Below are 120,000 nucleotides of genomic sequence, written 5' to 3'. Positions count from 1 at the left end.
TATACTTACAGAACAGCTACATTATACCTACAGTACAGCTAAATTAGTACAGCTATATTATATCTAAAGTACAGCTACATTATACCTACAGTACAGCTACATTAGTACAGCTATATTATATCTAAAGTACAGCTACAGTATATCTACAGTACAGCTAATTACAGCTACATTATACCTACAGTACAGCTACATTATATCTAAAGTACAGCTACAATATACCTACAGTATATCTACAGTACAGCTAATTACAGCTACATTATACCTACAGTACAGCTACATTATACCTACAGTACAGCTACATTATACCTACAGTACAGCTACATTATACCTGCAGTACAGCTACATTATACCTACAGTACAGCTACATTATACCTATAGTACAGCTACATTATACCTACAGTACAGCTACATTATACCTACAGTACAGCTACATTATACCTACAGTACAGCTACATTATACCTACAGTACAGCTACATTATACCTGCAGTACAGCTACATTATACCTACAGTACAGCTACATTATACCTGCAGTACAGCTACATTATACCTACAGTACAGATACATTATACCTACAGTACAGCTACATTATACCTACAGTACAGCTACATTATACCTACAGTACAGCTACATTATACCTACAGTACAGCTACATTATACCTACAGTACAGCTACAGTACAGCTACATTATACCTACAGTACAGCTACATTATACCTACAGTACAGCTACATTATATCTACAGTACAGCTCATTACAGCTACATTATACCTACAGTACAGCTACATGATATCTACAGTACAGCTACATTATGACTACAGTACAGCTACATTATGACTACAATAAACCTACAGTATATCTCCAGTACAGCTACAGTATACCTACAGTACAGCTACAATATACCTACAGTATATCTACAGTACAGTCTCAGTATCTCTCAGCTCAATTGCAGTGTCTCATAAATCTTCATTAGGTCATTATGTTTTTCTAAAAGTTAAGTTGTTGAGTACATTTGGGTTTGATGTCAGTTGGACACAAACGTCTCGGTTTATTGGCTCCCCCTTCCCCTTGTGATCAACCGCAGAACACTTCGTTTAGATATCAGACCTAATGGTGTGCGAGGGACAGAGATGGATGGCAGGGTTCAGGGGTTAAGGTCCTGTTGTTATTGGATATCTGACGCTGGTCACCATAAAGTTTCCGTTGTAGCAGGGCTGGAGTCAAGTCCAGGAAACTAGAACCATCCATCACCTCTGGGAAAAAACACTCCCACTCCCACTTCAACTCCCACTTCCACTCCCACTCCCACTCCCACTTCCACTTCCACTCCCACTTCCACTCCCACTTCCACTTCCACTCCCACTTCCACTCCCACTTCCACTTCCACTCCCACTTCCACTTCCACTCCCACTCCCACTCCCACTTCCACTTCCACTTCCACTCCCACTTCCACTCCCACTCCCACTTCCACTCCCACTCCCACTTCCACTTCCACTGCCACTCCCACTCCCACTCCCACTCCCACTCCCACTCCCACTCCCACTTCCACTCCCACTCCCACTCCCACTTCCACTCCCACTCCCACTTCCACTCCCACTTCCACTCCCACTTCCACTTCTACTCCCACTTCCACTCCCACTCCCACTCCCACTCCCACTCCCACTCCCACTCCCACTCCCACTCCATCTTCCACTCCCACTCCCACTCCCACTCCCACTTCCACTCCCACTCCCACTCCCACTCCCACTTCCACTCCCACTCCCACTCTTGTCTCAACCTGACTGAGAAGACATGACCTGGTAGTAGACCAGTCTCAAACTGACTGAGAAGACACATGACCTGGTAGTAGATCAGTGTCAACCTGACTGAGAAGACACATTGACCTGGTAGTAGATCAGTCTCAACCTGACTGAGAAGACTCATGACCTGGTAGTAGACCAGTCTCAACCTGACTGAGAAGACACATGACCTGGTAGTAGATCAGTCTCAACCTGACTAAGAAGACACATGACCTGGTAGTAGATCAGTGTCAACCTGACTGAGAAGACACATTGACCTGGTGGTAGATCAGTCTCAACCTGACTGAGAAGACACATGACCTGGTAGTAGATCAGTGTCAACCTGACTGAGAAGACACATTGACCTGGTAGTAGATCAGTCTCAACCTGACTGAGAAGACACATGACCTGGTAGTAGATCAGTCTCAACCTGACTAAGAAGACACATGACCTGGTAGTAGATCAGTGTCAACCTGACTGAGAAGACACATTGACCTGGTCGTAGATCAGTCTCAACCTGACTGAGAAGACACATGACCTGGTAGTAGATCAGTGTCAACCTGACTGAGAAGACACATTGACCTGGTAGTAGATCAGTGTCAACCTGACTGAGAAGACACATGACCTGGTAGTAGACCAGTGTCAACATGACTGAGAAGACACATGACCTGGTATATAAAGCCAAAACAGAACTACATGGGAAATATTATGGACATTACTTTGCACTTTTCACTGGCTGTCCTTCAGGTTGTGGCACATATTTGGCTGCCAAAGCTGCACATTTTGGCTTTTCACCCAATAAATATTAGATTTTTTCTTCATATTTTATAGTTTCAAATTATTTGTATTGAATTATAATTTTGTGAAATAAATATTCTCTTAGGTCTGAGTATTTGTCACAGTGTAGTAGGAAATGCAGCTCAGTCTCTACCTCTCCCCTGGAGCAGAGTGAGCACAGCCTGTCCTCTCTGGGCAGCCAGGTTTGTCTGTGACGACCGGTCTCTATAGCCAGACTGTCCTCTCTAGGCAGCCAGGTTTGTCTGTGACGACCGGTCTATATAGCCAGACTGTTCTCTCTGGGCAGCCAGGTTTGTCTGTGACGACCGGTCTCTATAGCCAGCCTGTCCTCTCTGGGCAGCCAGACTGTCCTCTCTGGGCAGCCAGGTTTGTCTGTGACGACCGGTCTCTATAGCCAGCCTGTCCTCTCTGGGCAGCCAGGTTTGTCTGTGACGACCGGTCTCTATAGCCAGTCTGTCCTCTCTGGGCAGCCAGGTTTGTCTGTGACGACCGGTCTCTATAGCCAGCCTGTCCTCTCTGGGCAGCCAAGTTTGTCTGTGACGACTGGTCTCTATAGCCAGTCTGTCCTCTCTGGGCAGTCAGGTTTGTCTGTGACGACCGGTCTCTATAGCCAGCCTGTCCTCTCTGGGCAGCCAGGTTTGTCTGTGACGACCGGTCTCTACAGCCAGTCTGTCCTCTCTGGGCAGCCAGGTTTGTCTGTGATGACCGGTCTCTATAGCCAGACTGTCCTCTCTGGGCAGCCAGGTTTGTCTGTGATGACCGGTCTCTGTAGCCAGACTGTCCTCTCCCGGTCTCTATAGTCAGACTGTCCTCTCTGGGCAGCCAGGTTTGTCTATGACGACCGTTCTCTATAGCCAGACTGTCCTCTCTGGGCAGCCAGGTTTGTCTGTGATGACCGGTCTCTGTAGCCAGACTGTCCTCTCCTGGTCTCTATAGTCAGACTGTCCTCTCTGGGCAGCCAGGTTTGTCTATGACGACCGTTCTCTATAGCCAGACTGTCCTCTCTGGGCAGCCAGGTTTGTCTGTGACGACCGGTCTCTATAGCCAGCCTGTCCTCTCTGGGCAGCCAGGTTTGTCTGTGACGACCGGTCTCTATAGCCAGACTGTCCTCTCTGGGCAGCCAGATTTGTCTGTGACGACCGGTCTCTATAGCCAGACTGTCCTCTCAGGGCAGCCAGGTTTGTCTGTGACGACCGGTCTCTATAGCCAGACTGTCCTCTCAGGGCAGCCAGGTTTGTCTGTGACGACCGGTCTCTATAGCCAGACTGTCCTCTCTGGGCAGCCAGGTTTGTCTGTGACGACCGGTCTCTATAGCCAGACTGTCCTCTCTGGGCAGCCAGGTTTGTCTGTGACGACCGGTCTCTATAGCCAGACTGTCCTCTCTGGGCAGCCAGGTTGGTCTGTGACGACCGGTCTCTATAGCCAGTCTGTCCTCTCTGGGCAGCCAGGTTGGTCTGTGACGACCGGTCTCTATAGCCAGACTGTCCTCTCTGAGTCTGTACCTAGTCAGTGTTTTCCTCAGTTTTCTATCAGTCACAGTGGTCAGATAGTCTACCACCATGTACTGTCTGTTTAGAGACAAATAGCATTGAAGTTGACTAAGATTTCTTGTGGTGTCTTTTCAATAGGTGATACTCTCTCTCTATATATATTGTGATTATATGTTTTGGTCTCTCTCTCTCTCTGTGTCTCTCTCGCTCTCCCTCCCTCTCTCTCTCTCTATCTCTCTCTCTCTCTCTCTCTCACTGTCTCTCTCTATATCTATCTCTCTATATCTCTCTGTCTCTCTCTGTATCTCTCTCTCTCTGTCTCTCTCTCTCTATATATATATATATATATATCTCTCTCTCTATATCTCTATATATATATACAGTGCCTTGCGAAAGTATTCGGCCCCCTTGAACTTTGCGACCTTTTGCCACATTTCAGGCTTCAAACATAAAGATATAAAACTGTATTTTTTTGTGAAGAATCAACAACAAGTGGGACACAATCATGAAGTGGAACGACATTTATTGGATATTTCAAACTTTTTTAACAAATCAAAAACTGAAAAATTGGGCGTGCAAAATTATTCAGCCCCCTTAAGTTAATACTTTGTAGCGCCACCTTTTGCTACAGACACAAATCTGTAGTTCTGCCCCTGAACAGGCAGTTAACCCACTGTTCCTAGGCCGTCATTGAAAATAAGAATTAGTTCTTAACTGACTTGCCTAGTTAAATAAAGGTTATAGGATTTTCCACATGATATTGGCAACTATCTAATTGTTACTCCCTCCCAGTATTTCAGTGTAGAGTCAGTTGTGGGGACTATGTTTTATGAAGACTGCTGACTGAGGAGGTATCTATAATAAAGACGCTCCCCATCCAACCTGACAGAGCTTCAGAGAATCTGCAGAGAAGAATGGTGAAAACACCCTCCCTCACAACAAACTTACACCTCTCTCTCCTCCTCACAACCCCCTCCCTTACTCCTCTCCCTCCTCACAACCCCCTCCCTTACACCTCTCTCTCCTCCTCACAACCCCCTCCCTTACACCTCTCACTCCGCCTCTCCCTCTTCACTACACTCTCCCATCTCCCTCCTTTAATCTCTCACCTTTAACTCCTCTCCCCCTTCCCCTCTCCACCCTTCCTCTCTCTCCACTAACCCTCTTTCTCTCACCTCTACTTGGCCCCAGACTAGTTCCCAGGGTTGTAACAGTAGGGGGTTTGAGGGGGTTTAAGGGGTTTGAGGTTCACATAGTTCACATGGTCAGGATTCCTGGAACTGTGATATGCTACTCTTTAGAACACACACACACACACACACACACACACACACACACACACTACACACACTACACACACTACACACACACACACACACACACACACACACACACACACACACACACACACACACACACACACACACTACACACAGACACACTACACACACACACACACAAACACACACACACACACACACACACACACACACACACACACACACACACACACACACACACACACACACAGCAAGGAAACAAGAGAACTAGAGAAAGAAGGGAGAAAAAAACACCAACCCTAGAGATAGGAGGTTGGAGTAAGATTGATAAGGTGAGAGGAGAGAGGTGAAATTCCATTTCATTATAGGAAGTATAGCCGGTTCAGGTTTAGATACACACACACACACACACACACAGACACACACAGACACACACACACACAGACACACACACACAACACAATGCGGATACAGCTTGGATTTCTCTAACATGCATTTGTGCTTACTGTGAATTATTTCCCAACATCAGCAAATAGAATGTCTGAAATGTGTCTGTGTGTCTGAAATGTCTGAAATGTGTCTGTGTGTCTGAAATGTGTCTGTGTGTCTGAATGTCTGAAATGTGTCTATGTGTCTGTGTGTCTGAAATATGTCTGTGTGTCTGAATGTCTGAAATGTGTCTGTGTGTCTGAATGTCTGAAATGTGTCTATGTGTCTGAATGTCTGAAATGTGTCTATGTGTCTGAATGTCTGAAATGTGTCTATGTGTCTGAATGTCTGAAATGTGTCTATGTGTCTGAAAGTCTGAAATGTTTCTGTGTGTCTGAATGTCTGAAATGTGTCTGTGAGTCTGAATGTCTGAAATGTGTCTGTGTGTCTGAAAGTCTGAAATGTTTCTGTGTGTCTGAATGTCCGAATCAAATAATATCTCACGGTTTCATCAATCTGACTTCAGATTCCGACGTTTGTCCACTTTTCTCAAAAACGTAAAAATAAAAAAATGTCCAAGGTGCCCGAAACGTCACATTTCGTGTTTTGGACACCCTGTGGTCTCCTCCAGCTGTCGCCGGTTCCTAGTTAGGTTTATAGCTCTGTCTCTCTCTCTATATATATATATACAGTGCCTGCATTCATGCCTTTTCATTTATATATTTATATTTATATTAGAATTTATGGCAGAATGACGTCGGAGGAGATGGCCTCCGTTTTATGGGTTCCTGACCAATTGTGCGTTTTTTTCGGCATGGTTGTTAACTTGTTTTGTACATAAGGTTACTGCTACTGTCTCTTAAGACCGAAAAGAGCTTCTGGATATTACTCACCACTGGACAAAGATTTTTTTGTCTTTAATGAGTCTGACTCCAAGAATATACTGTTGCTCTCGGACCAGGTCCAAATCCCGGTCATTCACATGAAGAAGAGAGACACCGAATCAGGGTGCCTTGTGGGAATTAGTTGGCGAGTGGGAAACCCGCCACTACCATCCATCCTATTTGGCCAACGTGCAAATCACTGGAGAATAAATTGGATGAGCTCCGTTCGAGACTATCCTTCCAACCGGACATTAAATTCTGTAATATCTTATGTTTCACCGAGTTATGGCCTTGAAGGAGGACATGGTTAATAGACAGTTGGCTGGGTTTTCCGTGCCAGACAGAACAGCTAACTCCGGTAAGACGAGGGCTGGTGGTCGGTGTCTATTTGTTAAATAACAGCTGGTGCGCGATCTCTAACATTAAAGAAAGTCTCAAGGTTTTGCTCGCATGTGGTAGAGTACCTCATGATAAGCTGTAGACCACACTATCTATATTTTTCGTAGCTGTCTGTTTACCACACAAACCGATGCTGGCGCCAAGCACTCAACGAGCTGTTTAAGGCAATAACCAAACAAGAAAATGCTCATCCAGAAGCGACGCTCCTACTCCTCCTTTAAGTTTGCCTGCATTAAAGTCCCTGGCCACTAGGAGTGCCGCATCTGGGTGAGCATTTTCTTCTTTGCTTATGGCCTTATAGAGTTGGTTGAGAGCGGTCTTAGTGCCAGCTTCGCTCTGTGGTGGTAAATAGACGGCCAATGAATAATACAGATGAGGACTCTCTTGGTAGATAGTGTGGTCTACAGCTTATCATAAGGTACTCTACCTCAGGTACTCTACCTCAGGCGAGACTTCTTTAATATTAGACATCACGCACCAGATGTTATTGACAAATAGACACACACCCCACCTCTCGTCTTACCTGAGGTAGCTTCTCTGTTCTGCCGGTGCATGGAAAATCCCACCAGCTCTATATTGTCTGTTTCTCTGTTCAGCCACGTCTCCGTGAAGCATAGGATGTTATAGTTTCTAATGTCCCGTTGGTATGATAATATTAATAATAGGTCATCATTTTATTTTCCAACGATAGCAAGGAGAATGGAAGTTGGGAGTTCATTTGCTCACCTCTGGCTTCTCAGAAGGCTGATCAATCCTTATCCCAGTCTGCTGTTCCCACATGCTTCAAGAGGGCCACCATTGTTCCTGTTCCCAAGAAAGCTAAGGTAGCTGAGCTAAATGACTATCGCCCCGTAGTACTCACTTCCGTCATCATGAAGTGCTTTGAGAGACTAGTCAAGGACCATAACACCTCCACCCTACCTGACACCCTAGACCCACTCCAATTTGCTTACCGCCCCAATAGGTCCACAGACGACGCAATCGCAACCACACTGCACACTGCCCTAACCCATCTGGACAAGAGGAATACCTATGTAAGAAAGCTGTTCATCGACTACAGCTCAGCATTTAACACCATAGTACCCTCCAAACTCGTCATCAAGCTCGAGACCCTGGGTCTCGGCCCCGCCCTGTGCAACTGGGTACTGGACTTCCTGACGGGCCGTCCCCAGGTGGTGAGGGTAGGTAAAAACATCTCCACCCCTCTGATCCTCAACACTGGGGCCCCACAAGGGTGCGTTCTGAGCCCTCTCCTGTACTCCATGTTCACCCACGACTGCGTGGCCATGCACGCCTCCAACTCAATCATCAAGTTTGCGGACGACACTACAGTGGCAGGCTTGATTACCAACAATGACGAGACGGCCTACAGGGAGGAGATGAGGGCCCTCGGAGTGTGGTGTCAGGAAAATAACCTCACACTCAACGTCAACAAAACAAAGGAGATGATTGTGGACTTCAGGAAACAGCAGAGAGAGCAACCCCCTATCCACATCGATGGGACAGTAGTGGAGAGATTAGTAAGTTTTAAATTCCTCGGCGTACACATCACGGACAAACTGAATTGGTCCACCCACACAGACAGCATTGTGAAGAAGGCGCAGCAGCGCCTCTTCAACCTCAGGAGGCTGAAAAAATTTGGCTTGTCACCAAAAGCACTCACAAACTTCTACAGATGCACAATCGAGAGCATCCTGGCGGGCTGTATCACCGCCTGGTACGGCAACTGCTTCGCCCACAACCGTAAGGCTCTCCAGAAGGTAGTGAGGTCTGCACAACGCATCACCGGGGGCAAACTACCTGCCCTCCAGGACACCTACACCACCCGATGTCACAGGAAGGCCATAAAGATCATCAAGGACAACAACCACCCGAGCCACTGCCTGTTCACCCCTCTATCATCCAGAAGGTGAGGTCAGTACAGGTGCATCAAAGCTGGGACCGAGAGACTGAAAAACAGCTTCTATCTCAAGGCCATCAGACTGTTAAACAGCCACCACTAACATTGAGTGGCTGCTGCCAACATACTGACTCAACTCCAGCCACTTTAATAATGGAAATTAATGGAAATTGATGTAAAAATGTATCACTAGCCACTTTAAACAATGCCACTTAATATAATGTTTACATACCCTACATTACTCATCTCATATGTATATACTGTACTCGATACCATTTACTGCATCTTGCCTATGCCGTTCTGTACCATCACTCATTCATATATCTTTATGTACATATTCTTCATCCCTTTATCCCTGAACGACCACATTATGTAAGAGGTCAGGTGGGGGCTCTCAGAGGGATTTTTGCGCAAAAGAGAGAGGCGGCCATTGTTCCTCCCAGCCCTAGTGAAAAGCCAACTGTCCCGGTTGATATATTATCGAATAGATATTTGAAAAACACCTTGACGATTGATTATAAAAAACGTTTGCCATGTTTCTGTCGACATTATGGATCTAATTTGGAATTTTTGTCTGCGTTGTCGTGACCGCGATTTCCGGTGGATTCCTGGTCATAACGCATCAAACTAACGGAGGTATTTGGATATAAAAAATATCTTTATGGAACAAAAGGAACATTTGCTGTCTAACTGGGAGTCTCGTGAGTGAACACATCCGAAGATCATCAAAGGTAAACGGTTAATTTAATTGCTTTTCTGATTTTCGGGACCAAGCTACCTGATGCTAAGTGTCCATAATGCTATGCTAGGCTATTGATAAACTTGTATTGCTTTCGCTGTAAAGCATAATTTCAAAATCTGAGACGGTGATTAACAAAAGGCTGTGTTACGCTATATTTCACTTGTGATTTCATGAATATGAATATTTTCTAGTAATATTTTTTGACTGTTGCGCTATGCTATTTAGCGGTTGCTGATGACAAATATACTGGATCCACTTTAAACAATGCTACTTAATATAATGTTTACATACCCTACATTATTCATCTCATCTCATATGTATATACTGTACTCGATACCATCTACTGCATCTTGCCTATGCCGCTCTGTACCATCACTCATTCATATATCTTTATGTACATATTCTTTATCCCTTTACACTTGTGTCTATAAGGTAGTAGTTGAGGAATTGTTAGGTTAGATTACTCGTTGGTTATTACTGCATTGTCGGAACTAGAAGCACAAGCATTTCGCTACACTCGCATTAACATCTGCTAACCATGTGTATGTGACAAATCTAATTTGATTTGACTAGAATGGACAGAGAGACAGGCCTATGTGTTCATCTTACCGTATTTCTCCAAATCCAAATCAGCTGCTAACCATGTGTATGTGACAAATAACATGTGATGTGATGTGATTGTGATCTGCTTTTTGGCGTCTTCTCTTCCTGTCCAGTGAAAGCAGGATATCCTTCTCGTCGGACTCGTTAAAGAAAAGAAAAAAAGTTTCTTCTTCTTCTCTTTTCTGATGTCCAGAAGTTCTTTTCGGTCATTCCTCTCTGCAGGACTAGATTCCAGACCGATGCCAAATTCATGTCAGCCTTGTCTTATTGTTACACACACACACACACACACACACACACACACACACACACACACACACACACACACACACACACCTTACTGTTCCACTCTACACCCCTACGACACACACACACACACACACACACACACACACACACACACACACACACACACACACACACACACACACACACACACACACACCTCTTACTGTTCCACTCTACAAGGTCACTATAAACTCAGTGACTGGTGTAAATCTGTCTCCTCTTGGCGTTGCGCGCTAACTGATAACACTATAACTAATAGACACCAAATACAAATGACTCAGTGGGAAACAAACAAACATGATGTTCAGTAACTAAGGCTGGGTCACTGTGGTTAGTGATCTGTTGGGGTGTGGGGGCAGAGTAGAGTCTGCAGAGTGGTGGTAGAAGTTAGTGTCGTAATTGATTTGACGATGTCCCCTTTTTTAAAACAATATAAATCAACATAAATCCAAGTAAACACAGAGGCCCAAGCAGTGCAGGGAGCACACACACACACACACACACACGCAACACACACGCAACAGCAGAAGGTACAAGAGTGGAACGACGTCAGAGGGAATCTATGAAAACACAGATGCGTTGCTAGGGAACATCAATCAATTAGCGTTGCTAGAGAACATCAATCCATTAGCGTTGCTAGGGAACATCAATCAATTAGCGTTGCTAGGGAACGACCACTCTCTTTCAAATATACTCTGGAAAACAGGGGTCGTCATTAGGAATGATGTAAACTGGTAGAACACAAGGACTAAATAGACCACATCTCACAGTCCAGACACAATTACACCATGAGAGAGAATGGTTGCCGTGTTATACCTGAGGATGTTAAACATTAAGATGCTGTGTGTATTTAATAGCTGTCACTCGCCTCCATCGTCGCTAACATTCATCTCCCTTCCCTGTTCCTGTGTGTTCCTGTGTTGTATCACGTTTCCATGTCAGTTGAGGGGGTTATAAAGTAGTGCTGCACTACATAGGGAATAGGGTTCCATGGGGCTCTGGCCCAAAGTAGTGCACTATATATATAGGGAATAGGGTTCCATTGGGCTCTGGTCTAAAGTAGTGCACTATATATATAGGGAATAGGGTTCTATAGGGCTCTGGTCTAAAGTAGTGCACTATATATATAGGGAATAGGGTTCCATGGGGCTCTGGTCTAAAGTAGTGCTGCACTACATAGGGAATAGGGTTCCATTGGGCTCTGGACTAAAGTAGTGCACTATATATATAGGGAATAGGGTTCCATTGGGCTCTGGTCTAAAGTAGTGCACTATATATATAGGGAATAGGGTTCCATGGGGCTCTGGTCTAAAGTAGTGCACTATATATATAGGGAATAGGGTTCCATTGGGGCTCTGGTCTAAAGTAGTGCACTATATATATAGGGAATAGGGTTCCATTGGGCTCTGGTCTAAAGTAGTGCACTATATATATAGGGAATAGGGTTCCATTGGGCTCTGGTCTAAAGTAGTGCACTATATATATAGGGAATAGGGTTCCATTGGGCTCTGGTCTAAAGTAGTGCACTATATATATAGGGAATAGGGTTCCATTGGGCTCTGGTCTAAAGTAGTGCACTATATATATAGGGAATAGGGTTCCATGGGGCTCTGGTCTAAAGTAGTGCACTATATATATGGGGAATAGGGTTCCATTGGGGCTCTGGTCTAAAGTAGTGCACTATATATATAGGGAATAGGGTTCCATTGGGCTCTGGTCTAAAGTAGTGCACTATATATATAGGGAATAGGGTTCCATTGGGCTCTGGTCTAAAGTAGTGCACTATATATATAGGGAATAGGGTTCCATGGGGCTCTGGTCTAAAGTAGTGCACTATATATATGGGGAATAGGGTTCCATTGGGGCTCTGGTCTAAAGTAGTGCTGCACTATATATATAGGGAATAGGGTTCCATTGGGCTCTGGTCTAAAGTAGTGCACTATATATATGGGGAATAGGGTTCCATGGGGCTCTGGTCTAAAGTAGTGCACTATATATATAGGGAATAGGGTTCCATGGGGCTCTGGTCTAAAGTAGTGCACTATATATATAGGGAATAGGGTTCCATTGGGCTCTGGTCTAAAGTAGTGCACTATATATATAGGGAATAGGGTTCCATTGGGCTCTGGTCTAAAGTAGTGCACTATATATATAGGGAATAGGGTTCCATGGGGCTCTGGTCTAAAGTAGTGCACTATATATATAGGGAATAGGGTTCCATTGGGCTCTGGTCTAAAGTAGTGCACTATATATATAGGGAATAGGGTTCCATTGGGCTCTGGTCTAAAGTAGTGCACTATATATATGGGGAATAGGGTTCCATGGGGCTCTGGTCTAAAGTAGTGCACTATATATATAGGGAATAGGGTTCCATGGGGCTCTGGTCTAAAGTAGTGCACTATATAGGGAATAGGGTTCCATGGGGCTCTGGTCTAAAGTAGTGCACTATATAGGGAATAGGGTTCCATGGGGCTCTGGTCTAAAGTAGTGCACTATATATATAGGGAATAGGGTTCCATGGGGCTCTGGTCTAAAGTAGTGCTGCACTACATAGGGAATAGGGTTCCATTGGGCTCTGGTCTAAAGTAGTGCACTATATATATAGGGAATAGGGTTCCATTGGGGCTCTGGTCTAAAGTAGTGCACTATATATATAGGGAATAGGGTACCATGGGGCTCTGGTCTAAAGTAGTGCACTATATAGGGAATAGGGTTCCATTGGGCTCTGGTCTAAAGTAGTGCACTATATATATGGGGAATAGGGTTCCATGGGGCTCTGGTCTAAAGTAGTGCTGCACTATATATATAGGGAATAGGGTTCCATGGGGCTCTGGTCTAAAGTAGTGCACTATATAGGGAATAGGGTTCCATTGGGCTCTGGTCTAAAGTAGTGCACTATATATATGGGGAATAGGGTTCCATGGGGCTCTGGTCTAAAGTAGTGCACTATATATATAGGGAATAGGGTTCCATTGGGCTCTGGTCTAAAGTAGTGCACTATATAGGGAATAGGGTTCCATGGGGCTCTGGTCTAAAGTAGTGCACTATATAGGGAATAGGGTGGCATTTGGGACTCATTCCCTCGATACACCCAGTGCGGTCGATGGTTAGCCAATTTACATGAAGCCAATTGATTGATCTATTTTAAAAGCAACGTCTCAGCGTTTTTGGGCTCCCAAGTGGTGCAGCCGGGTCTAAGGCACTGCATGTCAGTGCTAGAGGCGTCACTACAGTCCCTGGTTTGAATCCAAGCTGTATCACATCTGGCCGTGATTGGGAGTCCCATAGGGAGGCGCACAATTGGCCCAGCGTCGTCCGGGTTTGGCCTGGGGGGGTAGGCCGACATTGTAAATAAGAATTTGTTCTTAACTGACTAGTTAAATGAAGGTTAAATAAATTTAAAAATTATTTTTTTTAAACTTAATTCAAGACACTCAAATCTGTAGTTATTCTTTCTCGTTGTTGACCTGTGATGTGTGTTGGTGTCCATCAAGACTCAGTCCGGGTCACAAATTCAGATTCAGACTGTTTAATATGTACAGGGGGTTGCAGGTGTGATTGCAGGGTACAGTGAACATCTTTGGCTTGGAGCTCCAACATGCAGGACTAGTGAAATAAAACAATGAAACAATGAATGAGGTATCAATGGAAGCAGCTCTACGTATCCAAGGGGTCTGAATACTTCACAAGTCTGAGTCTGTTAGGGTGGGGGCAGAGTAGTCTGTTGGGGTGGGGGCAGAGTAAAATCTGTTGGGGTGGGGGCAGAGTAGAGTCTGTTGGGGGCAGAGTAAAGTCTGTTTGGGTGGGGGCAGAGTAGAGTCTGTTGGGGTGGGGGCAGACTAGTCTGTTTGGGTGGGGGCAGAGTAGAGTCTGTTGGGGGCAGAGTAGAGTCTGTTAGGGTGGGGGCAGAGTAGTCTGTTGGGGTGGGGGCAGAGAAGAGTCTGTTAGGGTGGGGGCAGAGTAGAGTCTGTTAGGGTGGGGGCAGAGTAGAGTCTGTTAGGGTGGGGGCAGAGTAGAGTCTGTTGGGGTGGGGGCAGAGTAAAGTCTGTTGGGGTGGGGGCAGAGTAGTGTCTGTTGGGTGGGGGCAGAGTAGAGTCTGTTAGGGTGGGGGCAGAGTAGAGTCTGTTGGGGTAGGGGCAGAGTAGAGTCTGTTGGGGTAGGGGCAGAGTAGAGTCTGTTGGGGTAGGGGCAGAGTAGAGTCTGTTGGGGTAGGGGCAGAGTAGAGTCTGTTGGGGTAGGGGCAGAGTAGAGTCTGTTGGGGTGGGGGCAGAGTAGAGTCTTTTGGTGTGGGGACAGAGTAGAGTCTGTTAGGGTGGGGGCAAAGTAGAGTCTGTTGGGGTGGGGGCAGACTAGAGTCTGTTAGGGTAGGGGCAGAGTAGAGTCTGTTGGGGTAGGGGCAGAGTAGAGTCTGTTGGGGTAGGGGCAGAGTAGAGTCTGTTGGGGTAGGGGCAGAGTAGAGTCTGTTGACGTAGGGGCAGAGTAGAGTCTGTTAGGGTAGGGGCAGAGTAGAGTCTGTTAGGGTGGGGGCAGAGTAGAGTCTGTTGGGGTGGGGGCAGAGTAGAGTCTGTTAGGGTGGGGGCAGAGTAGAGTCTGTTGGGGTGGGGCAGAGTAGAGTCTTTTGGGGTGGGGGCAGAGTAGAGTCTGTTGGGGTGGGGGCAGAGTAGAGTCTGTTAGGGTAGGGGCAGAGTAGAGTCTGTTGGGGTAGGGGCAGAGTAGAGTCTGTTAGGGTGGGGGCAGAGTAGAGTCTGTTGGGGTGGGGGCAGAGTAGAGTCTGTTAGGGTGGGGGCAGAGTAGAGTCTGTTGGGGTGGGGGCAGAGTAGAGTCTGTTAGGGTGGGGGCAGAGTAGAGTCTGTTAGGGTGGGGGCAGAGTAGAGTCTGTTGGGGTGGGGCAGAATAGAGTCTGTTGGGGTGGGGGCAGAGTAGAGTCTGTTAGGGTGGGGGCAGAGTAGAGTCTATTAGGGTGGGGGCAGAGTAGAGTCTGTTGGGGTGGGGGCAGAGTAGAGTCTTTTGGGGTGGGGGCAGAGTAGAGTCTGTTGGGGTGGGGGCAGAGTAGAGTCTGTTAGGGTAGGGGCAGAGTAGAGTCTGTTGGGGTAGGGGCAGAGTAGAGTCTGTTAGGGTGGGGGCAGAGTAGAGTCTGTTGGGGTGGGGGCAGAGTAGAGTCTGTTAGGGTGGGGGCAGAGTAGAGTCTGTTGGGGTGGGGGCAGAGTAGAGTCTGTTAGGGTGGGGGCAGAGTAGAGTCTGTTAGGGTGGGGGCAGAGTAGAGTCTGTTAGGGTGGGGCAGAATAGAGTCTGTTGGGGTGGGGGCAGAGTAGAGTCTGTTAGGGTGGGGGCAGAGTAGAGTCTATTAGGGTGGGGGCAGAGTAGACTCTGTTGGGGTGGGGGCTGAGTAGAGTCTGTTAGGGTGGGGGCAGAGTAGAGTCTGTTGGGGTGTGGGCAGAGTAGAGTCTGTTGGGGTGGGGGCAGAGTAGTGTCTGTTGGGGTGGGGGCAGAGTAGAGTCTGTTAGGGTGGGGGCAGAGTAAACTCTGTTGGGGTGGGGGCTGAGTAGAGTCTGTTAGGGTGGGGGCAGAGTAGAGTCTGTTGGGGTGTGGGCAGAGTAGAGTCTGTTGGGGTGGGGGCAGAGTAGTGTCTGTTGGGGTGGGGGCAGAGTAGAGTCTGTTAGGGTGGGGGCAGAGTAGTGTCTGTTGGGGTGGGGGCAGAGTAGTGTCTGTTGGGTGGGGGCAGAGTAGAGTCTGTTAGGGTGGGGGCAGAGTAGAGTCTGTTGGGGTGGGGGCAGAGAAGAGTCTGTTAGGGTAGGGGCAGAGTAGAGTCTGTTGGGGTAGGGGCAGAGTAGAGTCTGTTGGGGTAGGGGCAGAGTAGAGTCTGTTGGGGTGGGGGCAGAGTAGAGTCTGTTAGGGTGGGGGCAGAGTAGAGTCTGTTAGGGTGGGGGCAGAGTAGAGTCTGTTGGGGTGGGGGCAGAGTAGAGTCTTTTGGGGTGGGGGCAGAGTAGAGTCTGTTGGGGTGGGGGCAGAGTAGAGTCTGTTAGGGTAGGGGCAGAGTAGAGTCTGTTGGGGTAGGGGCAGAGTAGAGTCTGTTAGGGTGGGGGCAGAGTAGAGTCTGTTAGGGTGGGGGCAGAGTAGAGTCTGTTAGGGTGGGGGCAGAGTAGAGTCTGTTGGGGTGGGGGCAGAGTAGAGTCTGTTAGGGTGGGGGCAGAGTAGAGTCTGTTAGGGTGGGGGCAGAGTAGAGTCTGTTGGGGTGGGGCAGAGTAGAGTCTGTTGGGGTGGGGGCAGAGTAGAGTCTGTTAGGGTGGGGGCAGAGTAGAGTCTATTAGGGTGGGGGCAGAGTAGACTCTGTTGGGGTGGGGGCTGAGTAGAGTCTGTTAGGGTGGGGGCAGAGTAGAGTCTGTTGGGGTGTGGGCAGAGTAGAGTCTGTTGGGGTGGGGGCAGAGTAGTGTCTGTTGGGGTGGGGGCAGAGTAGAGTCTGTTAGGGTGGGGGCAGAGTAGACTCTGTTGGGGTGGGGGCTGAGTAGAGTCTGTTAGGGTGGGGGCAGAGTAAAGTCTGTTAGGGTGGGGACAGAGTAGAGTCTGTTGGGGTGGGGACAGAGTAAAGTCTGTTGGGGTGGGGGCAGAGTAGAGTATGTTAGGGTGGGGGCAGAGTAGTGTATGTTGGGTGGGGGCAGGGTAGAGTCTGTTGGGGTGGGGGCAGAGTAAAGTCTGTTGGGGTGGGGGCAGAGTAGTGTCTGTTGGGGTGGGGACAGAGTAAAGTCTGTTGGGGTGGGGGCAGAGTAGAGTATGTTAGGGTGGGGGCAGAGTAGTGTATGTTGGGTGGGGGCAGGGTAGAGTCTGTTAGGGTGGGGGCAGAGTAGAGTCTGTATATTATCTCTATATTATCACCATACCATATTATCACCATACCATATTATCACCAAACCATATTATCACCATACCATATTACCACCATACCATATTACCACCATACCATATTATCACCATACCATATTATCACCATACTGTGGAGCCTCACCATACCATATTATCACCATACCATATTACCACCATACCATATTACCACCATACCATATTATCACCATAACATATTATCACCATACCATATGATGGTCCTCTCCTTTAATATTACAGGAAGAGCAGACAGGGGGATAAAGAAATGAAGAGATACAGAAAGTGGAGAGAGGAAGCAAAAGAGAGAGGGGTAGAGAGGCAAAGAAAGGGGGAGAGAGAGAGAGAAAGAGAGAGAAAAGAGAGAGACAAAAGAGAGTGTTGTGGGTAAGGAATCATTCCATACTTCCTAATAAGGGCATACTGGTCGCGGTCTGTGTCAAACCAGAGGAAGATGTGTTTCTCTTGGATGACCCTTCTATGAGAGAGAGAGAGAGAGAGAGAGAGAGAGAGAGAGAGAGAGAGAGAGAGAGAGAGAGAGAGAGAGAGAGAGAGAGAGAGAGAGAGAGAGAGAGAGAGAGAGAGAGAGAGAGAGAGAGAGAGAGAGAGAGAGAGAGAGAGAGAGAGAGAGAGAGAGAGAGAGAGAGAGAGAGAGAGAGAGAGAGAGAGAGAGAGAGAGAGAGAGAGAGAGAGAGAGAGAGAGCCTCGGTCTGTTCACCCGGTTACCATCTAGAAGGCGAAGACTGGTTCATCAAAGCTGGGACCAAGACATTTCAAAACAACTTCTATCTCCAGGCCATCAGACTGTTAAACAATCACCACTAGCCGGCTACCACCCGGTACTCAACCCTGCACCTTAGAGACTGTACCAGCCAGGCCCTCTACCGGCCGGGCCGCCCTCTACCAGCCGGGCCGCGATCTACCAGCCGGGCCGCCCTCTACCAGCCGGGCCGCCCTCTACCAGACGGGCCGCCCTCTACCAGACGTGCCGCCCTCTACCAGCTTGGCCGCCCTCTACCAGCCGGGCCGCCCTCTACCAGCCGGGCCACGATCTACCAGCCGGGCCGCCCTCTACCAGCCGGGCCGCCCTCTACCAGACGGGCCTCCCTCTACCAGCCGGGCCACCCTCTACCAGCCGGGCCTCCCTCTACCAGCCGGGCCTCCCTCTACCAGCCGGGCCTCCCTCTACTAGCAGAGCTACATGACATTTGTACACAGTGCATTCCTTTATTTTGGCAGTTACCTGGACACAGAACATTCTAAAAGTATTCAGACCCCTTCCCTTTTTCCACATGTTGTTACATTACAGCCTTATTCTAAAATAAAACAACCTTATTCTAAAATAAAACAGCCTTATTCTAAAATAAAACAGCCTTATTCTAAAATAAAACAGTCTTACTCTAAAATAAAACAGCCTTATTCTAAAATAAAACAACCTTATTCTAAAATAAAACAGCCTTATTCTAAAATGGAACAGCCTTATTCTAAAATAGAACAGCCTTATTCTAAAATAGAACAGCCTTATTCTAAAATGGAACAGCCTTATTCTAAAATAGAACAGCCTATTCTAAAATAGAACAGCCTTATTCTAAAATAGAACAGCCTTATTCTAAAATAGAACAGCCTTATTCTAAAATAGAACAGCCTTATTCTAAAATGGATTGAATAACAATTGTTCCTAAACGTTCTACAGGCAATAACCCATGATGACATCATAATGACAAAGCAAAAACAGGTTTTTAGATATATTTTTTTGCAAATGTATTCAAAATCAAAAACAGAAATGCCTTATTTACATAAGTATTCAGACCCTTTGCTATGAGACTCTAAATTGAGCTCAGGTGTATCCTGTTTCCATTGATCATCCTTGGAGATGTTTCTACTACTTGATGGGAGTCCACCTGTGGTCAATTAAATAGACTGGACATGATTTGGGAAGACACACACCTGTCTATATAATGTATCACAGTTGGCAGTGCATGTCAGAGCAAAAACCAAGCCATGAGGTCAAAGAAATTGTCCGTAGAGCTCCGAGACAGGATTGTGTCGAGGTACAGATCTGGGGAAGGGTCCCAAAAAATGTAAGCAGCATTGAAAGTCCACAAGAACACAGTGGCCTCCATCATTCTTAAATGGAAGATGCTTGGAACCACCAAGACTCTTCCTAGAGCTGATCGCCTGGTCAAACTGAGCATTCGGGGGAGAAGGGCCTTGGACAGGGAGGTGACCAAGAACCCAATGGTCACTCTGACAGAGCTCCAGAGTTCCTCTGTGGAGATGGGAGAACCTTCCAGAAGGACAACCATCTCTGCAGCACTCCACCAATCAGGCCTTTATGAGTGGCCAGACGGAAGCAACTCCTCAGTAAAAGGCACGACAGCCTGCTTGGAGTTTGCCATAAAACTGTATCGGCGCATGAGGTCTGATAACAACAGGATCAGAGACAGTTTATATCTACAAGCCATCAGACTGCTGAACACTTGAACTGGACTGATTCTCTGCACCTTAGAACAAATGTTCTCTCTCTCTCTCTCTCTCTCTCTCTCTCTCTCTCTCTCTCTCTCTCTCTCTCTCTCTCTGTCTCTCTGTCTCTCTGTCTCTCTCTCTCTCTCTCTCTCTCTCTCACACTCACACTCACACTCACACTCACACTCACACTCACACTCACACACACACACACCTGCTGCTACAAGGCTCTTACTAGGATTGCTAAATAGGGGCTCCCGAGTGGCGGAGCGGATGAGGGCACTGTATGTCAGAGCTAGAGGCATCACTACAGACACCCTGGTTCAAATCCAGGCTGTATCACACCTGGCTGTGATTGGGAGTCCCATAGGGGTGGTGCACAATTGGCCGAGCGTCGTCCGGGTTTGGCCGGTGTAGGCCGTCATTTGTACATAACAATTTGTTCTTAACTGACTTGCCCAGTTAAATGAAAAATACAAATAAATATACACTTTAAGCATCTCACCAATCCCTCCTTCCCCAAAACATGTGTAAATATAGCAGTCAGGGGGTCAACCATTGTTGTTAATTTATCTTTCTCTCCTCTGTTCAGGATGGGATGACCTCAGGCCAGGGGAATGAGGGAGGGGAAGAGGGAGAGAGAGGGAGAATAGGCAAGCGAATAGGCGAGAGGGTATTTGTTTTATCAACAGGGATGGACATAGCGAGAGAGCGAGGGAGATAAAGAGGGAAAGAGAGTTTGTTGTTTTAAGGAGTTACGAGGGAGTGTTTGCTCACCCTCTTAACGTCTTGCTGGAGGGGGGGTGTGGAACCATCCATCTTCCACTTCGCATCGCATTTCATGGGGGGGGGAGGGGCAGGAGAGAACGGATCAGTGTGTTTACACAGCTACACAGGACTGACAAGCGGCACACATGAATAACACTAGCATGGATCATCAGGGTCCATCTTGTATACAACACTGTTATTTCACCACTACGGCCTATTTTATTGCCGTACATCCCTTGTCTCACCTCATTTGCTCACATCGTATATTAGACTTTATCTACTGTGTTATTGACTGTACGTTTGTTTTATTCCATGTGTAACTCTGTGTTGTTGTTTGTGTCGCACTGCTTTGCTTTATCTTGGCCAGGTCGCAGTTGTAAATTAAAACTTGTTCTCAGTTAGCCTACCTGGTTAAATAAAGGTTAAATACATTTTTTTTTTTTAAACACTTGTAAGGGTGTAGCTGGTGCAGGACAGCAGAGAGGAGTAACACATTTACTCAAAATGTCCAAATACATTAAGTAATACAACAATAATAATAATAATAATAATAATAACAATAAAACAATCACTCACAAAAACCATGGGGAAAACAGAGGGTTAAATAATGAACATGTAATTGGGGAATTGAAACCAGGTGTGTAAAACAAAGACAAAACAAATGGAAAATGAAAAGTGGATTGGCGATGGCTAGAAGGCCGGTGACGTCGACCGCCGAACGCCGCCCGAACAAGAAGAGGGACACGACTTCGGTGGAAGTCGTGACAGTACCCCAATTATTCAATTACCACCCCATCGACGGGGGGGATTGTGCGATAGATCTCTTGGTAGACGCTGCACTTCCCAGGAGTTGCGTGTATCCCCTCTCACAGGCGGAGACGGAGGCTATGGAAACATATGTCTCTGAATCCCTGCGTCAGGGGTACATTCACCCGCCTCCTCTAGTTTGTTTTTTGTGAAGAAGAAGGAGGGAGGTCTGTGCCCGTGTATTGACTACCGGGGTCTGAATCAGATCATTGTGAGGTATAGTTACCCGCTACCGCTCATAGCCACAGCGATTGAGTCAATGCACGGGCTTCTTCACCAAAACTAGATCTCAGGAGTGCGTACAACCTGGTGCGTATCCGGGAGGGAGATGAGTGGAAGATGGCTTTCAGTACCACCTCAGGGCAATATGAGTACCTCGTCATGCCGTACGGGTTGATGAATGCACAATCAGTCTTCCAAGCCTTTGTAGACAATATTTTCAGGGACCTGCACGGGCAGGATGTAGTAGTGGATATTGATGACATTTTGATATACTCCGATACACGCGCCGAGCATGTGTCCCTGGTGCGCAGGGTGCTTGGTCGCCTGTTGGAGCATGTCCTGCACGTCAAGGCTGAGAAATGCCTGTTCTTTCAACAGTCTATCTCCTTCCTAGGGTATCACATTTCCACCTCAGGGGTGGAGATGGAGAGTGACCGCATTGTAGCCGTGTGTAATTGGCCGAGTCCCTCCACGGCAAAGGAGGTGCAGCGGTTTCTAGGGTTTGCCAATTACTACCAGAGGTTTATCTGGGGTTTTTGTCAGGTAGCGGCTCCCATTACCTCACTGCTGAAGCCCGGTGCGTTTGCAGTGGTCAGCTGAGGCGGACAGGGATTTTGGTCACCAGAGGTCTCTGTTTACTTCGGCTCCCGTGCCCATCCGGATCCCTCTTTGGTATTTATAGTAGAGGTGGACGCATCCAAGGCTGGGATAGGAGCTGTGCTGTCTCAGCGCTCGGGTACGCCACCGAAGCTCCAGCCCGGCGGAGCGAAACTATGAGGCGGCAGGGTAGCCTAGTGGTTAGAGCGTTGGACTAGTAACCGGAAGGTTGTGAGTTCAAACCCCCGAGCTGACAAGGTACAAATCTGTCGTTCTGCCCCTGAACAGGCAGTTAACCCATTGTTCCTAGGCCGTCATTGAAAATAAGAATTTGTTCTTAACTGACTTGCCTGGTTAAATAAAGGTTAAATAAAAAAAAATAAAAAAATAAAAATGACATTGGGGACAGGGAGCTGTTGGCTGTCGTCAAGGCCTTGAAGGCGTGGAGACATTGGCTTGAGGGGGCTAGACACCCTTTTCTCATCTGGACTGACCACTGCAATCTGGAGTACATCCGGGCAGCGAGGAGACTGAACCCTCGCCAGGCAAGGTGGGCCATGTTTTTCACCCGTTTCGTGTTTACCTACAGACCAGGCTCCCAAAACGTGAAGGCAGATGCATTGTCCCAGCTGTATGACACAGAGGAGGGCCCATAGATAATGGCCTCCTGCCTGGTGGTGCCAGTTGTGTGGGAGCTGGACACGGACATTGAGCAGGCGTTACGTGCAGAGCCCTCTCCCGTCCAGTGTCCCGCTGGGCATCTGTACGTCCTGTCGGCTGTTCGTGACCGGTTGATCTATTGGGCCCACACGTCACCCTCCTCTGGTCGTCCTGGGATCGGTCGGACAGTGCGCTGTTTGAGTGGGAGGTACTGGTGGCCTACCTTGGCTAAGGATGTGAGGGTTTGTGTTTCCTCCTGCTCGGTGTGCGCCCAGTGTAAGGCTCCTTGGCACCTGCCCAGAGGTAAACTACACCCCTTACCCGTTCCACAGCGGCCTTGGTTGCACCTGTCGGTGGATTTTCTGACTGATATTCCCCCCTCACAGGGAAACACAGCGATCATGGTCGTTGTGGATCGCTTCTCTAAGTCCTGTCGTCTCCTCCCTTTGCCCGGTTTCCCTACGGCCCTACAGACTGCGGAGGCCTTGTTTACACACGTCTTCCGGCACCACGGGGTGTCTGATCGGGGTCCCCAGTTCACGTCTAGGGTCTGGAAGGTGTTCATGGAACGTCTGGGGGTTGCGATCAGCCTTCCTTCAGGGTTTCACCCCAGGTGAAGAGAGTGAAACAGGATGTGGGTAGGTTTCTGCGGTCCTATTGCCAGGTCCGGCCGGGGGAGTGGGCGGCGTTCGTGCCCTGGGCCGAGATGGCAGAGAACTCGCTTCGCCACTCCTCCACTAACTTCTCTCCCTTCCAGTGTGTACTGGGGTACCATCCGGTTCTGGCACCTTGGCATCAGAGCCAGACTGTGGTTCCTGCGGTAGATGACTGGTTCAGGTGTGTGGAGGAGACATGGGAAGCTGTCCGTGCTCACCTTCAGCAGGCCGTGACGCGCCAAAAGGTGAACGCAGATTGCCACCGTAGTGAGGCCCTGGTGTTCGCACTGAGGGACCGGGTCTGGCTCTCGCCCCTCCGCCTGCCCTTCCGGAAGCTGGGTCCGCAGTTTGTGGGGCCATTTAAAGTCCTGAGAAGAGTGAACAAGGTTTGTTATAGGTTACGGTTCCCCCTGATTACCGTATTAACCCCTCGTTCCTCAGGCCGGTGGTGGCTGGCCCGCTCCAGGAGTCTGAGGTGCGGGAGGTTCCTCCGGCCCCTCTGGACATCGAGGGGGCCCCGGCATACTCTGTTCGCTCCATACTGGATTCGAGGCGTCGGGCGAGGGGCCTTCAGTATCTCGTGGAGTGGGAGGGGTACGGTTCGAAGGAGAGGTGCTGGGTTCCGGTCGAGGACGTGTTGGACCCATCTATGCTGCAGGAGTTCCACCGTCTTCACCCGGATCGCCCTGCGCCTCGCCCTCCGGGTGGTACCCGAGGCCGGTGTTGACGCGCTGCTGGAACCGCTCGTCACGGGGGTTACTGTCACGACTTCTTCTGAAGTTGGTCCCTCTCTTTGTTTCGGGCGGCATTCGGCGGTCGAAGTCACCGACCTTCTAGCCATCGCTGATCCGCTTTTCATTTTCCATTGGTTTTTTCTTGTCTTCCATCACACCTGGTTCAAATTCCATCAATTACATGGTGTGTATTTAACCCTCTGTTCCCCCTCATGTCCTTGTCGGTAATTGTTTCTTGTAGTGCTTATGCACGGTATGCTTGTATTACCGGGTTTTGTTTGACCCATTTATTGTATTGTTCTGTTGACTGTTTATGGATATTAAACGACACCGTTGTAAATCAGTTTCCGCTCTCCTGCCCCTGACTTCTCTGCCGCCAGTAGCATCACATTACAGTTACCTGTTGGTCTCCAGACAGAGAGGTGTTACCTGTTGGTCTCCAGACAGAGAGGTGTTACCTGTTGGTCCCCAGACAGAGAGGTGTTACCTGTTGGTCCCCAGACAGAGAGGTGTTACCTGTTGGTCCCCAGACAGAGAGGTGTTACCTGTTGGTCCCCAGACAGAGAGGTGTTACCTGTTGGTCCCCAGACAGAGAGGTGTTACCTGTTGATCCCCAGACAGAGAGGTGTTACCTGTTGGTCTCCAGACAGAGAGGTGTTACCTGTTGGTCCCCAGACAGAGTGTAACAGAGAGGTGTTACCTGTTGGTCCCCAGACAGAGAGGTGTTACCTGTTGGTCTCCACACATAGTGTAACAGAGAGGTGTTACCTGTTGGTCTCCAGACAGAGAGGTGTTACCTGTTGGTCTCCACACAGAGTGTAACAGAGAGGTGTTACCTTTTGTTCCCCAGACAGAGAGGTGTTACCTGTTGGTCCCCAGACAGAGAGGTGTTACCTGTAGGTCCACAGACAGAGAGGTGTTACCTGTTGGTCCCCAGACAGAGAGGTGTTACCTGTTGGTCCCCAGACAGAGAGGTGTTACCTGTTGGTCTCCACACATAGTGTAACAGAGAGTAGTTACCTGTTGGTCTCCAGACAGAGAGGTGTTACCTGTTGGTCCCCAGACAGAGAGGTGTTACCTGTTGGTCCCCAGACAGAGAGGTGTTACCTGTTGGTCCCCAGACTGAGAGGTGTTACCTTTTGTTCCCCAGACAGAGAGGTGTTACCTGTTGGTCTCCAGACAGAGAGGTGTTACCTGTTGGTCTCCAGACAGAGTGTAACAGAGAGGTGTTACCTGTTGGTCTCCAGACAGAGTGTAACAGAGAGGTGTTACCTGTTGGTCCCCAGACAGAGAGGTGTTACCTGTTGGTCTCCAGACAGAGAGGTGTTACCTGTTGGTCCCCAGACAGAGAGGTGTTACCTGTTGGTGTCCAGACAGAGAGGTGTTACCTGTTGGTCTCCAGACAGAGAGGTGTTACCTGTTGGTCCCCAGACAGAGAGGTGTTACCTGTTGGTCTCCACACAGAGTGTAACAGAGAGGTGTTACCTTTTGTTCCCCAGACAGAGAGGTGTTACCTGTTGGTCCCCAGACAGAGAGGTGTTACCTTTTGTTCCCCAGACAGAGAGGTGTTACCTGTTGGTCCCCAGACAGAGAGGTGTTACCTGTTGGTCCCCAGACAGAGAGGTGTTACCTGTTGGTCTCCACACATAGTGTAACAGAGAGGTGTTACCTGTTGGTCTCCAGACAGAGAGGTGTTACCTGTTGGTCTCCACACAGAGTGTAACAGAGAGGTGTTACCTGTTGGTCTCCAGACAGAGTGTAACAGAGAGGTGTTACCTGTTGGTCCCCAGACAGAGAGGTGTTACCTGTTGGTCCCCAGACAGAGAGGTGTTACCTGTTGGTCCCCAGACAGAGAGGTGTTACCTGTTGGTCCCCAGACTGAGAGGTGTTACCTGTTGGTCCCCAGACAGAGAGGTGTTACCTGTTGGTCTCCAGACAGAGTATAACAGAGAGGTGTTACCTGTTGGTCCCCAGACAGAGAGGTGTTACCTGTTGGTCTCCAGACAGAGTGTAACAGAGAGGTGTTACCTGTTGGTCCCCAGACAGAGAGGTGTTACCTGTTGGTCTCCAGACAGAGAGGTGTTACCTGTTGGTCCCCAGACAGAGAGGTGTTACCTGTTGGTGTCCAGACAGAGAGGTGTTACCTGTTGGTCTCCAGACAGAGAGGTGTTACCTGTTGGTCCCCAGACAGAGAGGTGTTACCTGTTGGTGTCCAGACAGAGTGCAACAGAGAGGTGTATACTGTAGATATGATCGTTATAAATCCGAATGCCTTCTACACGGTTTGTAGCAGGGACTCCAGACAATGTTTTTCCCATGTCCATGACTGAGAGCTCAAACACACGCAACCCTACAGCCAGCTGTTTTCCCTGGGTCCATGACCAGCTGTGTCCGTGTGTTTGGTTTCCACACGATGCTTCTCTTCCCTGAACCAAGAAATCCTGATATTCACCATACACTCCCAGACCCTCACCCATACAGTGTGTGTGTGTGCGTGTGTGTGTGTGTGTGTGTGTGTGTGTGTGTGTGTGTGTGTGTGTGTGTGTGTGTGTGTGTGTGTGTGTGTGTGTGTGTGTGTGTGTGTGTGTGTGTGTGTGTGTGTGTGTGTGTGCAATAACATATGTTTGTGGGTATGTGCTTTACTGATGTGAATACAGGTGTGTCCCAAGAGCACTATCAATAAAAATCTCTGAAGACATCCAAGCGTGAAAACGAAGGAGAGAAAGGAGATATCAGTCTGTTTGACATACAGCCCATCCTGGATGTAATCTGTGGTATCAACCCAACAAAGCTCTATCAGCTGATACACACACACACACACACACAAACACACACACACACACACGCTACTGCGGTGCTGTGCGTCATCAGTACTAAATCAGGCTGTCGCAAAGCAGAGCATAACAGAAGAGCAGAGCAGAACAGAGCAGAGCATAACAGAGCAGAACATAACAGAGCAGGACATAACAGAGCAGAGCATAACAGAGCAGAACATAACAGAGCAGGACATAACAGAGCAGAGCATAACAGAGCAGAACATAACAGAGCAGGACATAACAGAGCAGAACATAACAGAGCAGAGCATAACAGAGCAGAACATAACAGAGCAGAGCATAACAGAGTAGGACATAACAAAGCATAACAGAACAGAGCATAGCAGAGCAGAGCATAACAGAGCAGAGCATAACAGAACAGAGCATAACAGAGCAGAACATAACAGAGCAGGACATAACAGAGCATAACAGAACAGAGCATAACAGAGCAGGACATAACAGAGCAGGACATAACAGAGCATAACAGAACAGAGCATAACAGAGCAGAGCATAACAGAGCTGGACATAACAGAGCAGAGCATAACAGAGCAGGACATAACAGAGCAGAACATAACAGAGCAGGACATAACAGAGCAGGACATAACAGAGCATAACAGAGCAGAGCATAACAGAGCAGGACATAACAGAGCATAACAGAGCAGAGCATAACAGAGCAGAGCATAACAGAGCAGGACATAACAGAGCAGAACATAACAGAGCAGGACATAACAGAGCATAACAGAGCAGGACATAACAGAGCAGGACATAACAGAACAAGACATAACAGAGCAGGACATAACAGAGCAGGACATAACAGAGCAGGACATAACAGAACAAGACATAACAGAGCAGGACATAACAGAGCAGGACATAACAGAGCAGGACATAACAGAGCAGGACATAACAGAGCATAACAGAGCAGAGCATAACAGAGCAGAGCATAACAGAGCAGGACATAACAGAGCAGGACATAACAGAACAGGACATAACAGAGCAGGACATAACAGAGCAGAACAGAGCAGGACATAACAGAGCAGGACATAACAGAGCAGAACATAACAGAGCAGGACATAACAGAACAGGACATAACAGAGCAGGACATAACAGAGCAGGACATAACAGAGCAGGACATAACAGAGCAGGACATAACAGAGCAGGACATAACAGAGCAGGACATAACAGAACAGGACATAACAGAGCAGGACATAACAGAGCATAACAGAGCAGAGCATAACAGAGCAGAGCATAACAGAGCAGGACATAACAGAGCAGGACATAACAGAGCATAACAGAGCAGGACATAACAGAGCAGGACATAACAGAACAGGACATAACAGAGCATAACAGAGCAGAGCATAACATAACAGAGCATAACAGAGCAGGACATAACAGAGCAGAGCATAACAGAGCAGGACATAACAGAACAGAGTGGTGACAGTAGTCTGTAGCCGTGTCGGTACGGGCCTCTACCCCCACGTGGATCCTGGCACTGTAGTTGACAGCCAGCCCTGACACATGGTCACAAAATGGGCCTGGGAACCCCTCTGGGGGGCTGGCTGGGATCCCATCATCACCCTCCACACATCTGGCCGACTGGAAGACATCAGGAGGAGGGGGAGAGGAGAGTAAGAAGAGGAGAGTGGGGAGACAGTTAGGAGGAGAGAGGGTGAGAGTTGGTAAGGCATGTCTTGATTGGCTGGGAGACTTGTAGCTGACTCAAAAATCAAATCACATTGTATTCGTCCATATGCTTCGTAAACAACTAACAGTGAAATGCTTCCTTACAGGACCTTTCCCAACAACGCAGAGAGAAATTAAATAGAGAAGTAATAGAAAAGTTGAACACGTAATAACAATAATAGTAAATACACAACGAGTAGCGATAACGTGGCTATATACACGGGGTACCAGTACTGAGTCAATGATGACTATATACAGGAAGTATCAGGTAATAACGTGGCTGTATACACGGGGTACCAGTACTGAGTCAATGATGACTATATACAGGAAGTATCAGGTAATAACGTGGCTGTATACACGGGGTACCAGTACTGAGTCAATGATGACTATATACAGGAAGTACCAGGTAATAACGTGGCTATATACACGGGGTACCAGTACTGAGTCAATGATGACTATATACAGGAAGTACCAGGTAATAACGTGGCTGTATACACGGGGTACCAGTACTGAGTCAATGATGACTAGGTTATATACAGGAAGTACCAGGTAGTAACGTGGCTATATACAAGGGGTACCAGTACCTAGTCGATGTGCAGGTGTTCCAGGTAATGAGGTAGATGTGTATATATACTGTACAGTGCATTCGGAAAGTATTCAGACAACTTGACATTCTCCACATTATGTTACGTTGTAGCCTCGTTCTAAAAACAATGCTACCTTATATAATGTTACTTACCCTACATTATTCATCTCATATGCATACGTATATACTGTACTCTATATCATCGACTGTATCCTTATGTAATACATGTATCACTAGCCACTTTAAACTATGCCACTTTGTTTACATACTCATCTCATTTATACATACTGTACTCGATACCATCTACTGTATCTTGCCTATGCTGCTCTGTACCATCACTCATTCATATATCCTTATGTACATATTCTTTATGCCCTTACACTGTGTACAAGACAGTAGTTTTGGAATTGTTAGTTAGATTACTTATTATTACTGCATTGTCGGAACTAGAAGCACAAGCATTTCGCTACACTCGCATTAACATCTGCTAACCATGTGTATGTGACAAATAAAATTTGATTTGATTTGAAATGGATTCAATTGATCCTCTCAAGCTCTGTCAGGTTGGATGGGGAGCGTCGCTGCACAGCTATTTTCAGGTATCTCCAGAGATGCTCGATTGGGTTCAAGTCCGGGCTCTGGCTGGGCCACTCAAGGACATTCAGAGACTTGTCCCAAGTTGTCTTGGCTGTGTGCTTAGGGTCGTTGTCCTGTTGGAAGGTAAACACCGACCCAAAAGTCAATATTATCAAACAAGTTTTGCAAGTGATACTGTCAGTGCACAGAGCAACAGGCACGTGGATTAAAGAAGAAAACAGAATTTTTGCCAAAACGTGTACCAAGCTCATGATTACTGTTCATTTCAGTAAAACAGTCAATGCAGTTGTGATACAGAGGCAATTAGTGTTCCAACAAAGTACAGCAATCAGAGATTAATGGAACTACAGGGCCTATAGCAGCATCTCTAGACCAGGTGATTAATGTAACTACAGGGCCTATAGCAGCATCTCTAGACCAGGTGATTAATGGAACTACAGGGCCTATAGCAGCATCTCTAGACCAGGTGATTAATGGCACTACAGGGACTATAGCAGCCCCTCTAGACCAGGTGATTAATGGAACTACAGGGCCAATAGCAGCCCCTCTAGACCAGGAGATTAATGGAACTACATGGCCTATAGCAGCATCTCTAGACCAGGTGATTAATGGAACTACAGGGCCTATAGCAGCATCTCTAGACCAGGTGATTCATGGAACTACAGGGCCTATAGCAGCATCTCTAGACCAGGTGATTAATGGAACTACAGGGCCTATAGCAGCATCTCTAGACCAGGTGATTAATGGAACTACAGGTTCTATAGCAGTCCCTCTAGACCAGGTGATTAATGGAACTACAGGGCCTATAGCAGCATCTCTAGACCAGGTGATTAATGTAACTACAGGGCCTATAGCAGCCCCTCTAGGCCAGGTGATTAATGGAACTACAGGGCCTATAGCAGCATCTCTAGACCAGGTGATTAATGGAACTACAGGGACTATAGCAGCCCCTCTAGACCAGGTGATTAATGGAACTACAGGGCCAATAGCAGCCCCTCTAGACCAGGAGATTAATGGAACTACAGGGCCTATAGCAGCATCTCTAGACCAGGTGATTAATGGAACTACAGGGACTATAGCAGCCCCTCTAGACCAGGTGATTAATGGAACTACAGGGTCAATAGCAGCCCCTCTAGACCAGGTGATTAATGGAACTACAGGGCCAATAGCAGCCACTCTAGACCAGGTGATTAATGGAACTACAGGGCCTATAGCAGCCCCTCTAGGCCAGGTGATTAATGGAACTACAGGGCCTATAGCAGCCCCTCTAGACCAGGTGATTAATGGAACTACAGGGCCTATAGCAGCCCCTCTAGACCAGGTGATTAATGGAACTACAGGGCCTATAACAGCCCCTATAGACTAGTTGATTAATGGAACTACATGGCCTATAGCAGCCCCTCTAGACCAGCTGATTAATGGAACTACAGGGCCTATAGCAGTCCCTCCAGACCAGGTGATTACTGGAACTACAGGCCTATAGCAGCTCCTCTAGACCAGGTGATTAATGGAACTACAGGGCCTATAGCAGTCCCTCCAGACCAGGTGATTACTGGAACTACAGGGCCTATAGCAGCCCCTCTAGACCAGGTGATTAATGGAACTACAGGGCCTATAGCAGCCACTAAAGACCAGGTGATTAATGGAACAGCAGGGCCTATAGCAGCCCCTCTAGACCAGTTAATTAATGGAACTATAGGGCCTATAGCAGCCCCTCTAGACCAGGTGATAATGGAACTACAGGGCCTATAGCAGCAACTCTAGACCAGGTGATTAATGGAACCGCAGGGCCTATAGAAGCCCCTCTAGACCAGTTGATTAATGGATAATGGAACTACAGGGCCTATAGCAGCCACTCTAGACCAGGTGATTAATGGATAATGGAACTACAGGGCCTATAGCAGCCACTCTAGACCAGGTGATTAATGGAACTACAGGACCTATAGCAGCCACTCTAGACCAGGTGATTAATGGAACTACAGGACCTATAGCAGCCCCTCTAGGCCAGGTGATTAATGGAACTACAGGGCCTATAGCAGCCCCTCTAGACCAGGTGATTAATGGATAATGGAACTACATGGCCTATAGCAGCCACTCTAGACCAGGTGATTAATGAAACTACAGGGCCAATAGCAGCCTCTCTAGACCAGGTGATTATTGGAACTACGGGGCCTATAGCAGCCCCTCTAGACCAGGTGATTAATGGAACAACAGTGACTATAGCAGCCACTCTAGACCAGGTGATTAATGGAACTACAGGGCCTACAGCAGCCTCTCTAGACCAGGTGATTATTGGAACTACGGGGCCTATAGCAGCCCCTCTAGACCAGGTGATTAATGGAACTACAGGGCCTATAGCAGCCACTCTAGACCAGGTGATTAATGGAACTACAGGGCCTATAGCAGCCCCTCTAGACCAGGTGATTAATGGAACTACAGGGCCTATAGCAGCCACTCTAGACCAGGTGATTAATGGAACTACAGGGCCTATAGCAGCCTCTATAGACCAGGTGATTAATGGAACTACAAGGCCTATAGCAGCCCCTCTAGACCAGGTGATTAATGGAACTACAGGGACTATAGCAGCCCCTCTAGACCAGGTGATTAATGGAACTACAGGGCCAATAGCAGCCCCTCTAGACCAGGAGATTAATGGAACTACAGGGCCTATAGCAGCATCTCTAGACCAGGTGATTAATGGAACTACAGGGACTATAGCAGCCCCTCTAGACCAGGTGATTAATGGAACTACAGGGTCAATAGCAGCCCCTCTAGACCAGGTGATTAATGGAACTACAGGGCCAATAGCAGCCACTCTAGACCAGGTGATTAATGGAACTACAGGGCCTATAGCAGCCCCTCTAGGCCAGGTGATTAATGGAACTACAGGGCCTATAGCAGCCCCTCTAGACCAGGTGATTAATGGAACTACAGGGCCTATAGCAGCCCCTCTAGACCAGGTGATTAATGGAACTACAGGGCCTATAACAGCCCCTATAGACTAGTTGATTAATGGAACTACATGGCCTATAGCAGCCCCTCTAGACCAGCTGATTAATGGAACTACAGGGCCTATAGCAGTCCCTCCAGACCAGGTGATTACTGGAACTACAGGCCTATAGCAGCTCCTCTAGACCAGGTGATTAATGGAACTACAGGGCCTATAGCAGTCCCTCCAGACCAGGTGATTACTGGAACTACAGGGCCTATAGCAGCCCCTCTAGACCAGGTGATTAATGGAACTACAGGGCCTATAGCAGCCACTAAAGACCAGGTGATTAATGGAACAGCAGGGCCTATAGCAGCCCCTCTAGACCAGTTAATTAATGGAACTATAGGGCCTATAGCAGCCCCTCTAGACCAGGTGATAATGGAACTACAGGGCCTATAGCAGCCACTCTAGACCAGGTGATTAATGGAACCGCAGGGCCTATAGAAGCCCCTCTAGACCAGTTGATTAATGGAACTACAGGGCCTATAGCAGCCCCTCTAGACCAGGTGATTAATGGATAATGGAACTACAGGGCCTATAGCAGCCACTCTAGACCAGGTGATTAATGGAACTACAGGACCTATAGCAGCCACTCTAGACCAGGTGATTAATGGAACTACAGGACCTATAGCAGCCCCTCTAGGCCAGGTGATTAATGGAACTACAGGGCCTATAGCAGCCCCTCTAGACCAGGTGATTAATGGATAATGGAACTACAGGGCCTATAGCAGCCACTCTAGACCAGGTGATTAATGAAACTACAGGGCCAATAGCAGCCTCTCTAGACCAGGTGATTATTGGAACTACGGGGCCTATAGCAGCCCCTCTAGACCAGGTGATTAATGGAACAACAGTGACTATAGCAGCCACTCTAGACCAGGTGATTAATGGAACTACAGGGCCTACAGCAGCCTCTCTAGACCAGGTGATTATTGGAACTACGGGGCCTATAGCAGCCCCTCTAGACCAGGTGATTAATGGAACTACAGGGCCTATAGCAGCCACTCTAGACCAGGTGATTAATGGAACTACAGGGCCTATAGCAGCCCCTCTAGACCAGGTGATTAATGGAACTACAGGGCCTATAGCAGCCCCTCTAGACCAGGTGATTAATGGAACTACAGGGCCTATAGCAGCCACTCTAGACCAGGTGATTAATGGAACTACAGGGCCGATAGCAGCCTCTCTAGACCAGGTGATTAATGGAACTACAGGGCCTATAGCAGCCACTCTAGACCAGGTGATTAATGGAACTACAGGGCCTATAGCAGCCTCTCTAGACCAGGTGATTAATGGAACTACAGGGCCTATAGCAGCACCTCTAGACCAGGTGATTAATGGAACTACAGGGCCTATAGCAGCCACTCTAGACCAGGTGATTAATGGAACTACAGGGCCTATAGCAGCCTCTATAGACCAGGTGATTAATGGAACTACAAGGCCTATAGCAGCCCCTCTAGACCAGGTGATTAATGGAACTACAAGGCCTATAGCAGCCCCTCTAGACCAGGTGATTAATGGAACTACAAGGTCTATAGCAGCCCCTCTAGACCAGGGGATTAATGGAACTACAGGGCCTATAGCAGCCCCTCTAGACCAGGTGATTAATGGAACTACAGGGCCTATAGCAGCCCCTCTAGACCAGGTGATTAATGGAACTACAGGGCCTATAGCAGCCCCTCTAGACCAGGTTTATTTCAGTGTAGAGTCAGTTGTGGGGACTATGTTACTTGAAGCCTTTAGAAGTCTGCTGTTGACTGAGAAGGTATGTATAAATGATGTATGATAAATTATGTATAATAAGTCATGGTGATTCAATAGCCTAGTTAATCATTACATTACTGTTAACTAGTGGTGGAAAAAGTACCCAATTGTCAAAGTTGAGTAAAAGTTAAGATACCTTAAGAAGAAAAAAAAAACTTATAATAAGCAAACCAGACAGCACCATTCTTGTTTTTTTTGTTTTAATTTACTGATAGAGCCAGGGGCTCCAACACTCAGACATTACAAACGAAGCATGTGTTTGGTGAGTTGTAACAAGTACCTCTCTCTGTCTGTCTGTCTGTCTGTCTGTCTGTCTTTCTGTCTGTCTTTCTGTCACATCCTAGATCTGAATGAATTAAATATTCTTATTAAATAGTTTTTTCTTTACATAGTTGAATGTGCTGACAACAAAATCACACAAAAAAACATAAATGGAAATCAAATTTATCAACCCAAGGAGGTCTGGATTTGGAGTCACACTCAAAATTAAAGTGGAAAACCACACTACAGGCTGATCCAACTTTGATGTAATGTCCTTAAAACAAGTCAAAATGGCCTCCAGGTGCCTGTATGACCTCCCTACAACGCCTGGGCATGCTCCTGATGAGGTGGCGGATGGTCTCCTGAGGGATCTCCTCCCAGACCTGGACTAAAGCATCCGCCAACTCCTGGACAGTCTGTGGACAGTCTGTGGTGCAACGTGGCGTTGGTGGATGGAACGAGACATGATGTCCCAGATGTGCTCAATTGGATTCAAGTCTGGGGAACGGGCGGGCCAGTCCATAGCATCAATGCCTTCCTCTTGCAGGAACTGCTGACACACTCCAGCCACATGAGGTCCAGCATTGTCTTGCATTAGGAGGAATCCAGGGCCAACCGCACCAGCATATGGTCTCACAAGGGGTCTGAGGATCTCATCTCGGTGCCTAATTGCAGTCAGGCTACCTCTGGAGAGCACATGGAGGGCTGTGCGGCCCCCCAAAAAAATGCCACCCCACACCATGACTGACCCACCGCCAAACCGGTCATGCTGGAGGATGTTGCAGGTAGCAGAACGTTCTCCACGGCGTCTCCAGACTCTGTCACGTCTGTCACGTGCTCAGTGTGAACCTGCTTTCATCTGTGAAGAGCACAGGGCGCCAGTGGCGAATTTGCCAATCTTGGTGTTCTCTGGCAAATGCCAAACGTCCTGCACGGTGTTGGGCTGTAAGAACAACCCCCACCTGTGGACGTCGGGCCCTCATACCACCCTCATGGAGTCTGTTTCTGACCATTTGAGCAGACACATGCATATTTGTGGCCTGCTGGAGGTCATTTTCCTGGGCTCTGGCAGTGCTCCTCCTGCTTCTCCTTGCACAAAGGCGGAGGTAGCGGTCCTGCTGCTGGGTTGTTGCCCTCCTACGGCCTCCTCCATGTCTCCTGATGTACTGGCCTGTCTCCTGGTAGCGCCTCCATGCTCTGGGCACTACGCTGACAGACACAGCAAACCTTCTTGCCACAGCTCGCATTGATGTGCCATCCTGGATGAGCTGCACTACCTGAGCCACTTGTGTGGGTTGTCGACTCCGTCTCATGCTACCACTAGAGTGAAAGCACCGCCAGCATTCAAAAGTGACCAAAACATCAGCCAGGAAGCATAGGAACTGAGAAGTGGTCTGTGGTCACCACCTGCAGAACCACTCCTTTATTGGGGGTGTCTTGCTAATTGCCTATAATTTCCACCTGTTGTCTATTCCATTCGCACAACAGCATGTGAAATGTATTGTCAATCAGTGTTGCTTCCTAAGTGGACAGTTTGATTTCACAGAAGTGTGATTGACTTGGAGTTACATTGTGTTGTTTAAGTGTTCCCTTTATTTTTTTGAGCAGTGTACATTTTTTTCTTCAGGAATGTAGTGAATACTTTAAAGTATTTTTTACTTAAATACTTTACACCTCTGCTTTTAAAACACTATACATGTTTTGCTCAATCTGTCAGTAACCATTCTGTCAGAGGCAGAGTGTAACGGGTTTCTTCTGTGGACGGACCAAAGCGCAGCGTGGTTAGTGTTCATCATGTTTAATAAAGACCATAAACGTGAACACTACAAAATACCAAAACAACAAATGTGGAAAAACCAAAACAGTCCTATCTGGTGCATAGACACAAAGACAGCAGACAGGAAACAACCACCCACCAAAACCCAACACAAAACAGGCTACCTAAATATGGTTCCCAATCAGAGACAATGACTAACACCTGCCTCTGATTGAGAACCATATCAGGCCAAACATAGAAATAGATAAACTAGACATACAACATATTATGCCCACTCAGCTCACGTCCTAACCAAGACCAAAACAAAGAAAACACAAAAGAACTATGGTCAGAACGTGACACAAAGGATCTCTTTCGGCTGCTGCTGACAACAACAGCTCGTACTGTAAGTCGTTCTTCTACATCATAATGATTATTATGTCTGCATAGCATTTTGTCTTCATTATGGCAGATGAACTCATGTATATTTTCTCGTGTTTTTGCTTGTTTTTTTCCTCTCCTCTGGAACCAGTCAACAACCCATACTGTACTGGCGGTGGTTGGACCTGTGGCCGAAAAGTGGCCGGTTCGAATCCCGGTCTGGGTGCTGAATTTTTTTTTTTTTAAACGGTGGAATTGATCTGACAACTGAATGTCTGCTGAGTTCACATTCCTCATAACATTCCCCTTACCGTTGGGCTCTTGAGCAAGGCCCTTAACGCCTTTAATAACATGCTCTCCATCCAGGGGCGCTTCATGGGTCTTGAACCTGTACTCGTCTCAACTGTATGTGTGAGGGATACTGTCAGGAAGGGTTGAGAACGGAGCAGAACACACTTTTTGTTGGGTTGTTCACTGTAACTAAAATGGACAAAGCTGTACTTTAGTGTATTGTAAAGAAGTCAGCCAGAGTTGACGTGGGCCGTCATTGAAACAAAGAGACGCCTCGCTGTTCTCCAGTGCATATTTCCTTACTATGGTTTACATATAATGACAACTTCTAAAAAACTATACTGGTATTCTTTAGTCCATTATTTAATTGGTTTGTTAAATTATAAATTCTTTGTAAAAAAAAAAAAATATTACTATTTAATAAATAATAAATGGCACCAGGCAGGGTTCCATTTGGAACCATTTGGGTTCAGTGAAGAAGAACCTCTATGGTTCTGATCAGAGAACTCTATAAAAGGGTTCTATATATGAAGCAAGCGAAATAACCCTTTTCAGATTTATAAAGGAACCATTTTTTTCTAAGAGTGTGTTTTACTGTCGGAGGAGAAAACCATGCAGGTTAAAAAAAACATATCCTACTTATTATTTTATCTATAAAATATCTTGCACAACTAACAACATCAATTTTTTCTATCACTATTTTGAAATTACACCATGTAAATGTAATTTGCCTCACGAGCTACCAGTGGAGGAGAGTCTCATTTCATACAAGTGCATTTTCGTCCACGTTCCCTCTCCTAGATTACCTTTGACCTTTTTAAAAAAGGAGTAAAGTCCCAGGTGTCATCAAGGATCCAGACGATTCAGCACTTCCTGTTTTTTTTCCAACCAATCATCTTCAGGGTCTGTTTTGACTTAAGCCTGAATCACTTTCCTTACGGTAAGGACCGTGAGAGGGCAACCATAGTCAGAGGGCTAGTCACGGTTGCGGTCAAATCAACCACTGCCCAAAAAACACTCTGAAAGCACACATCAGCAAATAATAAAATTTAGAGGAAACTTGTGTTCCTATCTGATGTTTGGATTTCATTTTTATAATCACACTCTACCCAGGTGAGTTGGCATGGCAGATTTACCCCACTGGACTTGGATGCGTAGCAGGATGAGTCACCCTGCTACAGTTTTTACTGTATTTCAATGTTATCCACTGATTTAAAGAATAGCAAAACATTTTATATAATGGACTCCATCAGACACACAGAGAGAAAGAGAGGGAGAGAGAGATAACGGTCATTTATGGCCTACTACCTGATTTCTAAAGTAACACTGACACCCGCTGACCAAAATTATACATGTAGCCTACTCTCTTTCGTGTGTGTGTATTTCTATCTGCCTATCTGTGTCTAGACAGGGAGCTCAATTCTGATCCCCCCCCCCCCACTTGGTCTTTTGACCAATCACAACAGAACTTTTCACATCAGATCTTTTCAGAGCTGATCTGATTCGTCAAAAAAAAAAAAAAAAAGATCAGAATTGGGCTGCCTGTCTAAAAGTGTCTCTGTTGTGTGCTTGTTTCTGTCTCTGTATACTGTAGCCAACAATCAGTCATCTCCTCTCTTGTTGGACTGGATTGGATGTGTTGTTGTCCCAGTTCCTTCAAACACGAACTGCACTGCCCCTAGCTGTTCATTCACGGAATAATCGAAGTGCACGCACATAGTAGTCCGTGAACGCGCACCACGCTGTCCGGAAAAAAAAAGGTGCTGAAATGTCGTCACTTCCGGGAGGCATTCCTAGCCTGGGAAAAAAAAGCGGGGCTGGGAGCTCTCTGTACAAACAACACGCCGAAGAGTGATCAGCCATGTCATAAGACAACACTGAAATCTGACCGAATCTGTCATCGGTTCATAAATTCAATCTTTGTCATTTTTTTCCCAGGACTGACCGACACGTATATCGACGAGGCCGTGCATGAACTGGAAAGCACTGACGTTTAGCCGAATAGCTCATTCAAGACAAAAGCTTCAGCAGGTAAGAACCATTACAGCCTCTGTTTTCGGACACATTTGAAAGCACCTAGTTAGCTGGTTTGTTAAGAGAACTGTGTATAGATGCTGATCTGGGTCAACAGTTAGGTAACGTTAGCTGGGTAACTAACTAGTTATCCAGGCCTTTTTACCGACCTGTTTCCCAAACCGGACCTTGGTTATTCATTGACTTCAACGACGTTATAGCCTGCGACGCAATTGCATTTTCGAGATTGTCATCTGTCTTTGGAAGCTAGCTCATTTCCTTAGACATTTTATAACATGAGCTTTATAGCTAGCTAAAGGATTTGTAGAAAGCTTTATTTTGCCGGTAATACGCTAGAACCGGCCAGTGTGTATGTCACCGCTGCAAACGTTACCTGTTGAAATTCACCTGCGCCGCACCTGTCTGTCTTACTGGTGCCAGTTTAGACTGATTTAATCAGCCTCAAATACGCAATTAATTGGTGTATATACAGCCTGAGACGAATGGCTGCAAAATCGTGTAAATTATCATTACAAGCCATCATGTTGAATACATTACATTTAAAATTACTCTTCAGGTTGTCTGTGTGGTTAGTCCTTTAGCTGTTCGAAATTTGAGACACAAGATCCACAGAAAAGTATTGTTTACCCGAGTTTTTAGAGAGCCAGTAGGTATGTGGTTTGGTTCAGCACCAAGGTAAAGTTAGTTTGATATTGGATATTCGGTTCTCTCATCAATAGCTATTGAACCAAGCATGAACAATCAACACTTTCTGTCTGTGAATTGGAGTTAAATATTGAAACCCTATTTTTTTTAAATTATTTTTTAAAATACAAAATTCACACTCAATGTGTTGATTGTTCTCCATCCTCCCCTGATTCAGAATACCATTTTCATTGTCCTGGCATACTTGGTTCCATAGATACAGACGAGAGAACCAAATATCCAATATAAATGAACTTGACCTTTGTGCTGAACTGAACCCTAGATACTGAACATAAATATCAACTAGTGATGATGTGACATTGCTGTCCGACATTGATATTTACCTTGCCAAAAAAAAAACGATACCAATGTTTAACATTTTATATTGGCCTTTTAAGCATTAGTTAACACATGGACGCAGCGGTCTAAGGCACTGCATCTCAGTGCTAGAGGCGTCACTATAGACACCCTGGTTCGAATCCAGGCTGTATCACAGCGGTCTAAGGCACTGCATCTCAGTGCTAGAGGCGTCACTACAGACACCCTGGTTCGAATCCAGGCTGTATCACAGCGGTCTAAGGCACTGCATCTCAGTGCTGGAGGCGTCACTACAGACACCCTGGTTCGAATCCAGGCTGTATGACAGCAGTGATAGCACATCCAGCCATGATTAGGAGTACCATAGGGCGGCGCGAGCCCCATAGGGCGGCGCACAATTGGCCCAACTTCGCCCGGGGCAGGCCGTCCATTGTAAATTAGAATTTGTTCTTGCCTAGTTAAAAATAAGGTTACACACACCACACTGGCCAAAACGTTATTTTCTTGGCATTTGCGTAGGTCCCCATTGTCAGTAAAACATAATCCAAACGTATTTCTTTCACTTAATTGCCGTGCAGTTTCGTTTGTTCAGTCATTTCATTCTCAACCAGGATCCCTATGGAACGCCGTTTGGGTCGTTGCTATGGAACGCCGTTTGGGTCGTTGCTATGGAACGCCGTTTGGGTCGTTACTATGGAACGCCGTTTGGGTCTTTGCTATGGAACGCCGTTTGGGTCTTTGCTATGGAACGCCGTTTGGGTCGTTGCTATGGAACGCCGTTTGGGTCGTTGCTATGGAACGCCGTTTGGGTCGTTGCTATGGAACGCCGTTTGGGTCGTTGCTATGGAATGCCGTTTGGGTCGTTGCTATGGAATGCCGTTTGGGTCGTTGCTATGGAATGCCGTTTGGGTCTTTGCTATGGAACGCCGTTTGGGTCGTTGCTATGGAACGCCGTTTGGGTCGTTTCTATGGAAAGCCGTTTGGGTCTTTGCTATGGAATGCCGTTTGGGTCGTTTCTATGGAAAGCCGTTTGGGTCTTTGCTATGGAAAGCCGTTTGGGTCGTTGCTATGGAACGCCGTTTGGGTCTTTGCTATGGAATGCCGTTTGGGTCTTTGCTATGGAATGCCGTTTGGGTCGTTTCTATGGAAAGCCGTTTGGGTCTTTGCTATGGAATGCCGTTTGGGTCGTTGCTATGGAACGCCGTTTGGGTCTTTGCTATGGAATGCCGTTTGGGTCGTTTCTATGGAAAGCCGTTTGGGTCTTTGCTATGGAATGCCGTTTGGGTCTTTGCTATGGCGTGTCAAATAAGCTTGTTGACCAATCAGCCAATCAGGACCTGAATATGACTGCATGTCACATTTTTTTCCGTAGTTATTATGTCACTCGTATTTTATATGTCACAACGATTCATCGACACGTATGCTATGATGCTGGTAAAGTTGTCTCGCGCACCTACAGTGCTGGTCATATAAAAAGCTAGCTAGCTCATGGATGCAAACAATGTTCTTCCCCAAAAACATAGCAAAACGACATCTGTTTCAGTAGCTATAGTTTGCTAACTATATAGCTAGGTGTCATCTAAAATAGCCCTAATTAATAATACAGTTCTTATTGATTAATGGTGGTTGGACCCATATGTGAAGCTAGCCACAATAAGGATTAGCCACAATGCTGGACTATGTGGTTAGCCTTCAAAATAAAGGTATGGCATAATTCTACAAATTGTATTCATTTGCATCACTGTCAATGACACGGTCTGGTCGAGCCTCACTAGCCAGATGAAGCTAGCTGGCTCTTTTATAACGTAAGTTTTGGGCAACAGGGTTAAGTAGCTGGCTAGGTATTTATTTTCAAGAACTGAAGTTCAATTTCAATAAGAGAACAACAAGTGACAACCTAGCTAATACTTAACTCACAAGGATTCCTAAATCATTGCTAAGAATAATGAAAATGACTGCAGGTTCTACTGGTGATTGTTTTCAGGCTGGTTGTATTGGTGCTAGCTAGGTACCACGCTAGGTACCACGCTAAAGCTTTCGTGTAGGCTCACCCTGGTGTGATGTTTTGATCACCGTGTAAATCTCTCTACGACAAGTTGACTTTTATCAATATATTCGCCTGTATTTACACTCTCAAAGATTAAATGCTAATTAGCTGCTAATGTGGCTATCATAAAGAACTACAAATACCATGATGACCTGAACGAGACTGCCGAATCGAGGCAAAGGTAAGAGTCTCTGGATGAACTATCTGCTAGCTTAATGTAGTGATGAATCAATTGGCTAAATATTTGTACATTCTTTGTACTGTTTTGTGCAAGTTTTAAATTGATGCGACACCTGTTAGCAAAGGTGTCTGCTAGAGATGGCTTGCAGGGATTTGTAGTTTTGCGTGATGTCTACATTGATGCAAATTAGCATTTTAGAATCTGAGAGTAAATAGAGGCAAATATATTAATGAAAGTCACCTTGTCCTAGAGAGATTTACATGGTTATCAACATTTTATGCCAGAGGAAAAACTATTGGTACCATTTCCCTGTTTGACTGAAATAGGTTTTATGGGTATTTTGACACCTGTGGGGCTCTAATGAGGCTGATGCAACAGATCAGACTGTTTAGCTTAAAATGTTTTTAATTATTTACATTATTATTTATTTTTTTACATTTCTTCACAAATATTCCAAAATGTAATTAGCAGGAAAACACTGTTCTCAAAAACACTCCGCATGTGCACGTGCCTTCTTTGAAAGAAGGCTAGGCTACTTTGAAAGAAGGCTAGGCTACTTTGAAAGAAGGCTAGGCTACTTTGAAAGAAGGCTAGGCTACTTTGAAAGAAGGCTAGGCTACTTTGAAAGAAGGCTAGGCTACTTTGAAAGAAGGCTAGGCTACTTTGAAAGAAGGCTAGGCTAGGCTACTTCGAAAGAAGGCTAGGCTAGGCTACTTTGAAAGAAGGCTAGGCTAGGCTACTTTGAAAGAAGGCTAGGCTAGGCTACTTTGAAAGAAGGCTAGGCTACTTTGAAAGAAGGCTAGGCTAGGCTACTTTGAAAGAAGGCTAGGCTAGGCTACTTTGAAAGAAGGCTAGGCTACTTTGAAAGAAGGCTAGGCTAGGCTACTTTGAAAGAAGGCTAGGCTAGGCTACTTTGAAAGAAGGCTAGGCTAGGCTACTTTGAAAGAAGGCTAGGCTAGGCTACTTTGAAAGAAGGCTAGGCTACTTTGAAAGAAGGCTAGGCTAGGCTACTTTGAAAGAAGGCTAGGCTAGGCTACTTTGAAAGAAGGCTAGGCTAGGCTATTTTGAAAGAAGGCTAGGCTAGGCTATTTTGAAAGAAGGCTAGGCTAGGCTATTTTGAAGGAAGGCTAGGCTACTTTGAATGAAGGCTAGGCTAGGTTACTTTGAAAGAAGGCTAGGCTAGGCTACTTGAAAATGACAAAACGTCCAGGTTGTAAACAGTTATATGGTGTGTGACAGACTCTGGCCTTCACTCTCCCGTCTTGTGACCATTTCATCAAACCCTTCCTCAAACCGTGCCTCGAATCAAGCCTTTTAGACGTGAATGGTAATCATCCTTCCTTATATTCGTCAAACATCTCTGGTGTTTTTAGCCTATATTTATGTAATTAAAAGTCTCATTTAAAGTTTGGTTACGTTTATCTGTCGCCTCCCTTATGTCAGCATAGGTTTAGACATGTAGGATGTAACCATTGTGCATATCACCTACACTATGACATGTGTAGGATGTAACCATTGTGCATATCACCTACACTATGACATGTGTAGGATGTAACCATTGTGCATATCACCTACACTATGACATGTGTAGGATGTAACCATTGTGCATATCACCTACACTATGACATGTGTAGGATGTAACCATTGTGCATATCACCTACACTATGACATGTGTAGGATGTAACCATTGTGCATATCACCTACACTATGACATGTGTAGGATGTAACCATTGTGCATATCACCTACACTATGACATGTGTAGGATGTAACCATTGTGCATATCACCTACACTATGACATGTGTAGGATGTAACCATTGTGCATATCACCTACACTATGACATGTGTAGGATGTAACCATTGTGCATATCACCTACACTATGACATGTGTAGGATGTAACCATTGTGCATATCACCTACACTATGACATGTGTAGGATGTAACCATTGTGCATATCACCTACACTATGACATGTGTAGCCATTGTGCATATCACCTACACTATGACATGTGTAGCCATTGTGCATATCACCTACACTATGACATGTGTAGGGTGTAGCCATTGTGCATATCACCTACACTATGACATGTGCAGGATGTAACCATTGTGCATATCACCTACACTATGACATGTGTAGGATGTAACCATTGTGCATATCACCTACACTATGACATGTGTAGGATGTAACCATTGTGCATATCACCTACACTATGACATGTGTAGGATGTAACCATTGTGCATATCACCTACACTATGACATGTGTAGGATGTAACCATTGTGCATATCACCTACACTATGACATGTGTAGGATGTAACCATTGTGCATATCACCTACACTATGACATGTGTAGGATGTAACCATTGTGCATATCACCTACACTATGACATGTGTAGGATGTAACCATTGTGCATATCACCTACACTATGACATGTGTAGGATGTAACCATTGTGCATATCACCTACACTATGACATGTGTAACCATTGTGCATATCACCTACACTATGACATGTGTAGGATGTAACCATTGTGCATATCACCTACACTATGACATGTGTAACCATTGTGCATATCACCTACACTATGACATGTGTAACCATTGTGCATATCACCTACACTATGACATGTGCAGGATGTAACCATTGTGCATATCACCTACACTATGACATGTGCAGGATGTAACCATTGTGCATATCACCTACACTATGACATGTGTAGGATGTAACCATTGTGCATATCACCTACACTATGACATGTGTAGGATGTAACCATTGTGCATATCACCTACACTATGACATGTGTAGGATGTAACCATTGTGCATATCACCTACACTATGACATGTGTAGGATGTAACCATTGTGCATATCACCTACACTATGACATGTGTAGGATGTAACCATTGTGCATATCACCTACACTATGACATGTGTAGGATGTAACCATTGTGCATATCACCTACACTATGACATGTAGGCTTATTTATCTACATGACAAATACATCTTACTGTTATTCCATTGTTGGCCTTTCTGATCCAATTCTGATCGGAGTAATTGATTGAAATTGTGATTTAAAAAAAAATAATATATATTTCTGTTACTTATCCATTCAGAGAAATTAAACTTCTTGTTGTCCTACAATAAAAAAATAATAATAATAATTTAAAAAAAACTTGTTCCAGACAAGAGGACAAGCGTTAATGTGGGGCCCTGTACGACTGCTTTATTAGCTACAGGTAACTGCCAAAATAAACAAAACCCTTAAGTAAATGATACAAAGTACATTGAAAGCAGGTGCTTCCACACAGTAGTGTAGTTCCCTGAGTTAATTAAGCAGTTAAAATCCCATCATGCTTAGGGTTATGTATTAAAAAAAAATATATTTAAAAAAATGCCACGTTGCTCATTATTTTAGCTACCATGGCTAGAAGAAGAGAGCTCGGTGACTTTGAAAGAGTCAGTCACCAGATCTCAAACCAATTGAACACTTACAGTAGATTCTGTAGCGGCACCGAAGACTGTATTCCGTCACCAATCAACAAAACACCAAATGATGGAATTCCTTGTGGAAGAATGTTGTCACGTCTCTCCAATAGAGTTCCAGACTCTTGTAGAATGCATGCCAAGACGCATTGAAGCTGTTGTGGTGGCTCGTGGTGGTCCAGCAGCCTATTAAGACACTGTGTTGGTAGTTACCTGTAGCGACCAATCATTTTGATTGTTCCATTTTCCTTGCGAAGCACTACAATGATGCCTAGATGTAACCTATCTAAATCAATGGCCTACAAAATATATATATATATATTTTTGTGGGAAGCCTATCTCGTCTCTCTTAAAATCACAAGTGGTTTTCTTTAAAAGTGACCAATCGGCAGTTGAAACGATAACAAAACAAGCTTCCTCCCTGCACGTTTCTGTAAAAAGCTGAGCGACGGGGCAGAAGAAATGTAAACCACTGTCAAATTCACAGACGGCACTATGGATTCAAGGACTGACCATCCGTGACATCAACATTTATAGTTTTAACCGTGTTTTGAGGCTATATATTGTTTTACATTTATTTGGTTTACAAACAAGGGAGTAAAACAAGCTTCTTCTATATGTTTGTTGGATTCTGATGTTAAATGACAGTGGAACTAAGCTCATGAGGCATTTATAAGTTATATTCTCCAAGAATCAATGTCATTCATTTATACGTCCCAAAATAGATGCAGCATCTGCATATTGCCTCTTTAAAGACAAACTGATCTGAAGTCAGTTATAGTTAATGATGGGGTTCTATACTGCTCTATGCTTTAAAGACAAGCTGATCTGAAGTCAGTTATAGTTAATGATGGGGTTCTATACTGCTCTATGCTTTAAAGACAAGCTGATCTGAAGTCAGTTATAGTGACAGTGATGGTTACAACCTGCTCTATGCTTTAGAGACACGCTGATCTGAAGTCAGTTATAGTGACAGTGATGGTTACAACCTGCTCTATGCTTTAGAGACAAGCTGATCTGAAGGCAGTTATAGTTAATGATGGGGTTCCATACAGCTCTGTGCTTTAAATACGAGCTGATCTGAAATCAGTAACAACTGCAGTTTGCCTCTTTAAAAAAAAAATATATATATATATTATTTTTTAAAGCTGAAACTGTATAACTACTTACACCACCCCAGTCTGTTAAAGAGTAGGCCTTGGTAATTCAATCGTTTTTCTGTCCCACCATCGATGGTAATCTCATGCACAGTGGAATAACGAGTGTTTTATTATTGCGATTGTCTATCAGCTGCACACCAGTCCTCCTGAGACATGGAGTGTTCCGAGCGGTTGTCATAGTGACGGGACTGAAACAGCCTTGCTGAAAAGGACACAACTAGGCTATCTTCTGTTTAATGTAGAGGGCCACTCTTCTTGCTCTCTCGCTTGCACTTGCTCGCTCTCTTGCTCTCTCGCTCTCTTGCTCGCTCTCTCTCTCGCTCTCTCTCTCTTGCTCGCTCGCTCTCTCGCTCGCTCTCTCGCTCGCTCTCTCGCTCGCTCTCTCGCTCGCTCTCTTGCTCGCTCTCTTGCTCTCTCGCTCTGTGTGTCTTTTGTATTGCCTAATTGTTTCTGTCGATTTTTATTCCACAGTAAGTAGGACTTTTTGTCGGGCCGTTTGAAAAGATCAGAAAAGGTTCTGTTGGTTTTAAATGATTAGACATGTAAATGTCGTCAGGCAGGCCTTTGGGTGCATTCACTAGAAACCAAACGGAAGCAAGCGTTTTGCAACAGTGTCCTACTAATAAATGCACCCCTGTCCTGGATCAGTGGTTGGCTCATGGCCATTATCGCCACGTTGTTCTTTTTTTACCAGCAGCTCCCTGCCTGTCTGTCTGCATGTCTGCATGTCTGTCTGCTTCTGTCTGTCTGCCTGTTTGCTTCTGTCTGTCTGCCTGTTTGCTTCTGTCTGTCTGTCTGCCTGTTTGCTTCTGTCTGCCTGTCTGTCTGCCTGCCTCTGTCTGTCTGCCTCTGTCTGTCTGCCTCTGTCTGCCCGCCTGTCTGCCTCTCTGTCTGTCTCTGTCTTTCTGCATCTGTCTGTCTCTGTCTGTCTGCCTGTTTGCTTCTGTCTGTCTGTCTGTCTGTCTCTGTCTGTCTGTCTGTCTGTCTCTGTCTGTCTGTCTGTCTGTCTGCCTGTTTGCATCTGTCTGCCTGTGTGTCTGCCTGTTTGCGTCTGTCTGTCTGTCTGCCTGTCTGTCTGTCTCTGTCTGTCTGCGTCTGTCTGTCTGCCTGTCTGCCTCTCTGTCTGTCTCTGTCTGTCTGCGTCTGTCTGTCTGCCTGTCTGCCTCTCTGTCTCTCTGCGTCTGTCTGTCTGCTACAGTGAATACATCAGTGTGTGTTTTTGTGTCCTTACATTATAATGCGTAATAACCATTTTTATCCTATTGTCATCCAAATAAAATGACCACACAGGCTGCGACCGACTGACCGACCGACCGACCAACCGACCAACCAACCAACATGACTCCTTAAGAAAAACAACCACTCCTCAATATGTCCACTGGCTAAACTGACTACAGTCTGAGAGCTTGGTCTTTTCTTTCCTTCGAAACATCAGTTGAGTCATAAACCAGGCTATGTAATTAGTGTCCAGGCCAGGGGTTGGTTCCCGCCCTAGGCCAACACTGCAAGGAGAGAGAGAGAGAGAGTCTCCCTCAACCCTTCTATTTCCTCAGGAGAAAAAAGTCTTGATTCTAGCCCTTTAAGGCTACCGTTCAAAATATCAACATGTTTTTGTTTGTTTCTGGTTTCTTTCTATCTTGTAAGCCGCGTTTGTCCATTCATTAAGCGTATCGCGGGGGGGGGGGGGGGCGTTCTAAAACGAGGCTACTTGCAGACCGGGCCGTTAAACCGTTTGTTTAAAACTACACCTTGTTCAGTCGTGTTACCTCATTAGCCAATAACTCTATAGCTTACAACCTGGGGCGCGTTCATCAGGACACAACGTTTTGGAACATTTTTTTAGATATTAAATGATTCCTTTAACATTTTAGAAATATCCTATCTGCAACATTCAAGAAAGTTTTTTCAACTGCACGTAACCATGGTAACCTTACTGGGTAGCCTACTGAACGGGGGGGGGGGGCCCTGGTAACATTACCGGTAGCCTACTGAACGGGGGGGCCATGGTAACATTACCGGTAGTCTACTGAACGGGGGGCCCCTGGTAACATTACCGGTAGACTACTGAACGGGGGGCCCTGGTAACATTACCGGTAGCCTACTGAACGGGGGGGCCATGGTAACATTACCGGTAGTCTACTGAACGGGGGGCCCCTGGTAACATTACCGGTAGACTACTGAACGGGGGGCCCTGGTAACATTACCGGTAGTCTACTGAACGGGGGGCCCCTGGTAACATTACCGGTAGTCTACTGAATGGGGGCCCCTGGTAATATTACCGGTAGACTACTGAACGGGGGGCCCCTGGTAACATTACCGGGTAGCCTACTGAACGGGGGGGCCCTGGTAACATTACCGGTAGCCTACTGAATGGGGGGGCCCTGGTAACATTACCGGTAGTCTACTGAACGGGGGGCCCCTGGTAACATTACCGGTAGTCTACTGAATGGGGGCCCCTGGTAATATTACCGGTAGCCTACTGAACAGGGGGCCCCTGGTAACATTACCGGTAGCCTACTGAACGGGGGGCCCCTGGTAATATTACCGGGTAGCCTACTGAACGGGGGGCCCTGGTAACATTACCGGTAGACTACTGAACGGGGGGCCCCTGGTAACATTACCGGTAGACTACTGAACGGGGGGCCCCTGGTAATATTACCGGTAGACTACTGAACGGGGGGCCCCTGGTAATATTACCGGTAGACTACTGAACTGGGGGCCCTGGTAACATTACCGGTAGCCTACTGAACGGGGGGCCCCTGGTAATATTACCGGGTAGCCTACTGAACGGGGGGCCCCTGGTAACATTACCGGGTAGTCTACTGAACGGGGGGCCCTGGTAACATTACCGGTAGACTACTGAACGGGGGGCCCCTGGTAACATTACAGGTAGACTACTGAACGGGGGGCCCCTGGTAACATTACCGGGTAGTCTACTGAACGGGGGGCCCTGGTAACATTACCGGTAGACTACTGAACGGGGGGCCCCTGGTAACATTACAGGTAGACTACTGAACGGGGGGGCCCTGGTAACATTACCGGTAGCCTACTGAACGGGGGGCCCCTGGTAACATTACCGGTAATGTCAAGGAAGTTTGGTGTCCTGCCCTACACAGCCAGTAGAGAGACAGACCTCGTGGATGATTTTATCTTTAATTTGCAGGCTGAGCAAGGAGCCGGTATCCTATAATGATCTACCCTCCAAACACCAATAGCATTTTATCTTGGCAGTATCAGATGAACATATGATGAGCAAACAATCGAAGGCTTCAGGTTTTCCTTCTGATCTAAAGAAGGGTGTAATTTTGTTAGATTTTCAACAGTCAGACGCAATTTTTTGGGGTACGCCAAATCCTTTTTTTTTGTTGCTGTTTTTTAAAATAGGTTTCTGAGGTGTTTTTTATTTTCCACTCTCAAAATAATATATATATATATATATATACAGTGCCTTGCGAAAGTATTCGGCCCCCTTGAACTTTGCGACCTTTTGCCACATTTCAGGCTTCAAACATAAAGATATAAAACTGTATTTTTTTGTGAAGAATCAACAACAAGTGGGACACAATCATGAAGTGGAACGACATTTATTGGATATTTCAAATTTTATTAACAAATCAAAAACTGAAAAATTGGGCGTGCAAAATTATTCAGCGCCTTTACTTTCAGTGCAGCAAACTCTCTCCAGAAGTTCATTGAGGATCTCTGAATGATCCAATGTTGACCTAAATGACTAATGATGATAAATACAATCCACCTGTGTGTAATCAAGTCTCTGTATAAATGCACCTGCACTGTGATAGTCTCAGAGGTCCGTTAAAAGTGCAGAGAGCATCATGAAGAACAAGGAACACACCAGGCAGGTCCGAGATACTGTTGTGAAGAAGTTTAAAGCCGGATTTGGATACAAAAAGATTTCCCAAGCTTTAAACATCCCAAGGAGCACTGTGCAAGCGATAATATTGAAATGGAAGGAGTATATATATATATTTTTTTTTTTATAATAGAAAACTGATCAAATTCGATGAATGCCAAAACAGTAAAGGCTTTCCTCAAACTAACTTCTCAATTTAAGTGTTGACAGCAAAGAAGGCCTACCTGGCAGAATGATATCCGATGATTTGTATCCATTGGGTTGGCATTTGTTTTACAAACGCTGCCATCACATGTACAGTGTAAATCACAGAAACACTGCTAGCCAGCGCTTTTGCTACTGTAGGTGCGCAATTGTGCATTGTTGTGGATTTAGAGCAGCAGGAAGATTAGATTATTCCCCACCCCCCAAAGAATGTGATAACCTCTAACGGGAGATTTCACATGACTGGGCCCAGGGTGCAACCATGGGTGGGCCTGGGAGGGCTTAGGCCCACCCACTTGGGAGCCAAGACCAGCCAATCAGAATGAGTTTTTCCCCACTTTTATTACAGACAGAAATAGTCCTAAATTCACACATTATTTAATAAAGTATAGAGAACAGTCTAATATTATCACTTGTGATGTATTATAGCTTAATAAAACGACTCATTTCAAAGCATAGTTGCGAGCATCGCGTGGCCCAGTCCAGAAGAATAGTGCGCACTCCCTCAAATTGTTTTTGGGAAGAAAAAAAACATCCTTTCTATTTTATTCAGCTATGTTCAAATAAATTGTTCTTACTATAAAATAATATATTTAATGTCATGGGAATTCTAAGCAAATCTGGCCTACCCAGACCCCTCTTATCTGCTACGCTCTGTTTAATATCTATGCATTAGTCACTAACTCTACCCACATGTACATATTACCTCAACTAACCGCACATTGACTCTGTACCGGTACCCCCTGTATATAGCCTCCACATTGACTCTGTACCGTAACACCCTGTATATAGCCTCCACATTGACTCTGTACCGTAACACCCTGTATATAGCCTCCACATTGACTCTGTACCGTAATACCCTGTATATAGCCTCCACATTGACTCTGTACCGTAACACCCTGTATATAGCCTCCACATTGACTCTGTACCGTAATACCCTGTATATAGCCTCCACATTGACTCTGTACCGTAACACCCTGTATATAGCCTCCACATTGACTCTGTACCGTAACACCCTGTATATAGCCTCCACATTGACTCTGTACCGTAACACCCTTTATATAGCCTCCACATTGACTCTGTACCGTAACACCCTGTATATAGCCTCCACATCGACTCTGTACCGTAACACCCTGTATATAGCCTCCACATCGACTCTGTACCGTAATACCCTGTATATAGCCTCCACATTGACTCTGTACCGTAACACCCTGTATATAGCCTCTACATCGACTCTGTACCTTAACACCCTGTATATAGCCTCCACATTGACTCTGTACCGTAACACCCTGTATATAGCCTCCACATTGACTCTGTACCGTAATACCCTGTATATAGCCTCCACATTGACTCTGTACCGTAATACCCTGTATATAGCCTCCACGTCGACTCTGTACCGTAATACCCTGTATATAGCCTCCACATTGACTCTGTACCGTAATACCCTGTATATAGCCTCCACATTGACTCTGTACCGTAATACCCTGTATATAGCCTCCACATTGACTCTGTACCGTAACACCCTGTATATAGCCTCCACATTGACTCTGTACCGTAATACCCTGTATATAGCCCCTCTTGTTATTTTACTGCTGCCGTTTTAATTATTTGTTACTTAAAAAAAAAAAAAAAAACTTATTTTTCTGAACTTCTTAAAGCATTGTTGTTTAAGGGCTCGTAAGTAAGCATTTCAATGTAAGGTCTACTACACCTGTTGTATTCAGCACAGGTGCAGCCATAAGGCATAGACAGATCAGGACCTAACATAAGGACAACTCAAGGGTATGCTATTCTTTTCTTCTGAAATAAACTACATTTTCTTCATGTCATGTTTCTTTAGACCTGTCTAAAATTAATAATGGATTCATTGTGAAGGTGTAGGTTATATTACATGGATTTATTGTGAAGGTGTAGGTTATATTACATGGATTTATTGTGAAGGTGTAGGTTATATTACATGGATTTATTGTGAAGGTGTAGGTTATATTACATGGATTTATTGTGAAGGTGTAGGTTATATTACATGGATTTATTGTGAAGGTGTAGGCTATATTACATGGATTTATTGTGAAGGTGTAGGCTATATTACATGGATTTATTGTGAAGGTGTAGGCTATATTACATGGATTTATTGTGAAGGTGTAGGTTATATTACATGGATTTATTGTGATGGTGTAGGCTATATTACATGGATTTATTAGTCTTTTTAACATGTAGATGTTCCAAAGTTCAGCATCGGTGGATTGTAGGCGACGTGTGGAAGCCAGGAGATGTTAATTGTCTTTATGTTAATTAACGGTCAATTACAGTGAGACCGGCAGTCATTTTGAATTGTCAAATCACCGGCTGACAAAATGTCCAGACCACCCTGATAAACCTTCAGTTAGTCCTCTAACCTCCTCACCGTTTTTAACCCGCGAGAGAGAGAGAGCGCGCGCGCACACACACACACACACACACTCTCCTCTCCATTGTGGTCTAACATACCACTTAATCTCAGCAGCGTTCAGTAATAGAGAATTAATTAGTGTTAGGTGAGTTATGTGCATGTTAGTTCTCTGTAGGCTAATTAAATGTGGTGAGGTGTGTGTGTGTTCTGAATTGTGTGTCTACATCTGCTGAGTGGTGTGTGTGTCTGCTGAGTGGTGTGTGTGTGTGTGTGTGTGTCTGCTGAGTGGTGTGTGTGTGTGTGTGTGTCTGCTGAGTGGTGTGTGTGTGTGTGTCTGCTGAGTGGTGTGTGTGTGTGTGTCTGCTGAGTGGTGTGTGTGTGTGTGTGTCTGCTGAGTGGTGTGTGTGTGTGTCTGCTGAGTGGTGTGTGTGTGTGTCTGCTGAGTGGTGTGTGTGTGTGTCTGCTGAGTGGTGTGTGTGTGTGTGTCTGCTGAGTGGTGTGTGTGTGTGTGTGTCTGCTGAGTGGTGTGTGTGTCTGCTGAGTGGTGTGTGTGTGTGTGTCTGCTGAGTGGTGTGTGTGTGTCTGCTGAGTGGTGTGTGTGTGTCTGCTGAGTGGTGTGTGTGTGTGTGTGTGTGTGTCTGCTGAGTGGTGTGTGTGTGTGTGTGTGTGTGTGTGTCTGATGAGTGGTGTGTGTGTGTGTGTGTCTGATGAGTGGTGTGTGTGTGTGTGTGTCTGTCTGATGAGTGGTGTGTGTGTGTGTCTGTCTGATGAGTGGTGTGTGTGTGTGTGTCTGTCTGATGAGTGGTGTGTGTGTGTGTGTCTGTCTGATGAGTGGTGTGTGTGTGTCTGTCTGATGAGTGGTGTGTGTGTGTCTGTCTGATGAGTGGTGTGTGCGCTGAGTGGTGTGTGCGCTGAGTGGTGTGTGTGCGCTGAGTGGTGTGTGTGTGCGAGTGGTGTGTGTGCCTGCCTGCTGAGTGGTGTATGGGTCTGCTGAGTGGTGTGTGTGTGTGTGTCTGCTGAGTGTTGTGTGTGTGTGTGTGTGTGTGTGTGTGTCTGCTGAGTGGTGTGTGTGTGCGAGTGGTGTGTGTGTGTGCCTGCCTGCTGAGTGGTGTGTGGGTCTGCTGAGTGGTGTGTGTGTGTGTGTCTGCTGAGTAGTGTGCGTGTCTGCTGAGTTGTGTCTGTGTGTGTGTGTGGGGGTCAGGGTTCCTGTTAGGAAAATGTGGCACCGGACACCGTGACGGGGAAGATTTAAACGTTTGATTTACCAGACACCTTGGGGGGTGTGTGACCCATTAGGGGTCGTCCACCTACGCTGTTCAGAATGACAGACGAATTCATCTGAACTTTCAACTCCCGTAATAAAACAGCTTTCTAACACTTCATTTTCAAAAAGGGAAATGAACACCCATTCGGAACACCGAGGCGTGACTCTTTTTAGAAACGGGTGAATCTAAAGATGTAACGACTAGGAAGAGTTGCTAATATGACTTGTCCATTTTGTCTTCTGGACAACGGAAGAAGGAAGTTGATCTGAAAAACCATTAGAACAGGAGAAACAGGAAGGAAGTTGATCTGAAAAAACCAATAGAACAGGAGAAACAGGAAGGAAGTTGATCTGAAAAACCAATAGAACAGGAGAAACAGGAAGTTGATCTGAATAACCAATAGAACAGGAGAAACAGGAAGTTGATCTGAATAACCAATAGAACAGGAGAAACGGGAAGGAAGTTGATCTGAATAACCAATAGAACAGGAGAAACAGGAAGTTGATCTGAATAACCAATAGAACAGGAGAAACAGGAAGTTGATCTGAATAACCAATAGAACAGGAGAAACAGGAAGGAAGTTGATCTGAATAACCAACAGAACAGGAGAAACGGGAAGGAAGTTGATCTGAATAACCAACAGAACAGGAGAAACGGGAAGGAAGTCTTTCGTGCGCGGTGGCCAAAGGCCTAGTTGATTTATGGAGTTGTGGCGGTCCAGTGGAAAAACAACATCTAAAATATGTGAAGACGAGTATCGTTATTTAAAATGTTGAACGAAGGGGAGAGGGGGGGGTGGGGGTGTGGCGAAGATATAGGCTGTAGTCACGTCTCTCTCCAGAATGCGTGGGCTCAGCCAATTCTTCCACATTCGTTGTTTCATGTGAATTGTTTGACTTTTTTTTTTTTTTTTTTAAATCAGTTCCCCATGTACATATGTCACCAGTAGTAAATGTACCGTTAATCTCCGTCGTTTGTTTACATACATGTTGTACTACTAATTAGGCCTGCGGTCATTTACTAGTTCTCATTCTCGGAGTGGAAACGTTGTTTGTAGAGTTCACAACCTAATACACTTGTGAGGGGGGGGGGGGGGGGGGGGGAAGCTTGGGTATATTTCATAACCGTAATTTATGAGTTGTCCGTTTTATTGTTTTTGTTCTTCCCCATTGTCTTGTTGTTTTGTAGTGCTCCGTGTGAGAAACAAGCATGGGTCTGGTTTCTGTCTTGTTGTTTGTAGTGCTCTGTGTGAGAAACAAGCATGGGTCTGGTTTCTGTCTTGTTGTTTTGTAGTGCTCTGTGTGAGAAACAAGCATGGGTCTGGTTTCTGTCTTGTTGTTTGTAGTGCTCTGTTTGAGAAACAAGCATGGGTCTGGTTTCTGTCTTGTTGTTTGTAGTGCTCCATGTGAGAAACAAGCATGGGTCTGGTTTCTGTCTTGTTGTTTGTAGTGCTCCGTGTGAGAAACAAGCATGGGTCTGGTTTCTGTCTTGTTTGTAGTGCTCCATGTGAGAAACAAGCATGGGTCTGGTTTCTGTCTTGTTGTTTTGTAGTGCTCTGTGTGAGAAACAAGCATGGGTCTGGTTTCTGTCTTGTTGTTTGTAGTGCTCCATGTGAGAAACAAGCATGGGTCTGGTTTCTGTCTTGTTGTTTGTAGTGCTCCGTGTGAGAAACAAGCATGGGTCTGGTTTCTGTCTTGTTGTTTGTAGTGCTCCGTGTGAGAAACAAGCATGGGTCTGGTTTCTGTCTTGTTTGTAGTGCTCTGTGTGAGAAACAAGCATGGGTCTGGTTTCTGTCTTGTTTGTAGTGCTCTGTGTGAGAAACAAGCATGGGTCTGGTTTCTGTCTTGTTGTTTTGTAGTGCTCTGTGTGAGAAACAAGCATGGGTCTGGTTTCTGTCTTGTTTGTAGTGCTCTGTGTGAGAAACAAGCATGGGTCTGGTTTCTGTCTTGTTGTTTGTAGTGCTCCGTGTGAGAAACAAGCATGGGTCTGGTTTCTGTCTTGTTGTTTGTAGTGCTCTGTGTGAGAAACAAGCATGGGTCTGGTTTCTGTCTTGTTGTTTGTAGTGCTCTGTTTGAGAAACAAGCATGGGTCTGGTTTCTGTCTTGTTGTTTGTAGTGCTCCGTGTGAGAAACAAGCATGGGTCTGGTTTCTGTCCTGTTGTTTGTAGTGCTCTGTGTGAGAAACAAGCATGGGTCTGGTTTCTGTCTTGTTGTTTGTAGTGCTCCATGTGAGAAACAAGCATGGGTCTGGTTTCTGTCTTGTTGTTTGTAGTGCTCTGTTTGAGAAACAAGCATGGGTCTGGTTTCTGTCTTGTTGTTTGTAGTGCTCCGTGTGAGAAACAAGCATGGGTCTGGTTTCTGTCTTGTTGTTTGTAGTGCTCCGTGTGAGAAACAAGCATGGGTCTGGTTTCTGTCTTGTTGTTTGTAGTGCTCTGTTTGAGAAACAAGCATGGGTCTGGTTTCTGTCTTGTTGTTTGTAGTGCTCCGTGTGAGAAACAAGCATGGGTCTGGTTTCTGTCTTGTTGTTTGTAGTGCTCCGTGTGAGAAACAAGCATGGGTCTGGTTTCTGTCTTGTTGTTTGTAGTGCTCTGTTTGAGAAACAAGCATGGGTCTGGTTTCTGTCTTGTTGTTTGTAGTGCTCCATGTGAGAAACAAGCATGGGTCTGGTTTCTGTCTTGTTGTTTGTAGTGCTCCGTGTGAGAAACAAGCATGGGTCTGGTTTCTGTCTTGTTGTTTTGTAGTGCTCTGTGTGAGAAACAAGCATGGGTCTGGTTTCTGTCTTGTTGTTTGTAGTGCTCCGTGTGAGAAACAAGCATGGGTCTGGTTTCTGTCTTGTTGTTTGTAGTGCTCCATGTGAGAAACAAGCATGGGTCTGGTTTCTGTCTTGTTGTTTGTAGTGCTCTGTTTGAGAAACAAGCATGGGTCTGGTTTCTGTCTTGTTGTTTGTAGTGCTCCGTGTGAGAAACAAGCATGGGTCTGGTTTCTGTCTTGTTGTTTGTAGTGCTCCATGTGAGAAACAAGCATGGGTCTGGTTTCTGTCTTGTTGTTTGTAGTGCTCCGTGTGAGAAACAAGCATGGGTCTGGTTTCTGTCTTGTTGTTTGTAGTGCTCCATGTGAGAAACAAGCATGGGTCTGGTTTCTGTCTTGTTGTTTGTAGTGCTCCATGTGAGAAACAAGCATGGGTCTGGTTTCTGTCTTGTTGTTTGTAGTGCTCTGTTTGAGAAACAAGCATGGGTCTGGTTTCTGTCTTGTTGTTTGTAGTGCTCCGTGTGAGAAACAAGCATGGGTCTGGTTTCTGTCTTGTTGTTTTGTAGTGCTCTGTGTGAGAAACAAGCATGGGTCTGGTTTCTGTCTTGTTGTTTGTAGTGCTCTGTTTGAGAAACAAGCATGGGTCTGGTTTCTGTCTTGTTGTTTGTAGTGCTCTGTGTGAGAAACAAGCATGGGTCTGGTTTCTGTCTTGTTGTTTTGTAGTGCTCTGTGTGAGAAACAAGCATGGGTCTGGTTTCTGTCTTGTTGTTTGTAGTGCTCTGTGTGAGAAACAAGCATGGGTCTGGTTTCTGTCTTGTTGTTTGTAGTGCTCTGTGTGAGAAACAAGCATGGGTCTGGTTTCTGTCTTGTTAATGTTGAGGGAGAGAGAGAGAGAGAGAGAGCACGAGTCTGAACACTCGTAGAAGTAGCCTACCTGGCCTGCTGCGCACAAATGCAGGAACGTGCCCGTTTTGGATGTTTTGATATCTGATTGTAAAAAGCTAAACTTCTGTCAGTTTTTTTTTTCTTTCTTTACCTCACACAGTAAGTCAACAACGTTAAAAAAATATATATATATTTTAATTTTTTACATCCTTTGTGAATGATAGCCTAATAAGTTCCTCAGTAGGTCTATTTTTAAAAAAAATCTCTCCAACAATCTCCCCCTCGATAATCACCAATCCTCGATGTGAAAAGACAAAAATATAATCTGATAATCCCATATATCCAGTGGAAAGCGTCATAAAATACCTTTCCCCTTTGCAACAAACCCAACAAAAAAACCCAGCTGTCTGTGCCAAGCTCACTGGAGCAGGAAACTGAACGTCTGGAAACAGGCTGGTTTTTCTCTACAGACGTCTTCATGGATCCAGTTGATTGATTTGATACAATATTGCACTTCACCAGTGAAGAAGCTCAAGTCAAAAATAGACAACTAAGAAAGGGAGGCAGACGGGCGGAGCAGAGAGACGAACGTTATTGGAAAGAACCAGAATTCATCTTAATAACAATAATGAATAATAATAATTTTTTACATTTTATTTGTCTGCTGTATATGTTAATTAGTTGACAATAAAAAAGTTATTAAGTTATTATTATTATTAAGTTATTATTGTTATTATTATTAAGTTATTATTGTTATTATTATTAATTGAGTAAGTTAAGTTATAAACAAGTTATTGTTATTATTATTATTATTAATTTAGTAAGTTAAGTTATAAACAAGTTATTATTATTATTATTATTAATTTATTAAGTTGTTGTTATTGGCCAACGGCTGCATCTCTGAGTTCTCATTTAGACACTTTTAGCCGTTTAATGATCACGGTGTATCAATGTGTCCAAATGGCTGGTGCTCTCGCATTTTAGTTCAATTTTAACTTTGACATTTAAAAAAATATATATATATTTAATTACCAGTAGGCTACCGGTAATATTACCAGGGGCCCCCCGTTCAGTAGGCTACCGGTAATATTACCAGGGGCCCCCCGTTCAGTAGGCTACCGGTAATGTTACCAGGGCCCCCCATTCAGTAGGCTACCGGTAATGTTACCAGGGCCCCCCGTTCAGTAGGCTACCGGTAATGTTACCAGGGGCCCCCCGTTCAGTAGGCTACCGGTAATATTACCAGGGGCCCCCCGTTCAGTAGGCTACCGGTAATATTACCAGGGGCCCCCCGTTCAGTAGGCTACCGGTAATATTACCAGGGGCCCCCCGTTCAGTAGGCTACCGGTAATGTTACCAGGGCCCCCCATTCAGTAGGCTACCGGTAATGTTACCAGGGCCCCCCGTTCAGTAGGCTACCGGTAATGTTACCAGGGGCCCCCCGTTCAGTAGGCTCCCGGTAATGTTACCAGGGCCCCCCATTCAGTAGGCTACCGGTAATGTTACCAGGGGCCCCCCGTTCAGTAGGCTACCGGTAATGTTACCAGGGCCCCCCATTCAGTAGGCTACCGGTAATTTTACCAGGGGCCCCCTGTTCAGTAGGCTACTCACATTGTAAAGTGGTGGGTAGGCTGATAGCCTGACTACCTGACTACCTGTCTCTCCTGACTACCTGTCTCTCCTGACTACCTGTCTCTCCTGACTACCTGTCTCTCCTGACTACTGTTGTTTTTCTCCCAGTCAATGTGGTCGGCAACAATTTGATGCATCAGCTTCAACAGTTTTTTTATTTTTTAGAGCCAATAGCTGGTGATTACCAGCTAATAGAAACCCTGGTGTGTGTGTGTGTGTGTGTGTGTGTGTGTGTGCGCAGCGTTAACAGACCCTGTTTTAATGTATCCCAATAGAGCTGAATGAATGGTTGGCCACTTGAACAGCCGGTCTCATTGTCAGTACACTGGCCTTTATTATATATACATACCCACCATGACAACGCTTTCTTTCATGTGCTGAGTGTGAGACGTTCTCTTTGGGAAAAAACGCATGTCTATTGAAACACATCTTCTCATCTCGGGCCTTACAGCATCATAATCAGCCTGTGGTTATTGTGTTCTGGATTGGACTAATTATCTGTTCTGTCTCTCTCTGTTCCGTCTCTCTCTGTTCCGTCTCTCTCTGTTCCGTCTCTCTCTGTTCCGTCTCTCTCTGTTCCGTCTCTCTCTGTTCCGTCTCTCTCTGTTCCGTCTCTCTCTGTTCCGTCTCTCTCTGTTCCGTCTCTCTCTGTTCCGTCTCTCTCTGTTCCGTCTCTCTCTGTTCCGTCTCTCTCTGTTCCGTCTCTCTCTGTTCCGTCTCTCTCTGTTCCGTCTCTCTCTGTTCTGTCTCTCTCTGTTCTCTCTCGCTGTTCTCTCTCGCTGTTCTCTCTCGCTGTTCTCTCTCGCTGTTCTCTCTCTCTCTGTTCTCTCGCTGTCCTCTCCTCTCGTCTCGTCTCGTCTCGTCTCGTCTTGTCTCTGTCTCTGTCTGTCTCTCTCTCTCTCTGGTGTAGGACAGATAGTATGCTGAGTAAAGCAGCCACTATGGAGATCCCTATCAACCGTAACGGAGACACGAGGACGCTGGCGGAGGATGACAGCCTTGAACAGGTGAGTCACACACACCCCTTCCATTGACCCCCGGCTGATTTACCAGCTCTTTCTGTCCTACCACAGGAGTGCTGTAGACTGGTCCCAGATCTGTCTGTACTCTTGCCTATTATTCCTTTCTGTCCTACCACAGGAGTGCTGTAGACTGGTCCCAGATCTGTCTGTACTCTTGCCTATTATTCCTTTGCCGTCATTGTCAAGCAGCACAAATATACTGGCACTCAGGATAGACGTGATGCGGGTGACAGTCTCTGTACCCCTTGACTTTTTACACATTTTGTTACGTTACAGACTTATTCTAAAATGGATTAAATCTTTCTTTTTTTCTCTCAATGTACATCACAGTACCCCATAATGACATCACAGTACCCCATAATGACATCACAGTACCCCATAATGACATCACAGTACCCCATAATGACATCACAATACCCCATAAAATGACAAAACAAAAAAATATATTTTTTTTTTACTCAATTCTGTCTCGGGGCTCCACGGACAATTCCTTCAACCTCAAGGCTTGGTTTTTTCTCTGACATGCTCTGTCAACTGTGGGACGTTTTTAGACAGGTGTGTGCCTTTCCAAATCATGTCCAATCAACTGAATTGACCACAGGTGGAGTCCGATCAAGTAGTAGAAACATCTCAAGGATGATCAATGGGAAACAGGATACACCTGAGATCTATTTCAAGTCTCATAGCGAAGGGTCTGAATACTTATTTTTTTGACACATTTTTTCTTTTTTTTACACAAACATTATTATTAACACTAGTTTCTAACCTGTTTTTGCTTTGTCAGTATGGGGTATTGTGTGTCGATGGAGGAGTTTTATTTATTTATCTACACCATTTTAGAATAAGTCTGTAACGTTACAAAAACACGTTATCATCGTGTCCATTTTATTAGGAGCATTATTAGGAGCATTATTAGGGGCATTATTAGGGGCATTATTAGGGGCATTATTAGGAGCATTATTAGGAGCATTATTAGGGGCATTATTAGGAGCATTATTAGGGGCATTATTAGGAGCATTATTAGGTGCATTATTAGGAGCATTATTAGGGGCATTATTAGGAGCATTATTAGGGGCATTATTAGGAGCATTATTAGGGGCATTATTAGGAGCATACGACTGAGTCTTATAGTAAAGTGGAAAAGTTTTCTCTCAGTTCAGTTGGGTTGATCGAGCAGCCCCTGTGTCCGACTGAACGTTCCCTGCTCTGTCACCTGTTGCATTGCCACGGTGTCCATGGGAACGTCTAGTTTTATTAACAGGTGGCGTGACTATTTTAAGGGCCTTCAAGCTAGGCTATGTTTTTTTTTTCGTCTCCGTGGGTGTATGTGAGAAATTGTTTCGGGAGGTATTGCCTAACACATTTTAAGTGTGATAAGAGTCCATTCAGGAATAAGGTTGGACTTGACGATCCTGATAATATATAAAGAAACCATTGGTTTCCGTGTAAAAGAATTGTCAGTGCGAGAAGGTGTGACGTTATTACGCCTGTAAACTATTGAACTTCTAGCCTTGCAGAATGTAAACATGTTCATGAGATCTGCTGTAGCCTCACGGCCCCTAGACTAGAGGTGGAACGAGGTGGGATGGTTGTGTCCGTGTGTAACCGGTTCTGTGTGTTCTAACAGCCCGCCCTAAAGCACACCTTGTTGAGCAAACACAACATAGGTTAACAGGGACTGCAGATCCGGGAGGGAGGCAGGGGGGGGGGGAGGAGGGAGGCAGGGGAGGAGGGAGGCGGGGGGAGGAGGGAGGCAGGGGAGGAGGGAGGCAGGGGGGGAGGGAGGGGCGGGGAGACGGCAGGGGGGGAGGGAAGGAGGCAGGGTGGGAGGGAGGGGCGGGGAGACGGCAGTAGATGGAGAGGGGGAGAGTAGGTTTAAGACCATTAACAGGCTGGTGACTGACAGCCCCGTTGTGTGTTTCAGCAGCACAGAGACAACCTCACGGTCTGGACTGAAAGAGTCTTTCTTTGTTAGCCAGTCCTTCAGTGAAACGCTCCAGACACGCAGACACAGAGACAGACTGTAGGACTACAGTGAAGCTGCATCCCTATTCGGGGCCCGGGGCCCGCTGTTCAAAAGTGTTGTTGTCAATTGGACGCAGTGTATTGAAGGAGGATGTGTTTTTCACCAGGGGTCAAACAGTCAGGGTTATTTATTGTTCATAGCTGAATATTAACAGACGTTGTCATAGCAACAAGGCCTTTTTTTTTCTTTTTTTTTTTCCCCTTCCCGAAAACTGCTGTAACTTTGTCCTTGGAGCGTTAACCTACTCCTGTTGTTCTCTGTTATTACTGGGCTGGTCCTGGCTGCTGGTCCAGGCTGCTGGTCCTGGCTGCTGGTCCTGGCTGCTGGTCCTGGCTGCTGGTCCTGGCTGCTGGTCCAGGCTGCTGGTCCAGGCTGCTGGTCCAGGCTGCTGGTCCAGGCTGCTGGTCCAGGCTGCTGGTCCAGGCTGCTGGTCCAGGCTGCTGGTCCTGGCTGCTGGTCCATGCTGCTGGTCCAGGCTGCTGGTCCAGGCTGCTGGTCCAGGCTGCTGGTCCAGGCTGCTGGTCCAGGCTGCTGGTCCAGGCTGCTGGTCCTGGCTGCTGGTCCAGGCTGCTGGTCCTGGCTGCTGGTCCAGGCTGCTGGTCCAGGCTGCTGGTCCAGGCTGCTGGTCCAGGTTATATTAACCCTGTTAAGAATGTGCATTTGAAACGATGACAGTGTTGGAATACCTTTAGTCATGTAAAAAATATATATATTTTGAGATGTTCGCATGTGAGCGATTTCTGTTGTTTCTGTGATCTTACTGTCGTCGTTCGTCTGTCTGGTGAGCATGTCAGCGAGGTTTTGGAATGGGTCTCTCTACTGTAATCTGCCTAATGTTGCACCGTTTATGGCGTACCGCGGGGAGGGCCGGTCTGTGGCGTGCCGCGGGGGAGGGCCGGTCTGTGGCGTGCCGCGGGGATGGCCGGTCTGTGGCGTGCCGCGGGGAGGGCCGGTCTGTGGCGTGCCGTGGGGAGGGCCGGTCTGTGGCGTGCCGCGGGGAGGGAGGGCCGGTCTGTGGCGTGACGCGGGGACGGAGGGCCGGTCTGTGGCGTGGCGCTGGGACGGAGTGCCGGTCTGTGGCGTGACGCAGGGACGGAGGGCCGGTCTGTGGCGTGACATGAGGAAAGACAATATGGCCGACCGAAAATGGCTTCAAAGCATCTCCATGGCCAAAACTTAGCATCAGCAATCCTGTGTGTGTGTGTGTGTGTGTGTATATATATCATTGTTTAAAATGTTGATTTCCTAGCTTGAGTTCCAGTCTGTTTGGGTTATCACGCCAACTCCATGAGACAATGGCATCTGTAAAGTAAGCAAGAGAGCTAACAGATCTGGGACCAGTTTACTGACTTCCTCACATCACTATATTCTGTAGCCCATCAAGAGAACTAACAGATCTGGGATCAGTTTACTGACTTCCTCACATCACTATATTCTGTAGCCCATCAAGAGAACTAACAGATCTGGGATCAGTTTACTTCCTCACATCACTATATTCTGTAGCCCATCAAGAGAACTAACAGATCTGGGATCAGTTTACTTCTTCACATCACTATATTCTGTAGCCCATCAAGAGAACTAACAGATCTGGGATCAGTTTACTTCCTCACATCACTATATTCTGTAGCCCATCAAGAGAACTAACAGATCTGGGACCAGTTTACTGACTTCCTCACATCACTATATTCTGTAGCCCATCAAGAGAACTAACAGATCTGGGATCAGTTTACTGACTTCCTCACATCATCATCAAGGCCTATTGTTTGGTTTCCTTTTTTGCATCCTGTCGTGATTCAGTTACACATTGTCTTTTTGTTCTGTCTCTTTATTTCTCCCTCCTCCATCTGTGTCCAGGTTGCTAAGCTACAGTGGAGCTTAGATGAGAAGGTAGGCAGTTTCACAATCACCAGGGTGAGAAGGACAACAGTGTGTGTGTGTGTGTGTGTGCGTACTATAGATTCAAGCAATGCCACCTAATGTTTTGTCACGTTGTCTGACTTACTGAATGAAATGGGTCTAGTAGTCATTGCAACAAGCACCAGGCGTAACTTAACATGGCTGCTAGGTTGCACGTGATGACAAAGCATTAGGCAGGTTGACTGAATCTGTGTGTTGTGTTTCTGACCTCCCTCCTCCTCTGCGCTAACTCTGGTCGAAGGTCTGTCAAATCAAATGGAAATGAGGACGTGTCTCAGGGCTCTAGAGGACGTGTCTCAGGGCTCTAGAGGACGTGTCTCAGGGCTCTAGAGGACGTGTCTCAGGGCTCTAGAGGACGTGTCTCAGGGCTCTAGAGGACGTGTCTCAGGGCTCTAGAGGACGTGTCTCAGGGCTCTAGAGGACGTGTCTCAGGGCTCTAGAGGACGTGTCTCAGGGCTCTAGAGGACGTGTCTCAGGGCTCTAGAGGACGTGTCTCAGGGCTCTAGAGGACGTGTCTCAGGGCTCTAGAGGACGTGTCTCAGGGATCTAGAGGACGTGTCTCAGGGCTCTAGAGGACGTGTCTCAGGGCTCTAGAGGACGTGTCTCAGGGCTCTACAGTGCCCCCATTTTTACTTACATATCAACCTAAATATTTTTTATTTTTGTGACCTGTGATTCTTTTTTTATTTTTTATTTATTTTTTTATTTAGGAGCAACTTTGCAACCTAGAGAAATGTTAAACATTCTATATTACCTCATAGTTTTCATTGTGCCCCTACATTTTCCAACTTAAGGGGCACACGGGCTCCTTGTAAAAAAACAAAAACAAGAAAGACCCACTTTATTACAGAATCCTGTGTTAATGAAAATGAATCGTCATTTAGGCTAAAAGAGGGCGACACCATAGAGAATGATAGAGCACTCTTCTTTGTATCCGTCTCATTATGGTGTCTGTTAGAGCACGGGCAGGGCCATTGAGGTCAACTCCATTTTGAAGTACTCACTTTTTTGTTCTTCTACTATTTCTATGAGTTGGTAAACAAACTGAAAATGTGCGTACTGCCCCCTGGAGGGTGTTGCCTGAACAGGAATGAAGGTTGGTGATTTACTGCCCCCTGGAGGGTGTTGTCTGAACAGGTATAAAGGATGGTGATTTACTGCCCCCTAGAGGGTGTTGTCTAAACAGGTATAAAGGATGGTGATTTACTGCCCCCTGGAGGGTGTTGTCTGAACAGGAATGAAGGTTGGTGATTTACTGCCCCCTGGAGGGTGTTGTCTGAACAGGTATAAAGACAAGGTTGGTGATTTACTGCCCCCTGGAGGGTGTTGCCTGAACAGGAATGAAGGTTGGTGATTTACTGCCCCCTGGAGGGTGTTGCCTGAACAGGAATGAAGGTTGGTGATTTACTGCCCCCTGGAGGGTGTTGTCTGAACAGGTATAAAGACAAGGTTGGTGATTTACTGCCCCCTGGAGGGTGTTGCCTGAACAGGAATGAAGGTTGGTGATTTACTGCCCCCTGGAGGGTGTTGTCTGAACAGGTTTAAAGACAAGGTTGGTGATTTACTGCCCCCTGGAGGGTGTTGTCTGAACAGGTTTAAAGACAAGGTTGGTGATTTACTGCCCCCTGGAGGGTGTTGTCTGAACAGGTTTAACGGGTGGTGATTTACTGCCCCCAGGAGGGTGTTGTCTGAACAGGTTTAAAGGATGGTGATTTACTGCCCACTGGAGGGTGTTGTCTGAACAGGTTTAAAGACAAGGTTGGTGATTTACTGCCCCCTGGAGGGTGTTGTCTGAACAGGTATAAAGGTTGGTGATTTACTGCCCCCTGGAGGGTGTTGTCTGAACAGGTATAACGAACGGGTGGTGATTTACTGCCCCCTGGAGGGTGTTGTCTGAACAGGTATAAAGACAAGGTTGGTGATTTACTGCCCCCTGGAGGGTGTTGTCTGAACAGGAATGAAGGTTGGTGATTTACTGCCCCCTGGAGGGTGTTGTCTGAACAGGTATAAAGGTTGGTGATTTACTGCCCCCTGGAGGGTGTTGTCTGAACAGGTATAAAGGTTGGTGATTTACTGCCCCCTGGAGGGTGTTGTCTGAACAGGTATAACGAACGGGTGGTGATTGACTGCCCCCTGGAGGGTGTTGTCTGAACAGGTATAAAGACAAGGTTGGTGATTTACTGCCCCCTGGAGGGTGTTGTCTGAACAGGAATGAAGGTTGGTGATTTACTGCCCCCTAGAGGGTGTTGTCTGAACAGGTTTAAAGACAAGGTTGCTGATTGACTGCCCCCTGGAGGGTGTTGTCTGAACAGGAATGAAGGTTGGTGATTTACTGCCCCCTGGAGGGTGTTGTCTGAACAGGAATGAAGGTTGGTGATTTACTGGCCCCTGGAGGGTGTTGTCTGAACAGGTTTAAAGACAAGGTTGGTGATTTACTGCCCCCTGGAGGGTGTTGTCTGAACAGGTTTAAAGACAAGGTTGGTGATTTACTGCCCCCTGGAGGGTGTTGTCTGAACAGGTTTAACGGGTGGTGATTTACTGCCCCCAGGAGGGTGTTGTCTGAACAGGTTTAAAGGATGGTGATTTACTGCCCCCTGGAGGGTGTTGTCTGAACAGGTTTAAAGACAAGGTTGCTGATTGACTGCCCCCTGGAGGGTGTTGTCTGAACTGGTTTAAAGACAAGGTTGGTGATTTACTGCCCCCTGGAGGGTGTTGTCTGAACAGGTATAAAGGTTGGTGATTTACTGCCCCCTGGAGGGTGTTGTCTGAACAGGTATAAAGACAAGGTTGGTGATTTACTGCCCCCTGGAGGGTGTTGCCTGAACAGGAATGAAGGTTGGTGATTTACTGCCCCCTGGAGGGTGTTGCCTGAACAGGAATGAAGGTTGGTGATTTACTGCCCCCTGGAGGGTGTTGTCTGAACAGGTATAAAGACAAGGTTGGTGATTTACTGCCCCCTGGAGGGTGTTGCCTGAACAGGAATGAAGGTTGGTGATTTACTGCCCCCTGGAGGGTGTTGTCTGAACAGGTTTAAAGACAAGGTTGGTGATTTACTGCCCCCTGGAGGGTGTTGTCTGAACAGGTTTAAAGACAAGGTTGGTGATTTACTGCCCCCTGGAGGGTGTTGTCTGAACAGGTTTAACGGGTGGTGATTTACTGCCCCCAGGAGGGTGTTGTCTGAACAGGTTTAAAGGATGGTGATTTACTGCCCCCTGGAGGGTGTTGTCTGAACAGGTTTAAAGACAAGGTTGCTGATTGACTGCCCCCTGGAGGGTGTTTTCTGAACTGGTTTAAAGACAAGGTTGGTGATTTACTGCCCCCTGGAGGGTGTTGTCTGAACAGGTATAAAGACAAGGTTGGTGATTTACTGCCCCCTGGAGGGTGTTGTCTGAACAGGAATGAAGGTTGGTGATTTACTGCCCCCTGGAGGGTGTTGTCTGAACAGGTATAAAGGTTGGTGATTTACTGCCCCCTGGAGGGTGTTGTCTGAACAGGTATAAAGGTTGGTGATTTACTGCCCCCTGGAGGGTGTTGTCTGAACAGGTATAACGGTGATTGACTGCCCCCTGGAGGGTGTTGTCTGAACAGGTATAAAGACAAGGTTGGTGATTTACTGCCCCCTGGAGGGTGTTGTCTGAACAGGAATGAAGGTTGGTGATTTACTGCCCCCTAGAGGGTGTTGTCTGAACAGGTATAAAGACAAGGTTGGTGATTTACTGCCCCCTGGAGGGTGTTGTCTGAACAGGAATGAAGGTTGGTGATTTACTGCCCCCTGGAGGGTGTTGTCTGAACAGGAATGAAGGTTGGTGATTTACTGGCCCCTGGAGGGTGTTGTCTGAACAGGTTTAAAGGATGGTGATTTACTGCCCCCTGGAGGGTGTTGTCTGAACAGGAATGAAGGTTGGTGATTTACTGCCCCCTGGAGGGTGTTGTCTGAACAGGTATAAAGGTTGGTGATTTACTGGTCCCTGGAGGGTGTTGTCTGAACAGGAATGAAGGTTGGTGATTTACTGCCCCCTGGAGGGTGTTGTCTGAACAGGAATGAAGGTTGGTGATTTACTGCCCCCTGGAGGGTGTTGTCTGAACAGGAATGAAGGTTGGTCATTTACTGCCCCCTGGAGGGTGTTGTCTGAACAGGAATGAAGGTTGGTGATTTACTGCCCCCTGGAGGGTGTTGTCTGAACAGGAATGAAGGTTGGTGATTTACTGCCCCCTGGAGGGTGTTGTCTGAACAGGAATGAAGGTTGGTGATTTACTGCCCCCTGGAGGGTGTTGTCTGAACAGGTATAAAGGATGGTGATTTACTGCCCCCTGGAGGGTGTTGTCTGAACAGGTATAAAGGATGGTGATTTACTGCCCCCTGGAGGGTGTTGTCTGAACAGGAATGAAGGTTGGTGATTTACTGCCCCCTGGAGGGTGTTGTCTGAACAGGTTTAAAGACAAGGTTGGTGATTTACTGCCCCCTGGAGGGTGTTGTCTGAACAGGTATAAAGGTTGGTGATTTACTGCCCCCTGGAGGGTGTTGTCTGAACCGGAATGAAGGTTGGTGATTTACTGCCCCCTGGAGGGTGTTGTCTGAACAGGTATAAAGGATGGTGATTTACTGCTCCCTGGAGGGTGTTGTCTGAACAGGAATGAAGGTTGGCTATTTACTGCCCCCTGGAGGGTGTTGTCTGAACAGGTATAAAGGTTGGTGATTTACTGCCCCCTGGAGGGTGTTGTCTGAACAGGTATAAAGGTTGGTGATTTACTGCCCCCTGGAGGGTGTTGTCTGAACCGGAATGAAGGTTGGTGATTTACTGCCCCCTGGAGGGTGTTGTCTGAACAGGTATAAAGGATGGTGATTTACTGCCCCCTGGAGGGTGTTGTCTGAACAGGAATGAAGGTTGGTGATTTACTGCCCCCTGGAGGGTGTTGTCTGAACAGGTTTAAAGACAAGGTTGGTGATTTACTGCCCCCTGGAGGGTGTTGTCTGAACAGGAATGAAGGTTGGTGATTTACTGCCCCCTGGAGGGTGTTGTCTGAACAGGTTTAAAGACAAGGTTGGTGATTTACTGCCCCCTGGAGGGTGTTGTCTGAACAGGTTTAAAGACAAGGTTGGTGATTTACTGCCCCCTGGAGGGTGTTGTCTGAACAGGAATGAAGGTTGGTGATTTACTGCCCCCTGGAGGGTGTTGTCTGAACAGGTTTAACGGGTGGTGATTTACTGCTCCCTGGAGGGTGTTGTCTGAACAGGTTTAACGGGTGGTGATTTACTGCCCCCTGGAGGGTGTTGTCTGAACAGGTTTAACGGGTGGTGATTTACTGCCCCCTGGAGGGTGTTGTCTGAACAGGTTTAACGGGTGGTGATTTACTGCTCCCTGGAGGGTGTTGTCTAAACAGGTTTAACGGGTGGTGATTTACTGCTCCCTGGAGGGTGTTGTCTAAACAGGTTTAACGGGTGGTGATTTACTGCCCCCTGGAGGGTGTTGTCTGAACAGGTTTAACGGGTGGTGATTTACTGCCCCCTGGAGGGTGTTGTCTGAACAGGAATCAAGGTTGGTGATTTACTGCCCCCTGGAGGGTGTTGTCTGAACAGGTATAAAGGTTGGTGATTTACTGCCCCCTGGAGGGTGTTGTCTGAACAGGTTTAAAGGTTGGTGATTTACTGCCCCCTGGAGGGTGTTGTCTGAACAGGTATAAAGGTTGGTGATTTACTGCCCCCTGGAGGGTGTTGTCTGAACAGGTTTAAAGGATGGTGATTTACTGCCCCCTGGAGGGTGTTGTCTGAACAGGTATAAAGGATGGTGATTTACTGCCCCCTGGAGGGTGTTGTCTGAACAGGTATAAAGGATGGTGATTTACTGCCCCCTGGAGGGTGTTGTCTGAACAGGTATAAAGGATGGTGATTTACTGCCCCCTGGAGGGTGTTGTCTGAACAGGTATAAAGGATGGTGATTTACTGCCCCCTGGAGGGTGTTGTCTGAACAGGTATAAAGGATGGTGATTTACTGCCCCCTGGAGGGTGTTGTCTGAACAGGTATAAAGGTTGGTGATTTACTGCCCCCTGGAGGGTGTTGTCTGAACAGGTTTAAAGGATGGTGATTTACTGCCCCCTGGAGGGTGTTGTCTGAACAGGTATAAAGGTTGGTGATTTACTGCCCCCTGGAGGGTGTTGTCTGAACAGGTATAAAGGTTGGTGATTTACTGCCCCCTGGAGGGTGTTGTCCGAACAGGTTTAAAGGATAGTGATTTACTGCCCCCTGGAGGGTGTTGTCTGAACAGGTGTAAAGGATGGTGATTTACTGCCCCCTGGAGGGTGTTGTCTGAACAGGTATAAAGGATGGTGATTTACTGCCCCCTGGAGGGTGTTGTCTGAACAGGTATAAAGGATGGTGATTTACTGCCCCCTGGATGGTGTTGTCTGAACAGGTATAAAGGATGGTGATTTACTGCCCCCTGGAGGGTGTTGTCTGAACAGGTATAAAGGATGGTGATTTACTGCCCCCTGGAGGGTGTTGTCTGAACAGGTATAAAGGATGGTGATTTACTGCCCCCTGGAGGGTGTTGTCTGAACAGGTATAAAGGTTGGTGATTTACTGCCCCCTGGAGGGTGTTGTCTGAACAGGTATAAAGGATGGTGATTTACTGCCCCCTGGAGGGTGTTGTCTGAACAGGTATAAAGGATGGTGATTTACTGCCCCCTGGAGGGTGTTGTCTGAACAGGTATAAAGGATAGTGATTTACTGCCCCCTGGAGGGTGTTGTCTGAACAGGTATAAAGGATGGTGATTTACTGCCCCCTGGAGGGTGTTGTCTGAACAGGTATAAAGGATGGTGATTTACTGCCCCCTGGAGGGTGTTGTCTGAACAGGTATAAAGGATGGTGATTTACTGCCCCCTGGAGGGTGTTGTCTGAACAGGTATAAAGGATGGTGATTTACTGCCCCCTGGAGGGTGTTGTCTGAACAGGTATAAAGGATGGTGATTTATTGCCCCCTGGAGGGTGTTGTCTGAACAGGTATAAAGGATGGTGATTTACTGCCCCCTGGAGGGTGTTGTCTGAACAGGTATAAAGGATGGTGATTTACTGCCCCCTGGAGGGTGTTGTCTGAACAGGTATAAAGGTTGGTGATTTACTGCCCCCTGGAGGGTGTTGTCTGAACAGGTTTAAAGGATGGTGATTTACTGCCCCCTGGAGGGTGTTGTCTGAACAGGTAAAAAGGTTGGTGATTTACTGCCCCCTGGAGGGTGTTGTCTGAACAGGTTTAAAGGATGGTGATTTACTGCCCCCTGGAGGGTGTTGTCTGAACAGGTATAAAGGTTGGTGATTTACTGCCCCCTGGAGGGTGTTGTCTGAACAGGAATGAAGGTTGGTGATTTACTGCCCCCTGGAGGGTGTTGTCTGAACAGGAATGAAGGTTGGTGATTTACTGCCCCCTGGAGGGTGTTGTCTGAACAGGTATAAAGGATGGTGATTTACTGCCCCCTGGAGGGTGTTGTCTGAACAGGTATAAAGGATGGTGATTTACTGCCCCCTGGAGGGTGTTGTCTGAACAGGAATGAAGGTTGGTGATTTACTGCCCCCTGGAGGGTGTTGTCTGAACAGGTTTAAAGACAAGGTTGGTGATTTACTGCCCCCTGGAGGGTGTTGTCTGAACAGGTTTAACGGGTGGTGATTTACTGCTCCCTGGAGGGTGTTGTCTGAACAGGTATAAAGGTTGGTGATTTACTGCCCCCTGGAGGGTGTTGTCTGAACAGGTATAAAGGTTGGTGATTTACTGCCCCCTGGAGGGTGTTGTCTGAACAGGTATAAAGGTTGGTGATTTACTGCCCCCTGGAGGGTGTTGTCTGAACCGGAATGAAGGTTGGTGATTTACTGCCCCCTGGAGGGTGTTGTCTGAACAGGTATAAAGGATGGTGATTTACTGCTCCCTGGAGGGTGTTGTCTGAACAGGAATGAAGGTTGGCTATTTACTGCCCCCTGGAGGGTGTTGTCTGAACAGGTATAAAGGTTGGTGATTTACTGCCCCCTGGAGGGTGTTGTCTGAACAGGTATAAAGGTTGGTGATTTACTGCCCCCTGGAGGGTGTTGTCTGAACCGGAATGAAGGTTGGTGATTTACTGCCCCCTGGAGGGTGTTGTCTGAACAGGTATAAAGGATGGTGATTTACTGCCCCCTGGAGGGTGTTGTCTGAACAGGAATGAAGGTTGGTGATTTACTGCCCCCTGGAGGGTGTTGTCTGAACAGGTTTAAAGACAAGGTTGGTGATTTACTGCCCCCTGGAGGGTGTTGTCTGAACAGGAATGAAGGTTGGTGATTTACTGCCCCCTGGAGGGTGTTGTCTGAACAGGTTTAAAGACAAGGTTGGTGATTTACTGCCCCCTGGAGGGTGTTGTCTGAACAGGTTTAAAGACAAGGTTGGTGATTTACTGCCCCCTGGAGGGTGTTGTCTGAACAGGAATGAAGGTTGGTGATTTACTGCCCCCTGGAGGGTGTTGTCTGAACAGGTTTAAAGACAAGGTTGGTGATTTACTTCCCCCTGGAGGGTGTTGTCTGAACAGGTATAAAGGTTGGTGATTTACTGCCCCCTGGAGGGTGTTGTCTGAACAGGTATAAAGGTTGGTGATTTACTGCCCCCTGGAGGGTGTTGTCTGAACAGGTTTAAAGACAAGGTTGGTGATTTACTTCCCCCTGGAGGGTGTTGTCTGAACAGGTATAAAGGTTGGTGATTTACTGCCCCCTGGAGGGTGTTGTCTGAACAGGTTTAACGGGTGGTGATTTACTGCTCCCTGGAGGGTGTTGTCTGAACAGGAATCAAGGTTGGTGATTTACTGCCCCCTGGAGGGTGTTGTCTGAACAGGTATAAAGGTTGGTGATTTACTGCCCCCTGGAGGGTGTTGTCTGAACAGGTTTAAAGGTTGGTGATTTACTGCCCCCTGGAGGGTGTTGTCTGAACAGGTATAAAGGTTGGTGATTTACTGCCCCCTGGAGGGTGTTGTCTGAACAGGTTTAAAGGATGGTGATTTACTGCCCCCTGGAGGGTGTTGTCTGAACAGGTATAAAGGATGGTGATTTACTGCCCCCTGGAGGGTGTTGTCTGAACAGGTATAAAGGATGGTGATTTACTGCCCCCTGGAGGGTGTTGTCTGAACAGGTATAAAGGATGGTGATTTACTGCCCCCTGGAGGGTGTTGTCTGAACAGGTATAAAGGATGGTGATTTACTGCCCCCTGGAGGGTGTTGTCTGAACAGGTATAAAGGATGGTGATTTACTGCCCCCTGGAGGGTGTTGTCTGAACAGGTATAAAGGTTGGTGATTTACTGCCCCCTGGAGGGTGTTGTCTGAACAGGTTTAAAGGATGGTGATTTACTGCCCCCTGGAGGGTGTTGTCTGAACAGGTATAAAGGTTGGTGATTTACTGCCCCCTGGAGGGTGTTGTCTGAACAGGTATAAAGGTTGGTGATTTACTGCCCCCTGGAGGGTGTTGTCCGAACAGGTTTAAAGGATAGTGATTTACTGCCCCCTGGAGGGTGTTGTCTGAACAGGTGTAAAGGATGGTGATTTACTGCCCCCTGGAGGGTGTTGTCTGAACAGGTATAAAGGATGGTGATTTACTGCCCCCTGGAGGGTGTTGTCTGAACAGGTATAAAGGATGGTGATTTACTGCCCCCTGGATGGTGTTGTCTGAACAGGTATAAAGGATGGTGATTTACTGCCCCCTGGAGGGTGTTGTCTGAACAGGTATAAAGGATGGTGATTTACTGCCCCCTGGAGGGTGTTGTCTGAACAGGTATAAAGGATGGTGATTTACTGCCCCCTGGAGGGTGTTGTCTGAACAGGTATAAAGGTTGGTGATTTACTGCCCCCTGGAGGGTGTTGTCTGAACAGGTATAAAGGATGGTGATTTACTGCCCCCTGGAGGGTGTTGTCTGAACAGGTATAAAGGATGGTGATTTACTGCCCCCTGGAGGGTGTTGTCTGAACAGGTATAAAGGATAGTGATTTACTGCCCCCTGGAGGGTGTTGTCTGAACAGGTATAAAGGATGGTGATTTACTGCCCCCTGGAGGGTGTTGTCTGAACAGGTATAAAGGATGGTGATTTACTGCCCCCTGGAGGGTGTTGTCTGAACAGGTATAAAGGATGGTGATTTACTGCCCCCTGGAGGGTGTTGTCTGAACAGGTATAAAGGATGGTGATTTACTGCCCCCTGGAGGGTGTTGTCTGAACAGGTATAAAGGATGGTGATTTATTGCCCCCTGGAGGGTGTTGTCTGAACAGGTATAAAGGATGGTGATTTACTGCCCCCTGGAGGGTGTTGTCTGAACAGGTATAAAGGATGGTGATTTACTGCCCCCTGGAGGGTGTTGTCTGAACAGGTATAAAGGTTGGTGATTTACTGCCCCCTGGAGGGTGTTGTCTGAACAGGTTTAAAGGATGGTGATTTACTGCCCCCTGGAGGGTGTTGTCTGAACAGGTAAAAAGGTTGGTGATTTACTGCCCCCTGGAGGGTGTTGTCTGAACAGGTTTAAAGGATGGTGATTTACTGCCCCCTGGAGGGTGTTGTCTGAACAGGTATAAAGGTTGGTGATTTACTGCCCCCTGGAGGGTGTTGTCTGAACAGGTATAAAGGATGGTGATTTACTGCCCCCTGGAGGGTGTTGTCTGAACAGGTATAAAGGTTGGTGATTTACTGCCCCCTGGAGGGTGTTGTCTGAACAGGTTTAAAGGATAGTGATTTACTGCCCCCTGGAGGGTGTTGTCTGAACAGGTATAAAGGATGGTGATTTACTGCCCCCTGGAGGGTGTTGTCTGAACAGGTATAAAGGATGGTGATTTACTGCCCCCTGGAGGGTGTTGTCTGAACAGGTATAAAGGATGGTGATTTACTGCCCCCTGGAGGGTGTTGTCTGAACAGGTATAAAGGATGGTGATTTACTGCCCCCTGGAGGGTGTTGTCTGAACAGGTATAAAGGATGGTGATTTACTGCCCCCTGGAGGGTGTTGTCTGAACAGGTATAAAGGTTGGTGATTTACTGCCCCCTGGAGGGTGTTGTCTGAACAGGTTTAAAGGATGGTGATTTACTGCCCCCTGGAGGGTGTTGTCTGAACAGGTATAAAGGTTGGTGATTTACTGCCCCCTGGAGGGTGTTGTCTGAACAGGTATAAAGGTTGGTGATTTACTGCCCCCTGGAGGGTGTTGTCCGAACAGGTTTAAAGGATAGTGATTTACTGCCCCCTGGAGGGTGTTGTCTGAACAGGTGTAAAGGATGGTGATTTACTGCCCCCTGGAGGGTGTTGTCTGAACAGGTATAAAGGATGGTGATTTACTGCCCCCTGGAGGGTGTTGTCTGAACAGGTATAAAGGATGGTGATTTACTGCCCCCTGGATGGTGTTGTCTGAACAGGTATAAAGGATGGTGATTTACTGCCCCCTGGAGGGTGTTGTCTGAACAGGTATAAAGGATGGTGATTTACTGCCCCCTGGAGGGTGTTGTCTGAACAGGTATAAAGGATGGTGATTTACTGCCCCCTGGAGGGTGTTGTCTGAACAGGTATAAAGGTTGGTGATTTACTGCCACCTGGAGGGTGTTGTCTGAACAGGTATAAAGGATGGTGATTTACTGCCCCCTGGAGGGTGTTGTCTGAACAGGTATAAAGGATGGTGATTTACTGCCCCCTGGAGGGTGTTGTCTGAACAGGTATAAAGGATAGTGATTTACTGCCCCCTGGAGGGTGTTGTCTGAACAGGTATAAAGGATGGTGATTTACTGCCCCCTGGAGGGTGTTGTCTGAACAGGTATAAAGGATGGTGATTTACTGCCCCCTGGAGGGTGTTGTCTGAACAGGTATAAAGGATGGTGATTTACTGCCCCCTGGAGGGTGTTGTCTGAACAGGTATAAAGGATGGTGATTTACTGCCCCCTGGAGGGTGTTGTCTGAACAGGTATAAAGGATGGTGATTTACTGCCCCCTGGAGTTATGGAATGTTTCCTCACAAGTATAATTCATTGGCTCTTTCCTCCTGGTGATCTGGATTGAATTATGTTGTCCTTCCTTAAACCATAGGAAGTCCCACCCAGTTGACTCTTCAAAATGGTGAAAATCCTCAACGGCGCTGCCCCATGCTCGAACTTTCTTAGGGTAATAGAGTCCTCATTTTGTCTTTATGGACAAACACATGTTGGTTTGAGAGACGTTCTTCTGCCCCAGTGGTTCTAAACTAACTACAACTCATAGACCTTGTTTAACAGGTTTTATTCTGAACAGGAAATCCTTTAACTGGTTTTATTCTGAACAGGAAATCCTTTAACAGGTTTTATTCTGAACAGGAAATATTTTTTGTTTTTTAAGTGCTGGGTAGTGCTGTTGTTCCAATGGGTTTACTGCTTCGTGTGTGTGTGTGTGTGTGTGTGTGTGTGCTTGTTAATACCAGGGGTTTCCTACCAGTAGCTCGCAGGCGACCTTATGACAAATCTGAAAGTACAAGGCAATTTTCAGATCTTCCACTGCAAACGATCATAAACAAATCTCACAAGTATCAGACACCACAAGCTACTATCTAATCAATGCAACATTGACTTTATCCCAACCCTGGTTAGCCTCTATTGGCTTAAAAAGCCAAACCTAACAGTATCTTCCAATTTTAATTTCCATCAATATTGCCCGTGTCTGTGTGGTGCACGTGTCCATGTGTAACCAGTTAACGTGATAACTGTCTTGTGGGTTTGACAAAAAAATACTTTTGGAGGGGAAAACTTTCTCAATTAAACATTTAACTGCAAAGTAGTCTTAACCTGGCAGAAGTATATCATGAGTAAGTGTATCTATTATTTGTAAACTTTGCCAAGAAATGAGCTGCAGGAATACAGAACCATCACAAGACCGGCACGTTCCTCACTCCGCTAGAGGCGCAATTTAAAGGGGAATTACACTCGCATGTATTTTGTTAGTTTCCTCCAAGATGGAGGAGAGAAGAAAAAAAAAAATTGCCTTCGAATGTATTTAAGCATCGACATAGAAACAAAACAACTGGATGTTCTGATTCTCTATAAACAGTTGTTATTTTGAGGCGAAAAACTAAATCTAAAACCAGGAAAATAAATAAATACAACTGATAAAACAACATTTGTTTATTAACTGTTATTTTACAAGGTAAAAGTATTCAGACCACTTGTGACTTTCTTTCCACATTTTGTTACGTTACAGCCTTATTCATAAAATAGATTAAATTAAAAAAAATCCTCATCAATCTACACACAAAGCCCATTATGATAAAGCAAAAACAGGTTTTTAGAAAAACCAAGCCATGAGGTTGAAGGAATTGTCTGTAGAGCTCCAAGACAGGTGTCGAGGCACAGATCTGGGGAAGGGAAGGTCTCAGAGAACACAGTGAAGGGTACCAAAACAGTTCTGCAGCATTGAAGGTCCCCAAGAAGCCAGTGGCCTCCGTCATTCTTAAATGGAAAAAGTTTGGAACCACCAAAACTCTTCCTAGAGCTGGTTGGCTGACCAAACTGAGCAATCGGGGGGGGGGGGGGGGCCTTGGTCAGGAAGGTGACCAATAACACGATGTTCCCTCTGACAGAGCTCCAGAGTTCCTCTGTGGAGATGGGAGAACCTTCCAGAAGGACAACCATCTCTGCAACACTCTACCAATCAGGCCTTTATGGTAGAGAGGCCAGACGGAAGCCACTCCTCAGTAAAAGGCACATGACGGCCTGAGTTAGCCAAAAAGCACCTAAAGCACCATGAGAAACAATTTTTTTATTTTTTTTGAATTTTACCTTTATTTAACAAGTTAGTTACAAATTATTATTTACAATGACAGCCTAGGAACAGTGGGTTAACTGCCTTGTTCAGGACAACAGAACAACAGCTTGGGGGTTTGAACTTGCAACCTTCCGGTTACTAGTCCAACGCTCTAACCACCAGGCTACCCTGTCGCCCCAACCAAGATTGAACTTTTTGCCCTGAATGCCAAGCGTCACGCCTGGAGAAAACCTGGCTCCATCCCTACGGCGATGCATGGTGGTGGCAGCATCATGCTGTGGGGATGTTTTTCAGCAGCAGGGACTGGGAGAGTAGTCAGGTTTGAGGGAAAGATGAACAGAGCAAAGTACAGAGAGATCTTTGAGGAAAACTTGCTCCAGAGCACTGAGGACCTCAGACTGGGGCGATGGTTCACCTTCCAACTGAACAATGACCCTAAACACACAGCCAAGACAATGCAGGATTCGCTTCGGGACAAGCCTCAGTGTCCTTGAGTGGCCCAGCCAGAGTCCGGACTTGACCCCGATCAAACATCTCTGGAGAGACCTGAAAATAGCTGTGCAGCGACGCTCCCCATCCAACCTGACAGAGCTTGAGAGGATCTGCAGAGAAGAATGGGAGAAACTCCATGAATACAGGTGTGCCAAACTTGTAGTGTCAAACCCAAGAAGACTCCAGGCTGTAATCGCTGCCAAAGGTGTTTCAACAAAGTATTGAGTAAAGGGTCTGAATACTTATGTAAATGTGATTTCAGTTTAAAAAAAATATTTAACACATTTTTGCAAAAATGTCTAAACCATTTTTGCTTTGTCATTATGGGGTATTGTGATGTCATTATGGGGTATTGTGATGTCATTATGGGGTATTGTGATGTCATTATGGGGTATTGTGATGTCATTATGGGGCATTGTGATGTCATTATGGGGCATTGTGATGTCATTATGGGGTATTGTGATGTCATTATGGGGCATTGTGATGTCATTATGGGGCATTGTGATGTCATTATGGGGTATTGTGATGTCATTATGGGGTATTGTGATGTCATTATGGGGTATTGTGATGTCATTATGGGGTATTGTGATGTCATTATGGGGTATTGTGATGTCATTATGGGGTATTGTGTGTAGATTGATGTGGAAAAAAATCTATTGAATCCATTCTCGAATAAGGCTGTGGAGAAAAAGTCCAGGGGTTTGAGTAGTTTACGAATGCACACAGACTTGACAGAAAACACACTGCTCTACTTTCTCTTGTACACTAAGGACCAGATAAAGAGTTGGAGAGAAGAGATGAATGTTCCTATTTAAAAAAAGAACTAGAAAAAAAACAAGTAACTGGAGAAGGTTGGAGACCCCTGGTATACAGGAAGTATGCAGCTCAGACGTGTGTGATTGGAGACCCCTGGTATACAGGAAGTATGCAGCTCAGACGTTACTAACTCTTGAAGTCACTGACCGTAACGTTAGTGTGTTACGTATTCCCTGGGTCCTGTGTGGGTTTTTATTCAACAACATAATCACTATCTACTGTAGCCTACATGAAACCATCAGCATGTTTAGGCTACATTTGTTTGTAGAGAGGAAATGGTTACTTCCTTTCTAGAGCGGCAGTCCCTGGGTGGGTCCCATCTCTCTCTGTCCTCTCCTCTCTGTCCTCTCCTCTCTCCTCTCTAGCCCCCCCCCCCCCCCCCCCCCCCCCCAGTGATGAGACGAGACCCCTAGTGGGTTGTACTCCCCTCGGCTTCCTCCACTGAGCCACACAGTACTGAAAGGTTGTCATTGACAGTATTTACTGCTGGGTTCTTCATCTAACATCTAACAAGTCTTGGGCTCCTTAATATTTTACTAACTGACATGTTGAAGGTCTTTCTGATCACCTCGCGTATTTAGTTTTAGTGTGTCAGTAATTGTCACAATGTGGTGTGGGTGTAATGAAGCTAAACTGTCCTCTCTACAGACCATTAACCAGCTTCAATAGACTACTGCTTCTTTAACAACATGGTAACCTTTCTTCTCCTGAAGAGAAGGAGAATTACATGCTGCCATCCTCCTTATTACTCTCTGTCTCCCCGTCTCTCTCTCTGTCTCCCCGTCTCTCTCTCTGTCTCCCCGTCTCTCTCTCTGTCTCCCCGTCTCTCTCTCTGTCTCCCCGTCTCTCTCTCTGTCTCCCCGTCTCTCTCTGTCTCCCCGTCTCCCCGTGTCTCTCTCTTTCTCTCTGTCTCCCCGTCTCTCTGTCTCCCCGTCTCTCTGTCTCCCCGTCTCTCTGCCTCCCCGTCTCTCTGCCTCCCCGTCTCTCTGCCTCCCCGTCTCTCTGCCTCCCCGTCTCTCTGCCTCCCCGTCTCTCTGCCTCCCCGTCTCTCTGCCTCCCCGTCTCTCTGCCTCCCCGTCTCTCTCTCTCTCTCTCCCCGTCTCTCTCTCCCCGTCTCTCTCTCTCTCTCTCCCCGTCTCTCTCTCTCTCTCTCCCCGTCTCTCTCTCTCTCTCTCCCTGTCTCTCTCTCTCTCTCCCCGTCTCTCTCTCTCTCTCTCCCCCCGTCTCTCTCTCTGTCTCTTTTTCCCCGTCTCTCTCTCTCTCCCTGTCTCTCTCTCTCTGTCTCTCTCTCTAGGACCTACAGCAGGTGATGGTGTCTGGACCCAATCTGAATGAGACCAGTATCGTATCCGGAGGTTATGGGGGTACAGCTGAGGGAATCATTCCTACCAGCTCCATTAAAGGTGCTTAAGACAATCTCTTCCTCATTATCCCTTGCTCTCCCTCTCTATCACTCTCTCACTCTTTCTCATTCTGATCGTTTTCCTCTCTTCTCTCTTTTCTCAGGACGAGGGGCTAGGGACTGAACAGGGGCTAGGGACTGAACAGGGGCTAGGGACTGAACAGGGGCTAGGGACTGAACAGGGGCTAGGGACTGAACAGGGGCTAGGGACTGAACAGGGGCTAGGGACTGAACAGGGGCTAGGGACTGAACAGGGGCTAGGGATGGAACAGGGGAGGGGCTAGGAACTGAACAGGGGCCAGGGTCTGAACAGGGGAGGGGCCAGGGTCTGAACAGTAAGAAACTGAACCGCTTTGATTCAAACACCTGCCTCACTAATATGGTGCAGTCCTCTTTTAAGAATCAACCTCTCTCTTCTCACTCGCTCTCTGTCTCTCGCTCTCTGTCTCTCGCTCTCTGTCTCTCGCTCTCTGTCTCTCTCTCTCTGTCTCTCTCCCTCTCTGTCTCCCTCTCTGTCTCCCTCTCTGTCTCCCTCTCTGTCTCCCTCTCTGTCTCCCTCTCTGTCTCCCTCTCTGTCTCTCTCTCTCTCTGTCTCTCTCTCTCTCTGTCTCTCTCTCTCTCTGTCTCTCTCTCTCTCTGTCTCTCTCTGTCTCTGTCTCTCTCTCTGTCTCTCTCCCTCTCTCTGTCTCTCTCTTCTCACTCCCTGTCTCTCGCTCTCCCTCTCTCTGTCTCTCTCAGGCCCTGCTGTGCGCTACAACGCTCAGTTTAACAGACGCATCCCAGTCACAGGACAAGGTGGCTCTTCCATCACTCTCATTCCTCTCTTTCACAGACTGAATTGGTTTCTCCTCTTTCGGTTTCCTTTCTGCTCCCTTGTTGTTGTGCTGTGGGGAATCACTGTCTCCTCTCATCCCGTTAAACTCTCTCTCTTTTTCAGGGGACACTACATTTCCCTTGTTGACATCCTCTCTTGGTCACTCTGTTTGTCTGGTGCATCAGGAGCTGCTGTTTCCACATCTCTCTTCTTGGTTTTCACACTCTTAACGAATCTCTGTGTAAACTGTTGTTTTCCTGATAATATTTCTGGGTTATTTTGTTTCACTCTTGTTATTTCTGTCCTTCACCTGATTCCATGTTTTATCAGTTGTCTCACAGCAAATACATACTGGTGTGAATCCCAAATGTCACTCTATTCCCTACATGAAGCCCTAGTGGCCCTCTGGTCTAAAGTAGTGCACTATATAGGGAATAGGGTGCCATAGGGCTCTGGTCTAAAGTAGTGCACTACGTAGGGAATAGGGTGCCATAGTGCTCTGGTCTAAAGTAGTGCACGACGTAGGGAATAGGGTGCCATAGGGCTCTGGTCTAAAGTAGTGCACTATATAGGGAATAGGGTTCCATAGGGCTCTGGTCTAAAGTAGTGCACTGTCCCGCCGCCTCTTCCTCCTTCCCCTCCTCTCCATCCCTCCCTGTCCCGCCTCCTCTTCCTCCTTCCCCTCCTCTCCATCCCTCCCTGTCCCGCCTCCTCTTCCTCCTTCCCCTCCTCTCCATCCCTCCCTGTCCTGCCCTCTTCTTCCTCCTTCCCCTCCTCTCCATCGCTCCCTGTCCCGCCTCCTCTTCCTCCTTCCCCTCCTCTCCATCCCTCCCTGTCCCGCCTCCTCTTCCTCCTTCCCCTCCTCTCCATCCCTCCCTGTCCCGCTTCCTCTTCCTCCTTCCCCTCCTCCTCTTCCTCCCAGGTTCCAGTATGCAGGACAGTAGAAGCAGCAGTTCCACGACTGCAGAGGAGGCCTCCAGAGGAGTGGCTGTAGAGAAACTGGACTTTATGAAGCAATGGGGCCTCAACACCTACAAGGTATTGTAGTCTACCTCAATGCCTACAAGGTACTGTAATCTACCTCAATGCCTACAAGGTACTGTAATCTACCTCAATGCCTACAAGGTACTGTAATCTACCTCAATGCCTACAAGGTACTGTAATCTACCTCAACGCCTACAAGGTACTGTAATCTACCTCAATGCCTACAAGGTACTGTAATCTACCTCAACGCCTACAAGGTACTGTAATCTACCTCAACACCTACACGGTACTGTAATCTACCTCAATGCCTACAAGGTACTGTAATCTACCTCAATGCCTACAAGGTACTGTAATCTACCTCAATGCCTACAAGGTACTGTAATCTACCTCAATGCCTACAAGGTACTGTAGTCTACCTCAATGCCTACAAGGTACTGTAATCTACCTCAATGCCTACAAGGTACTGTAATCTACCTCAACGCCTACAAGGTACTGTAATCTACCTCAACGCCTACAAGGTACTGTAATCTACCTCAACACCTACACGGTACTGTAATCTACCTCAACGCCTACAAGGTACTGTAATCTACCTCAACGCCTACAAGGTACTGTAATCTACCTCAACGCCTACAAGGTACTGTAGTCTACCTCAACGCCTACAAGGTACTGCAGTCTGCATGCGTGTCAATATCTGGGTCTACCTGTAACAGAACACTTAGACACCCTAATTAAAGGCCCATACACAAGGGACTCAACACCTACAAGGTGTCACAATGTACCTGTCTTTGTTAGTCTACATGTTGACGTACCTGAACACATACACCTACAATATTTCTGACTGAATATGTTTGGCTACCTGTGTTCACTTACCTGTGTCAGAATACCTGTGTCTGTATTTAGAACACCTAGAGCCACACATACCTCTAGTACGACACCTGTCTGTGTTCACTTATCTGTGTTTCATTAGCCATTTTAATCGTTTAGCAGACGCTCTTATCCAAAACCAATTAACTAGTCTGTGTTAACTAGGTCGTGTTAACTAGTCCGTGTTTTAATGATTTCCATCAAACTCCTCATCTCAAACACACCTCCTCCCTCCTCTCATCCTCTCTCTCTCCCTCCTCCTCCCTCGCTCCTCCTTCTCTCTCCTTCCTTGCTCCCTCCCTCGTTCTCTCCAGTGCACTAAACAGATGATCGCAGAGCGCTTTGGTCGTGGTTCTCGGACTGTGGATCTAGAACTGGAGGCTCAGATAGAAGTTCTCCGGGACACCAAGAGGAAGTATGAGACTGTGCTGCGATTGGCCAGAGCCCTGACCAATCACTTGTACAGCATGGTGCAGACGCAACACGCCCTCGGGGACACATTCACCGACCTCAGCCTGAAATCACCTGAACTACGGGTGAGAATCTGACCTATAACCTCTAGGCTAATCCCAGACCCCTAACCTCTAACCCAGAAATCACCTGAACTACGAGTGAGAACCTGACCTATAACCTCTAGGCTAATCCCAGACCCCTAACCTCTAACCCAGAAATCACCTGAACTACTGGTTAGAACCTGACCTATAACCTCTAGGCTAATCCCATACCCCTAACCTCCAACCCAGAAATCACCTGAACTACTGGTTAGAACCTGACCCCTAACCCAGACCCCTCAGCCAGAAATCACCTTTAACCCCTGACCTGTAACCCCTGACCTTAAATCAAGAGGTAGGGCTGTCACTTAACACTGTTTGGTCTTTGGGGGTTTTAGCTCAGGTGATTTCTTTGAAATACATTGGTTGATTTGTTGGTTGGACTGATTGATGTATTGGTTGATTTGATCAGATTGATCAGTGTGTGTGTGTGTGTGTTTTTTAATGATGTTTCCTACAGGATGAGTTTGGGTACAACGCAGAGACCCAGAAGTTATTATGCAAGAACGGAGAGACACTGCTAGGAGCCATCAACTTCTTTGTGTCCAGCATCAATACACTGGTTAACAAGACCATGGAGGATACGCTGATGACCATCAAGATGTACGAGGCTGCTAGGTAACGCACACCACCGTCTCCACGGCAAACATCAAGATGTACGAGGCTGCTAGGTAACGCACACCGCCGTCTCCACGGCAAACATCAAGATGTAAGAGGCTGCTAGGTAACACACACCACCGTCTCCATGGCAGATCTTAAGGGAAGACCGTGCCCAGACAGTCTGATCCAGCCAGGCAGTACTGAGTTTGTCTGCACATACAGACGTCTTCTCTCTGTCAGGTTGGAGTTGTCTCCTCTCCGTCAGGTTGTAGTTGTCTCTCGTCTCCTCTCTGTCAGGTTGGAGTTGTCTCCCGTCTCCTCTCCATCAGGTTGTAGTTGTCTCTCGTCTCCTCCTCTCGCTCTCTCTGTCAGGTTGGAGTTGTCTCTCGTCTTCTCTCCGTCAGGTTGGAGTTGTCTCTCGTCTCCTCTCCGTCAGGTTGTAGTTGTCTCTCGTCTTCTCTCCGTCAGGTTGGAGTTGTCTCTCGTCTCCTCTCTGTCAGGTTGTAGTTGTCTCTCGTCTCCTCTCAATTTAATTCAATTCAAAGGGATTTATTGGCATGGGAAATGTGTTAACATTGCCAAAGCAAGTGAAATAGATAATACAAATGAACAGTGAACATTACACTCAAAGTTCCAAAAGAATAAAGACATTTCAAATGTCCTATTATAGTTAAAGCACACAAGGGAAAATAAATATGGGTTGTATTTACAATGGTGTTTGTTCTTCACTGGTTGCCCTTTTCTTGTGGCAACAGGTCACACATCTTGCTGCTGTGATGGCACACTGTGCAATTTCACCCAGTAGATATGGGAGTTCATCAAAATTGATTTGTTTTAAAATTCTTTGTGGGTCTGTGTAATCTGAGGGAAATATGTCTCTCTAATATGGTCATACATTGGACAGGAGGTTAGGAAGTGCAGCTCAGTTTCCACCTCATTTTGTGAGTAGTGTGCACATAGCCTGTCTTCTCTTGAGAGCCATGTCTGCCTACGGCGGCCTTTCTCAATAGCAAGGCTATGCTCACTGAGTCTGTACATAGTCAAAGCTTTCCTTAATTTTGGGTCAGTCACAGTGGTCAGGTATTCTGCCACTGTGTACTCTCTGTTTAGGGCCAAATAGCATTCTAGTTTGCTCTGTTTTTTTGTTAATTCTTTCCAATGTGTCAAGTAATTATCTTTCTGTTTTCTCGTGATTTGCTTGGGTCTAATTGTGTTGCTGTCATGGGGCTCTGTGGGGTCTGTTTGTGTTTGTGAACAGAGCCCCAGGACCAGCTTGCTTAGGGGACTCTTCTCCAGGTTCATCTCGCTGTAGGTGATGGCTTTGTTATGGAAGGTTTGTGAATCGCTTCCTTTTAGGTGGTTGTAGAATTTAACAACTCTTTTCTGGATTTTGATAATTAGTGGGTATTGGCCTAATTCTGCTCTGCATGCATTATTTGGTGTTCTACGTTGTACATGGATATTTCTGCAGAATTCTGCGTGCAGAGTCTCAATTTGGTGTTTGTCCCATTTTGTGAATTCTTGGTTGGTGAGCGGACCCCAGACCTCACAACCATAAAGGGCAATGGGCTCTATGACTGATTCAAGTATTTTTAGCCATCTCCTAATTGGTATGTTGAATTTTTTGTTCCTTTTGATGGCATAGAAGGTCCTTCTTGCATTGTCTTTCAGATCGTTCACACAGAAGTTATCTGTGGCGCTGATGTTTAGGCCGAGGTATGTTTTTTTTGTGTGTGCTCTAGGGCAACAGTGTCTAGATGGAATTTGTATTTGTGGTCCTGGCAACTGGACCTTTTTTGGAACACCATTATTTTGGTCTTACTGAGATTTACTGTCAGGGCCCAGGTCTGACAGAATCTGTGCATAAGATCTAGGTGCTGCTGTAGGCCCTCCTTGGTTGGTGACAGAAGCACCAGATTAGCAGCAAACCGTAGACGTTTGACTTCAGATTCTAGCAGGGGGAGGCCGGGTGCTGCAGACTGTTCTAGTGCCCGCGCCAATTCGTTGATATACGAGTTGAAGAGGGTGGGGCTTAAGCTGCACCCCTGTCTAACCCCACGTCCCTTTCGTAAGAAATATGTTTTTTTTTGTTGCCAATTTTAACCGCACACTTGTTTGTTTGTGTACATGGATTTTATAATGTCGTATGTTTCCCCCCCCCAAAACCACTTTCCATCAGTTTGTATAGCAGACCCTCATGCCAAATTGAGTCGTAAGCTTTTTTCAAATCAACAAAGCACGAGAAGACTTTGCCTTTGTTTTGGTTTGTTTGGTTGTCAATTAGGGTGTGCAGGGTGAATACATGGTCTGTTGTACGATAATTTGGTAAAAAGCCAATTTGACATATGCTCAGTACATTGTTTTCACTGAGGAAATGTACAAGTCTGCTGTTAATGATTATGCAAAGGATTATCCCAAGGTTGCTGTTGACGCATATCCCATGGTAGTTAGTGGTGTCAAATTTGCCTCCACTTTTGTGGATTGGGGTGATCATATTGGGGAAGATGCCAGAGCTGAGGATCGTGTTAAGGAGTTTAAGTATGGCCAATTGGAATTTGTGGTCTGTATTTGATCATTTCATTGAGGATACCATCAACACCACAGGCCTTTATGGGTTGGAGGGTTTTTATTTTGTCCTGTAACTCATTCAATGTAATTGGAGAATCCAGTGGGTTCTGGTAGTCTTTAATAGTTGATTCTAAGATTTGTATTTGATCATGTATATGTTTTTGCTCTTTCTTCTTTGTTATAGAGCCAAAAAGATTGGAGAAGTGGTTTACCCATACATCTCCATTTTGGATAGATAATTCTTTGTGTTGTTGTTTGTTTAGTGTTTTCCAATTTTCCCAGAAGTGATTAGAGTCTATGGATTCTTCAATTACATTCAGCTGATTTCTGACGTGCTGTTCCTTCTTTTTCCGTAGTGTATTTCTGTATTGTTTTAGTGATTCACCATAGTGAAGGCGTAGACTCAGGTTTTCTGGGTCTCTATGTTTTTGGTTGGATAGGTTTCTCAAGTTCTTTCTTAGGTTTTTGCATTCTTCATCAAACCATTTGTCATTGTTGTTTCTTCGGGGGGGGCTATACGTAGCACACAGGAGGACATTTTTCTCTCTTAATATAATTTCCTTTTGAAAATCAAATGTTATTTGTCACATGCGCCGAATACTACAACCTTACAGTGAAATGCTTACGTACTTACGTACCCCAACAATGAAGTAAAAATAATAATAAAAATAATAATAATAATAAGACATTAACGTAACAAGTAATTAAAGAGCAGCAGTAAAATAACAATGGCGAGACTATATACTATTACGGGATGAAACACACCCTTCTATTCTCACTCAGTGGCCACGCCCAAGTGAACAGACATTGGTTGGAGAGGGATGAAACACGCCCTTCTATTCTCACTCAGTGGCCACGCCCAAGTGAACAGACATTGGTTGGAGAGGGATGAAACACGCCCTTCTATTCTCACTCAGTGGCCACGCCCAAGTGAACAGGCATTGGTTGGAGAGGGATGAAACACGCCCTTCTATTCTCACTCAGTGGCCACGCCCAAGTGAACAGACATTGGTTGGAGAGGGATGAAACACGCCCTTCTATTCTCACTCAGTGGCCACGCCCAAGTGAACAGACATTGGTTGGAGAGGGATGAAACACGCCCTTCTATTCTCACTCAGTGGCCACGCCCAAGTGAACAGGCATTGGTTGGAGAGGGATGAAACACGCCCTTCTATTCTCACTCAGTGGCCACGCCCAGGTAAACAGACATTGGTTGGAGAGGGATGAAACACGCCCTTCTCTGTCACGATCGTCGTATGGAGTAGACCAAAGCGCAGCCATTCTTTTATTGAATGACGAAAAAAACACGAACACTTAAACAAAAACAACAAAACGAACGTGACAACGAGTGCAGACACAGGCAACTACATATAGACAATAACCCACGAACTACAATACAACACAGGCTACCTAAATATGGTTCCCAATCAGAGACCACAACAAACACCTGCCACTGATTGAGAACCATATCAGGCCAAAACACATAGAAACAGACTAACTAGACATACAACATAGAATGCCCACTCCTATCACACCCAGACCAAACAAAACATAGAAACAAACAACGCAAATCATGGTCAGAGTGTGACATTCTCTTCTCCAGTATAAAAGCGTCCGTGACCCAATTCACGTCGGACTGAGCAAACCTCACGGTGAGCTGTGGTTGCGAATGGTCGAAAACCAACTCTACATAACAAAATGTACATGAGACCAGATCACGTGGAGGTGACGATCACCACGCTGGAAGGATGAATTGCTACTAGACCAGCCAGAATACAGCACGAGCTGATTATGGCAAAATGGTATGAACTTTGAACTCTTATTCACTAAAGAAGAAGTGATGCATCCTAGAAGTCGAGTTATCAGCTGCAGCTGTACATTCTCTGCTGGGCAGACCAGTCTTCCATCTTTGACCCATCTGTCGAAGCGCAGTTCAGAGTAAATATGCATCTTTCATTTTCCTTTTCTGAATGGGCAGTTATTAGAATGCATAAGATAATGTAATTTACGGTAGCATAGCTTCTCAAGGTCCGATAGAGACCCTTATTCCTTTGTCCCTCAGTCTTCCCGCTCTTTCATTCAAACCCAACCCCCTTTCTTTGTGTAACCAGCCATCATATCGGTTTTGTCCGCTACGGGACTTTTTCTTTTATGACATGATTAGTAATCGATTTATGATCCATCCTGTGTATATGTAATTCTGTGATTATTTAGGTGTTTAGTAAATAAATAATGAAGCCAATTTTGTTATTGCTGATTCAACTTATTTGCCAGGGTTTGTGAAGATATCCAAGAATTTTACGTCGTTCCGATGAGACTGAATAATTGACTGCTATTGATATAAAAGATATTCAGATCTTTAAGAGTTTATTCGGAAGACCGCAGCTCTATAAACACTCTTCCGTGGTGCCCCAGGTTGTTAACGAGTTAATTGTTGCATGGCTTAATTCAATCACATAAACAATCAAACGTTAGGTAATCGATTTGATAAAATGGCTTGTCATATAATGTAATATAATGTAATGTAATGTCATATAATGTAATCAGTCAGAGACACCACAGTAGCCATTTGATTAGATGTTCAGGAGTCTTTTGGCTTTGGGGGTAGAAGCTGTTTAGAAGCCTCTTGGATCTAGACTTGGCGCTCCGGTGCCGCTTGTCATGTGGTAGCAGAGAGAACAGTCTATGACTAGGGTGGCTGTAGTCTTTGATGATTTTTAGGGCCTTCCTCTGACACCGCCTGGTATAGAGGTCCTGATGGCAGGAAGCTTTGCCCCAGTGATGTATTGCGCCGTACGCACTACCCTCTGTAGTGCTTTGCGGTCGGAGGCCGATCAGTTGCCATAACAGGCAGTGATGCAACCATGCTCTCGATGGTGCAGCTGTAGAACCTTTTGAGGATCTGAAGACCCATGCCGAATATTTTCAGTCTCCTGAGAGGGAATAGGTTTTGTCGTGCCCTTTTCACGACTGTCTTGGTGTGCTTGGACCATGTTAGTTTGGTGGTGAAGTGGACACCAAGGAACTTGAAGCTCTCAACCTGCTCCACTGCAGCCCCGTCGATGAGAATGGGGGCGTGCTCGGTCCTCCTTTTCCTGTAGTCCCCAATCATCTCCATTGTCTTGATCACGTTGAGGCAGAGGTTGTTGTCCTGGCACCGCACGGCCAGGTCTCTGACCTCCTCCCTATAGGCTGCCTCATCTTTGTCAGTGATCAGGCCTACCACTTTTGTGTCATCGGCAAATTTAATAATGGTGTTGAAGTCGTGCCTGGCCGTGCACTCATGAGTGAACAGGGAGTACAGGAGGGGACTGAGCACACACCCCTGAGGGGCCCCAGTGTTGAGGATCAGTGTGGCGAATGTGTTGTTACCTACCCTCACCACCTGGGGCGGCCCGTCAGGAAGTCCAGGATCCAGTTGCAGAGGGAGGTGTTTAGTCCCAGGGTCCTTAGCTTAGTGATGAGCTTTGTTGGCACTATGGTGTTGAACGCTGAACTGTAGTCAATGAACAACATTCTCACATAGGTGTTCCTTTTGTCCAGGTGGGAGAGGGCAGTGTGGAGTGCAATAGAGATTGCATCATCTGTGGATCTGTTGGGGCGGTATGCAAATTGGAGTGGGTCTAGGGTTTCTGGGATAATGGTGTTGATGTGAGCCGTGACCAGCTTTTCAAAGAACTTCATGGCTACAGCCGTGAGTGCTCCGGGTCTGTAGTCGTTTAGGCAGGTTAGCTGTGTTGTCGAGACTGTCGTCACCTCTCTAGTGGGTTGTTCTCTGTCACACGCCACCACCCCCCCCTCACCCTCTCTTCCAGCAGTCTGATCCTCTCCTCTAGTGCTCTGTGTTTCTGCTTTTTCTCCTGTTGAAGTTATCTCACTACAGTCCAGCGTGCAGATATCTCTCTCTCTCCAGTGGTGGTGGTGTTGACTGGAGTGCTTCAGCTGCCTTACCTCCAGCTGGGTGAAGTTATCTCACTACAGTCCAGTGTGCAGATATCTCTCTCTCTCTCCAGTGGTGGTGTGCTGACTGGAGTGCTTCAGCTGCCTTACCTCCAGCTGGGTGAAGTTATCTCACCACAGTCCAGCGTGCAGATATCTCTCTCTCTCTCCAGTGGTGGTGTGCTGACTGGAGTGCTTCAGCTGCCTTACCTCCAGCTGGGTGAAGTTATCTCACCACAGTCCAGTGTGCAGATATCTCTCTCTCTCTCCAGTGGTGTTGTGCTGACTGGAGTGCTTCAGCTGCCTTACCTCCAGCTGGGTGAAGTTATCCCTGTTTTCAGTGATGGATTAGTACTCTGTGCTGGGAGGTTGACTTTCCGCTCGGGGTGGCTCGTCTGTGGGGTTATATAATGAAGAGGTCTGGTCTGACCCGCTCGGGGTGGTTCGTCTGTGGGGTTATATAATGAAGAGGTCTGGTCTGACCCGCTTGGGGTGGCTGATCTGTGGGGTTATATAATGAAGAGGTCTGGTCTGACCCGCTGGGAGTGGGGGTATCTTTATCAAGGGAGAGCTTCTCCTGCTGAGCTAATTATTTGATTAGGTGAAAGTCCAGCTGAAACTGTTTGGGGGTTGTCCTGTACCATTACTGTTCTAGACTTATAGAGATTTATATTACCTGACTCAGAGTCCTCGTTGTCTAGTATCCTGAGTTTCCACCCCTCGTTAACATCCCCCCTCTTAATAAATATAGCACTGTGTCATGCCAGGGGATGGTCTGTGTGGAAGATTAAGTTGCTTATGGTCCCATTTTTATAACAGTCAGCAAAAAATGGTCTCTTGATTTTCCATAAGGAGCTTCATTTTGTAATCTTTTTGTCTTATCATTCTTTACATACAGAGGGTACTGTATTTGAATTACCTCTGAACAGCAGGAGGGAGCTTCTAAGGCCTCTCCATTTGGTTGGGGTAGACTGTGTGACTCTCCTGCCATTTGGTTGGGGTAGACTGTGTGACTCTCCTGCCATTTGGTTGGAGTAGACTGTGTGACTCTCCTGCCATTTGGTTGGAGTAGACTGTGTGACTCTCCTGCCATTTGGTTGGGGTAGACTGTGTGACTCTCCTGCCATTTGGTTGGGGTAGACTGTGTGACTCTCCTGCCATTTGGTTGGAGTAGACTGTGTGACTCTCCTGCCATTTGGTTGGAGTAGACTGTGTGACTCTCCTGCCATTTGGTTGGAGTAGACTGTGTGACTCTCGTGCCATTTGGTTGGAGTAGACTGTGTGACTCTCGTGCCATTTGGTTGGAGTAGACTGTGTGACTCTCGTGCCATTTGGTTGGAGTAGACTGTGTGACTCTCGTGCCATTTGGTTGGAGTAGACTGTGTGACTCTCCTGCCATTTGGTTGGAGTAGACTGTGTGACTCTCCTGCCATTTGGTTGGGGTAGACTGTGTGACTCTCGTGCCATTTGGTTGGAGTAGACTGTGTGACTCTCGTGCCATTTGGTTGGAGTAGACTGTGACTCTCCTGCCATTTGGTTGGAGTAGACTGTGACTCTCCTGCCATTTGGTTGGAGTAGACTGTGTGACTCTCCTGCCATTTGGTTGGAGTAGACTGTGTGACTCTCGTGCCATTTGGTTGGAGTAGACTGTGTGACTCTCGTGCCATTTGGTTGGAGTAGACTGTGACTCTCCTGCCATTTGGTTGGAGTAGACTGTGTGACTCTCCTGCCATTTGGTTGGAGTAGACTGTGTGACTCTCGTGCCATTTGGTTGGAGTAGACTGTGTGACTCTCGTGCCATTTGGTTGGAGTAGACTGTGTGACTCTCGTGCCATTTGGTTGGAGTAGACTGTGTGACTCTCCTGCCATTTGGTTGGAGTAGACTGTGTGACTCTCGTGCCATTTGGTTGGAGTAGACTGTGTGACTCTCCTGCCATTTGGTTGGAGTAGACTGTGTGACTCTCCTGCCATTTGGTTGGGGTAGACTGTGTGACTCTCGTGCCATTTGGTTGGAGTAGACTGTGTGACTCTCGTGCCATTTGGTTGGAGTAGACTGTGACTCTCCTGCCATTTGGTTGGAGTAGACTGTGACTCTCCTGCCATTTGGTTGGAGTAGACTGTGTGACTCTCCTGCCATTTGGTTGGGGTAGACTGTGTGACTCTCGTGCCATTTGGTTGGAGTAGACTGTGTGACTCTCGTGCCATTTGGTTGGAGTAGACTGTGACTCTCCTGCCATTTGGTTGGAGTAGACTGTGTGACTCTCCTGCCATTTGGTTGGAGTAGACTGTGTGACTCTCCTGCCATTTGGTTGGAGTAGACTGTGTGTCTCTCCTGCCATTGTTGGGCTAAAGGGCTTTGACACCTCTCACTTGACACGTCAGTGCTAATTGAAGTTGTATCAAACATGGTAGCCTTAACTTAGCATTCATTCCTTTTATAAAGTACAATATCTTTGTAATCTATTTTTCTTATTGGCTTTTTCAGGCTAAACATTACTCACTCAGTTCCAGGTTGGATGGTGTTTTCAGGTTTCTGTTGTTTTCCCAGAGCATTTGCTGTATATCTTGGGAATGATCATCTTTGGTAGTTGTAAACCTTCCAGGTTTCCGTCCATTCCGTCCAAAATCAGGTTGTAGGTTTTGATTTGGAGTGAAGGTTATGTTGTAGAGGGTGATTTCCTGTATATGTCCTGGTGACATAGTGTTGTAGAGGGTAGTATCCTGTATATGTCCTGGTGACATAGTGTTGTGGAGGGTAGTATCCTGTATATGTCCTGGTGACATAGTGTTGTGGAGGGTAGTATCCTGTATATGTCCTGGTGACATAGTGTTGTAGAGGGTAGTATCCTGTATATGTCCTGGTGACATAGTGTTGTAGAGGGTAATATCCTGTATATGTCCTGGTGACATAGTGTTGTAGAGGGTAGTATCCTGTATATGTCCTGGTGACATAGTGTTGTGGAGGGTAGTATCCTGTATATGTCCTGGTGACATAGTGTTGTGGAGGGTAGTATCCTGTATATGTCCTGGTGACATAGTGTTGTAGAGGGTAGCATCCTGTATATGTCCTGGTGACATAGTGTTGTAGAGGGTAGTATCCTGTATATGTCCTGGTGACATAGTGTTGTGGAGGGTAGTATCCTGTATATGTCCTGGTGACATAGTGTTGTGGAGGGTAGCATCCTGTATATGTCCTGGTGACATAGTGTTGTAGAGGGTAGTATCCTGTATATGTCCTGGTAACATAGTGTTGTGGAGGGCTCTTCTCTCTCTCTGACAGGTTGGAGTATGATGGGTTATAGCTCATGTCTCTTCTCTTCTCTCTGACAGGTTGGAGTATGAGGGGTTATAGCTCATGTCTCTTCTCTCTCTCTCTCTCTCTCTCTCTGACAGGTTGGAGTATGAGGGGTTATAGCTCATGTCTCCTCTCTCTCTGGCAGGTTGGAGTATGAGGGGTTATAGCTCATGTCTCTTCTCTCTCTCTGGCAGGTTGGAGTATGATGGGTTATAGCTCATGTCTCTTCTCTCTCTCTGACAGGTTGGAGTATGATGCATACAGGGCAGACCTAGAGGAGTTAAGCGTTGGACCCAGGGATGTGGTGAACATGGCCCGTATAGATACAGCCCAGGAGCAGTACCAGATCCACAAGGACAAATATGAACGTCTTCGCTCCGACGTCACTATCAAACTCAACTTCCTGGATGAAAACAAGGTGGGATACACATCCTTGATCCTCTTTTGTTCTTCTCCTCTTATTCCAGCTCTGCATCACACCTCTAGACAAGTACACAGAGACAGGCAATGACACGAGCACTCAGACAGAGGCCTGTCTGTCTATCTTTCTTTGCATATCAGTGTGTTGATCCCTCTCTCGCTCGCCTCTCTCTCGCTCTTTTCTCTCTCTCTCGCTCCTTTCTCTCTCTCTCGCTCGCCTCTCTCTCGCTCCTTTCTCTCTCTCTCGCTCCTTTCTCTCTCTCTCTCTCGCTCTCTCTCTCGCTCTCTCTCTCTCTCGCTCTCTCTCTCTCTCTCTCTCGCTCTCTTTCTCATCTCTCTCTCTCTCGCCTCTCTCTCTCGCTCATCTCTCTCTCTCTCACCTCTCTCTCTCGCTCCTTTCTCTCTCTCTCGCTCGCCTCTCTCTCGCTCATCTCTCTCTCTCTCTCGCCTCTCTCTCTCGCTCGCCTCTCTCGCTCCTTTCTCTCTCTCTCGCTCTCTCTCTCGCTCGCCTCTCTCGCTCCTTTCTCTCTCTCTCGCTCTCTCTCTCGCTCGCCTCTCTCGCTCCTTTCTCTCTCTCTCGCTGTCTCTCTCCAGGTAAAGGTGATGCATAAACAGCTGCTCCTGTTCCATAATGCCATCTCAGCGTACTTTGCTGGGAACCAGCAGCAGTTGGAGCAGACCCTGAAGCAGTTCAACATCAAGCTGAGGCCCCCAGGGGCCGACAAACCTTCCTGGCTTGAGGAACCATGAGGGAGGGAGCCACAGGAGACAGGGCAGCCCAGGAAAGGCCCTCCTAACCTGGGAAACAGCGGACCCCCCAAAACCCTTACTATCCACTACAGTGGACCACGGACGGACAGACAGACGGACAGGACTACGTAGAGATGGATGGATGGATGAATGGGCCAAGGGCCTTGTATCTATAGAGGACTGTGTCACGATCAGGGACTTGTCTTATTTTCCTCTCTTTCATGATCTCTCCTTTTCTCTCTTTATCCACAAATCCTCCTGTATAATATATTATCTCCAGTCCTCTATGTAAGTGATAATGCCTGAGAAGCCGGTGTTTGGAGGATATATTGGCACGGGTTAGGCCCCGAGACTGAGTCTTATATATATATCCTCCAAACACCGGCTTCTCGGGCATTACCACTTTTACACAACGGGTTACCAACACATTCAAATGATGATTGACATATTTTCATTAAACGTTATTTTGATGAATTTATTCATACTATTTTGTCCTTAAACACAATATATTTATATAGTCCAGACACAAAATCTATGGTTGCTACCCAAGCCAGCTGGTCGTTCCTTCTATCGGTTCGGCTGCCAGAGACGCGACCCAGTCGTTCCTTCTAAATGCTCCATTGCCGTACTGGCTAGCTACTCCATACTGGCTAGCTCGCTAGCTACTCCATACTGTCTAGCTCGCTAGCTACTCCATACTGGCTAGCTACTCCATACTGGCTAGCCCGCTAGCTACTCCATACTGGCTAGCCCGCTAGCTACTCCATACTGGCTAGCCCGCTAGCTACTCCATACTGGCTAGCCCGCTAGCTACTCCATACTGGCTAGCTCGCTAGCTACTCCATACTGGCTAGCTCGCTAGCTACTCCATACTGGCTAGCAAGTGCAGCCAGAATAACAACAAAGTAGCTGTTTTCTAGTTAGATTTCTTTTGGATACAACCAATAACAATGAACTAATGATGTGCAATTTTGCCTGGCAGAGAAAATGTGCTCTCTTGTCAGGACACTGTTCAGACAAAAGAAATACAATCCATGACATCAATTTGAACTGATGTTAATAAATGAAATCCACCACAGCTGAGATATCTACTTATTGTCACATGTTTATCTGTACATTCCCCTGGATGGTGTATTTGGTGGAAATATCTGTCAGTCTGTGCTACTGCTATTGCTGCCTTGCTTCAGCTTTTAGGGTGTGGATGATGCTGCAGTGTTCTCTTGGTTTTCAGTGTTCTCTTGGTTTTCAGTGCTCTCTTGGTTTTCAGTGCTCTCTTGGTTTTCGGTGCTCTCTTGGTTTTCAGTGCTCTCTTGGTTTGCAGTGTTCTCTTGGTTTGCAGTGTTCTCTTGGTTTGCAGTGTTCTCTTGGTTTGCAGTGTTCTCTTGGTTTGCAGTGTTCTCTTGGTTATTTTTTTTAACGAGAAATGAGTTGGGCTTTGGTTCTGTTCTTCTCTTCGACATCGCTGTAACTGAAGGTTGAACCACACTTTCTGGACCAGACCCCTTGGTCTACCGGGATTTCAGAGCCTGGGCCTTGACCTTATCAGTGATGGGAGAGGGTGGCTGGTTGTGATATCTTAGCTGTTTTTGATGTTACCCAGAAATACACGATTGGAGGTGGTAAATTCAGTGTCCTTCATAATGCACCAGCTGCGACCGACTGATGGGTGGGTCATTTAGAAATCGACCGACGGGTTGGTCATTTAGAAACCGACCGACCGACGGGTGGGTCATTTAGAAACCGACCGACCGACGGGTGGGTCATTTAGAAACCGACCGACCGACGAGTGGGTCATTTGGAAACCGACCGACCGACAGGTGGGTCATTTGGAAACCGACCGACAGACGGGTGGGTCATTTGGAAACCGACCGACAGACGGGTGGGTCAATTAGAAACCGGTTGAGCTAATTATACCGCTCCCCCTTTTCCCAGGATGCTCCAAGGTGTTAAACTCTTCCTTTGTGACATTTCTGAAATCGACAACTTTTGTTTGTTGTGATCTTCTAATCAGCCCTCGAAGTACCGCACGGCCCAGTTTGTATTCTTAATGGTGTTTTCTTTGTTGGGGATTTTCTCTTAGTCATTCAATACATTATTTTTCACATCTGCATGCCTCGGTAGTATTTCCTGGGTAGTATATTATTTTCTCCTCCCCATTCATCCATATTCATGCTGCCGAAAAGAGCAAAATAAATGTTCCACTTTCGCAAAACAAAGTATTGATTTAGCCAGTCAACTGGGGGTTGTTGCTATGACGACCATCTGAATTTGCTGTCGGTGTTGTTCGCACCCATTCGCATTATATGGGACAGTTCAATATTGAAAAGGTCAGAGAGACAGACGACGAGGTGCATACTAATCTCTGCTGTTGGAAACCAAGTGTTAGTCTAAAAGAAATGAGATAGTGAGATAATGTCTAGATGCTTTTCTATAGTGGAGATCAAGTTTATACATTGCCTGGCTGGGCTGATGAGACAGTGGATTGCAGCAGTCAGATGGAACAGAGTAAATAGGCATTTTAACATCTCAGATTTAGCCGGTGGCAACTTGTGGAATAGACACCGGCTGGAATGCGGTTTCAACCAATCAGCATTCAGGATTAGACCCACCCGTTGTATTAAAATATAATATTATCTCCTGTTGTCTTTCTCCTCGTTGCAAGCACCATGCTCTACCAACTGAGCTCCAGAGGAACTCTAACCTGATCTGTTTCCTCTCTCCCTTTCTCTCTCTCTCTCTCTCTCTCTCTCTCTCTCTCTCTCTCTCTCTCTCTCTCTCTCTCTCTCTCGCTCTCGCTCTCGCTCTCGCTCTCTCTCTCGCTGAGTTTGTATCTTAGTCACTTTAACCTTTCTGATCTCCCCATCCCGGATCCGGGTTCGTGAATACAGACTCAAGCTCATTACCATAACGCAACGTTAACTATTCATGAAAATCGCAAATCAAATGAAATAAATATGCTAGCTCTCAAGCTTAGCCTTTTGTTAACAACACTGTCATCTCAGATTTTCAAAATATGCTTCTCAACCATTGCAAAACAATCATTTGTGTAACAGTATTGATGGCTAACGTAGCATTTAGCATTAGCATTCAGCTGGCAACATTTACACAAAAAAACAGAAAAGCATTCAAAAAAATCATTTACCTTTGAAGAACTTCAGATGTTTTCATTGAGGAGACTCTCAGATAGCAAATGTTCAGTTTTTCCTGAAAGATTATTTGTTTAGGACAAATCGCTCCGTTTTCTGCGTCACGTTTAGCTATGAAAAAACCCCTGTATCCAGGATTGTGTAAATCTATCAGCAAGCTCATTAGCATAACACAACGTTAACTATTTATGAAAATCGCAAATGAAATGAAATAAATATGCCATCTCTCAAGCTTAGCCTTTTGTAAACAACACTGTCATCTCAGATTTTCAAAATATGCTTCTCAACCATAGGAAAACAATCATTTGTGTAAAAGTAGCTAGCTAGAGTTAGCATTTCGCGTTAGCATTTAGCGTTAGCATTAGCGTTAGCATCCAGCACGCAACATTAACAAAAACATAAAAGCCTTCAAATAAAATCATTTACCTTTGAAGAACTTCTGATGTTTTCAATGAGGATACTCTCAGTTAGATAGCAGATGCTCAGTTTTTCCAAAAAGATTCCTTGTGTATTAGAAATAGCTCCGTTTTATACATCACATTTGGCTACCAAAAAAAATCCATAAATTCAGTCCTCAAAACGCAAACTTTTTTCCAAATTAACTCCATAATATCGACTGAAAACATGGCAGACGTTGTTTAGAATCAATCCTCAAGGTGTTTTTCACATATCTCTTCATTGATACATCGTTCTTGGAAACATGGTTTCTCTCCTGAATCCCAGGAGAAAATGCCTGCACCTGAAGATTACGCACAAATTTAGACAAAGGACACCGGGCGGACCTCTGGAAAATGTAGTCTCTTATGGCCAATCTTCCAATGATATGCCTACAAATACGTCACAATGCTGCTAAGACCTTGGGCGAACGACAGAAAGTGTAGGCTCATTCGTTGCGCAATCACAGCCATATAAGGAGAGAATGGAAAACAGAGCTTCAGAAATTCTGCTAATTCCTGGGTGATGCATCATCTTGGTTTCGCCTGTAGAATGAGTTCTGGGGCACTTACAGACAAAATCTTTGCAGATTCTGAAACTTCAGAGTGTTTTCTTTCCAAAACTGTCAAGAATATGCATAGTCGAGCATCTTTTCGTGACAAAATATCGCGCTTAAAACGGGAACGTTTTTTATCCAAAAATGAAATAGCGCCCCTAGAGCTCTAACTGGTTAAATCACTGCTGTCACCACCTAATGCCCCCACTTCCCAACCGATCCAGGACCAGCAACAATGGCGTCACTGATGACAGCAACAACAATGATGACAACAACATCATCAATAATGTCAGCAACAACATCAATGTCGGCAACAACAACATCAATAATGTCAGCAACAAAAACATCATCAATAATGTCAGCAACAAAAACATCATCAATAATGTCAGCAACAAAAACATCATCAATAATGTCAGCAACAACATCAATGTCGGCAACAACAACATCATCAATAATGTCAGCAACAAAAACATCATCAATAATGTCAGCAACAACAACATCATCAATAATGTCAGCAACAACAACATCATCAATAATGTCAGCAACAATATCAATGTCAGCAACAACAGCAGCATCATTAATGACAACAGCACCAATAATGACAACAACAGCACCAATAATGACATCAACAGCACCAATAATGACATCAACAGCACCAATAATGACAGCAACAACAACAGCACCAATAATGACAACAGCACCAATAATGACAACAGCACCAATAATGACAGCAACAACAACAGCACCAATAATGACAACAACAACAACAGCACCAATAATGACAACAGCACCAATAATGACAGCAACAACAACAGCACCAATAATGACAGCAACAACAACAGCAACAGCACCAATAATGACAGTAACAGCACCAATAATGACAACAACAGCACCAATAATGACAGCAACAACAGCACCAATAATGACAACAACAGCACCAGTAATGACATCAACAACAACAACAGCACCAATAATGGCAGCAACAACAACAACAGCACCAATAATGACAACAACAGCACCAGTAATGACATCAACAACAACAGCACCAATAATGGCAGCAGCAACAACAACAGCAATAATGACAACAGCACCAATAATGACAACAGCACCAATAATGACAGCAACAACAACAGCACCAATAATGACAACAGCACCAATAATGACAGCAACAACAACAGCACCAATAATGACATCAACAACAACAGCAACAACAACAGCATCAATAATGACAGCAACAACAGCAACAGCACCAATAATGACAGTAACAGCACCAATAATGACAGCAACAACACCACCAATAATGACAACAACAGCACCAATAATGACAGCAACAACAACAGCACCAATAATGACAACAACAGCACCAGTAATGACATCAACAACAACAACAGCACCAATAATGGCAGCAGCAACAACAACAGCACCAGAAACAGTCCTGGTAAAGTGGTGAAGATCAGACAGTCTGTATCCCTCGCCACAATGACTAAACAGGATCCTCAATGATCTAGTCCAGACTCCTGTCCTAAGACTGAGAGACAGTCAGGAGAAGTCCCTGAGCACGACCCCCCCCCCCCCCCCCCCCCCAGCTCCCCTTTACTAAGAGATACACGGTTTACGACCACTAGTGTCCCAATGAAGTGTGTATGTACAGTGCCTTTTGGAAAGTTTTCAGACCCCCTGACTTTTTCCACATTTTGTTACGTTTTGCCTTATTCTAAAATGTATTCAATCGTTCCCCCCCCCCCCCCCCCCCTAAATCTACACACAATACCCCAAAATGACAAAGCAAAAACAAGTTTAGAAATGTTTGTTAATTTATTAATAAATAAAAAACGGATTACATTTACATAAGTATTCAGACCATTTACTCAGTAATTTGTTGAAGCACCTTTGGCAGCGATTACAGCCTCAATATTTTCCTCTATTTTCAGGTCTCTCCAGAGTTGTTTGGTCAGGTTCAAGTCCGGGCTCTGGCTGGGCCACTCAAGGACAGTGAGACTTGTCCCGAAGCCACTCCTGCGTAGTCTTGGCTGTGTGCTTAGCATCGTTGTCCTGTTGGAAGGTGAACCTTCTCCCTAGTCTGAGGTCCTGAGGGATCTGGAGTAGGTTTTCATCAAGGATCTCTGTACGTTGCTCCTTTCATCTTTGCCTCGGTCCTGACTAGTCTCCCAGTCCCTACCTCTGAAAAACATTCCCACCGCGTGATGCTGCCACCACGCTTCACAATAGGGATGGTGCCAGGTTTCCTATAGACGTTGACTCTTGGCATTCAGGCCAAAGAGTTCAATGTTGGTTTCATCAGACAAGAGAAACTTGTTTCTCATGGTCTGAGAGTTCTGTGGAGAGCTCTGTCAGAGCTCCATCGGGTTTTTGGTCACCTCCCTGACCAAGGACCTTCTCCACCGATTGCTCAGTTTGGCCGGGCGGCCAGATCTAGGAAGAGTCTTGGTGTTCTTGGCATCCTTCGATGCTGCAGAATATTTTTGGTACCCTTCCCCAGATCTGTGCCTCGACACAAACCTGTCTCTGAGCTCTACGGACAATTAATTCGACCTCATGGCTTGGTTTTTTGCTCTGACATGCACTGTCAACTGTGGGACCTTATATAGACAGGTGTGTGCCTTTCTAAATCATGTCCAATCAATTGAATTTACCACAGATGGACTACAAGTTGTAGAAACATCTCAAGGATGATCAATGGAAACAGGAAGCACCTGAGCTCAATATCAAGTCCCATAGGAAAGGGTCTGAATACTTATGTAAATAAGGTCTTTCAGTTATATATATACATACATACATACATACATACATACATACATACATACATATACACACACACACACACACAGTGGGGCAAAAAAGTATTTAGTCAGCCACCAATTGTGCAAGTTCTCTCACTTAAAAAGATGAGGAGGACAGAGGAGCCTCTCAAAGAAGAAGTTACAGGTCTGTGAGAGCCAGAAATCTTGCTTGTTTGTAGGTGACCAAATACTTATTTTCCACCCTAATTTGCAAATAAATTCATTAAAAATCCTACAATGTGATTTTTCTGGATTTTCTTTCCTCATTTTGTCTGTCATAGTTGAAGTGTACCTATGATGAAAATTACAGACCTCTCTCATCTTCTTAAGTGGGAGAACTTGCACAATTGGTGGCTGACTAAATACTTTTTTGCCCCACTGTATATGCAAAAAAAGAATAATCTTGTTTTCACTTCATCATTACGGGGTATTTGTGTGTAGATTGCTGAGGATATATATTTTTTTTAATCCATTTTATAATGAGGCCGTTATGTAACAAAATGTGGAAAAAGTCAAGGGGTCTGAATACTTCCCGAACGGGTGTGTGTGTGTCTGTGTCATCTGTGTGGGTGTGTATATACATATGATTACCTTAAGACTCTTGGTGGGTGGAAGGAAGATCACTATCGTTTGTTATAGGAGGATGGGTGTTGTAGAAACTGCCCACATTTCAAACCAGGGACGAGTTTGGATACGGAAGGACAGGATTTTAACTTTTCCATTTGAAACACAAAAATGTTGTACTATTTATTAAAAATAAAATTACGTCAGGAAATGTTTGGTTTTTGTTCAAAATGTAAAATGTCGACTTTAGGTCCATTGGCATTTCTTATTTTGCTACACTGGTGTGTGGGTTGTTTACATGTGTAGCATGCACTATATATACACAATAAACGTTGTTAACAACATTAGGCTCCCTATATAGTGAAGGGGTTAACGTTAGGCTCCCTATATAGTGAAGGGGTTAACCCCTTCACTATATAGGGAGTAGGGAGCCTAACGTTGTTAAACCCTTCACTATATAGGGAGCCTAACGTTGTTAACCCCTTCACTATATAGGGAGTAGGGAGCCTAACGTTGTTAACCCCTTCACTATATAGGGAGCCTAACGTTGTTAATAACGTTTTAAAATGTGACAGATAATGACATCAGTCTTTAAAAGTAGTCTTTAGAGAAAGACCATTGGGGTTTATTAAAAAAACAAAATGTATGAATGTATTTTGTGGGATGCTGTGTGTGTGGTACTGTAGTGTATGAACGCGTGTACATATGTAATGATATCTTTGGTCGATGTGATTGATATGTTGCCTTCATTCCCCACTCAGACCAGACCCCAACTAAAACATGGGATATGTTCTCAGACTAGCTTTGGGACACAATATAGCAAAAAAAAATCCGGCTATACCAAGAAGAAACGTTTCCAGGCAACAAAAGCACATGGTATAATCTGTAGGAACTCTTATTTACCAGACATTAAGTGAAATGTGTCCCTCGCTATCAAATAAACGACTGGATCCTATTTTTGTCCCGAACAGCAAGATAATCCCGTTGATTTAGACAGCAGGCTGCCAATAGACTCACACACTTGACGCGAGATCTCATACCACGAGATCTAAACGGCAGGAATACGGTGCGGTTCGGACAAAAGTTTGATTCAGACATTTGTTCTGACTTTATGGCCAATATGCGACATTCTACTGGCTGTTCTTTACGCATGAGGCAATGCGGAGTGCCTGGATACAGCCCTTACCCATGGTGCATTGGCCTTGTACCACAAACCCCCGAGGTGCCTTATTGCTATTATAAACTTATTTTTTGTTGTTGTTGTCATGCTTGGTAAATAAAAAATATCTGCTATTTCATAATTAAAGAAAAACCTTGTCGCATTGTCTACTTGTCTGTTTTCCTTTTTAGTGCGTTTGCTTCAGCAAGACTACTCTAGATATCCCGCAAGCACACACACAGGGGGAGGAGGTGAGAACAGGTGAGTCCATTCTAGCCAATGAGAGGGCATGGGCAGAGTAACTGAGGCGATCTCCATTTTAAAGTAGTACAATTTATTCTTCGTCATTGGCTAATTACTCCCAACCTATAGGAATCCCCACCCAGTTGACTACTTTAAAATGGTGGAAGCCCTCAATGACAATGTCCATGCTAAAAGTCCGATAGTCTTTTTTTTTTTTAAGTTGCCAAAATACCACATGCCTCCACTAACAGTATATCAATGCATTCATAACTTTAAACATTACGAAATGTCAATTTGATCAAATAAGCCTCACATAGCAAATGAGCAATTCCATTTTTGTTTTGTTTTTGTAGAACCGAATTGGACACTCATTGACCTCCATACAAACCTTATTATTCCTCTTCTTCGGGGTTTAATGGTGGTTGGCATCCAGTATGTTGCATTATCGCCCCCAACCTTAAAATAAATCCATTATACGTTGTTATACAAAAAAAAGGGAAAAATAAATACACATAAAATAAACATCCTCCCAGCTCATTAAAAACCAACTTCCCCATTCCACTACGGTGACCCTATCTGTTCCTGCACCAACGGCCTGGGAGGACGAGACACCACCACTCAATACACCCTGTAAGTCTCCTATACACAAATACTTCTCTGCAGCTGCCACCATAACCTCTTTTTTTTCTGTGTGATTTACGTTCCATTTTCTGCGGTACAGTTGATAACCATCTACAACTTACTGGAATCCTCTTAGGATCTGTCAGCCTTGACCCCAGCCTCCTCCTCTACAACTTACTGGAATCCTCTCAGGATCTGTCAGCCTTGACCCCCAGCCTCCTCCTCTACAACTTACTGGAATCCTCTCAGGATCTGTCAGCCTTGACCCCCAGCCTCCTCCTCTACAACTTACTGGAATCCTCTTAGGATCTGTCAGCCTTGACCCCAGCCTCCTCCTCTACAACTTACTGGAATCCTCTCAGGATCTGTCAGCCTTGACCCCCAGCCTCCTCCTCTACAACTTACTGGAATCCTCTCAGGATCTGTCAGCCTTGACCCCCAGCCTCCTCCTCTACAACTTACTGGAATCCTCTTAGGATCTGTCAGCTTTGACCCCAGCCTCCTCCTCTACAACTTACTGGAATCCTCTCAGGATCTGTCAGCCTTGACCCCAGCCTCCTACTCTACTTTCTTCACTGCCTTAGCATACGACACCTTCTGCACTATTTTCACTTTGAGGGAGGCAGAGGTTGAAGAGAATGAGGGAGGCATCTCAACCTGCCTCTTTCGCAACTGACACTTCCGGTCCCCAGCAACATGGGCACCCCTATAGTTGGCGCACGCAACTTTATCCACCGAAACGACACAATCCTCTATCCCTATGCCCTCCTGCACACTACCCACATCTTGGAATCTCCCTCCTACACAGTGCTGTGACATGACCATAAACGTGGCACCTGAAACACCGCAGTGGAATCGGCACAAAACCTCTAGCAGGATAACTGATATATCCTAACATGACTTTGTCTGGTAAGACAGACTGACAGTTTACGGTAGTTTCACCACCGGGTCTACGTCGCACCAAAACGGCGGGCATCACAAACACCAGGAATCTTCAACTTCAATTGCTCCACCTCCGCACTTAACGCTACAGATCACTCCTTTCAATAGTGCCGTGTTCCTAAGCGTACATTTAAAAATAAAAAAACAGCTCTTGACCCAAGTTGTGTGACACAGAGCACCTGCTCCCTCTGGATAGAAGAAACACAAACAAATATCACAAGTCCACTACCTAGGTTACCTTCACTGATTCAAATGCAACCAACTGCTTTCCCACCCACCCTGAAACCACACATGGATCTGCCAAAAGGCAAAGATACACTTGCTCCAAAAAACGTCCCTCCTACTGGATTAGATTCTCCTTCATCATGTTCATCGATGCCAGGCTCGGACTCTGTCCTCTTCACCAGAACCTTACAACTCACTTAACTCACCCTCATTCTCTTCCATTTAACCTCCAGAACTCGGTCTGGATTCAGACTCAACCTCTGCCTCCCTCATTCTCTTTCAACCTCTGCCTCCCTCATTCTCTTCAACCTCTGCCTCCCTCATTCTCTTTCAACCTCTGCCTCCCTCATTCTCTTTCAACCTCTGCCTCCCTCATTCTCTTTCAACCTCTGCCTCCCTCATTCTCTTTCAACCTCCACCTCCCTCATTCTCTTCAACCTCCGCCTCCCTCATTCTCTTCAACCTCTGCCTCCCTCATTCTCTTCAACCTCTGCCTCCCTCATTCTCTTCAAACCTCCGCCTCCCTCATTCTCTTCAACCTCCGCCTCCCTCATTCTCTTCAACCTCTGCCTCCCTCATTCTCTTCAACCTCTGCCTCTCTCATTCTCTTCAACCTCTGCCTCCCTCATTCTCTTCAACCTCTGCCTCCCTCATTCTCTTCAACCTCTGCCTCCCTCATTCTCTTCAACCTCTGCCTCCCTCATTCTCTTCAACCTCTGCCTCCCTCATTCTCTTCAACCTCTGCCTCCCTCATTCTCTTCAACCTCTGCCTCACTCATTCTCTTCAACCTCTGCCTCACTCATTCTCTTCAACTTTTGCCTCACTCATTCTCTTCAACCTCTGCCTCACTCATTCTCTTCAACCTCTGCCTCACTCATTCTCTTCAACCTCTGCCTTCCTCCCTCACTCTTCAACCTCTGCCTCACTCATTCTCTTCAACCTCTGCCTCACTCATTCTCTTCAACCTCTGCCTCACTCATTCTCTTCAACCTCTGCCTTCCTCCCTCACTCTTCAACCTCTGCCTCCCTCATTCTCTTCAAACTCTCTTTTTTTCTCCCCCGAAATTCAATTAAACAACTTCTTGTGAAATAGCATAGAGATCTCTTTATTGCTTCCTCGAAGGGACGCCATCTCTACTGCCACTCGGCCGACCCTCAATTCTGTCAAATGCAGGGCATGTGTGGTCCACAAAAGTACCGTTTTTGTGGACAGATTCGATTTGCATCTTTCTCTCCGATTCACCTCAAGCAGCCTTGTCCTGTAAAACAGATGTTGACCACATGAGGGAACATTTACTGGAAATTTGACACGTTTAAGAGTACATTATAAACAGTGTCTAAAAATAAGCTAAATAAAATGGGATTTTTAATAAATTAATGTGGATTTTTTTTTTCAGAATGTAGACATACTCAATATGTTAAGGTTTTCATCAAATCGGTCCTTGACGCAAAGATCTAGAATACGTTTGCCGTTGTTCACACAACCGAATTCATATTATAAACGAGGAAATCCATTTAGGGCGTGTTATCCTGTCCGGAAGTTGATTGATTGATTGATGGGCACGCTCCTATCAGGTGAGAGTGCATGTTTGTGTCTATGTATTCATGCGCTCTGCACCGTGCCGCGCGTACTGCAGCCATACAGCACCCAAAGTTGAAGTTTCAGATGCAAGACGGTTTGTTGCAGAATGAAATGCTGATCAGCGATTTGCGGACTATATTGTTCATCTGCGTTTGGAATACGATCTAAACTGGTAGGTGAATAAAGAATTATAGCCTACCTGTCAACGCGAATAAGTTTTTAACGCAAAAATGTTTAATGACAAAACCACCAGTATAGTTGAAAATGGGTTCAGCTGCATTTAACTTGGTAATTTAAACCGGAAAAGTTTTTTTTTTCAGGTGGGAAACTGCGCATATGGTTTTTAATGTGTATTTTAGATTATTCGCATGCAACTCTGGCACTAATTGGATGGAAAACTAGCTAATGACGGATTTTACCCGTCCATTTGTTGACCCTTGATTGAAATCAATTGAAAGCTGTCACTATGTTATAATGAAAAGAGAAATTGATTGAACCTGTTGCTATGTTATAATGGAAAAATAGAACTTGATTTCAAAGTCACAATATTGTGTGGTTGTTGGATATGTTTGACTATGTAATGGCGTTAGTTATAGGCTACTGCTAAATTTGAACTTTTACTTAATTGACTTATATTTATATATATATATATTGACCTTCCTATTTTTTTGTATTGTCCGTTTCATTTGTTTTAATCTCTTTTGACTGAAACCAGTCGAGTTTTACTTACTATAATGTAGCCTCGTTTCTGTTTGCCAAACTTACTTTTGAAACCTGCAAGTTTATGAGAATACACAACACCAATTGTCTATTGGATGCTTTGTGTGAACTGTCATCATTGTCCTCCCTAGAGCCAAGTGTTCTGTGGTTTGGTACATTTTATTACAGCCCTGAATATGCAAATAGCTGTAGTTCCATCAGATACTGCGGTCACATTTTGGCACAGGACATTGACATGGAGAGAAGTGGAGTCACTGTGCCATGTCGGCTTGGGCAGTAAATATGTAAATTTGTCAGATGCGCCTCTCTCTCTCCTCTCTCAATCTCTCTCATAGGTCCCATCTCTCGTCGGTGATCTGTGCTCCTTCTTCTTGGCCTATATAACTTTTACCTCCCCCTCTGGATTTACAACAGATTTCTGTCCTCAAGACACCGATGGAAGGAGCTGTAGTCATAGCAACTCATCCCCCTCCTCCCCCTGGCCCCTCTCAACTCCCTCACACACCTCCAAACACACAGGAGTCATCTCTCCATCCCACCCCTGAACCTCCTCCTCCCCCACCTCCCCCACCCCCACCCCCACCTCCCCCCGCCTCCCCAAGAGGAGGCTGCGACGCCTTCTCCCGTAGAGTACATCGTCGTTCCAAGATGAGGAACTTTAACTGGGATGCCATCCCCCGCCAGTCAGTCCTTGGGAAGAAGAACGTGTGGACGTCCCAGAGGGCCATGGTGGATTTTGAGCTGGACACCCAGAGGATGGAGGAGATGTTTAGCCAGTCTGACACTCAACTGCCTCTGCGAAAGACTGGGCCTGTCAAGAAGACCATCAGGGGCCTGTCCCTATCCACACAGGGCCTACAGAGGGTGAGTACAGGGGGGGGGGGGGGGGGGGGGGGGGGGGGGGGGGGGGGGGGTTTGAGTGTGTGCTAGTACTGGAATAGGTCAAATACATGGAACAGCTGGGGGGTTTGAGCACCACTGGGACTAAGTTACCAAACCAACACAACACCCTCTGTCTCACTTCCCCCCCTCTGTCTCACTTCCCCCCCTCTGTCTCACTTCCCCCCCTCTGTCTCACTTCCCCCCCTCTGTCTCACTTCCCCCCCTCTGTCTCACTTCCCCCCCTCTGTCTCACTTCCCCCCCTCTGTCTCACTTCCCCCCTCTGTCTCACTTCCCCCCTCTGTCTCACTTCCCCCCTCTGTCTCACTTCCCCCCTCTGTCTCACTTCCCCCCTCTGTCTCACTTCCCCCCTCTGTCTCACTTCCCCCCTCTGTCTCACTTCCCCCCTCTGTCTCACTTCCCCCCTCTGTCTCACTTCCCCTCTCTGCCTTTCCCATTCTGTCTGCCTCACTACCCCTCTATGCCTTTCCCATTCTGTCTGCCTCACTACCCCTCTCTGCCTTTCCCATTCTGTCTGCCTCACTTCCCATTCTGTCTGCCTCACTTCCCATTCTGTCTGCCTCACTTCCCATTCTGTCTGCCTCACTTCCCATTCTGTCTGCCTCACTTCCCATTCTGTCTCACCTCCCCTGTCTGTTAATGAAGACTGATTGAACTCATGAACAATGATCCACAGTCTGTGTGGCTACCAATTGCCATCTTGCACCCATTCAACATAGCCTAGCTTTATGTTTTCATTACTTCTAAACAAAAATAACTTTTTGGGCTTCTCATACACTTCCCTCTGTTTTGATTCTTGCTTGAACAGTTGCTAAGATTATATTTGGTTGTGAGCTTAACAAAATAACTATTGTTGGATACAGCAGTTGTCAGCTAGAATGCTCACGCTCATTCACATAGGCTGTAGCAAAAGCTAGCCAAATAGCCATTTACTGGTTGAAGTGGAAGTGTTTTTTTTTAAAGTGTCATTTAGTTGATTTGCGATGACGGTCATTACAGTACTAGTCAAAAGTTTGGACACACCTACTCATTCCAGGGTAGTAACTGAACAAAAAAAAGTGACACAAATCTAAATATATTTTCCTTGATGACAGAGGGTAGTGCGTACATCACTGGTGCTTCCTGCCATCCATTACCTATATACCAGGTGGTGTCAGAGTAAGCCCCAAAAAATTGTCAAACTCCAGTCACCTATGTCGGACAGTAATCTCTTCTACCCCCAAGCCATTAGACTGCTGAGCAACTAATCAAATGGCTATCCAGACTATTTACATTGTCACTGGTTTACACAGCATTTTATTTGTGAAATAGTATCGACTGTCGTTGTTTCTATGTCTGACTAGGTTGTGTTTCATCTTCTCTCTGTAGGTCTTAATCCTCAACTCTAAGAAGAGTATGAATGTTGGGATCTTTCTGAAGCAGTTCAAGAGGTAAAGCGGGGCCAAGGGTGGGAGGGTATGGACCCGGGGGAACAAGGGCCAAGGGTGGGGGGGATATGGACCCGGGGGAACAAGGGCCAGGGTTGGGAGGGTATGGACCCGGGGGAACAAGGTCCAAAGGTGGGAGGGTATGGACCCGGGGGGAACAAGGGCCAAGGGTGGGGGGGTATGGAACCGGGGGGAACAAGGGCCAAGGGTGGGAGGGTATGGAACAAGGGCCATGGGTGGGAGGGTATGGACCCGGGGGGAACAAGGTCCAAGGGTGGGGGGGTATGGACCCGGGGGGAACAAGGGCCAGGGGTGGGAGGGTATGGACCCGGGGGAACAAGGTCCAAGGGTGGGAGGGTATGGACCCGGGGGGAACAAAGGGCCAAGGGTGGGGGGGTATGGAACCGGGGGGAACAAGGGCCAAGGGTGGGAGGGTATGGAACAAGGGCCAAGGGTGGGAGGGTATGGACCCGGGGGAACAAGGTCCAAGGGTGGGAGGGTATAGAACAAGGGCCAAGGGTGGGAGGGTATGGACCCGGGGGAACAAGGTCCAAGGGTGGGAGGGTATGGACCCGGGGGGAACACGGTCCAAGGGTGGGGGGGGTATGGACCTGGGGGAACAAGGGCCAAGGGTGGGAGGGTATGGACCCGGGGGAACAAGGGCCAAGGGTGGGGGGGTATGGAACCGGGGGGAACAAGGGCCAAGGGTGGGGGGGTATGGAACCGGGGGGAACAAGGGCCAAGGGTGGGAGGGTATGGAACAAGGGCCAAGGGTGGGGGGGTATGGACCCGGGGGGAACAAGGGCCAGGGGTGGGAGGGTATGGACCCGGGGGAACAAGGTCCAAGGGTGGGAGGGTATGGACCCGGGGGGAACAAGGGCCAAGGGTGGGGGGGTATGGAACCGGGGGGAACAAGGGCCAAGGGTGGGGGGGTATGGAACCGGGGGGAACAAGGGCCAAGGGTGGGAGGGTATGGAACAAGGGCCAAGGGTGGGGGGGTATGGACCCGGGGGGAACAAGGTCCAAGGGTGGGAGGGTATGGGACAAGGGCCAAGGGTGGGAGAGTATGGACCCGGGGGAACAAGGTCCAAGGGTGGGAGGGTATGGACCCGGGGGAACAAGGTCCAAGGGTGGGAGGGTATGGAACAAGGGCCAAGGGTGGGAGGGTATGGACCCGGGGTGAACAAGGGCCAGGGGTGGGAGGGTATGGAACAAGGGCCAAGGGTGGGAGGGTATGGACCCGGGGGGAACAAGGGCCAAGGGTGGGGGGGTATGGAACAAGGGCCAAGGGTGGGAGGTTATGGACCCGGGGGGAACAAGGGCCAAGGGTGGGAGGGTATGGACCCGGGGGGAACAAGGGCCAGGGGTGGGAGGGTATGGACCCGGGGCGAACAAGGGCCAAGGGTGGGGGGGTATGGAACAAGGGCCAAGGGTGGGGGGGTATGGAACAAGGGCCAAGGGTGGGGGGGTATGGAACAAGGGCCAAGGGTGGTTGAAGTGGAAGTGTTGGAACAAGGGCCAAGGGTGGTTGAAGTGGAAGTGTTTATGGAACAAGGGCCAAGGGTGGGGGGGTATGGAACAGGGGCCAAGGGTGGGGGGGTATGGAACAAGGGCCAAGGGTGGGGGGGTATGGAACAAGGGCCAAGGTTGGGAGTGTATGGAACAAGGGCCAAGGGTGGGGGGTATTGAACAAGGGCCAAGGGTGGGGGGGGGGGTATGGAACAAGGGCCAAGGGTGTGGGGGGGTATGGAACAAGGGCCAAGGGTGGGGGGGGTATGGAATAAGGGGGAACAAGGGCCAAGGGTGGGAGGGTATGGAACAAGGGCCAAGGGTGGGAGGGTATGGAACAAGGGCCAAGGGTGGGAGGGTATGGAACAAGGGCCAAGGGTGGGAGGGTATGGAACAAGGGCCAGGGGTGGGAGGGTATGGACCCGGGGGAACAAGGGCCAAGGGTGGGAGGGTATGGACCCAGGGGGAACAAGGGCCAAGGGTGGGAGGGTATGGACCCAGGGGGAACAAGGGTACCCCAGGATAGGAGAGACGCAGTGAAAGAGAGAGATGTGAAGTGTATTTATGAGCAGCTGTAGTTACAGCAGGCGGTTCCAGAGAAGTACACTGAACAAAAATATAAACGCAACATGTAAAGTGTTGGTACCATATTTCATGAGCTGAAATAAAATATCCCAGAAATGTTCCATTTGCTCAAAAAGCATATTTCTCTCAAATTTTGTTTACATCCCTGTTAGTATTTCTCCTTTGCCAAGATAATCCATCCACCTGACAGGTGTGGCATATAAAAAAAAAAGCTAATCAAACTACATGATCATTACACAGGTGCACCTTGTGCTGGGGACAATAAAACTCTAACACGTACAGTTTTGTCACACAACACAATGCCACATGTCTCAAGTTTTGAGGGAGTAGGCAATTGACATGTTGACCGCAGGAATGTCCACCAGAGCTGTTGCTAGCGACTGGAATGTTCATTTAATTTCTCTACCGTGAGCCACCTCCAGCGTCCATTTTAGAGAACTTGGCAGTACGTCCAACTGGCCTCAACCACAGACCATGTGTAACCATGACAACCCAGGACCTCCACTTCTGTTTTCGTCACCTGCGAGATCGTCTGAGACCAGCCAGCCACTATGACAGCTGAGGAAACTGTAGATTTGCATAACCAAAGAATTTCTGCACAAACTGTCAGAGGTACCGTGACTGGATCCCTGAGGCCCATTGTCGTTCCATTGATCCACCGCCATCACCTTATGTTACAGCATGATAATGCACAGCCCCATGTCTCAAGGATCTGTACACAATTCCTGGAAGCTGTAAATGTCCCAGTTCTTCCATGGCCTGCATACTCACCAGACATGTCACCCATTGAGCATGCTTGGGATGCTCTGGATCAATGTGCGCACCTGCATGTACCAGTTCCCGCCAATATCCAGCAACTTCACACAGCCATTTGAAGAGGAGTGGGACAACATTCCACAGGCGACAATCAACAGCCTGATCAACTCTATCTGTAGGAGAGGTGTCACACTGCATGAGGCATATGGTGGTCACACCAGATACTGACTGGTTTTCTGATCCACGTACCTAACTTTTTAAAATATATATATATACATATAGAGATTTTGTTTTTTTAAGGCATCGGACCAACAGATGCACATCTGTATTCCCAGTAATGTGTAATCCATAGATTAGGGCCTAATGAATGTATTTAATTTGACCGATTTTGCGTAAAAAAAATAATATATATATGTATATTTTATTGTTTTGTTCAGTGTACATTATCAGCCGTTCCTGTGTGAGTGAATCAGTCACTCATCGTGATGTGATGGGCCTTGTCTAACTTCCAGACTCGCCACTAAACCAACACACAGTTCATCAACTCGACTTCTCAACTGACCTTATTAGTGCATGTTGAAACACATTCAACTGTGTCGCTAATGTGACCAGTTGTTAGTTACAAAGGAGAAACGAAGCCTTCATGACACAGCCTCATACTTCACAATGGAACTAATCCCCCCTTCAAGAGGGGTTTTCTCTTTACTGTGTCCAGTCTGTCACCTGGCTATAGGTGATCCAGTCTGTCACCTGGCTATAGGTGGTTCAGTCTGTCACCTGGCTATAGGTGGTCCAGTCTGTCACCTAGTCACCTGGCTATAGGTGGTCCAGTCTGTCACCTAGTCACCTGGCTATAGGTGGTCCAGTCTGTCACCTAGTCACCTGGTTATAGGTGATCCAGTCTGTCACCTGGCTATAGGTGATCCAGTCTGTCACCTGGCTATAGGTGATCCAGTCTGTCACCTGGCTATAGGTGGTTCAGTCTGTCACCTGGCTATAGGTGGTTCAGTCTGTCACCTAGTCACCTGGCTATAGGTGGTCCAGTCTGTCACCTAGTCACCTGGCTATAGGTGGTCCAGTCTGTCACCTAGTCACCTGGCTATAGGTGATCCAGTCTGTCACCTGGCTATAGGTGATCCAGTCTGTCACCTGGCTATAGGTGATCCAGTCTGTCACCTGGCTATAGGTGATCCAGTCTGTCACCTGGCTATAGGTGATCCAGTCTGTCACCTGGCTATAGGTGATCCAGTCTGTCACCTGGCTATAGGTGATCCAGTCTGTCACCTGGCTATAGGTGATCCAGTCTGTCACCTGGCTATAGGTGATCCAGTCTGTCACCTGGCTATAGGTGATCCAGTCTGTCACCTGGCTATCAATCAATCAATCAAATTTATTTTATATAGCCCTTCGTACATCAGCTGATATCTCAAAGTGCTGTACAGAAACCCAGCCTAAAACCCCAAACAGCAAGCAATGCAGGTGAAGAAGCACGGTGGCTAGGAAAAACTCCCTAGAAAGGCCAAAACCTAGGAAGAAACCTAGAGAGGAACCAGGCTATGTGGGGTGGCCAGTCCTCTTCTGGCTGTGCCGGGTGGAGATTATAACAAAACATGGTCAAGATGTTCAAATGTTCATAAATGACCAGCATGGTCAAATAATAATAAGGCAGAATAGTTGAAACTGGAGCAGCAGCACAGTCAGGTGGACTGGGGACAGCAAGGAGTCATCATGTCAGGTATTCCTGGGGCATGGTCCTAGGGCTCAGGTCCTCCGAGAGAGAGAAAGAAAGAGAGAATTAGAGAGAGCATATGTGGGATGGCCAGTCCTCTTCTGGCTGTGCCGGGTGGAGATTATAACAGAACATGGCCAAGATGTTCAAATGTTCATAAATGATCAGCATGGTCGAATAATAATAAGGCAGAACAGTTGAAACTGGAGCAGCAGCACAGCCAGGTGGACTGGGGACAGCAAGGAGTCATCATGTCAGGTAGTCCTGGGGCATGGTCCTAGGGCTCAGGTCCTCCGAGAGAGAGAAAGAGAGAAGGAGAGAATTAGAGAACGCACACTTAGATTCACACAGGACACCGAATAGGACAGGAGAAGTACTCCAGATATAACAAACTGACCCTAGCCCCCCGACACATAAACTACTGCAGCATAAATACTGGAGGCTGAGACAGGAGGGGCTATAGGTGATCCAGTCTGTCACCTGGCTATAGGTGATCCAGTCTGTCACCTGGCTATAGGTGATCCAGTCTGTCACCTGGCTATAGGTGATCCAGTCTGTCACCTGGCTATAGGTGGTCCAGTCTGTCACCTGGCTATAGGTGGTCCAGTCTGTCACCTGGCTATAGGTGGTCCAGTCTGTCACCTGGCTATAGGTGATCCAGTCTGTCACCTGGCTATAGGTGATCCAGTCTGTCACCTGGCTATAGGTGATCCAGTCTGTCACCTGGCTATAGGTGATCCAGTCTGTCATCTGGCTATAGGTGGTCCAGTCTGTCATCTGGCTATAGGTGGTCCAGTCTGTCACCTGGCTATAGGTGGTCCAGTCTGTCACCTGGCTATAGGTGGTCCAGTCTGTCACCTGGCTATAGGTGGTCCAGTCTGTCACCTAGTCACCTGGCTATAGGTGATCCAGTCTGTCACCTGGCTATAGGTGATCCAGTCTGTCACCTGGCTATAGGTGATCCAGTCAGTCACCTGGCTATAGGTGATCCAGTCAGTCACCTGGCTATAGGTGATCCAGTCAGTCACCTGGCTATAGGTGATCCAGTCAGTCACCTGGCTATAGGTGATCCAGTCTGTCACCTGGCTATAGGTGATCCAGTCTGTCACCTGGCTATAGGTGATCCAGTCTGTCACCTGGCTATAGGTGATCCAGTCTGTCACCTGGCTATAGGTGATCCAGTCTGTCACCTGGCTATAGGTGGTCCAGTCTGTCACCTGGCTATAGGTGGTCCAGTCTGTCACCTGGCTATAGGTGGTCCAGTCTGTCACCTGGCTATAGGTGGTCCAGTCTGTCACCTGGCTATAGGTGATCCAGTCTGTCACCTGGCTATAGGTGATCCAGTCTGTCACCTGGCTATAGGTGGTCCAGTCTGTCACCTGGCTATAGGTGGTCCAGTCTGTCACCTGGCTATAGGTGGTCCAGTCTGTCACCTGGCTATAGGTGGTCCAGTCTGTCACCTGGCTATAGGTGGTCCAGTCTGTCACCTAGTCACCTGGCTATAGGTGATCCAGTCTGTCACCTGGTTATAGGTGATCCAGTCTGTCACCTGGCTATAGGTGATCCAGTCTGTCACCTGGCTATAGGTGATCCAGTCTGTCACCTGGCTATAGGTGATCCAGTCAGTCACCTGGCTATAGGTGATCCAGTCAGTCACCTGGCTATAGGTGATCCAGTCAGTCACCTGGCTATAGGTGATCCAGTCAGTCACCTGGCTATAGGTGATCCAGTCAGTCACCTGGCTATAGGTGATCCAGTCTGTCACCTGGCTATAGGTGATCCAGTCTGTCACCTAGTCACCTGGCTATAGGTGATCCAGTCTGTCACCTGGCTATAGGTGATCCAGTCTGTCACCTGGCTATAGGGGATCCAGTCTGTCACCTGGCTATAGGGGATCCAGTCTGTCACCTAGTCACCTGGCTGTAGGAGTGCATCTTGTGCTCTTAACGTTATATTTCTGCCACATGCATAACGTTAATTCAATGTCCAGCCAGCCCTGACTTTGACTAGCAAATGTACCTACTGCAGACGTCACTGTGGTTCTGTGTTTCTCAGTGACATCTGCCCTTGAATGGAATCTATTGGAATCGATGCTATATAGATTGTGTGTGTAGACCAGAATGGTTGATGACGTTGGAACGACAATGCATCCTTGTTTTATTTGTGTGCGAGAGAGAGAGAGAGAGCTTGGATATTTCCGTATGTACATAACTGAAGGCAGTCGCTGTATTTCGACGAGACTACTTTTCCGTGGCGCAAGTGAGATTAGGGTGACCTATGCACTGTGGGCTGTTCTTTGTCTCCCCCTGTAGGCCGGTGAGGGACATAGTGGATGACGTCAGAAGGGGGAACTGGCTGAGGTTTGGAGCAGGAAAACTTAAGGAGCTCTGTAAACTACTGCCAGAGGAGGGAGAGGTAAGTAACTAGCTAACCCCATAACTATTTTCTTATGCACACTCATCACACTGTAAACTACTGCCAGAGGAGGGAGAGGTAAGTCACTAGCTAACCCCATAACTATTTTCTTATGCACACTCATCACACTGTAAACTACTGCCAGAGGAGGGAGAGGTAACAATGGCTGCATTTAGACAGTTCTGATACCCCCCCCCCCCCCACACTTCTTGGTCTTTTGGCCAACCACATGAGATATTTTCACATCTGATCTGATTGGTCAAAATACCAATTAGTGAAAAAAAGATCACAATTGTGCTGCCTGTGTAAATGCAGCCTAACTAGCCACCCTCTTTACTCCATCACATGCTCCAGCCCGGGGCATTACCAGTGATCTGTCGTTTAGCTCCAGCCCAGATGACCAGCATTACCGGTCATCTGTCGTTTAGCTCCAGCCCGGGGCATTACCAGTGATCTGTTGTTTAGCTCCAGCCCGGGGCATTACCAGTGATCTGTTTAGCTCCAGCCCAGGGCATAACCAGTGATCTGTCGTTTAGCTCCAGCCCAGGGCATTACCAGTGATCTGTTGTTTAGCTCCAGCCCGGGGCATTACCAGTGATCTGTCGTTTAGCTCCAGCCCAGATGACCAGCATTACCGGTCATCTGTCGTTTAGCTCCAGCCCGGGGCATTACCAGTGATCTGTAGTTTAGCTCCAGCCCGGGGCATTACCAGTGATCTGTTTAGCTCCAGCCCAGGGCATTACCAGTGATCTGTTGTTTAGCTCCAGCCCGGGGCATTACCAGTGATCTGTCGTTTAGCTCCAGCCCGGGGCGTTACCAGTGATCTGTCGTTTAGCTCCAGCCCGGGGCATTACCAGTGATCTGTTGTTTAGCTCCAGCCCGGGGCATTACCAGTGATTGTAGTGGCAAATCGGTTCAAATATGACACAACCAAGAACTTTGTGAAAATCAATATAGACTTTTAATACAACAGTATCATAAGCCGGAGCGGTCCGCGGAACACACACACTTTTTCAGAGCCCTCGCTCTGAGTTATACACCTACCATATAAGTCCCTCCCATATGCAAATTAAGTTACAT

General features: G+C 46.5%; 2 protein-coding genes across 8 annotated transcripts in view; both read left to right on the top strand.

Annotated features, from left to right (window-relative positions):
* Positions 1-39,260: 39,260 nt before the first annotated feature.
* arfip2b (ADP-ribosylation factor interacting protein 2b) lies at positions 39,261-97,681 on the top strand. Of its 6 annotated transcripts, none has more exons than XM_036967451.1 (10): positions 39,261-39,522; positions 61,299-61,395; positions 65,291-65,323; positions 81,711-81,819; positions 82,557-82,613; positions 83,555-83,670; positions 84,795-85,016; positions 85,492-85,649; positions 95,677-95,851; positions 96,448-97,681. In XM_036967451.1, exons 2-10 carry the CDS (start codon positions 61,309-61,311, stop codon positions 96,601-96,603), a joined length of 1,113 nt encoding a protein of 370 aa, XP_036823346.1. In that variant the 5' UTR covers positions 39,261-39,522; positions 61,299-61,308; the 3' UTR covers positions 96,604-97,681. The 6 variants fall into 6 exon arrangements, with proteins under 6 accessions (XP_036823346.1, XP_036823345.1, XP_036823349.1 ...); XM_036967450.1 differs by having other exon boundaries at positions 65,291-65,347; XM_036967454.1 differs by lacking the exon at positions 65,291-65,323.
* Positions 97,682-108,892: 11,211 nt separating this feature from the next.
* Positions 108,893-120,000, top strand: part of fhdc3 (FH2 domain containing 3) — a 22,391-nt gene continuing 11,283 nt past the window's right edge. Inside the window, exons 1-4 of one of the 2 annotated variants that reach the window (XM_036967884.1) lie at positions 108,893-109,050; positions 110,013-110,462; positions 111,868-111,929; positions 118,818-118,920. In XM_036967884.1, the coding sequence (XP_036823779.1) occupies positions 110,034-110,462; positions 111,868-111,929; positions 118,818-118,920 (594 nt within the window). In that variant the 5' untranslated portion in view covers positions 108,893-109,050; positions 110,013-110,033. Of the gene's footprint in view, positions 109,051-109,933; positions 110,463-111,867; positions 111,930-118,817; positions 118,921-120,000 lie in introns of both variants that reach the window. The other variant, XM_036967885.1, reaches the window with a different exon arrangement.

Source organism: Oncorhynchus mykiss, chromosome Y, assembly GCF_013265735.2.
Source record: "Oncorhynchus mykiss isolate Arlee chromosome Y, USDA_OmykA_1.1, whole genome shotgun sequence".
Taxonomy (NCBI): Eukaryota; Metazoa; Chordata; class Actinopteri; order Salmoniformes; family Salmonidae; genus Oncorhynchus; species Oncorhynchus mykiss.
Note: the sequence above shows the minus strand (reverse complement) of the source record. Positions and strands in the feature narration are given on the sequence as shown.

What these genes read in the sequence shown, in the direction of transcription:
- arfip2b (XM_036967450.1), top strand. Translation starts at nt 61,309, where the DNA reads ATGCTGAGTAAAGCAGCCACTATGGAGATCCCTATCAACCGTAACGGA. An exon ending in TGAAATCACCTGAACTACGG is followed by an intron (nt 85,017 to 85,491) that starts GTGAGAATCTGA and finishes TGTTTCCTACAG; the next exon opens with GATGAGTTTGGGTACAACGC. An exon ending in ACTTCCTGGATGAAAACAAG is followed by an intron (nt 95,852 to 96,447) that starts GTGGGATACACA and finishes GTCTCTCTCCAG; the next exon opens with GTAAAGGTGATGCATAAACA.